Source organism: Coregonus lavaretus, assembly GCF_964263955.1.
Source record: "Coregonus lavaretus genome assembly, chromosome: 14".
Taxonomy (NCBI): Eukaryota; Metazoa; Chordata; class Actinopteri; order Salmoniformes; family Salmonidae; genus Coregonus; species Coregonus lavaretus.
In genome coordinates, this window is record NC_140001.1 from 46,633,734 (window position 1) to 46,755,992 (window position 122,259).

At 44.0% G+C, this 122,259-nt stretch overlaps 2 protein-coding genes across 3 annotated transcripts in view; one reads left to right on the top strand and one right to left on the bottom strand.

Moving 5' to 3' along the window:
• Window positions 1–14,915: 14,915 nt before the first annotated feature.
• Window positions 14,916–110,763, bottom strand: adam9a (ADAM metallopeptidase domain 9a). Its single transcript, XM_084176793.1, has 23 exons — window positions 110,353–110,763; window positions 95,323–95,426; window positions 86,473–86,531; window positions 69,549–69,627; window positions 42,448–42,524; window positions 38,192–38,402; window positions 38,030–38,095; window positions 36,797–36,868; window positions 36,139–36,308; window positions 35,623–35,704; window positions 32,090–32,223; window positions 31,654–31,825; window positions 29,919–30,011; window positions 27,671–27,866; window positions 27,361–27,466; window positions 27,049–27,232; window positions 26,671–26,751; window positions 26,458–26,563; window positions 25,825–25,966; window positions 24,663–24,741; window positions 18,900–18,929; window positions 17,520–17,587; window positions 14,916–17,425 (listed from the first exon to the last, which is right to left on the bottom strand). The coding sequence occupies exons 1-23, from the start codon at window positions 110,435–110,437 to the stop codon at window positions 17,365–17,367; spliced, it is 2,457 nt and encodes an 818-aa protein (XP_084032919.1). The 5' UTR covers window positions 110,438–110,763; the 3' UTR covers window positions 14,916–17,364.
• Window positions 110,764–118,046: 7,283 nt separating this feature from the next.
• nudt18 (nudix (nucleoside diphosphate linked moiety X)-type motif 18) overlaps window positions 118,047–122,259 on the top strand; it is a 13,270-nt gene continuing 9,057 nt past the window's right edge. Inside the window, exon 1 of one of the 2 annotated variants that reach the window (XM_084177130.1) lies at window positions 118,047–118,187. The gene's annotated coding sequence lies outside the window, so the exon portion shown is untranslated. The remainder of the gene's footprint in view (window positions 118,188–122,259) is intronic. The other variant, XM_084177131.1, reaches the window with a different exon arrangement.

Consider the following 122,259-nt stretch of genomic DNA (forward strand, 5'->3'; position numbering starts at 1 on the left):
CCTCCTTGTTCGGGCAGGCTTCGGCTTTCGTCGTCTCCGGCTTACTAACCACTGCCACCCCAATCATATGTATCATCATATATCATATATCAAGCAAATGGTGGAACGGGTAAATCAGGATGTGGGTAGGTTCCTGCGATCCTACTGCCAGAACCGGCCGGGGGAGTGGTCGGTGTTCTTGCCATGGGCAGAATGTGCGCAGAACTCTCTCCGCCACTCCTCTACTAACCTAACACCATTCCAATGTGTTTTAGGTTACCAACCGGTTCTGGCACTGTGGCAACAGAGCCAGACCGAGGCTCCTGCGGTGGATGACTGGTTTCGGCGCGCGGAGGAGACGTGGGACGCTGCCCCCGTTCACCTCCAGCGCGCTGTGCATCGTCAGAAGGCCAACGCTGACCGTCACCGCAGTGAGGCCCCGGTCTTCGTACTGGGGGATCAGGTCTGGCTCTCGACCCGGAATCTGCCCCTCCGCCTGCCCTGCCGGAAGCTGAGCCCGCGGTTTGTGGGGCCGTTCAAAGTCCCGAGGAGCATCAACGAGGTCACGTATAGGTTATTACTTCCCCCTGATTACCATATTAACCCATCATTTCATGTCTCTCTCCTCAGGCTGGTGGTGGTTGGTCCGATCCAGGAGTTTGAGGTGCGGGAGGTTCCTCCACCTCCTCTGGACATCAAGGGGTACGGTCCAGAGTAACGGTGCTGGGTCCCGGTGAGGGATATCCTCAATCCCTCACTGTTGCGGGATTTCCACCATCGCCATCCGGCTCGCCCTGCTCCGCGTCCTCCTGGCCGTCCCTGAGGCCGGGGTCGGCGCGCTGCTGGAGCTGCGCATCAAGGGGGGGGGGGGTACTGTCACGACTTCGGCTGCCTCCCCTCCTTGTTCGGGCAGGCTTCGGCATTCGTCGTCACCGGCTTACTAACCACTGCCGTCCCAATCATCATCACATTTGTCTTGTCTTGTCAATCACACACACCTGGTTCTAATCCCCTCATTAGTCTGTGTATAAGAGTTCCCTCTGCCCCCTTGTCCTTGTGGGTGATTGTTAGTTGTGAGAGTAGTATAGCTCGGTGGAGCTACTCGTACATTTTGTTGCCAGGGTAGATTTTCCCCTGTGCCTATGTATTATTGGATTCTACCGTTATAGTGTACCTGCCAGGGATGAGAGTTTCCCCTGCGCCTGTTTCGTTGATCGCTATTTGAGCGCATTTGTGTGTCAACAATGGAATAAACTCTGTATTCGGTGATTACCCTCCTGCGCCTGACTCCTTTCATCACACTCATCACAGTTGATTAATTATTGCTTTCTTCAGTGAAAATACAGAATATGTATAGAAATGGCAAATATACCAAAAGCTAAATCAAGCAGAGATGTATGACTATTTAATCATTACTGAAACATGCAAACTACAAACATTTAACCTGTTAAAGATAATGAATACATGACAACTAGATACAAATATTGTATAAAACATAATTCATACAAAAGTAACGTTTTTAAAAAAAATGTATGGGGTAGATGAGCTTTAATTTAGCAGATAGATTGTAACTTCCATCAATGTAATTGTCTGCATCACTTCCAATCCCCCATATGTTTTTCCCCCGCAAATATACAGTATATATATATATATATATATATATATATATACATACACAGTATATATATATATATATATATATACACACACACACAGGTTCCTTCAGTAGCCTCCAACTGCTCTTAAACACTAGTAAAACTAAATGCATGCTTTTCAATCGAACGCTGCTGGCACCCGCCCACCCGACTAGAATCACCACTCTCGACGGGTCTGACCTAGAGTATGTGGACAACTACAAATACCTAGGTGTCTGGTTAGACTGTAAACTCTCCTTCCAGACTCACATTAAGAATCTCCAATCCAAAGTTAAATCTAGAATCGGCTTCCTATTTCGCAACAAAGCCTCCTTCACTCATGCTGCCAAACATGCCCTCGTAAAACTGACTATCCTACCGATCCTTGACTTCGGCGATGTCATTTACAAAATAGCCTCCAACACTCTACTCAGCAAACTGGATGTAGTCTATCACAGTGCCATCCGTTTTGTCTCCAAAGCCCCATACACTACCCACCACTGTGACCTGTACGCTCTTGTTGGCTGGTCCTCACTACATGTTCGTCGTCAAACCCACTGGCTCCAGGCCATCTATAAATCACTGCTAGGCAAATCCCCGCCTTATCTTAGCTCATTGGTCACCATAGCAGCACCCACCCGTAGTCTGCGCTCCAGCAGGTATATCTCACTGGTCATTCCCAAAGCCAACACCTCCTTTGGCCGCCATTCCTTCCAGTTCTCTGCTGCCAATGACTGGAACGAATTGCAAAAATCTCTGAAGCTGGAGACTCTTATCTCCCTCACTAACTTTAAGCATCAGTTGTCAGAGCACCTTACCGATCACTGCACCTGTACACAGCCCATCTGAAATTAGCCCACCCAACTACCTCATCCCTATATTGTTATTTATTTTGCTCTTTTGCATCCCAGTATCTCTATTTGCACATAATCTCTTGCACATCTAGCATTCCAGTGTTAATACTATTGTAATTATTTTGCACTATAGCCTATTTATTGCCTTACCTCCATAACTTGCTACATTTGCACCACTGTATATATATTTTCTGTTGTATTTTTGACTTTATGTTTTTTTTACCCCATATGTAACTCTGTGTTGTTTTTATCGCACTGCTTTGCTTTATCTTGGCCAGGTCGCAGTTGTAAATGAGAACTTGTTCTCAACTGGCTTACCTTGTTAAATAAAGGTGAAAAAAATAAATAAAATAAACACACACACATACATACAGTGGGGAGAACAAGTATTTGATACACTGCCGATTTTGCAGGTTTTCCTACTTACAAAGCATGTAGAGGTCTGTAATTTTTATTATAGGTACACTTCAACTGTGAGAGACGGAATCTAAAACAAAAATCCAGAAAATCACATTGTATGATTTTTAAGTAATTAATTTGCATTTTATTGCATGACATAAGTATTTGATCACCTACCAACCAGTAAGAATTCCGGCTCTCACAGACCTGTTAGTTTTTCTTTAAGAAGCCCTCCTGTTCTCCACTCATTACCTGTATTAACTGCACCTGTTTGAACTTGTTACCTGTATAAAAGACACCTGTCCACACACTCAATCAAACAGATTCCAACCTCTCCACAATGGCCAAGACCAGAGAGCTGTGTAAGGACATCAGGGATAAAATTGTAGACCTGCACAAGGCTGGGATGGGCTACAGGACAATAGGCAAGCAGCTTGGTGAGAAGGCAACAACTGTTGGCGCAATTATTAGAAAATGGAAGAAGTTCAAGATGACGGTCAATCACCCTCGGTCTGGGGCTCCATGCAAGATCTCACCTCGTGGGGCATCAATGATCATGAGGAAGGTGAGGGATCAGCCCAGAACTACACGGCAGGACCTGGTCAATGACCTGAAGAGAGCTGGGACCACAGTCTCAAAGTAGTAACACACTACGCCGTCATGGATTAAAATCCTGCAGCGCACGCAAGGTCCCCCTGCTCAAGCCAGCGCATGTCCAGGCCCGTCTGAAGTTTGCCAATGACCATCTGGATGATCCAGAGGAGGAATGGGAGAAGGTCATGTGGTCTGATGAGACAAAAATAGAGGTTTTTGGTCTAAACTCCACTCGCCGTGTTTGGAGGAAGAAGAAGGATTAGTACAACACCAAGAACACCATCCCAACCGTGAAGCATGGAGGTGGAAACATCATTCTTTGGGGATGCTTTTCTGCAAAGGGGACAGGACGACTACACCGTATTGAGGGGAGGATGGATGGGGCCATGTATCGCGAGATCTTGGCCAACAACCTCCTTCCCTCAGTAAGATGGGTCGTGGCTGGGTCTTCCAGCATGACAACGACCCGAAACACACAGCCAGGGCAACTAAGGAGTGGCTCCGTAAGAAGCATCTCAAGGTCCTGGAGTGGCCTAGCCAGTCTCCAGAACTGAACCCAATAGAAAATCTTTGGAGGGAGCTGAAAGTCCGTATTGCCCAGTGACAGCCCCGAAACCTGAAGGATCTGGAGAAGGTCTGTATGGAGGAGTGGGCCAAAATCCCTGCTGCAGTGTGTGCAAACCTGGTCAAGACCTACAGGAAACGTATGATCTCTGTAATTGCAAACAAAGGTTTCTGTACCAAATATTAAGTTCTGCTTTTCTGATGTATCAAATACTTATGTCATGCAATAAAATGCTAATTAATTACTTAAAAATCATACAATGTGATTTTCTGGATTTTTGTTTTAGATTCCGTCTCTCACAGTTGAAGTGTACCTATGATAAAAATTACAGACCTCTACATGCTTTGTAAGTAGGAAAAACTGCAAAATCGGCAGTGTATCAAATACTTGTTCTCCCCACTGTACATATACACATATCCTTTAAAAAATATAATTCCCTTTATTACTTTCCAACCCCACCACCCCTTCCCTAATTGGAGTAAACTAGTGAACAACAACACGTAGGCCTCTACTTCCAGCTTATACATACTATATACATTTTATGGACACAGTCAATTTCACTATAATTATATTTCGTTTGTTTTTAATCCTGAACTTCCTCTACCCTCAACCTCTCTGATCATTTTCATGATGTCCATCCGGTAACTGTGCTCTTTCACAAAAGTTCTTAACCCCTATAACCTATATACTTATTATGGACACAGTATGCTTTACATTAGTTATCTTGTTGTTATTAGTTGTTGTTAGTTGTATTAGTCCCATTCTTCAACTAAATTCAACACATCCCATCTATCTCTTAACACCATCCATATTATATTTCTATTTGCCATATATTTTTCAACTGTACTGTGATGTTTCACAAAAGTTCTGAACCCATCTATTCTCATTGTTTCTACAGATTGTAAATTGAAAATAAACAGTTTTGCTAAAAGTATTATGAAATTATTGATTGATTGACTATGACTTTTCAGATCACCCAGTAGTGCTATCTGCAGGGTTAGCTCCAGGTAAATATTGCAATTTCTGAGTCTGGTAACTCTAATGAACTTATCCTCTGCAGCAGAGGTAACTCTGGGTCTTCCTTTCCTGTGGCGGTCCTAATGAGAGCCAGTTTCATTATAGCGCTTGATGGTTTTTGCGACTGCACTTGAAGAAACTTTCGAAGTTCTTGAAATTTTCCGGATTGACTGACCTTCATGTATTAAAGTGAGGACGGACTGTCGTTTCTCTTTGCTTATTCGAGCTGTTCTTGCCATAATATGGACTTGGTCTTTTACCAAATAGGGCTAACTTCTGTATACCAACCCTAACTTGGCACAACACAACTAATTGGCTCAAACGCAACTCTTTCAACACTGTTGGAAAAGCATTCCAGGTGAAGCTGGTTGAGAGAATGCCAAGAGTGTGCAAAGCTGTCATCAAGGCAAAGGGTGGCTATTTGAAGAATCTCAAATATAAAATATATTTTGATTTGTTTAACACTTTGTTGGTTACTACATGATTCCATATGTGTTATTGCATAGTTCTGATGTCTTCACTATTATTCTACAATGTAGAAAATAGTAAAAATAGTAAAAATAAAGATAAACCCTGAATAGGTGTGTCCAAACTTTTGACTGGTACTGTATATTTTTTATAAACATCTATGTTTCAGTGGGCCACGGAAGAGAAAAGGTTGAGAAACCCTGGTCTATGGTCCAGAAGACTACAGATACTGTGTCACAGTTTCGGCCGAGGCTGCTCCTCCTCCTGGTTCGGGCAGGCTTCGGCGGTCGTCGTCCCCGGAGTACTAGCTGCCACCGATCTATGTTTCATGTTCGTTTGGTTTTGTCTTGATGTTGTACACCTGTGTCTTGTTAGTCCTCGTTAGTGTCCTATTTAGTTCTCGTTGTGTGTATTTGTCTTTGTGTGTGATTGCTCTTCTGTTTCGTGTTGGAGCTACGTACTTCCCTCCAGTGTTTTGGAGAGGTTTTTCGCACATGTTAGTGTGCCGTTTGTTTGACGCCTGTGTGCGCCGTTATTTCGCCTTCGGGCTTATTGTGCTTATTTTCTACGTGAATATTGCACTAAAGTCTTTTGGACTGAGCTTCTGTGTCCTGCGCTTGAGTCATGCACCACACCCACCTTCAGCACCCCTTGACAGAATCACACACCAAAATGGAATCAGCAGGATCTGCAGTTACGCCTGAGTCGCTCGAGGAGCATGTTCGCGGCCAAGATGACCAGATACGACAACTGGGGACCGCTCTACAGGACGTCATCAACACCCTGCACCGATGGGAGGCCAGCGGGGTACCCACACCTCCACCTACCCTGCCAACCCCATCGGCCGGTCCACCAGTCCCAGGTCCGGAACCCAGGGGGATTCGGCTCTCGCTCCCGAGGGCGTATGACGGAACAGCTGCCGGGTGTCAGGGGTTCCTCCTGCAGGTGGAGCTCTACCTGGCCACTGTACACCCGGTGCCCTCGGGACACGAGAGCGTTTCCGCCCTCATCTCCTGTCTCACGGGCAAGGCGTTGGAGTGGGCTAACGCCGAGTGGAGGAAGATGGACGCCAACACCATCTCCTACGCTGAGGGCAAAGCGGCGGGGGAGCGTCTAGTCCACCTGAGACAGGGGAGGAGGAGCGCACAGGCGTTTGCTCTAGAGTTCCGGACTCTAGCGGCGGACGCAGGGTGGAATGAACGGGCCCTCATCGACCATTTTCGATGTAGCCTACGGGAGGACATTCAACGTGAGTTGGCCTGCAAGGATACCCATCTCACCTTCGACCAGTTGGTCGATATGTCCATCTGTCTGGACACCCTGCTGGCCACCCGTGGACGTCCCGAGGGGGGTCCGTCCATTCCGCCCTCCGGCACCTCCGAGCCGAGCCCTATGGAGCTCGGGGGTGCCGGCGCTAGAGAAAGGAGGAGGAGGAGCCCGAGGGGGCCTGTCTCCTGCACCAAGTGCGGTCGTGGAGGGCACACTGCGGCCAGGAGCTGGGGAGGGTTCTCCGGGGGAGAAGACAACAGGCCACGCACTGGGGGGGCCTCCCAGGTGAGTAGACGTCCCACTTACCCAGAGCTCTCTGTTGCGCACTTTTGTATACCTGTGTGTTTTCCACAGGTTGCACCTCATTCCCAGCATAAGGCGCTAGTAGATTCAGGCGCAGCTGGGAATTTTGTTGATCGGAAGTTTTGGTTAGATTTAGGGATCCCTCTCCTACCTGTTGACAAACCTTTTCCCATTCATGCCTTAGATAGCCGCCCGTTGGGGTCGGGGTTGATTAGGGAGATCACAGCACCACTTAGGATGTGTGCGCAGGGGGGTCATGAAGAGACTATACAGCTGTATCTGATCGACTCTCCTGCGTACCCAGTGGTGCTGGGAATTCCCTGGTTAAGCACCCATAACCCTGCCATTTCGTGGCAACAGAGGGCTCTCGATGGGTGGTCTGCTCAGTGCGAGGGGCGATGTCTGGGTGTTTCCGTGGGGGCGACTTCGGTGGAAAGTCCAAACCAAGTGCCCGCACTGCACATTCCGCCTGAATATGGGGATTTAGCTCTCGTGTTTAGTAAAACTAGGGCGACGCAGTTGCCTCCTCATAGACAGGGGGATTGTGCGATTGATCTCCAGGCAGGAGCAGCGCTCCCACGGAGCCACGTGTATCCTTTGTCTCAAGAGGAGAGAAAAGCTATGGAGACTTACATAGCCGAATCTTTGAGACAGGGATACATTCGGCCCTCCACTTCTCCCGCCTCCTCGAGTTTCTTTTTTGTGAAGAAGAAAGATGGAGGGTTGCGCCCGTGCATTGATTACCGTGGTCTCAATCAGATTACTGTGAAATACAGTTATCCACTCCCTCTGATTGCGACCATGACAGAGTCATTGCATGGAGCGCGGTTTTTCACAAAATTGGATCTCAGGAGCGCGTATAACTTGGTGCGCATTAGGGAGGGCGACGAATGGAAGACAGCGTTTAGTACCACGTCAGGTCATTTCGAATATCTCGTCATGCCATATGGGTTGATGAATGCTCCATCAGTCTTCCAATCCTTTGTAGATGACATTTTCCGGGATATGCAGGGACAAGGGGTGGTCGTGTACATTGATGACATTCTGGTGTACTCGTCTACCCGAGCCGAGCATATAACCGTGGTGCGTCGTGTATTGAGGAGGCTGTTGGAGCACGACCTATATGTCAAGGCACAGAAATGTCTGTTTTTCCAGGAGTCGGTCTCCTTTTTGGGTTATCAGTTGTCCGCGTCAGGGGTGAGAATGGAGGTGGATCGTGTATCCGCTGTGCGTAATTGGCAAACTCCAACCACTGTAAAAGAGGTGCAGCAGTTCTTGGGCTTTGCGAATTACTACCGGAGGTTTATCCGGGGTTTTGGACAGGTGGCAGCTCCCATCACGTCCCTTCTGAAAGGGGGTCCGGTGCGCCTGCAGTGGTCAGCTGATGCGGACAGGGCCTTTAGGAGACTGAAGGACCTGTTTACGTCGGCTCCGGTGCTGGCGCATCCGGATCCCGCATTACCCTTTCAGGTTGAGGTAGACACGTCTGAGGCTGGTATAGGGGCCGTTCTCTCTCAACGGTCCGGCACGCCACCTAAACTCCGCCCCTGTGCCTTTTACTCAAAAAAGCTCAGCCCGGCGGAGCGTAACTATGACGTTGGGGACAGGGAGCTGTTAGCTGTAGTTCAAGCCCTTAAGGTGTGGAGGCATTGGCTTGAGGGGGCTTAACACCCTTTCCTCATTTTGACTGACCATCGGAACCTGGAGTACATCCGGGCAGCGAGGAGACTGAACCCTCGCCAGGCTCGATGGAGTGTGTTTCTCACCAGGTTCGTATTTAAAATCACGTACATCCCTGGGTCCCAGAATGGTAAGGCAGATGCGCTGTCCCGGCGGTATGACACGGAGGAGAGGTCCGTTGAGCCTAGTCCCATACTACCGGAGTCTTGCCTTGTGGCACCGGTAGTGTGGGAGGTCGATGCCGAAATCGAGCGAGCGTTGCGTACCGACCCCAGCCCTCCACAGTGTCCTGAGGGTCGGAAGTACGTTCCGCTCGAGATTCGGGATCGACATATTTACTGGGCTCACACGTCACCCTCCTCTGGACATCCGGGTATTGGCCGGACAGTGCATTGCCTTAGCACTAAATACTGGTGGCCCACTTTGGCTAGGGATGTGAGGGTTTATGTCTCCTCCTGCTCGGTGTGCGCCCAGTGTAAGGCGCCCCGACATCTGCCCAGGGGTAAGTTACAACCCCTGCCCGTTCCACAACGACCAGGACCTCTCGGTGGATTTTGTGACAGACCTTCCTCTCTCTCAGGGGAATACCACCATCCTGGTCGTTGTGGACCGGTTCTCTAAGGCCTGTCGTCTTCTCCCTATGTCGGGTCTTCCTACTGCCCTACAGACCGCTGAGGCCCTATTTACCCACGTCTTCCGGCATTACGGGGTACCCGAGGATATAGTGTCTGATCGAGGCCCCCAGTTTACTTCCCGTGTTTGGAGAGCGTTCATGGAGCGTTTGGGGGTCTCGGTTAGCCTTACCTCAGGGTACCACCCGGAGAGTAACGGGCAGGTAGAACGTGTCAACCAGGATGTGGGTAGGTTTCTGAGGTCGTATTGCCAGGGCCGGCCGGAGGAGTGGGCACGGTACATTCCCTGGGCCGAGATGGCCCAGAACTCTCTCCGCCACTCCTCCACCAACCTAACCCCCTTCCAATGTGTGTTAGGTTACCAGCCGGTTCTGGCACCTTGGCAGCAGAGCCAGATCGAGGCCCCTGCGGTGGATGATTGGATGAGGCGCTCGGAAGAGACGTGGAACGCTGCCCACGTCCACCTGCAGCGGGCCGTCCTTCGTCACAAGGCGAGCGCCGATCTCCACCGCAGTGAGGGGCCGGTGTACGCACCCGGAGATCGAGTCTGGCTCTCTACCAGAAACCTACCCCTCCGCCTGCCCTGCCGGAAGCTGGGTCGGCGGTTTGTGGGGCCCTTTAAAGTCCTGAGAAGATTGAACGAGGTGTGTTATAGGTTACATCTACCTGTTGAGTATAAGAATATTAACCCCTCGTTCCATGTGTCTCTTCTCAGGCCGGTGGTAGCTGGTCCACTCCAGGACAATGAGATAGGGGAGACTCCTCCGCCCCCACTGGACATCGAGGGGGCTCCGGCGTACACCGTTCGGTCCATCTTGGACTCAAGACGCCGGATGGGGGGTCTCCAGTATCTCGTGGAGTGGGAGGGGTACGGCCCGGAGGAGCGGTGTTGGGTGCCGCGGAGGGACATCCTAGACCCATCTCTCCTGTCGGAGTTCCACCGGGACCATCCCGCGCGCCCTGCTCCGCGTCCTCCTGGTCGTCCCCGAGGCCGGGGTCGGCGGGCCGCGCGTCAAGGGGGGGGTACTGTCACGGTTTCGGCCGAGGCTGCTCCTCCTCCTGGTTCGGGCAGGCTTCGGCGGTCGTCGTCCCCGGAGTACTAGCTGCCACCGATCTATGTTTCATGTTCGTTTGGTTTTGTCTTGATGTTGTACACCTGTGTCTTGTTAGTGTCCTATTTAGTTCTCGTTGTGTGTGTTTGTCTTTGTGTGTGATTGCTCTTCTGTTTCGTGTTGGAGCTACGTACTTCCCTCCAGTGTTTTGGAGAGGTTTTTCGCACATGTTAGTGCGCCGTTTGTTTGACGCCTGTGTGCGCCGTTATTTAGCCTTCGGGCTTATTGTGCTTATTTTCTACGTGAATATTGCACTAAAGTCTTTTGGACTGAGCTTCTGCGTCCTGCGCTTGATTCATGCACCACACCCACCTTCAGCACCCCTTGACATACTGTGGAACTACTTTGTGAAAAGCAATGAGAGTGTGATATTCATATGAGAAAACTATAATTGCACACAGCTATATTACAGTGCCTTCAGAAAGTATTCACCCCCCTTGACTTTTTCCATATTTTGTTGTGTTACAGCCTAAATTTAAAAAAGATTAAATTGAGATTTTTTGTCACCGGCCTACACACAATACCTCATAATGTCAAAGTGGAATTACACTGTATGTTGAAATGTCTTGATTCAATAAGTTTTCAACCCCTTTTATGGCAAGCCTAAATAAGTTGAGGAGTAAGTCACATAATAAGTTGCATGGACTCACTCTGTGTGCAATAATAGTGTTTAACATGATTTTTAAATGACAACCTCATCTCTGTACCCCACACATACAGATAATTGTACCTCAGTCGAGCGGTGAATTTCAAACACAGATTCAACCACAAAGACCAGGGAGGTTTTCCAATGCCTCGCAAAGAAGGGTACCTATTGGTAGATGGGTAAAAAAAAAGATGACATTTAATATCCCTTTGAGCATAGTGAAGTTATTAATTACACTTTGGATGGCGTATCAATCAAGTCTCCCGAGTGGCCCAGTGGTCCAAGGCACTGCATTGCAGTGCTAGCTGTGCCACTAGATCCTGGTTCGAATACAGGCTCTGCTGTAGCCGGCCGCAACCGGGAGGGGCGGCGCAATGGGGCGGCGCACAATTGGCCCAGCGTCGTCCAGGGTAGGGGAGGGAATGGCCGGCAGGGAGGTAGCTCAGTTGGTAGAGCATGGCATTTGCAACGCCAGGGTTGTGGGTTCGGTTCCCATGGGGTATGAAAATAAAGAAGAATAATGTATGCACTAACTGTAAGTCGCTCTGGATAAGAGCGTCTGCTAAATGACGTAAAATGTAAAAAATGTAAAATACACCCAGTTACTACAAATATAGAGGTGTCCATTTACTAACTCTGTTGCCGGAGAGGAAGGAAACCGCTCAGGGATTTCACCATGAGGCCAATGGTGACTTTAAAACAGAGTTTAATGGCTGTAATAGGAGAAAACTGAGGATGGATCAACAACATTGTAGTTACTCCACAATACTCACCTATTTGACAGAGTGAAAAGAAGGAAACCTGTACAGAATATGAATATGCATTTTCTTTGCAACAAGGCACTAAAGTAATATTTTGTGATGTTTGGGGCAAATCCAATCCAAAACATTACTGAGTACCACTCTCTATATTTTCAATGTTAGGGGTATGGGTATGCTTGTAATCGCTAAGGACCTGGGAGTTCTTCAGGATAAAAAATTAACGGAATGGAACTAAACACAGGCAAAATCCTAGAGGAAAACCTGGTTGAGTTCGCTTTCAGCAGGACAATAACCTAAAACACAAGGCCAAATCTACACTGGAGTTGCTTACCAAGAAGACGGTGAATGTTCCAGAGTGGCCGAGTTACAGTTTTGACTTTAATCTACTTGAATATCTATGGCAAGACCTGAAAATGGTTGTCTAGCAATGATCAACAACAAATTTGACAGAGCTTGAAGAATTTTGAAAATAAGAAATGGGTAAATGTTGCACAATCCAGGTGTGGAAAGCTCTTAGAGACATACTCAGAAAGGCAGCTGTAATCGTTGCCAAAGGTGCTTCTACAAAGTATTGACTCAGGGGTGTGAATACTTACACTACATTACCAAAAGTATGTGGACATCTCATTCCACAATCATGGGCATTAATATGGAGTTGGTCTCCCCTTTGCTGCTATAACAGCCTCCACTCTTCTGGGAATGCTTGCCACTAGATGTTGGAACATTGCTGAGGGGACTTGCTTCCATTCAGCCACAAGAGCATTAGTGAGGTCGGGCACTGACGTTGGGCGATTAGGTCTGGCTCGCAGTCGGCGTTCCAATTAATCTCAAAGGTGTTTGATGGGGTTGAGGTCAGGGCGCTGTGCAGGCCAGTCAAGTTCTTCCACACCGTTCTCGACAAACCATTTCTGTATGGACTTCGCATTGTGCACAGGGGCATTGTCATGCTGAAACAGGAAAGGCCCTTCCCCAAACTGTTGCCACAAAGTTGGAAGCACAGAATCATCTAATATGCCATTGTATGCTGAGGCGTTAAGATTTCTCTTCACTGGAACTAAGAGGCCTAGCCCGAACCATGAAAAACCGTCCCAGACCATAATTTCTCCTCCACCAAACTTTACAAGTTGGCACTATGCATTAGGGCAGGTAGCATTCTCCTGGCATTCGCCAAACCCAGATTAGTTCATCGGACTATCAGATGGTGAAGCGCGATTCATCACTCCAGAGAACGCGTTTCCACTGGCGGCAAGCTTTACACCACACCAGCTGACGCTTGGCATTGCACATGGTGATCTTTGGCTTGTGTGCGGCTGCTCGGCCATGGAAACCCATTTCATGAAGCTCCCGACGAACAGTTATTGTGCTGACGTTGCTTCCAGAGGCATTTTGCAACTCGGTAGCGAGTGTTGCAACTGAGGACAGGCGATTTTTACGCGCTACGTGCTTCAGCACTCGGCGGTCCTGTTCAGTGAGCTTGTGTGGCCTACCACTTTGCTGCTGAGCCGTTGTTGCTCCTAGACATTTCCACTTCACAATTACAGAACTTACATTTGACCGGGGCAGCTCTAGCAGGGCAGAAATGTGACATACTGACTTGTTGGAAAGGTGGCATCCTATGACGGTGCCACGTTGAAAGTCACTGAGCTCTTCAGTAAGGCCATTCAACTGACAATGTTTGTCTATGGTGATTGCATGGCTGTGTGCTCGATTTTATACACCTGTCAGCAACGGGTGTGTCTGAAATAGCTGAATCCACATACTTTTGTATATACAGTGCATTCACTTTTTCCACATTTTGTTAAGTTACAGCCTTATTCTAAAATTAATTAAATTGTTTTTTTCCCCTCATCAATCTACACACAATACCCCATAATGACAAAGCAAAACCAGGTTTTTAGACATTTTTGCAAATGTATGTAAAAAAAAAAAAAAAAAACACCACATTTACATAAGTATTCAGACCCTTTATTCAGTACTTTATTGAACACTTTTGGCAGCGATTATAGCCTGGAGACGTATTGTCCTTCTGGAAGGTTCTCCCATCTCCACAGAGGAACTCTGGAGCTCCCTGACCAAGGCCCTTCTCCCTCGATTGCTCAGTTTGGCCGGGCGGCCAGCTCTAGGAATAGTCTTGGTGGTTCCACATTTCTTCCATTTAAGAATGATGGAGGCCACTGTGTTCTTGGGGACCTACAGTGCTGCAGAAAGGTTTTGGTATTCTTCCCCAGATCTGTGCCTCAGCACAATCATGTCTCGGACTCTACAGACAATTCCTTCGACCTCATGGCTTGGTTTTGCTCTGACATGCACTGTCAACTGTGGGACCTTATATAGACAGGTGTGTGCAATTCCAAATCATGTCCAATCAATTGAATTTACCACAGATGGACTCTAATGAAGTTGTAGAAACATCAAGGATGATCAATGGAAACAGGATGTACCGGAGCTCAATTTCGAGTCTCATAGCAAAGGGTCTGAATGCTTACGTAAATCTTTATTTTTTAATATTTTTTTTATATCAAAAACCTGTTTTCGCTTTGTCATTATTAGGTATTGTGTGTAGATTGACGAGGAATTTTTTTAGAATAAGGCTGTAAAGTAACAAAATGAGAAAAAAGTGAAGGGTTCTGAATACTTTCTGAATGTAAATGAGATATTTCAGTATTTAATTTTCAATACATTTAAAAAGCTAAAAATAAAAACATTTTCACTTAGTTATTATGGGGTATTGTGTAGATGGGTGAGAAAAACATTTAATCAATTCTGAACTCAGGCTGTAACAACAGAATATGGAATATGTCAAGGGGCATGAATACTTTCTTAAGGCACAGTATATGGGAAAATCTTGTTTGATGAGAATGTAGCAGCCTGGATAGGCCTAGTCAACTAAAATAAGTAAGCAAAAACGTACAATATGCATTATCATGGAATAACCGCACACATTCTGCGGTGTGAGAAGGCACAAGGGCGAAGTCAGGACAAGACCTTCTCAGTCATTAATATCGTAGACATGCTTTTAGTACAAAGTTTTAAAAATATATATTATAATGTTATACATTTAAATGATGGCTGCATTTATGTGAGTATGTGGATTTTTATTTCATATGCATTACAAAAATCATCACCACCAATTAGTCCAATCAAGGCAGCCATGACTTTCTTTGAATCATAGTGTCAGACATTTTCACTATTGCCAGCTATCACAACATCAATCATATACAGAGAACCTGGAAGATGTAGGAAATGCATTTCAATCAGGCCAATCAAATCAATTAATTATTTTCACATTATGCAAACATAAAATGTGAAATGTCAACCACATACGTACATGATCCTCAAACAAACATCTGTTAAAAGTCTACTTCAGCATGTAGCCTACTACAGTATGACATTTGTTCTTGAAGAAGTCAGTCTTTATGGTGGCAAAGGAAGTTGGTTGTTGTACGCACCATCAGAGGTGGGAGGATTGCCATATTGCTATAGGATGCCCCAGTAATGTTTATGTAGGCAGTGTCTTTCAAATGTCTGAGACTGGATGCTTCTAAATTCCAATCATTGGAAATTCATCATGTCCGAATATGCAGTAAACACATTTCAGAATGTTCACCAGTTTTCAATGCTTATGCCATTGACCTCAATATAGTTTCTCAAAATGCAAACATGGCATGATCACATGAAATTTTACATAGCCCTTAATGATAAATATATTTACTTATTTTGTGTAATATCTTTTCAAACAAATCAGGGATACAACAAAACCACAGTCAAATAAAATGGATACACATTAAAGCGGCAATCAGCAGTTGAAACAATAACAAAGCGATCAATAAGTATATATAATTAATTCATAAATCCAAAAATGTATGTAGCTACTGCAGATTGCCCCTTTAAGTATCTCTATCATGAAAAGCAGACATTAAATACATAGTTGAACTGACTGTACGTCTTTGCAACTACCCACTGGGTAGGCCAAATTTAAAGACCTTTATTAATTATTTAATTTATTAAAAGGCCAGGTCTAAGGGAATTCCATAGCGACAGCTTGCGAGATAAGTCATGCTCCAATGACGGTACCTGCTAGCAGTTTGTGTCCTGCTTCTGAAACGGCATCCGTAATCCGTAGACGGTTCTGATTGATAGGTCGCTGTTTGCGTCGCAGAAAAGTGAACAATAAACTATTAAATCCAGTTTTTAGATGCTACCCCACACCTCCTCAAATCAAAACCAATTATGGATTTCATATTGTGTTCTCACTTTGCGTGAACACGTCTGTGTTTCACAACTTTTTGTCTAGCTAAATCAGCCACGCAATATAGGCACAATGCTGCCCCAGACAGGAAGTAGAGGACATGTGTGCGGGCAAAGCGAGAACAAAAACATTGGCGTCCATATTAGATTTTAATTTGGGGAGGAGGGTTAGCATCTAAACATGTGATTTGATAGTTTCGCAAAGGAATGCCCGTAGACCCGGTTTATTAATAAATGAAATTGTTAATAAAGGTGTCTAAATTTGTGCAACCCACTGGGTAATGGCTAAATTGGCAAATATAATTATCCTATAAAATGTATTGAATAGAAGAAATGTAACAAAGGGACAGGCTATGAATATCTGTATTGGGTCACCAAATGCTAAAACCATTTATTGGTCAAAAGGTCCAGGTATAGTCTAGCTCATCCAATATGTTGAGGATATTGTCTTAATTTCCAAAAGGTGAAAAATAAAGATAGAAATCCAGCATGTTTTTGAAGCTACATTAACGGCAACATAAGAGTAAGGTTGTAAGAGCAACATTATTGTACTGTATTGCACACACTTATAAGACAACTAATTCAAACCGGTTTTAATACTGCAATACTTTAAATATATGCGGGTTATCAAGTGATGAAAGGCTGCATATTATCATTAACCAAGTGAATATAAAAAAAAAGTGAATGTTGAACTCATGTGGCCTGAATCTGATAAAAGCATCTGAGGAGTCAAAACAGTCTTCAGGGAATAAAGTACACAAATCGTCATCATACAGTAGAACCAAAGGGAGGGTAAACTGCAGGCAGTATGATCCAAAGCAGGTACATTTCTGCACTCAGTCAAGCCGGCGGATGGATTACATTCCCACCGGCACCATCAGGTTTGTCTAAAATGTTAATTAAAATGTTTTACCTAACCAACACAAACTCCCCACTATGATCATCAAGGGCTTGTGTGTCATCACCTTTACATTCCTATGACAGTTGCTCAAGGAGAAGTGAAGTGTATGGAATTGGTAGCAGTGGTCCTACGTAGCCCAACATCATCTCTGCTTCTTGTAACAACAACAACAACAAAAAAAGACACCTTGAAGTGGTCAGAAACTGGTCCAGTTCGTTTTACAACTCTGTATTGCAGGTGTGCCTCTTACGTCAAGTGACTGCATTGCATGTGTGGATTTTGGCTGACCGCGTTTCCATGGGCTAGACCGGGGGTGGGGGCGCAGGTCTTTGAGGCACAAGTTGTGTTGCAGCAGGTGTTGGTCTAAGAGAAGAAAGAACGGTCAATTGAGGGCTGACGCTTACATCATATAAAAAGGTAGGCCTAATGAGTAGTAAGTAGCAAGTACAATCTTTACCTTGAATAGGGAGGAGGAGGTCTGACAGCATAAGATGGCACTGAGACGGTCCTACTCGTCTGCACAACCTGCAATGAACATAACTGTCACTCTCTGTGGAAGGTAACACCAAAAAAACTTCAGCATAACAATTGTGAGCCTATGTATGGGGTGCAGGTAATGGCAGCTGTGACTGGGTGTGGGTAGGGATAGGAATCATAACTGAGGAAAGGTTGTGATGTAGGGATGAATACATGAGTAAACATACTAAATAGTAGGATCTCCCAATTAAGGTTCAATAAATACAACATTCCCTTAAAACTCCTACTTTTGGTCTATTTCTAGTTTCCTAACATATTTGACTCGTATATGAACAAAAAACTCCATTCCATCGTGATGAACAGAATGTCTGCAATTGAAGTGAATAAATGCCTATATCCTTCCACATGAATGACCCTGCTTTGAATTTGCCCTGAAAATGTGCTGCCATTTTCTTCCCCAGAGTGAAGAGGTGGCAGAGATGTAAAAATCGTGCAACAGAAAATCGATAAACACAAAGTAACTTGCTGTGATCTTCCCACCAGACCTGGGTCAAATATAAAGGTCAAATACTTCCAAATGAGGTGCGCTTGGTTTCGCTTTGACTTCACACTTTTGGGACTATTCCATTGGTATAATTGTACCAGGCAAACTCAATCAAGTTCAGCTCAAGTAATTGAAAGTATGTTTTATATATTTTTAAGGATTTTGTGTATTTTATTGTACAGAGGAGAGAGAGTGGGAAAGATAGATGTAGTGTGTGTGTCACAAAGGCATTGGGCAAGATTCTAACCCATGCAGACACCTGCAAGCGTGTTGGCAGCAGCGGCACTAACTGCTAGATCACCCCAGACACGATACCTGAAAGTATTTTACATTTGTATGTGACCCAGGTCTGGTTACAACATTGATTAGTATGGGAGTAAATGAGTAAGGATAGGACAGAATAGGATAGCAATGCTCCCTACAGCAGAACAGCGCCAATTCAAAACTCCTCAGCTGAAAAGGCTGTGCTGAGCCACGTTGCATTACTGACTGACGTGTCTTTGCTCAAGGCTAGTTGCGTTTCTGACACTCCAGTGGGCTGAGAGAGAATCCTCCATTTGAGTTGGGTACAGTAGTGAGCCTTGTTACATCCCTTGCCAAAACATTTAGCATGTATAGTTACATAAGCACATTCCTCATTTTATACTTTTCTATAGAAGAAAAGCCCAGAATAATACAGAAAGCCCAGAATATTCGAGTGTTATTCAAATATTTGTGTTGTGTCTTATTCAGCAGAGCCCCAAAGATTGGTAGGAAAGAAGAATGCAAGGGAATATAGCAGCAATGCCCTCTTAAGAGCAAATGTGAGTAATTTACCTCCTCTGGTGGTAATAACTGAGCCTGGTGCTTTACATGGGGAAAGAAGAAGGAGCCTCATTATTGCCAAACAAAGCATCCATCAATACAGGTCTGTGTCCCAAATGGCACCCCATTTAGTGCATACAATTTGACCAGGGCCCATAGGACTCTGGTCAAAAGTAGTGCACTACGGAATAGGAATTATGGTGCTATTCGGGACGCAGATTAGGTCTATGACTTTCATGACAGTGAATATCACCAAGACCTGGTCACACACTCACGTGGCTAAAAACACAAATAGTAGTTACAGTGCCTTGCAAAAGCATTCATCCCCCTTGGCATTTTTCCTATTTTGTTGCATTACAACCTGTAATTTAACTGGATTTCTATTTTTATTTCATGTAATGGACATACACAAAATAGTCCAAATTGGTGAAGTGAAATGAAAAAAATATTTTTTTTTCCAAACAATTCTAAAAAATAAATAGCGGAACCGTGGTGCGTGCATATGTTTTCACCCCCTTTGCTATGAAGCCCCTAAATAAGATCCGGTGCAACCAATTACCTTCAGAAGTCACATAATTAGTTAAATAAAGTCACCCTGTGTGCAATCTAAGTGTCCCATGATCTGTCACATGATCTCAGTATATATACACCTGTTCTGAAAATCCCCAGAGTCTGCAACACCACTAAGCAAGGGGCACCACCAAGCAAGCGGCACCATGAAGACCAAGGAGTTCTCCAAACAGGTCAGGGACAAAGTTGTGGAGAAGTACAGATCAGGGTTGGGTTATAAAAAAATATCAGAAACTTTGAACATCCCATGGAGCACCATTAAATCCATTATAAAAAAATGGAAAGAATATGGCACCACAACAAACCTGCCAAGAGAGGGCCGCCCACCAAAACTCACGGACCAGGCAAGGAGGGCATTAATCAGAGAGGCAACAAAGAGACCAAAGATAGCCCTGAAGGAGCTGCAAAGCACCACAGCAGAGATTGGAGTATCTGTCCATAGGACCACTTTAAGCCGTACACTCCACAGAGCTGGGCTTTACGGAAGACTGGCCAGAAAAAAGCCATGTGCTTAAAGAAAAAAATAAGCAAACACGTTTGGTGTTCAACAAAAGCCATGTGGACACTCCCCAAAATATGGAAGAAGGTACTCTGGTCAGATGAGACTAAAATTGAGCTTTTTGGCCATCAAGGAAAACGCTATGTCTGGGGCAAACCCAACACCTCTCATCACCCCGAGAACACCATCGGCAGGGACTGGGAAACTGCTCAGAATTGAAGGAATGATGGGTGGCGCTAAATACAGGGAGATTCTTGAGGGAAACCTGTTTCAGTCTTCCAGAGATTTGAGACTGGGACGGAGGTTCACCTTCCAGGAGGACAATGACCCTAAGCATACTGCTAAAGCAACACTCGAGTGGTTTAAGGGGAAACATTTAAATGTCTTGGAATGGCCTAGTCAAAGCCCTCAATCCAATTGAGAATCTGTGGTATGACTTAAAGATTGCTGTACACCAGCGGAACCCATCCAACTTGAAGGAGCTGGAGCAGTTTTGCCTTGAAGAATGGGAAAAATCCCAGTGGCTAGATGTGCCAAGCTTATAGAGGCATACCCCAAGAGACTTGCAGCTGTAATTGCTGCAAAAGGTGGCTCTACAAAGTATTGACTTTGGGGGGGGGGGGGGGGGGGGTGAATAGTTATGCACGCTCAAGTTCTCTTTTTTTGTCTTATTTCTTGTTTGTTTCACAATAAAAAATATTTGGCATCTTCAAAGTGTTGTGTAAGTGCATGTTGTGTAAGTCAAATGAAACAAAACCCCAAAAATCTATTTTAATTCCAGGTTGTAAGGCAACAAAATAGGAGAAATGCCAAGGGGGGGTGAACACTTTCGCAAGTAAACATGCCTCAACTTAACATACTGTAGCTACAATGGACAATAAAATACAAATTAATTACTTAAAAATCATACAATGTGATTTTCTGGATTTTTGTTTTAGATTCCGTCTCTCACAGTTGAAGTGTACCTATGATAAACAATTACAGACCTCTACATGCTTTGTAAGTAGGAAAACCTGCAAAATCGACAGTATATCAAATACTTGTTCTCCCCACTGTAACTGAAAGTGAGAGGTTGTAATCTGAATAAAGGGAATACTATAGTTATCACATTTCACATTGGATTTATTAACTACAAAACGGTAAGATGTGTTCTTATTTAAATTCTGGTGCCGCTCTGCACACACAAGCTTGTTAGCTAGCTAGCTTGTTAGCTAGCTCTGGTCTAGCGTTTGAAAACTCTAATAATAATAATAATATGCCATTTAGCAGACGCTTTTATCCAAAGCGACTTACAGTCATGCGTGCATACATTTTTTTGTGTATGGGTGGTCCCGGGGTTCGAACCCACTACCTTGGCGTGACAAGCGCCGTGCTCTACCAGCTGAGCTACAGAGGACCACATAACATGTGTTATGTAATCAAATCAAATGTTATATGTCACACGCGCCGAATACAACAGGTGTAGACCTTACAGTGAAATGCTTACTTACAAGCCCTTAACCAACAATGTAGAGGTTTATTTTAAGTAAGAAAATGAGTCGAGGTAATTTAGGTAATATGTACATGTAGGTAGGGGTAAAGGGACTATGCATAGATAATAGATTAGCCATTTGATTAACTGTTTAGCAGTCGTATGGCCTTTTGGACCTAGACTTGGCGCTCCGGTACTGCTTGCCGTGCGGTAGCAGAGAGAACAGTCTATGACTTGGGTGGCTGGAGTCTTTGACAACTTTTAGGGCCTTCCTCTGACCGCCTGGTATAGAGGTCCTGGATGGCAGGAAGCTTGGCCCCAGTGATGTACTGGGCCGTACGCACTACCTTCTGTAGTGCCTTGTGGTCGGATGCCGAGCAGTTTCCATACCAAGCAGTGATGCAACCATTGAGGATGCTCTCGATGGTGCAGCTTTAGAACTTTTTGAGGATCTGAGGACTCATGACAAATCTTTTCAGTCTCCTGAGGGGGAATAGGCGTTGTTGTGCCCGCTTCACGGCTGTCTTGGTGTGTTTGGACCATGATAGTTTGTTAGTGATGTGGACACCAAGGAACTTGAAGCTCTTGACCCACTCCACTACAGCCCCGTCGATGTGAATGGGGGCGTGCTCGGCCCTCCTTTTCCTGTAGTCCACGATCAGCTTCTTTGTCTTTCTCGCGTTGAGGGAGAGGTTGTTGTCCTGGCACCACACTACCAGGTCTCTTACCACCTCCCTATTGGCTGTCTCATCGTTGTCGGTGATCAGGCCTACCACTGTTGTGTCTTTGGCAAACTTCATGATGGTGTTGGAGTCGTGCGTGGCCACGCAGTCGTGGGTGAACAGGGAGTACAGGAGGGGACTACGCATGCACCCGAGGGGCCTCGTGTTGAGGATCAGCGTGACAGATGTGTTGTTGCCTACCATTACCACCTGGGGGTGGCCTGTCAGGAAGTCCAGGATACAGTTGCAGAGGGAGGTGTTTAGTCCCAGGGTCCTTAGCTTAGTGATGAGCTTTGAGGGCACTATGGTGTTTAACGCTGAGCTGTAGTCAACGAACAGCATTCTTACGTAGGTGTTCCTTTTGCTCAGGTAAGAAAGGGCAGTGTGGCGTGCAATAGAGATTGCGTCATCTGTGCATCTGTTGGGGCGGTATGCGAATTGTAGTGGGTCTAGGGTTTCTGGGATGATGGTGTTGATGTGAGCCATGACCAGCCTTTCAAAGCAATGTTGACCTGTTTAAAGGTCTTACTTACATCGGCTACGGAGAGCATGATCCGGAACAGCTGGTGCTCTCATGCTTGGTTCAGTGTTGCTTGCCTCGAAGCGAGCATAGAAAGCATTTAGCTCATCTGGTAGGCTCGCGTCACTGGGCAGCTCGCGGCTGGGTTTCCCTTTATAATCCGTAATAGTTTGCAAGCCCTGCCACATCCAACGAGCATCAGAGCCGGTATAGTAGGATTCAATCTTTGCCCTGTATTGACGCTTTGCCTGTTTGATGGTTCGTCGGGGGGCATAGTGGGATTTCTTATAAGCGTCCGGATTAGTGTCCCGCTCCTTGAAAGCTGCAGCTCTAGCCTTTAGCTCAGTGCGGATGTTGCCTGTAATCCATGGCTTCTGGTTGGGATATGTATGGTCACGACGTCGTCAATGCACTTACTGATGAAGCCGGTGACTTATGTGGTATACTCCTCAATGCCTCCCAATGAATCCCGGAACATATTCCAGTCTATGCTAGCAAAACAGTCCTGTAGTTTAGCATCTGCGTCATCTGACCACTTCCGTATTGAGCGAGTCACTGGTACTTCCTGCTTGAGGTTTTGCTTGTAAGCAGGAATCAGAAGGATATAATTATGATAAGATTTGCCAAATGGAGGGTGAGGGAGAGCTTTGTATGCGTCTCTGTGTGAGTTTTTTCTCCTTTGGTTGCACATGTGATATGCTGCTAGAAATTAGGTAAATGCTGCTTCTGGGTGAGCATTCTCGTTTGCTTATGGCATACAGCTTGTTGAGTATGGTCTTAGTGCCTGCATCGGTTTGTGGTGGTAAATAGACAGCTACGAAAAATATAGATGAAAACTATCTTAGTATATAGTGTGGTCTACAGCTTATCATGAGACTTCCTTAATATTAGAGATCATGCACCAGCTGTTATTGACAAATAGACACAGCCACCCCTCTTCTTACCGGAGGTTGCTCTTCTGTCTTGCCGACGCACCGAATACCCAGCCAACTGTTTAATATCCATGTCCTCGTTTAGCCAACGACTCGGTGAAACATAAGATATTACAATTTTTAATGTCCCGTTGGTAGGATAGTCTCGAACGGAGCTCATCCAGTTTACTCTCCAGTGATTGCACGTTCACCAGTAGGACAGATGGTAAAGGCGGATTATCCACTCGCCAACGAATTCTCACCAAGCACCCAGATCTGCAGCCCGTGTATCGGCGTCTCCTCTTCATGCGAATGACGGGGATTTGGGCCTGGTCCGGAAGGAGCCGTAAATCTTTCACCTCCGATTCATTAATGGAACTGAGAGTCATGATCAAGGGCTAGCTCTAGTCCAATGTTAGTTAAGCCAACTCTCTGAAGTTCAAAGACATTCAAAGTTCCTTCATAGAAGCCACTCCCTCCGTAGGTATAATTCTGTGGGTCTAATTCAGACAATGAATGTCATAACAACAAGATGCCCAGCGCTTCATGCCCAGCGCTCTCCTCACCAGCAACATTTCAGTCGCACTCTATGCTACACTTGTCTGTCCAATGCATGTCCATAGCTTGCCCGCTCCATACCAAGCTGCTCTATCCATTGGTGAAGTAATTTAATGTCGAGCTAAATGAAAAAGAATGTTGATTTCAGAGGTTTAAAAAGAAACAGAAAGGAACTATATAAACTGTTACTTTTCTGGGGTTTAAAACGTTACAAAACTTTATTTTGCTGTTCAGAACAGTGGAACAAAAAAGAATGGTTCTGTTCAGAACAAAATTATTGGAAAATTATTTTGGTTCCAACCTCTGCTTTTCAGACAACCTGGGGCACAGCTCGTTTCATGTTTCTCAGTCAAAGACAGACAGGTGATGAGATACAGGGAGAGAATCTACTAGCCTCAAGTCTGTCATTTATGGGTTAGAGAATTATTGTCATCTTTAAAAGCACTAAAATTGAAAGTTTCAAAGAAGGAACATGCATGCCACCATGGAACTTTCATGGGGAAAGTATGGTGACTGAGACTCACTCCGTCTTTGACAATGGTGTTGGGGTTGACTCTCGGAGGAGGGCCTCGGCTAGTGTTGGCCTGAGGTCTGCTGTCAGCCCTGTGCACAAGAGGTAAAAAACAAACAAGCATTTCCTATTATGTAGTTTTGTGTTCATTTCAGATAGAAATGCAAGTTATAGATCTGTCGTTGTCAGTAGCTAGGTTTCCATCCAATTGGCAACAGATTTCCATGTGAATATTCTAGAATCCGCATAAAGAAAACATGTGCATTTTCCCACCAGTGGTATGTTTCCACCAAATAGACTTGTTGCGGATAAAAATCAGTGCGTGATGACGTAGTTCACACAAAATGTATTTTTCGCTTAAAATCTAAAGTTCAATGTGTTTCCATCGCATTTTCAACTCTACCGATAGTTTTGTTACAAAAACTGTTGCGTTAAATAGCAAATGTGCCTACTCTGGTCTTGGCACCTGCGCTCTAATCAACAGCTCGCAGATACAGTACGGGTAAGCTAGTCTACATGATGAGATTATTATGGATAAGAGCAAGAATATTTTTATTTGTCAAACGGCAGTCAAGCATCGATCATCATGTCACCAGTATAAGACCATCGATATTTTTTGTAAAGCGGCATTAAACTCATCACCGTGCCACCATGTCGAAGGAACAAATCATCTGTCGGCATTTATAAAATTATACCGAAACTTCCTGTTTCCATCACAGCTGTCATAATTATTTTCTTTAACGATATGACATTACTCGCATAGAAATTGTGGATGGAAACGTGGATAGTGACATCAAGTCTGACAAGCGGTAGATCTGTTCTATGTGTAATATTTGTATGCTTCCTCTCCATAAGTTTCGTTTTTGTTTCTTTGTACATCAGCTTCAAACCTGCTGAAAACATATTTTTTGTTATTGAACAGATATTTCACAGTGGTTTAGATTGTACAATGATTCTCTACACTTGCTTGTTGTGTCACATAAGCTGGAATCAGGCAGAACCTTCAGAATTTTAGAAACCAGTAATCGGCTGAGCTAAATTCTACATATTGTGTCTTTAAAGTAAGTCAAGGGCAATCATGAAACAAATATGGTCTATATGGCAAAGGAATTTGGTGTATAGAATAGAATAACATTTGGGACGCAGACTAAGAGAAGTTGATAAAGTGGACTCACTCGTAGCCCTGGGATCTTTTCCTCCTGCAGAAGCGCCTCTGCAGCTCATTCCTCCTGAAGAAGACGAAGAGGCCCAGCGCCATCAGAGGCAGTACCAGAAAGAAGAAGACCAGCAGCCCATCCCTGGTGGAGGTGTCCTTGTCTGTAGGGGGTAGGAACCAACAGTCAGGGGTAGGAACCAACAGTCAGGGGTAGGGACCAACAGTCAGGGGTAGGGACCAACAGTCAGGGGGAGGGACCAACAGTCAGGGGGTGGGACCAACAGTCAGGGGATGGGACCAACAGTCAGGGGATGGGACCAACAGTCCCACTCAACCTGTCTAACACTGTACTTTAATGTATCCTGGGAAATAACACAGACAGACTGACACGAGGTGTTGCATCTCAACTGCCTTCAAGTAGCTTCTTATTGTCCCCTTAGAAAAAATATATAAAATCTATTTTTATTCTGGACAGGTAAGATTAAATTATTAAATTACTAGGCCATATTGCTTTCACCCATTCGGTATCCAAAACACACAGATGTATTCAGATCATAGCAGGTAGTTTAGGAGAAGAATATTATTTTTTAGACTATGATTCAGATGCGCCCATGGAGTCTGCTCTGAGAGGGCGTTTGTGCTGGTCACTCACCGTTCCACGTAGGGCCGCTGTCCATGCTGCCTCCGTAACCTTTGGCTTCGCAGTTGGGCGGCGCCCAGCCGTTCTCACAGTGGCAGTTCCTGTTGCTGTTACACACCTAAAAGCGGAAAAGGTGACAGAGGCAAGCGCATTAGACAAAGCCCAGACAAACACCAGTAGGACACTGCCCCGGAGACGATTATTTAGAAGTAGTGAATGACCTACACCGTGACCGTGGCATTTCTTCTGGATGTCACAGTCGTAGTTGAGCACGTCGGCGCTCCGACAGTCGTAATTCAAACAGACCTGTGGAGCGAGAAAGTGAGAAGACGCACAGCGAAACGCTGCTACGAGAATGGAGAACAGTGTACCGAATTCTGTACGCAGACGCGAATAACTGCATCTGGACTTTGCTACTACTGTACCGCCTGGAAATGGTCTCTAACAAAGAGGACAGACTACAGAATTTAATGGAATTTATTTGGGTAAACAAATTATACAGTAAGACGTACAATGGATCCCTAGAGGATAGCTCCTAAAACCAACCCTTGTTGCCAAAGTGGTCCTTGGGGTCCTGCAACCGGTTCGACTGGCTCCTCTTACCTTGTTCTCCCCACACTTGGTCCCCTCGTTCACCATGCCAGGGTCTGGGACGTCCGACCCCAGCAGGAAGTCCACGCCCCAGCACTTGGTTCCTGCGATGGGCGTCTGGATGATGGAGGGCTCGATGCCAAAGACGGTGACCGACTGGACATTCTCACACTGCAGCTTCCCACACATGGCATTCCTATACAGAGTGACAGACGGGTGCACACACGTACACATTTTCCTCATGCCGTCAACATACACTGTTGACAACTGTATTTGCTGTTGATTATACATAGATAAGAATGCAAGTCACGGAATTTGTCTGACCTGCTCTCACACTTCTTATAGCCAGGGGATTGGTAGCCGCAGTTTCCAAACCGATCCCCCTTAGAGTTGACATCTTTGAAACACACCTCTGGGGCAGCCTTTGCCTCTGTACAACAAGTGGGAAATTGATGAATTTACAGTACAGTGTCCACTGGTTTATTTGATATTGTAAATATTGTACTACCAGGAGAGAGTAGGAACTGCAGGGAGAACAATTGTACCACCAGAGGGCACTCATGAGCAATTGTTCTGGACTTTGTGATTTAGAAGGCAGCAGAATTCCTCTTATGCAGAGCAAAGGGGAACTCACTTGGGCCAAAGATGGCCTGGCATTGTCCATTGTAGTGCTGGCACTTCCCATTGTAGCAGTAGGCTTTATCCACTTTGCAGGGGTGGCCGTTCTGCTTGAAGACATCGCTTGGGCACAGTGCAGATGAGCCGTTGCAGTACTCCGAGAGGTCGCACTCATCATTGCTACCTCTACACACTGAGCCCCCTGGCAAATACTGAGAGAGAGAAGACATCACATGAACTGTGTGAATATCAGACCTGGGTTCAAACTGTTCAAAATAACTTCAATACTTTAGCTGGGCTTGACTGAGCGTGCCTGGCTCAATGGAAAAATTTGAATAGTTGCAAAACTGCAAACCCTGTCTACAGTGCCTTCAGAAATTATTCACACCTCTTGATTTTGTGTCACTGATCTACACATAATACCCCACAATGGCAAAGTGGAATTATGTTTTTAGAAATATTAACAAATTAATAAAAAATTAAGAAATGAAATGTCTAGAGTCAATAAGTATTCAACCCCTTTGTTATGGCAAGCCTAAATAAGTTCAGGAGTAAAAATGTTGCATGGACTCACTCTGTGTGCAATAATAGTGTTTAACATTATTTTTAAATGACTACCCCATCACACACGGTCCCTCAGTCAAGCAGTGAATTTCAAGCACAGATTCAACCACAAAGACCAGGGAGGTTTTCCAATGGTTCGCAAAGAAGGGCACCTATTGGTAGATTGCTTTTTTTAACCTGACATTGAATATCCCTTTGCGCATGGTGAAGTTATTAATTACACTTTGTATGGTGTATCAATACACCCAGTCACTCCAAGCCCTTCCTAACTCAGTTGCCGGAGAGGAAGGAAATGGCTCAGGGATTTCACCATGAGGCCAATGGTGATTTTAAAACAGTTAGAAATTATTGGCTGTGATAGGAGATAAGTGAGGATTGATCAACAACATTGTAGGTACTCCACAATACTAACATAAATTACAGAGTGAAAAGAAGGAAGCATGTACAGAATACAAATATTCCAAAACATGGTGCTGTTTGCAATAAGGCACTAAAGTAATACTGCAAAGAATTTAGCAAAGAAATAAACTTTTTGTCCTGAATACAAAGCGTTAGGTTTGGGGAAAATCCAACATCACTGAGTACCACTCTTCATATTTTCACGCATTGTGGTGGCTGCATCATGTTATGGGTATGTTTGTCAAGGACTAAGGAGGTTTTTTTCTATAAAAATAAACAGAATAGAGCTAAGCACAGGCAAAATCCTAGAGGAAAACCTGGTTCAGTCTGCTTTCCAACAGACACTGGGAGACATTCACCTTTCAGCTTGACAATGAACTAAAACACAAGGTCAAATATACACTAGAGTTGCTTACCAAGACAACACTGCATGTTCCTGAGTGGCCTAGTTAGTTTTTACTTAAATCGGCTTGAAAGTAAATGGCAAGACATGAAAATGGCTGTCTAGCAATGATCAACACCAACTTGAAAGAGCTTGAATAATTTTTTTAAGAACAATGGGCAACTATTATACAATCCAGGTGTGCAAAGCTCTTAGAGACTTACCCAGAAAGACTCTCAGCTGTAATTGCCAAAAGGGATTCTAACATGTATAGACTCAGGGGGTTGAATACTTACCTAATAAATATACAGGTGCATTCGGAAAGTATTCAGATCCCTTCCCCTTTTCCACATTTTGTTACATTATAGCCTTATTCTAAAATTGATATTTTTTTTGTGTGCAAATGTATTACAAATAAAAAACAGAAATACCTTATTTACATAAGTATTCAGACCCTTTGCTATGAGATTCGAAATTACAGTAAGGCTTTAACGTAACAAAATGTGGAAAAAGTCAAGGGGTCTGAATATTTTCAGAAAGCACTATATTTTTTTATATTTTCCATAATAAAAAAAAAAAAGTTAAACATTTTCTTCCACTTTGACAGAGTATTTTGTGTAGATCGTTGACAAAAAAATGATAATTACATCAATTTTAATCCCACTGTAACACAACAAAATGTGGAAAAAGTCAAAGAGGCATGAATACGTTTCGAAGGCACTATCTAGCAAACTAGGTAGGCTAAAGCAAACGCTAAAAGTATTTGAAAAAAGCTTAATAGTATTTAAGTATCTGGTGAATGTTGCTGCTGTTCAAATTCCTTTCTTTCTAGTCTGTAGTTCATGTAAAAAATATATAATGGTTGAATTGGTTTTTAATATCAATAACAGACAGCAGTGCTACACTAAATGGAAGTTACCTGACAATTTTTACAGCACACTCCATAGGCACACTGTGCTCCACCCATGAGCTTGCAGGTCTTGGCTTCACAGCACGGGTCCTTCTCACATTCCTATAGGGGGAGAAACAAACATCATGAACAAATCAGGGTGGAGGAGGCCACCATCAGACTAAAAAAAATACAAAAATACTATTGTAGTCTGAAACGGCACCCTATTCCCTATATTAAGCTTAGAACTTAGCTAGCTAGCTTATCTAGGCTACTCCAGTCAATACAGGCACTGTTATATGGGATGATAAATAAGATTGTGGCTGCTACAAGTTAGCTAGTCTTGGCTGTAGCAGAGTAGCGTCTCACTCTCTGCCTCCGTCTGCTCGCTCCCATCTCACCAGGCACCTTTGCAGCAATAGTGCACCAGGCTCTTCCTCACGCAGCAATGCTCAGGTTAAAAACGTACATTTACAAAAACATGTATTTTGAAGATCCGGATATCTGACAAAAATTCACAATACTACTCGAATAGTGAAATTATTTCAAATCCCCATCCCTACTCAGTTCTCGTGAAGTCCCAGGAAAAGCTATAGGCTACAAAAGCTATAGGACATGTATTTATATAGTTTTTTTACTAGGCCTAATAGCCTTTACATGGAGAGGAGCAGGCTTGCTCTTGTTAATTGCTGAATGAAGGCCTAGGCCAAATGAACTGTCGGGGATCACTTTGGCCAGGGATAACATTGTTGCACTGATGCATTGCAAATGGTTGCACAGGACAGACAGAGAGATGAGCACAGCGAAAAAGATCCAAACGAATTGACAACCAGTAGAAAAATTGAAATCACTTGCAAACAACTTGAGGAACGAGGAAAGCAATGACATAAAAAAGGTGCAGGCTAAACAGCATTTGTTGTTGAATTGCTACATTTAAATATGTTTCTATATTATGTTTCATTACATGTACACATTGAAGTATTATTTGCAGTTGTCACTATGACACTGAACACACCCTGAAGCTCTGAATGGTCTGTGTTCCCACCTTATTAATAGAACTACAGCGTGCAGTAATTTTTATTTGAGGGTATTTTCATATATATCTGTTTCACCGTTTAGAAATGAAAGCACTTTATGTATCTAGTCCCCCCCATTTGAAGGTGTCATAAGTATTTAGACAAATTCACTTATGTGTATTAAAGTAGTCAAAAGATTTGTATTTGGTCCCATATTCCTAGCACGCCTTTTGGTTGTGTTTTGGTTGTGTTTTCGATTATGTCGTGACCTATAGAAATGAATGGTAAATCATGTATTGTGTCATTTTGGAGTAACTTTTATTGTACATGAATAAAATATGTTTCTGAACACTTCTACATTCAAGTGGATGCTACCATGATTATGGATAATCATGAATGAATCTTGAATGAGAAAGTTAGAGATCATACCCCCAAGACATGCTAACCTCTAACCATTACCAATAACAGGGGAGGTTAGGATTTTTGGAGGGTATGATATTTATGCCTCTGTAACATTCTCACTCATCATTATTCACAATTCATTCATGATTATCCGTAATCATGGTAGCACTTTAGAGCCCTGCCTATGGGCCTATCACCACCATATCAGGGTTGGAGTATATTCCATTTCAATTCAGTCAATTCAGGAAGTAAATAGAAATTACAATTTTTTCAGTTTACTTCCTGAATTGATTTAATTGAAAGGGAAATGATACCAACCCTGCACCATATCACTTTTTGACGGTCACCTTGTCTGAGCCACAGTCACACTCCTCTCCCACGTCCACCAGTTTGTTGCCACAGTAGGGGGCACTGTAGGCCTCTTCCGGATGCGGAATGTTAAGCAGGCAGCTGCCCCCCGTGTTCAGGATCATCTTCTCAAAGTCGTCGGCGCTGCAGCTGCTGAAGTTCCGCGAGCCACTGAGAGGGGGTAAGAGACAGAAGAGGTGGGGTTAGTACCAGGATATGTGACGGTGTAGAGTGCAGTTGACCCTAGACACTGATCCTAGGTCAGTTTTGCATTTTCCCCACTAATGGTTAAAGTTAGGATTGGGGTAAGGGAAGCTGATCCCAGATCTGTACCTAGGGGAAACTTCACCCAGAGCAATATGTGACCCTCCTTATGTAAGGACAGGTCACCGTGGAAAAGCGGCAAAATTAGTCTGAGGGTCGAGGAAAACTCACGTGGCGGTGGAGTTCATAATACAACTGGTGACCCCACAATGGCAGTTACGCCCGTCGTCGTGGTTCATGCCCAGGTTGTGGCCCAGCTCGTGGGCCACGATAGACGCAAAAGACGGGATGTTGTTGTTGGTGAACTGAAGGCAGAGAAGGACATAGAACGTTCATTAGAAATCAAATGAGGGCTATAGGCTAAACAGCGTGGACACACAATTGATACGTCCCAAATGGCACCCTATCCCCCTATATAGTGGGCTCTGGTCAAAAGTAGTGCACTACATAGGGAAAAGGGTGCTATTTGCGACACACACCATTACCATCTTTACTCTACTGGCATGTAAGAACAGTTCAACTTGACTTGGGTGTTAAGCGCATTTTACAACTAAGTCTATGGTCTCATGAGTCTTCTCAAATACCCCCTGTGGATAGGCAAAGTACCCCCTAGGTCCTGGTACCCCTGGTTGGGAACCACTGGGCTAGATTATTATTCTTTTGGAATGAAACATGCATTCAAAACACATGGCTTTCTAGCGGTTATTGAAATGACATTCACTGCAGTTTACAGCCTAGACTAGAATTCTTTACTCACACATTTTTTTATAACAACTGCATTATTGGGGCCTCCCGAGTGGCGCAGCGGTCTAAGGCACTGCATCGCAGTGCTAGAGGCGTTACTACAGACCTGGGTTCATTCCCGGGCTGAGCCACAAGGGGAGGGTTTGGCCGGGTGGGCTTTAATTAGTTCATCGCGCTCTAGCGACTCCTTGTGGCGGGCCGGGTGCCTGCAGGCTGACCCCGGTCACCAGTTGAATGGTATTTCCTCCGACACATTGGTGCGGCTGGCTTCCGGGTTAAGCTGGCAGGTGTTAAGGACGCATGAGTCCACCTTCGCCTCTCCCGAGCCTGTTGGGGAGTTGCAGTGATGAGACAAGATCGAAATAAGGGAGAAAAATGGGGGTAAAATACCCACAAACATAAAATAAAAAATGGCATTATTGCATTGTATTGTTATAGCCTAGTCATGATCATTTTCTTGTCCCTAAAAAGCTTAATCAATTGGAGAGGTTTTCGAGCTGGATGCCCACAGGGACTGGTAGCGCAGCCTGGGAAGTGCACAATGTACCCTATCCTAGGCTATCTGTCAAACAAATATTTCCCTTTGTAAATTCATTGGGTATAGGCTATTCACTGCAGTATTAGGCCTAATATTTAGCTAACGAATGATGGGTTGCATACGCTTCTAACTAAGGCTACACATCTCTAGTCTGTCTTCAAGGTTGTCTTTGCGCCATTACGCACCTGGCCTCTCCGCTGTCTCTCAGCTACAGCTATTGTTCTTTAGTCTTGGAGTCCCAGGAAAAGCTAGACTACAATAGCTTGTTGTACACGGATTTCAAACATTTTATGTACTACTACTAGCCTATTGAGGAGAGATTCCAGCTTGCTCTTGCTTGCTGAATGTAAAATACAGGAGCCAAAAGAACTGGCGGGGAGTTTGAAAGGAGAGCGAGCGCGATGGTGTGATCGAAATACACCATATGTAGCCTGCTAATGTACTGTACCTTTTTGGACCTTGTAAACAGTTGAGCATAGACCCATAACCAATCCAAATGGTTGCATAATCAGGCCTAGGCTGTATGCAGTTATTTCAGCATGAAGCATTAAAAACAGGGTGTTTGCGCGGTTACTCAAATGTTCCTACATCACTGCAGTTTACAGCCCTAGACAATAATTGTGTACTCACTTGATAACAATAATACATTATTCACTGCACTGTGTTGTTGTAGCCTAGGTAGAATAATGATACTGTCTAAAAACGTAGGCCTAATCAATAGTGGAGTGGCGCTTTGCAAGCCTAGGGACTGCAGAGCGCAGCCTGGAGGAACACACAGATCTGCCATTTCCTAATCTGTAAAAAAAAAAATGTATTGCACTTTAACAGGTTCATATTTATAGCCCTAATATTTAGCTTCTTAATTTGGCTAACACAACTATAGCCTCTCTCTTCCAGCTGTTCCGGTACACAATAGGTTATAATAGGTTTGAATATTCGAAAAGACGTTAGAATTTGTATTAATTTTTGTGGCCAAAAAATGTATAGGCCTATTTTATCAATGAAAAGGCTTTTCTTGATAAAATTTAAATATCCATATGACGTTGTTTCTTACAAGGATATACCATGACATTTGTAATGATTAATTTAATAAAACTAACTTTCAATGTAGTTTTTAAGACAGGCGCCCCATAACTAAGCCTGGTAGCCGTCCGGTAGCCTTCAAGTGTGTAGCTTGTTGTTCAATGTGTAGCAAGTGTAGTGAGAGTTCACAAATGCAATGCAAGACAGAATACAATTACGGAATTAAAAGTTAGCGAAATGAGAAAGAGTAGACTACAACAAGCAACCAACAGGTAGGCTGTTGTTTTTTATCTGAATGGGGTTAAGGAGAAAAAGCGCAAAATGTGGCCTCAATTCCCTAGGCTACTGTTCTATGGGATGATAAATAACATTGTGGCTGCTAAAAGTTAGCTAGTCTTGGCTGTAGCAGAGTAGCGTCTCACTCTCTGCCTCCGTCTGCTCGCTCCCATCTCACCAGGCACCTTTGCAGTCATAGTGCACCAGGCTCTTCCTCACGCAGCAATGCTCAGGTTAAAAACGTACATTTACAAAAACATGTATTATGAAGATCCGGATATCTGACAAAATTCACGATACTACTCGAATAGTGAAATTATTTCAAATCCCCATCCCTACTCATTTCTCGTGAAATTCCAGGAAAAGCTATACGCTACAAAAGCTATAGGACATGTATTTATATAGTTTTTTTACTAGGCCTAATAGCCTTTACATGGAGAGGAGCAGGCTTGCTCTTGTTAATTGCTGAATGAAGGCCTAGGCCAAATGAACCGTCGGGGATCACTCGCAAACCACTTGAGCAACGAGGAAAGCAATGACGTAAAAAAGGTGCAGGCTAAACAGCATTTGTTGTTGAATTGCTACATTGAAATATGTTTCTATATTATGTTTCATTACATGTACACATTGAAGTATTATTTGCAGTTGTCACTATGACACTGAACACACCCTGAAGCTCTGAATGGTCTGTGTTCCCACCTTATTAATAGAACTACAGTGTGCAGTAGGATTCGTTGATCAGTTGATTGACAGGTGTAAGCTACTGTAGAACCTTTTATAGTTAGGTATAATGTATCATTATAGTTACCGTCCTTGGTGTATAAAGGCGCCAGTTTCTATATAATAAAAGGATTTTTCGTATATTTCGAACAAGGAGCGACTACGCAGAGACATGCACGGAGTATGAGGCGAGGATATTAAAGGAATATTACACTCCAAAACGATCTGTAAGTATTTTCTTCATTAGTCCACTGTTAATATAATCCCCAAAAATGTTGCATGTCAGCAGTCAAGTTTTCAAGATAGAGCACTTTCAGTGCAGAGCAATAACTGGTATGATGTGTTTTGCGCGATATGATGCATTTTGGAGAGTAATCAGCAGAGTCCCAAGGGAGGAACTTACTGCGTTGATCCCACCCCCGTGACTCCGCGAGCAGACCATGCTGACAAAGGCCATCCCAGCAGTGCCCCCAAAGTTCTTCTTCCTGGAGAGACAAAAAATACAGAGAGAGACTATGAAGAGAGAGAGACATAATAAACCCAGTGCTACGTTACTATTTTGCCTCTCCTGGGCCCATGTTCATCAAGTGTCTCAGAGTAGGATTGCTGACCTGGGATCAATTCACCCCTGCCCATGTAATCTTACTCATTATGATCGTAAAGGCAAGACAGGTCCTAGATCAGCACTCTGACTCAGAGAAGCTGAATATGAACCCTGTATTCTATGGGGTTAAAGGATAACTTCACTCAAAAATGACGTTTTAGTATTTTGTTCATAAGTCCACTGTTAATACAATCCATTTATTTTTTGTTGTTGACGTCAGTAGTTACGTTTTCAAGTTAAAGCACTTTCAGAAGAGAGCAAAAACTACGATGATGTATAATGCCTCATATGATGCAAAACTGTACAGGGACTCACAGGATGAGCTGGGCGCTGTCGTGGCGTCGCCGCGGCACCAGCTCCTTCTCCCTCCACTGGACAAAGCGGCTGAGCACCTCCCCGGCGCTGCCCTCGATGCTGATGGGGTTCCCGTTGGCCCAGATGTCCAGGCCCACCAACACCACACGGATGTTCAGCTCCACATACATCTGGATGTTACAGAGAAATGGGAAGAAGGTCACAAATTGAGACAGATCCATAGACACATCTAGGGCGTCATTTCCGTGCAAAAAATACCGTGAACCTTTATCTGGCAGTGTGATCTAATTTTTTTACTTTTCTTCAACAATATGCATTAAAAAGAGGCAATTTTTAACTATCCTAGCATTTATTAAACTTACTAGAGTCTTAAAAAATAAAAGTCGCCTCTTTATAATGTACATTGGTAAAGAAACGTTTCAATCACGCTGCCAGATTATAAAATGAGGTTTATGGTAAGTTTTGCACAATTTCTATGCAATACAAAAATGTTGCCCCTAAACTCTAAACACAATCTATGAAGAAATCATTGGTTTATATACTTGGAATTGGCTTGTTTGGTATTGCAAGCGTTGACTGCAACTCATGCCATACTGAGTCTGAGGGTATTTGACCCTGATTGAGCACTTGTAGTATGCATACTTTTTTGTATACTTACACTGTCAATGTAGTTAGCTAGATGAATCATCTCTTCTCGCACTGCAGTCTCATTCCTGTGCATGTAGGTGAACTGTAGAGGGAAAGGACAGAGGTGGGCGTTGGCTAGGGTTTCCTGAGGACCTCGTTCCAAAAGTTTAAAACGGACTGGGACAAAAAAATATTTAGCCCAATGGAGATTTCAACTAGCCTGGGCATCATGTTTGTGCCATCATGCCACTCCTTGTCATATCTTTGGCATGTGGCAAGGAGTGGAATGATAGCAAAAATAGGTCTGGTACCCAGGCTAGATTTCACACAGGCCATCAAGAAATCACAAGATCATGGTTTTTTTCTGGATCAAAAAAGGGACTAGGTGATGGGCGTTGTAATGGGTGCGGTCGGCCAGTCGCTGCAATTGAATTCGGTCCGGGCCCTTGGCAAGAAAAGTTGAGGCCTACACCTTGGCGGTGTTGAGAAATGCTCGCATTTTTAAGCCAATTTACTGACATTTCACAAATTTCTCCATGGGGCTGAGAGAAAATGTTGCAGTTTTAAAAGCTAATTGCCTGCAATTCTACATATTGTGCCTTGGAGCCGAGAGAAAGATTTTCGTATTTTGCCATGGCTAATGCGGTGTTCTTACGCGCAAACATTTTCAATTCTCCCTGTCTCGTTTTTATTTTGGTGATAGTTCTCAAATATTTGAAAATATATATATAGGTACATTTATTTTCTACATAATTTGTCCGATTTTAGTCGTTTACACTGAAAGCGTTTTTCCATAAAAATAATAATAAAAAAAAGTAAAAAATAAATAAAAAAGTACACTGTATTAACGAAGACGGCCCGAAAAAACAAGTATGTGTAGCTGCAGCCCAATATGGCGACCGGAGTATGGGCGAGTGGGAGTATGGAAAGCGAATCAGCTAATTGGACAGATTTGTTGTCACTCAAGACCGTTTTGCGTGGTAAGAAACGGAAGAAAAAAAACTCTGCACAGTCAAAACCGCTTTCGACACAACCACTCCTTTCCACACGCCCACTCACCCATACTCCTGTCACCATATTTAGCTGCAGCTACCCCCTTCTCCGATAAACACAAGAGGCTCATCCAAAGTATTTTCTATGCAGAAAAATCCCTGAGATATGTGCTTCATCTCTTCGCCAAAATGTACTGTTGAGGGGAAGAGATTTTAAATGATGTATAAAACACAGTCGCTGCACTAGGTTTGTCCGTCGGAAATTCACTCACCCTCTCATTATCCACCACCAGGAGCAGCTCTACATAGTGTGGCTGGTGCAGCACTGCCCGCTTTCTCTGAAGGGGGGAGAAAGCACATACAGTACCATAAGCAGATAAATCAGCACGAAGACACAGGCACACGTAGCACGCACACACCCTGTGGTAACTCACCCTGAGGTGGTGGCTGACGGGCTGTTTGTGTGTGTCAGAGTGATGCTCTGAGTGGTCCTGTTCAGATGGGGCTTGTTGTTCCGTGTGGGGCGTGCCACACACCAGCGGCTCCGACACCACGTCCTCCAGCCGGTACACTAGGTGCTGGAAGTCCGAGGAAGACACCAGCGGCTCAATCCCATAGCTGGAGTTGTCCATGTGGAGCACCCCTCTGGAGGTTCAAACACAAAAAGCTGATCACACCAGTGTCATAAGAGGTCAATATTATTCATTATAAACTGGGTGGGTCGAGCCCTGAATGCTGATTGGCTGAAAGACGTGGTATATCAGAACGTATACCATGGGCATGACAAAACCTTTATTTTTACTCTTCTAATTACGTTGGTAACCAGATTATAATAGCAATAAGGCACCTCGGGGTTTTGTGGTATATGGCCAATATACCACAGCTAAGGACTGTTTCCAGGCACTCCGCGTTGCATCCTGCATAAGTACAGCCCTTAGCCGTGGTATATTGTCCATTTACCACACACCCTCGGGCCTTATTGCTTAATTCCACCATGGCATTGTTGAATATTCGTTTCTGATTGGCTTGAATGGCATTCTAGAGCGTCCATTATTTCCCTATAATGCTTGGTATATCAGCATGGTAGAATTCAATGGCTATAGTTAATTTAAGCAATAAGGGCCGAGGTGGTGTGGTATATGGCCAATATACCACAGCTAAGGGCTGTTCTTAGGCACAATGCAAAGTCAGACTCTTCCCACACACCAACACATTTTTCTCAGCTTCAAAGTAATGATGGACTGTCGTTTCTCATTGCTTATTTGAGCTGTTCTTGCCATTATATGGACTTGGTTTTTACCAAATAGGGCTATCTTCTGTATACCACCCCCACCTTGTCACAACACAACTGATTGGCGCAAACACACTAAGGAAAGAAAGTCCACAAATTAACTTTTAACAAGGCACAGCTGTTAATTGAAATGCATTCCAGGTGACTACCTCATGAAGCTGGTTGAGAGAATGCCAAGAGTGTGCAAAGCTGTCAACAAGGCAAATGGTGGCTACTTAGAAGAATCAATGGAAACAGGATGCACCTGAGCTCAAATTCAAGTCTCATAGCAAAGGGTCTGAATACTTAAGTAAATAAGGTATTTATGTTTTCGTTTTTTTATAATTCTGAAAATTCTAACAACTTATTTTCGCTTTGTCATAATGGGTTATTGTGTGTAGATTGAGTAAAATGTTTTATTTACAAATTCCACATTTTGTTACATTACAGCCTTATTCTAAAATAGATTAAATAAAACATTTTACTCCTCAATCTACACACAATACCCCATAATGACAAAGTGAAAACAGGTTTTTAGAAAGTTGTTTTTGCACCTTTATTAAAAATAAAAAACGTAAATACCTTATTTACATAAGTATTCAGACCCTTTGCTATGAGACTTGAAATTGAGCTCAGGTGCATCCTGTTTCCATTGATCATCCTTGAGATGATTTTACAACTTGATTGGAGTCCACCTGTGGTAAATTAAATTGATTGGACATGATTTGGAAAGGTACACGCCTGTCTACATAAGGTCCCTCAATTGACAGTGCATGTCAGAACAAAAACCAAGTCATGAGGTCGAAGGAATTGTCCGTAGAGCTCCGAGACAAGATTGTGTTGAGGCACAGATCTGGGGAAGGGTACCAAAACATGTCTTGTTTGGAACCACCAAACCACTTCCTAGAGCTGGCCACCCGGCCAAACTGAGAAATCAGGGGAGAAAGGCCTTGGTGAAGAAGGTGACCAAGAACCCATGGTCACTGACAGAGCTCCAGAGTTCCTCTGTGGAGATGGGAGAACCTTCCAGAAGGACAACCATCTCTGCAGTACTCCACCAATCAGGCCTTTATTGTAGAGTGGCCAGATGGAAGCCACTCCTCAGTAAAAGGCACATGACAGCCCACTTGGAGTTTGCCAAAAGGCACCTAAAAACTCTCAGACCATGAGAAACAAGATTCTCTGGTCTGATGAAACCAAGATTTAACTATTTGGTCTAAATGCCAAACGTCACATCTGGAGGAAACCTGTTACCATCCTACAGTGAAGAATGGTGGTGGCAGTATCATGCTGTGGGGATGTTTTTCAGCAGCAGGGACTGGGAGACCATTCAGGGTTGAGGCAAAGATGAACGGCGTAAAGTACAGTGAGATCCTTGATGAAAACCTGCTCCAGAGCATTCAGGACCTCAGACTGGGGCGAAGGTTCACCTTCCAACAGGACAACGACCCTAAGCACACAGCCAAGACAACGCAGGAGTGGCTTCGGGACAAATCTCTGAATGTCCTTGAGTGGCCCAGCCAGAGCCCGGACTTGAACCCGATCGAACATCTCTGGAGAGACCTAAAAAAAACAGTGCAGTGACACTCCCCATCCAACTTGACAGAGCTTGAGAGGATCTGCAGAGAAGAATGGGAGAAACTCCCCAAATACAGGTGTGCCAAGCTTGTAGCGTCATACCCAAGAAGACTCGATGCTGTAATCGCTGCCAAAGGTGCTTCAACAAAGTACTGAGTAAAGGGTCTGAATACTTATGTAAATGTGATATTTCAGTTAATTTGTAATACATTTGCAAAACATTATAAAAACCTGTTTTTGCTTCATCATTATGGGGTTTGAACCCCGCTCTCCGGTGGGGAGGCATATTTGAGAGCACCTGGTGTTGCGACTAAACCACAGGCTTTGAACACCCTCCTGGTAATCTTGACAGCTTAAATCCCCCCCAACCTCTCAAGTCCAGAGTGTTGTCACTTTTTATAACAAAACCCTTACAATAAAAAAATTATCTTGCAAATTTGCTGCAAACTACACTGCAACAATTTCAGCTCATATTAGGAAATCAGTCAATTGAAATAAATTCATTAGGCCCTAATCTATAGATTTCACATGACCGGTTAATACCGATTATGCATCTGTTGGTCACAGATACCTTAAAAAAAAGGTAAGGGCGTGGATCAGAAAACCAGTCAGTATCTGGTGTGACCACCATTTGCCTCATGCAGTGCGACATCTCCTTCGCATATAGTTGATCAGGCTGTTCATTATGGCCTGTGGAATGTTGTCCCACTCCTCTTCAATGGCTGTGCAAAGTTGCTGGATATTGGCGGGAACTGGAACACGCTGTCGTACACGTCGATCCAGAGCATTCCAAACATGCTCAATGGGTGACATGTCTGGTGAGTATGCAGGACATGGAAGATCTGGGACATTTTCAGCTTCCAGGAATTGTGTACAGATTCTTGTGACATGGGGCCGTGCATTATCATGCTGAAACATGAGGTGACAGCGGCGGATGAATGGCACGACAATGAGCCTCAGGATCTCGTCACGGTATCTCTGTGCATTAAAATTGCCATCGATAAAATGCAATTGTGTTGGTTATCCGTAGCTTATGCCTGCCCTATACCATAACCCCACCGCCACCGTGGGGCACTCTGTTCACAACATTGACATTAGCAAACCGCTCGCCCACATGACGCCAGACAAGCTGTCTGCCATCTGACCTGTACAGTTGAAATCCCGATTCTTCCGTGAAGAGCACACTTTATGCAGGTTGAACATGGTGAGATTGTAGACTCCTAAATTGATAGTGCAGTTTGTTTAGGCGATTTTACCGCTAACTACCTACTTTATATGTTTATATTGTCTTTGGTATTATTGTGTGTAGCTACGCTTGCTAGCTAGCTACCTATACCTAGCTAGCTAACTAGCCAGCCAGCCAGCCCATAGAGAGAGCATTGCATTGCAGATTTTGTAGTCGACTTGAGCTGCATCAGATTTCCACAATAATTTTCCATGTTGCTACCAACCTTATTATAACGCCAAAATGAAACATTTGTTCCCAAGAAACATTGTTCTCACAGTGTTATTTAACACTTTAAATTAAAGGAATTAGTGGTTTTGGGTGGATATTTCCTTTCAAGTTATGTGATGGTTTATGTAGATAGGACATTTCAATATTGTTAATAACAAACAAAAAACCTGATCTAATTGGCATTTTCATAATGAGTTTGAAGCAAATTTGCAGCAAACAGAATGTTCGGCACAAGTTTCCCAGAATTGTTTGCCAAAAGTTCGCCACAAATTTGCCGCAACAGTTCGCCACAAAACAAATTTGCATGTAAAAATATGAGCTTGCCCCAAATTTACAGCAAATTGGCCAAAGATTTGCCAGAAGCCTGTTTTTTCGGTAAGGGTTACCTTAGCCCAGAGCAGATACTCATGGCCACAGACGATTCCTCCACATCCTCCACATAGCCCCGGTAGTGACAGTGATCCTGCGGAAGGAATAAAAGAGAATGGCGACTCAGTAACGTCTTAAAGAGTCAAACAATCACATGTATCAAGACAGGATATGGGGGTGATGCTAGAAGACAAGGATGACACCCGGGACCCTACATAAGGCCATATCAACCTGGCAAGGCCATTTTCAGTGTTACATTTGACTCAAATTGCGTTGCAAGTCAAATCATCGTGTTAGCCACAGTCACTGTAAGAGCCTAATCGCTTGTGACAAAATGTGAAATCTTCGGGTGAGTTGATGAATCATGATTTGGTGCAGTGCAAGGCAAACGCGTCACTCAATGTTGACGATTCAAGATGGGGCTTGAAGTGGAGGTAGAGATTTGGTCCTGGGTTCATGTCGAGCTTGGCAAATAAATGATTAGGCCTATTTCTAACCCATGTAGAGCAATGTCCTATTAAAGTTACAAATTATTTTAAATGTGAAATGGTTTCACGTGAACTGCCAGTGTTGTAGGGGTTAATTGAGGTCCTATTTAAATAACACGTTTGGAGTTTGTCTGTAATCTCCCCCTGGCTATCTACAGGGAAATGCTGTGTCCTATCCCTTTAAGCATTCTTGGCAGCGCCCAGCTCGCTAACAATAGCATGAGCTAATTGTCTTAGCCTTGATGCCTAACATGTAGATAATAAGAACTATGGGAGCTCACTGAAACGGAGTAAAGTAACAGAGGTTCAGAGAGTTTCCTCTCAGAGTATCAACAGATTATAAGGTAATCGGATGGTATGGTAAATCCATCTAGAATCAGGTCCATCCCCTGTCCATATAATCTTATTCATTATGATCTTAAAAGGCAAAACGGATCCTAGATCCTACTGAGAAACTTTAAGAATATACACTACATGACCAAAAGCATGAAGACACCTGCTCGTCGAACATCTCATTCCAAAATCATGTTGGTCCCCCCTTTACTGCTATAACAGCCTCCACACTTCTGGGAAGGCTTTCCAATAGATGTTGGAACATTGCTGCGGGAACTTGCCTCCATTCAGCCACAAGAGCATTAGTGAGGTCAGGCACTGATGTTGGGCGATTAGGCCTGGCTCGCAGTCGTCATTCCAATTCATCCCAAAGGTGTTCGATGGGGTTGAGCTCAGGGCTCTGTGCAAGCCAGTCAAGTTCTTCCACACCGATCTCGACAAACCATTTCTGTATGGACCTCGCTTTGTGCACGGAGGCATTGTCATGCTTAAACCGGAATGGGCCTGTTGCCACAAACTGTTGCCATAAAGTTGGAAGCACAGAATCGTCTAGAATGTCATTGTATGCTGTAGCGTTATGATTTCCCTTCACTGGAACTAAGGGGCCTTGCCTGAACCATGAAAAACAGCCCCAGACCATTATTCCTCCTCCACCAAACTTTACAGTTGGCACTACGCATTCGGGCAGGTAGCATTCGCCTGGCATCCGCCAAGCCCAGATTTGTCCATCAGACTGCCAGATGGTGAAGCGTAATTCATCACTCCAGAGAACGTGTTTCCATTGCTCCAGAGTCCAATGGCGGCGAGCTTTACACCAATCCAGCCGACGCTTGGCTGCTCGGCTATGGAAACCCATTTCACGAAGCTCCCAACGAACAGTTATTGTGTGGTCGTTGCTTCCAGAGGCAGTTTGGAACTCGGTAGTAAGTGTTGCAACAGAGGACAGACGATTTTTACACGCTATGCGCTTCAGCACTCTGAAAACATTCTGTGAGCTTGTGTGACCTACCACTTTGCGGCTGAGCCGTTGTTGCTCCTTGACGTTTCCACTTCACAATAACAGCACTTACAGTTGACCGGGGCAGCTCTAGCAGGGCAGAAATTTGACTAACTGACTTGTTGGAAAGGTGGCATCCTATGACAATGCCATGTTGAAAGTCACTGAGCTCTTCAGTAAGGCCAATCTACTGCCATCTATGGAGATTGCATGGCTGTGTGCTCGATTTTATACACCTGTCAGCAACGGGTGTGGCTGAAATAGCCAAATCCACTAATTTGAAGGGGTGTCCACATACTTTCGTATATATAGTGTAGGCCCTGGTCACTAAGTAAACAACACCAACTGCTCGATGACTAACTGAACCAGCCTATAAATATCGTAATCTGAAGCACTGATTAGAGCCGACTGACCGGCTGAAATCCTCCTTACACTGCCTGCCAATCTTGAGAGGGCAGACCTGACCTGACCAGAGAGAGGGGGCAAGAAGGGCTGAACCCTTATCCAGCTGCTTTAAAGGGCCATTACAAAAGCGGACTGTGCAGGTCAGGGGCAACGCTACCGCCTTAAAGGGATAGTTAGGCGATTTTATATATTCACATTTTTATTTCCCATTGAGGTTAAGGGACCTCTTTTACAAGGGAGACCTGAAAGATATGTTAGTTATTTCATATCTATCTAATTATGTAAAATCACTAGGACTATCCCTTTAAATGAGCCAAACCCAGGAAGCATGACTGGGGCCCCATCATGGTTCACTCTCAACCAGGTCACAGTGACAGCTGACATATGTAATGCCTAATCCTACTTGAGCATCGCTTTCAATGTAAACATACACACACCCCAAAGCCCAATTGGGCACCGCGGAGACCTGGGGCTTTGGAAAAGAGCGATTAAAGATGGAATATTCTGTAGGGAGAAACAGCGCCACTGTCCGCACCACAGCCCATGTTATTGTTGACGATGCAGAGGTGGCAAGCGCTGGGGTAGCGTCGCACATCAAGGTAAAATAGATTGCAGTACATATGCAGCTGTTCTATCGCACGTGCAATGATAAGAGGGAATAAAACATGTTCGTTGTTTGCGGTAACTTCTTTGATGCTTTAATAGCGCAAACGGACATGGCAGTTTCACCATTAAGGATTTCAGCTTTAAGACGAATTGTAGAGACAGAGGTAGGGCATGCGGGAGCAGCCATCTCCACTGGAGTTGCATCCCTTAAATCAGTTAATTGAACACAATATTTACTTAATCGTATGAATTAACCTCTCTCTTGTTGTGTCCCAGGCAAGGGTGGGAGATAGAATGACTTGGCTTTATTTTATGCTCCTCTGTTCCCTAGGAGGAGGGGGTTTGAGTGGGTGTGTGTGCCAAGGTTATTAGGTGTGCTTGCTGAAGGCAAAGCATAACTTCAGGTTTCTTACATCCTTCTTATTAGTGTGCTTGCTAAAGGAAAGACACTAGATTTTTTTACCTACTCACATTATTAGGTATGCTTGCTGAAGGCAAAGCACAACTTTACATTTCTTACGTAGTCAAATCAAAAAATATATAATTGTACTTATTCTTTCACTTAACTGCATTCGCTAGCTAAGTGACTGTTGAAAAATACAGCGAAATATAGCTAGCTCTCTCACTTCTTCATTTTTGAAGAAATTAATTTCTCTCCTCTTTGAGTCAACTACTCACCACATTTTATGCACTGCAGTGCTATCTAGCCATCGCTTATGCTTTCAGTACTAGAGTCATTCTCTAATCCTTTGATTGGGTGGACAACATGTAAGTTCATACTGCAAGAGCTCTGATAGGTTGGAGGACGTCCTCCAACCTAAGTTGTCATCATTACTGTGCAAGTCTATGAAAGGGGGTTAAAACCATGAGCCTCCTAGGTTTTGTATTGAAGTCAATGTACCCAGAGAAGGACGGAAACTAGCTGTCCTCCAGCTACACCATGGTGCTACCCCAGAGAGTGCTGCTGAGGCTACTGCAGACCTTCATTGCAAAACAGTGTGTTTTAATCCATTTTTTGTTGACGTGAATATATTTAGTATAGTTTAATCTAAAAATTATCACTTTCAATGTTTCACTATTTTGATTTTTATGAAATTCACTGAGGATGGTCCTCCCTTTCCTCCTCTGAGGAGCCTCCACTGCTCCAAATTCATATGATCCTATGTATTGTTAGAATTAACTGAATTCCAACTGGTTGGGATGGACATGCGGGACAAATCGAATAAAACCAACTGCAATCCACAGGCAACCAAGGCTGTCCAACATATACTGCTAAATAGTTATTCAAATGGCTACCCGGACTATTTGCATTGAACCCCCTTTTTTACGCTGCTGCTACTCTCTGTTTATTATCTATGCATAGTCACATTACCCCTACCTACATGTACATATTACCTCAACTAACCTGTACCCCGCACATAGACTTGGTACAGATACCCCCTATATATAGCCTGGTTATTGTTATTTTAGTGTTAATTCAAAAATATATTGCAAATATTTTCTTACTTTAAAAAAACCTCTGCATTGTTGGTTAAGGGCTTGTAAGTAAGCATTTCACGGTAAGGTCTACACCTATTTTATTCGGCGCATGTGACAAATACATTTATATTTGATATACTCTACCACCTCATTTATGCCTGGTGAGCTCATAACCCTAAAGCAAAATAGTACACTTTCTATTCAAACAGGCACAAAACATTATCCCGAATCGATTTCGTACTATTATCTTCTCCTCTATTTTCTTTAATTTAAAAAATGGAAATTTGACATGAGCCTATCTGGTGATCATGCTTACTACTACCAGATACATTTCTGAATCTCCTAAAAAGAGCCACAAGATGGCACTTTAAGGTTTCCTTAAAACAACATTGGAAAAGTTGTTTTCAGACCAGATAGCGACTACTCTCTCCAAAGTCAAGACAGAACTAAATCTATTGATAAGACAGAGAGCAGAATTAGACTCAACCATTACTTCCATGGTTATTGACCCTGTCATCTACTGGCTAACAAGCTTCACAGATATTGCAACTATTCTTAAATGAGGTGAATTACTATCAGAACCCAAATTAATCAACCAAAGATCCTCCCGTTTCTATAAAGAATTGTACACCTCTGATTGTAACACACCAAACCAGATTGAGTCCTTTTTTAAATATATAAGAACTCCACTCTCAACTGAGGAAGCCAGCTTGCTGGGAGCCCAAAATTATCTCCATGGACTCAAAAGGGCATTGGATAACATGAACAAAAACAACCTGGTCTATTTAACATTTTGGAACCAATTAGGTCCACTGTTACATGAAATGATGAACACAGCCATTCACATAGGTTCATTTGTAAGGGATGTAAACATAGCACTAATTTCACTTTAATAAAAAAAAAGCTAAGGATGCCACCCATTGCTCTCACTATCACCCCAATCTTTGAAAAACACAAATTTTAAACTATTTTCTAAAATTATTTTGTCTCGTGTCAAAACCTACTTACCCAAATTGGTACATCTGGACCAAAGCGGGTTTGTTAAAAAACGATTATTCTCAGATAACCTCCATCGTCTATTACATATCTTTCATGCTTCATCAGAAACCAAAACTCCTTGGTCAGTTCTCGGTCAACGCAGAAAAAGCTTTTGATAGACTAGAATGGTCATATCTTTGGTCGGTTTTGGAACATATGGGACTTGGCTCTAACTTCATTCATACGATTAAAATACTACAGTGCCTTCAGAAAGTATTCACACCCCTTGACCTTTTCCACATTTTGTTGTGTTACAGCCTCAATTTAAAATGGGTTAAATTCAGATTTGGTCACTGGCCTACACACAATACCCACAATTAAAAGTGGAATTACAGTATACCAATCCCTCAGCCACAGCAATAACAGGCTATACCTGCTCTGTTCCGTTCTGAATAACTAAAACTAGCAGGCAAGGTGACCCCGTCGCAACTCTATTTTTTATTGTCTATGGAGTCCCTGGCCTAGGCAATTTGACAATCGAAAGAAAGTACACCAATATCTCGCAATTCTACGGATCACGTCATCTCATTATACGACAACGACATCTTACTTTATCTAAACAATATATCTCAAACCTCCCAAACGCTTTGAAGATCAGACAAATAGAGCTCCATCTCAAGTTATAAAATCAATCTAACCAAATCTGTATTTAATTTTGAGTTTGCATCCCAATATTACACTTTATATTCAGTACCAGTCAAAAGTTTGGACACACCTACTCATTGAAGGGCTTTTCTTATTTTTACTATTTTCTACATTGTAGAATAATAGTGAAGATATCAAAACTATGAAATAACACATGGAATCAAGTAGTAACCGAAAAAGTGTTAAACAAATCTAAACATATTTTACATTTTAGATTCTTCAAAGTAGCCACCCTTTGCCTTGATGACAGCTTTGCACACTCTTGGCCTCTCAACCAGCTTCGTGAGGAATGCTTTTCCAACAGTCTTGAAGGAGTTCCCACATATGCTGATCATTTGTTGGCTGCCTTTCCTTCACTCTGCGGTCCAACTCATCCCAAACCATCTCAATTGGGTTGAGGTCGGGTGATTGTGGAGGCCAGGTCATCTGATGCAGCACTCCATCACTCTCCTTCTTGGTCAAATAGCCCTTACACAGCCTGGAGGTGTGTTTTGGGTCATTTTTCTGTTGAGAAACAAATGATAGTCCCGCTAAGCGCAAACCAGACAGGTTGGCGTATCGCTGCAGATTGCTGTGGTAGCCATTCTGGTTAAGTGTGCCTTGAATTCTAAATAAATCAGTGTCACCAGCAAAGCACCCCCACACCATCACACCTCCTCCTCCATGCTTCACGGTGGGAACCACACATGCGGAGATCATCCGTTCACCTACTCTGCATCTCACAAAGACACGGCGGTCAAATTTGGACTCATCAGACCAAAGGACATATTTCCACCGGTCTAATGTACATTGCTGATGTTTCTTGGCCCAAGCAAGTCTCTTCTTCTTATTGGTGTCCTTTAGTAGTGGTTTCTTCACAGCAATTCGACCATGAAGGACTGATTCACGCAGTCTCCTCTTAACACTTGATGTTGAGATGTGTTTGTTACTTGAACTCTGTGGTGCAATCTGAGGTGCAGTTAATTTGCCGATTTCTGAGGCTGGTAACGCTAATGAACTTATCCTCTGCAGCAGAGGTAACTTTGGTGCTTCCTTTCCTGTGGCGGTCCTCATGACAGCCAGTTTCATCATAGCGCTTGATGGTTTTTGCGACTGCACTTGAAGAAACTTTCAAAGTTCTTGAAATTTTCCAGATTGACTGACCGTCATGTCTTAATAGTGATGATGGACTGTCATTTCTTATTTGCTTATTTGAGCTGTTCTTGCCATAATATGGACTTGGTCTTTTACCAAATAGGGCTATCTTCTGTATACCACCTCTACCTTGTCACAACACAACTGATTGGCTCAAATGCATTAAGAAGGAAAGATATTTCACAAATTAACTTTTAACAATGCACACCTGTTAATTGAAATGCATTCCAGGTGACTACCTCATGAAGTTGGTTGAGAGAATGCCAAGCGTGTGCAAAGCTGTCATCAAGGCAAAGGGTGTGCCCAGACGGAAAGCCACTACTCAGTAAAAAAAGGCACATGACAGCCCACTTGGAGTTTGCCAAAAGGACTCTCAGACCATGAGAGACAAGATTCTCTGGTCTGATGAAAACAAGATTGATCTCTTTGGCCTGAATGCCAAGCGTCACATCTGGAGGAAACCTGGCACCATCCCTACAGTGAAGCATGGTGGTGGCAGCATCATGCTGTGGGGATATTTTTCAGCGGCAGCGACTGGGAGACTAGTCAGGATTGAGGGAAAGATGAACGGAGCAAAGTACAGAGAGATCCTTGATGAAAACCTGCTCCAGAGTGCTCAGGACCTCAGACTGGGGCGAAGGTTCACCTTCCAAAAAGACAACGACCCTAAGCACACTGAATGTCCTTGAGTGGCCCAGCCAGAGCCCGGACTTGAACCCAATCGAACATCTCTGGAGAGACCTAAAAATAGCTGTGCAGTGACGCTCCCCATCCAACCTGACAGAGCTTGAGAGGATCTGCAGAGAAGAATGGGAGAAACTCCCCAAATACAGGTGTGCCAAGCTTGTAGTGCCATTCCCAAGAAGACTTGAGGCTGTAATCGCTGTCAAAGGTGATTCAACAAAGTACTGAGTAAAGGGTCTGAATACTTATGTAAATGTGATATTTCCTTTTTTTATTTTGATAAATGTGCATAAATTTTTTCATACAGGAAAAGAAAAACTCTAGAGCTCTGTCAGAGTGACCATCGGGTTCTTGGTCACCTCCCTGACCAAGGCCCTTCTCCCCCGATTGCTCAGTTTGGCCTGGCAGCCAGCTCTAGGAAGAGTCTTGGTGGTTCCAAACTTCTTCCATTTAAGAATGACGGAGGCCACTATGTTCTTGGGAATCTCAATGTTGCAGAAATGTTTGTTTTTGTACCCTTCCCCAGATATGTGCCGACACAATCCTGTCTCGGAGCTCTACGGACAATTCCTTCAACCTCATGACTTGGTTTTTGCTCTGACGTGCACTGTCAACTGTGTGCCTTTCCAAATCATGCCCAATCAATTGAATTTAACACAGGTAGACTCCAATAAAGTTGTAGAAACATCTCAAGGATGATCAATGGAAACAGGATGCACCTTTCTCTAACACTGTATCATTAACACTCTGGGCAGAGTTGGCAGACATGGCACACTGACAGTATCCAACACAAACATCTATTTCTTGATCATGATCAACCTTGTACTACTATTTCTCCCCCGATCCAGTGACGAGAAAATACCCCCTTAAAATTCATGACCCTAGTTTGCCAACATCTTAATCAGACTACTTTTTGTGGCACAAAAATAAGTCTCAGAGCAGGGAAGACATTGCTAATTTCTTATGTGCATAGTACTGGAATATTTGAGTTATATCAAGGGAAGGCATCCAAGTTAATAACGCATCACAGGAAAATCCCTCTTCTCCAGACTAACTCCATTGACCTCTACCCAGTAATACCAAAACAAAAAGTCCTCTAGCATGGCCGTGGAAAATGTATTGTATAATAAAAAAGAGTATATTACATTACATTACCATCCTACCCTACCAAACAAAAAGAGCAGTAACTGCATCTTTGGTCAAAAATGAGTTGACATATTTAATACATTAAATACATGCTTAATCATGTGGACAAATATTCTGCCTCCATTGTGTTGTGTTATGGAAAAAATGGGGGGGGGTCATGTTTGCGGTAACTGCAAAAAGTTAGTGAAACCAAGGAAAAAGGCAGTACTCACGTCAGTTACTGCCTTTGTACCTTGGTTTCACTGAGCTTTGGGCTGCAGTGTCTACGGTTTACCTTGGTATTATTTATTGTTCTTCGCTGATACAAGTATCAAACTATATGACACTGACAGCCACATAAATAAATATGTGGGCCATTGGCCCTGCCCTGTGTCTGTGAGGAGGTTCTCCAGGTGTTGATATTAGGCAAAATAGCCTTCTACCACACTCTACAATAGACGGAAGATATAGCCTAGAAGGATACAAATTTCACTTCCTAACATTTCCACGAGTCTGCACAATTAGGTTAATCGCTCATCCTCCGATGCCCTTACGGCTCAGGAGTCATCTCCACCATAATTTGGTTGCTTTTGAAATGGAGGCAATGGCGATCATAGAGCCATCAAACTGAACAGTCCAACACAGGCTTGATGTAGAATTGAATGAGATTGACAAATCAAAAAGTTCTAGGCTATTTCTTCTTGCCTCCTGCTGTGAACAAAGGAACATGTGTGACTCCTGATTGCCAGATACAGTAACATTTGACTGATTTGAATCAAAACATTGAAGTCTGTTTCCTGTTACTCAGCATTCGTCATTAGACAGCGATGTCACAACATGCCATTATGACCATGATCCTTTAAATCCAGATCCACAGATCCCCCTTTCTGATAGGCTCCCGAGGGATCTTAAATCAGACAACCAGACAGCACAGCCTTCTACAGTCCCACCCTCTAGGGGTCAAACAAATGCCAAAGAGTCTACAAACATCCTGCCTCCATCTCTGTAGTGGCTTGTGATATACTGTTAACAAGGCAAGATTACTATCTCTGTGACCTTCTCAATGTAAAACAAACGCAGAAGATGGACGTCTTCACACACCACCCATATTTCATCTGTCTAGCCAAAAAGGAGAGAAAGGGGCTGGTCTAGATCTATTCTATGTCCATCTCCAATAAAACATATAAAAAAGTTTTTAAAAATAAAAATAAAATAATTGAAAGGCATTTCTGACTGTACAGTAGGTCTGTCTGTAAGCCAGACGGTTGACTCATCTTCCCAGAACTGCTGCTCTTAGTCATGATTTATGTGAGCTAAGTTTGGGCTCGCCGTGAATGTGCAGAGGGGGAAACCAGTGCTTAAAGTAAGAACTCGCTCGAACGCTTTCTTCTGCAAAACGCAACATTTCCGAAAAACATAGCTGATACCAGTACTAAAATGTCAGCGTCATACAGGAAGTGAAACAGAGCGGATGATTGGACGTCAGCAGTTAATAGGGGGGAGGATAATGATAAAATAAATACAAATACTGAGCTACTGTATATTGTATGCAAAAAATTGTTTGAAAATTATTTTTCTTTATACTAATACAATTGCTCATGAAAACAGAGCTCTTTGGCCACACATACCAGTGGTGGGTTTTGGGATGAAAAAAAGACAAATATGCAGAAAAGAACCCCAGACCTACTATAAAATATGGTGGTGGATCTTTGATGTTATGGGGCTATTTTGCTTCCACTGGTCCTGGGGCCTTTGTTAAGGTCAACAACGGCCTCATGAACTTTATCCAGAATCAAGACATTTCAGCCAAAAACCTGGTTGCCTCTGCCAGGAGGCTGAAACTTGGCCGCAAGTGGATCTTCCAGCAAGACAATAACCCCAAGCACACATCAAAATCCACAAAGAAATGGTTAATTGACCGTAAAATCAACATTTTGCAATGGCCATCTCCGTCTCCGAACCCCATTGAAAACCTGTGGTTGGAATTGAAGAGGGCAGTCCATAAGCGCAGACGAAGGATATCAAGGATCTGGTAAGATTCTGTTTGGAGAAATTGTCTAAAATCTCTCCCAATGTGTTCTCCAATCTCATAAAACATTATAGAAAAAGGCTCAAGGTATTCAAGGTGAGGTATTCAGAATCTATTCAAAACAGATGTCTTAGAATAAGAACATAATTTGACAAATTTTTGGAGCATACAATATAGCTCAGTATTTATATTATTTATTTGAGTATTTTTTGCTCATCTTTATCAAGTGTGCCAATAATTTTGGACCTGACTGACTGTGCATACACATATTGAGTGTACAAAACATTAGGAACACTTGCTCTTTCCATGACAGACTCACCAGGTGAAAGCTATGATCCCTTATTGGTGTCACTTGTTAAATCCACTTCAAATCAGTGTAGGTGAAGTGGAGGAGACCGGTGAAATAATTATTTTTAATCCTTGAGACAATTGAGGCATGGATTGTGTGCCATGTAAACCCATTTGAAACCCAAGATTTCCCTTCACTGGAACTAAGGGGACTAGCTCGAACCATGAAAAACAGCCCCAGACCATTATTCCTCCTCCACCAAACTTTTCAGTTGGCACTATGAATTGGGGCAGGTAGTGTTCTCCTGGCATCCGCCAAACCCTGATTCGGACCAAACCCTGATTCGGACTGCCAGAAGGTGAAGCGTGATTCATCCCTCCAGAGAACGCCTTTCCACTGCTCCAGAGTCCAATGGCGGCAAGCTTTACACCACTCCAGCCGACGCTTGGCATTGCGCATGGTGATCTTAGGCTTGTGTGCCGCTGCTCGGCCACGGAAATCCATTTCATGAAGCTCCCAACGAACAGTTCTTGTGCTGACGTTACTTCCAGAGGCAGTTTGGAACTCAGTAGTGAGTGTTGCAACCGAGAACAGACGATTTTTATGCACTAAGTGGTTCAGCGGTCCCGTTCTGTGAGCTTCTGTGGCCTACCACTTTGCGGCTGAGCCGTTGATGCTCCTAGACGTTTCCACTTCACAATAAAAGCACTTACAGTTGACCGGGGCATGAAATTTGACGAACTGACTTGTTGGAAAGGTGGCATCCTATGATTCAATGTTGTGTTCGAGACCACCTAAAGCGAGACTGATTAAAGACCAAGACCGGAGCAAATCGAGTCCAAGTCAAGACCGGAGGGGGGAGCGAGAGAGTCAAGATCGAGACCGGGAGGGGGACAAGGGGTCCGAGACAGAGTCAAGACCAGAAAAATGCGAGTCCAATTCAAGACGGGGCGGCAGGTAGCTTAATGGTTAAGAGCGTTGTGCCAGTAACCGAAAGGTCGCTGGTTCTAATCCCCGAGTCGACTAGGTGAAAAATCTGTCGATGTGCCCTTGAGCAAGGCACTTAACCCTAATTGCTCATGTAAGTCGTTCTGGATAAGAGCGTCTGCTAAATGACTAAAATGTAAAGACCATGATTGTAATTTTGTCAAATCAACACCATAATAAGAGCTCAAAATGTCCAGTATTTGTGTTCATATTTCAGAACATATGGATTCTTTAGATATTCAGAACAGTGAAAAAATGCATGCCGAGGGAAAATAGAGCCACTAACCCAAACCCAATGGGGGACGATGGGCCTTCTACGCCTTCAAAGAAGAAAATAATGATTATAATAATCTAATAATGATAATTACATTATTCTTTTCAATGATGTTTTTATGATGATTTAATCTCTTCAGTTTTTTTTGGAAAGGAAAGGGTTAACACTAAAAAAAATGTAAGATCCAATCAGGATTTTTTATTGCTGGTCTCTGGGGAGATAAATCTAGCTAGCCAAGTCAGCCATTGGCAAGGCCATCAGAAGCTACATAAAGGCATTGGCCATTCAACTGTATTAGGGCAACATTTTGGAGTGACAGTGGAATCAACCAATCACATTTTGACTTAATGAGTGGGACCGTTTTTACAAAAACGTATGGAAACTTCTTCCTTCTTGAAGGCCAACAGGTCACTGCGCAATAGTGAGCAGTAGTTTTCCCATGGTCTTGCTCCTCTAGAGCAGTGATGTTTTGGGGCTGTCGCTGGGCAACACAGACTTTCAACTCCCTCCAAAGATGTTCTATGGGGTTGAGATCTGGAGACTGGCTAGGCCACTCCAGGACCTTGAAATGCTTCTTACGAAGCCACTCCTTCGTTGCCCGGGCGGTGTGTTTGGGATCATTGTCATGCTGAAAGACCCAGCCACGTTTCATCTTCAATGCCCTTGCTGATGGAAGGAGGTTTTCACTCAAAATCTCACGATACATGGCCCCATTCATTCTTTCCTCTGACCATATGACATTCTCCCAATCCTCTTCTGGATCATCCAAATGCACTCTAGCAAACTTCAGACGGGCCTGGACATGTACTGGCTTAAGCAGGGGGACACGTCTGGCACTGCAGGATTTGAGTCCCTGGCGGCGTAGTGTGTTACTGATGGTAGGCTTTGTTACTTTGGTCCCAGCTCTCTGCAGGTCATTCACTAGGTCCCCCCGTGTGGTTCTGGGATTTTTGCTCACTGTTCTTGCGTGGAGCCCCAGATCGAGGGAGATTATCAGTGGTCTTGTATGTCTTCTATTTCCTAATAATTGCTCCCACAGTTGATTTCTTCAAACCAAGCTGCTTACCTATTGCAGATTCAGTCTTCCCAGCCTGGTGCAGGCCTACAATTTTGTTTCTGGTGTCCTTTGACAGCTCTTTGGTCTTGGCCATAGTGGAGTTTGGAGTGTGAATGTGAGGTTGTGGACAGGTGTCTTTTATACTGATAATAAGTTCAAACAGGTGCCATTAATACAGGTAACGAGTGGAGGACAGAGGAGCCTCTTAAAGAAGAAGTTACAGGTCTGTGAGAGCCAGAAATCTTGCTTGTTTGTAGGTGACCAAATACATATTTTCCACCATAATTTGCAAATAAATTCATTAAAAATCCTACAATGTTATTTTCTGAAGAAAAAAAATCTAAATTTGTCTGTCATAGTTGACGTGTACCTATGATGAAAATTACAGGCCTCTCTCATCTTTTTAAGTGGGAGAACTTGCACAATTGGTGGCTGACTAAATACTTTTTTTCCCCACTGTAGGGCCACTCCTCTCTAAGGTGCAGGGTAGAGTACCTGCTGATAGCCGGCTACTAGCTAGTACCATACACAAATTGTATTCCACATTCCTAATGCAAGGAGACATGAGGGTTTGCCTAGATTTCACATCAATATGTAAACTTCCGACTTCAACTGTAGCTGTGCAGCTACCATCCAACCTGACAGAGGTTGAGAGGATCTGCAGAAAAGAATGGGAGAAACTCCCCAAATACAGGTCTGCCAAGCTTGTAGTGCCATTCCCAAGAAGACTTGAGGCTGTAATCGCTGCCAAAGGTGATTCAACAAAGTACTGAGTAAAGGGTCTGAATACTTATGTAAATGTGATATTTCCGTTTTTAATTTTGATAAATGTGCATACATTTCAAACAAATTGTTTTTGCTTTGTCATTATGTGTAGATTGATGAGGAAAAGAAAAACTCTAGAGCTCTGTCAGAGTGACCATCGGGTTCTTGGTCACCTCCCTGACCAAGGCCCTTCTCCCCCGATTGCTCAGTTTGGCCTGGCAGCCAGCTCTAGGAAGAGTCTTGGTGGTTCCAAACTTCTTCCATTTAAGAATGACGGAGGCCACTATGTTCTTGGGAATCTCAATGTTGCAGAAATGTTTGTTTTTGTACCCTTCCCCAGATGGGCGGCAGGTAGCTTAGTGGGTAAGAGCGTTGTGCCAGTAACCGAAAGGTCGCTGGTTCTAATCCCAGAGCCGACTAGGTGAAAAATCTGTCGATGTGCCCTTGAGCAAGGCACTTAACCCTAATTGCTCCTGTAAGTCGCTCTGGATAAGAGCGTCTGCTAAATGACTAAAAAAAAAAAAAAAAAAAATATGTGCCGACACAATCCTGTCTCGGAGCTCTACGGACAATTCCTTCAACCTCATGACTTGGTTTTTGCTCTGACGTGCACTGTCAACTGTGTGCCTTTCCAAATCATGCCCAATCAATTGAATTTAACACAGGTAGACTCCAATAAAGTTGTAGAAACATCTCAAGGATGATCAATGGAAACAGGATGCACCTTTCTCTAACACTGTATCATTAACACTCTGGGCAGAGTTGGCAGACATGGCACACTGACAGTATCCAACACAAACATCTATTTCTTGATCATGATCAACCTTGTACTACTATTTCTCCCCCGATCCAGTGACGAGAAAATACCCCCTTAAAATTCATGACACTAGTTTGCCAACATCTTAATCGAAATCAGACTACTTTTTGTGGCACAAAAATAAGTCTCAGAGCAGGGAAGACATTGCTAATTTCTTATGTGCATAGTACTGGAATATTTGAGTTATATCAAGGGAAGGCATCCAAGTTAATAACGCATCACAGGAAAATCCCTCTTCTCCAGACTAACTCCATTGACCTCTACCCAGTAATACCAAAACAAAAAGTCCTCTAGCATGGCCGTGGAAAATGTATTGTATAATAAAAAAAGAGTATATTACATTACATTACCATCCTACCCTACCAAACAAAAAGAGCAGTAACTGCACCTTTGGTCAAAAATGAGTTGACATATTTAATACATTAAATACATGCTTAATCATGTGGACAAATATCCTGCCTCCATTGTGTTGTGTTATGGAAAAAATGGGGCGGGTCATGTTTGCAGTAACTGCAAAAAGTTAGTGAAACCAAGGAAAAAGGCAGTACTCACGTCAGTTACTGCCTTTGTACCTTGGTTTCACTGAGCTTTGGGCTGCAGTGTCTACCGTTTACCTTGATATTATTTATTGTTCTTCGCTGATACAAGTATCAAACTATATGACACTGACAGTCACATAAATAAAAATGTGGGCCATTGGCCCTGCCCTGTGTCTGTGAGGAGGTTCTCCAGGTGTTGATATTAGGCAAAATAGCCTTCTACCACACTCTACAATAGACGGAAGATATAGCCTAGAAGGATAAAAATGTCACTTCCTAACATTTCCACGAGTCTGCACAATTAGGTTAATCGCTCATCCTCCGATGCCCTTACGGCTCAGGAGTCATCTCCACCATAATTTGGTTGCTTTTGAAATGGAGGCAATGGCGATCATAGAGCCATCAAACTGACCAGTCCAACACAGGCTTGATGTAGAATTGAATGAGATTGACAAATCAAAAAGTTCTAGGCTATTTCTTCTTGCCTCCTGCTGTGAACAAAGGAACATGTGTGACTCCTGATTGCCAGATACAGTAACATTTGACTGATTTGAATCAAAACGTTGAAGTGTGTTTCCTGTTACTCAGCATTCGTCATTAGACAGCTGTCACGGTTTCGGCCGAGGCAGCTCCTCCTCCTTGTTCGGGCAGGTTTCGCCGTTCGTCGTCTCCGGAGTACTAGCTGCCACCGCTCCATGTTTCCTGTTTGACTAGTTTTGTCTGTTAGTCACACCTGTCTTGTGTTTTGTCTAATTAGGCACCCTATTTAGTTTCCCTGTTTTGTGTGTTGTGTTGTGTGTAATTGTTTCGTGTTGGTGTCGTTTTCGTACCGTTGGTTGGTACGCCACCTCTGTATTTTGCTTACTTCTCGGTTGAGGAGTTTTTGCGCGCCTGTTTATGCGCGCTTATGTTTTACGCCTGTGTGCATTGTGCCTCCGGCTATTTTGGATTATTTGACTCGCTTTCCCAGTAAAGTATTTTTGGACTCTCTTTCTGCTTCTGCACTTGATTCCACACCACACCAATTCTACACGGCCCTGACAGAATTACACACCTCTTCGATGGAATCAGCAGGAGCACAAGTCGACAGCGTGGAGGGACGTCTCCAGGGACAGGAACATCGCATTAATCGGATCGGGCACGCGTTGGAGGGCGTCATGGACACTCTTCGGCGCTGGGAGATCAGCTGTGTTCCCACAGCCCCACCGATCGCTCCATCACCACCAGAGAACCTGCCTACTCATCCACCGGAACCCAGTGGGATTCGGCTCTCGCTCCCGAGGGCGTACGACGGCTCCGCTGCCGGGTGTCAGGGCTTCCTTCTGCAAGTGGAGCTCTACCTAGCCACTATACACCCGGCGCCCTCGGGATACGAGAGCGTTTCCGCCCTCATCTCCTGTCTCACCGGCAAGGCGTTGGAGTGGGCCAACGCCGAATGGAGGGGAATAGACTCCGCCACCGTCACCTACGCGGAGTTCTTCCGTGCGGTCTTTGACCATCCACCAGAGGGAAGAGCGGCGGGGGAACGTCTATTCCACCTCCGACAGGGGATGAGGAGCGCTCAAGAATTCGCACTGGAGTTCCGGACTCTAGCGGCTGACGCGGGGTGGAATGAGAGGGCCCTCATAGACCATTTTAGGTGTAGCCTTAGGGAGGACGTCCGCAGGGAGTTAGCGTGTAGGGACGCTACGTTAACTTTTGACCAGCTTGTGGACATGGCTATTCGTCTGGACAACCTACTCACGACCCGCGGACGTCCCAGATGGGGGCCTCCCATTCCACCCTCCAGCACCTCCGAGCCTAGTCCGATGGAGCTGGGAGGGGCTGGCGCTAGAACTAAAAGAGGAAGGAACCCGAGGGGAGCAGTCTCCTGCACCAAGTGTGGCCGCGGAGGGCACACCGCGGCTAGGTACTGGGGAGGGTTCCCTGAGGAGGGAGATGGCAGGCCATACAGTGGGGAGTCCACCCAGGTGAGTAGGCGCCCTACTTACCCAGAGCTTTCTGTCGTCCACTTTACATTGCCTGTTTGTTTTCCACAGGTTGCACCTCGTTCCCAGCATAAGGCGCTAGTCGATTCAGGCGCAGCTGGGAATTTTATAGATCGCAAATTTTGTGTTAAGTTAGGGATTCCCCTCCTTCCAGTTGATAAACCTTTCCCCGTACATGCTTTAGATAGTCGTCTGTTAGGATCTGGGTGGATTGGGGAGCTCACAGCGCCACTTAGGATGATGACGCAGGGGGGTCATGAGGAGACGATTCAACTCTATCTGATTGACTCTCCTGCGTATCCGGTGGTACTGGGGCTTCCCTGGTTAACCACCCATGATCCTACTATTTCGTGGCGAGAGAAGGCTCTTCAAGGGTGGTCTGCTCAGTGTGAGGGGTTTTGTCTGGGTGTTTCCGTAGGGGCGACCTCGGTGGAGAGTCCGAACCAGATGTCAGCACTGCACATTCCTCCTGAGTATGAGGATTTGGCACTTGTGTTTAGTAAGACCCGAGCGGCAAGGTTTCCACCTCATAGACAGGGGGATTGTGCGATAGACCTCCAGATAGGAGCAGCGCTCCCGCGGAGCCATGTGTATCCTTTGTCACAGGAGGAGAAAAAAGCAATGGAGACGTACATTGCCGAGTCTCTGAGACAGGGATACATACGGACCTCTACTTCTCCCGCGTCCTCGAGCTTCTTTTTTGTGAAGAAAAAGGATGGAGGTCTGCGTCCGTGTATTGATTACCGGGGTCTCAATCAGGTGACTGTGAAATACAGTTATCCACTCCCGCTGATTGGGACTATGACGGAGTCTCTACACGGGGCACGGTTCTTCACAAAATTGGACCTCAGGAGCGCATATAATTTGGTGCGCATTAGGGAGGGCGATGAGTGGAAGACAGCATTTAGTACTACATCCGGCCATTACGAGTATCTGGTCATGCCATATGGGTTAATGAATGCTCCATCAGTCTTCCAATCATTTGTAGATGAAATTTTCCGGGACATGCAGGCGCAGGGGGTGGTGGTGTACATTGATGATATTCTGGTGTACAGCCCTACCCGGGCCGAGCATGTAGCCCTGGTGCGCAGAGTATTGAGGAGACTGTTGGAGCATGACCTGTATGTCAAGGCTGAGAAATGTCTGTTCTTCCAGGAGTCAGTTTCCTTTTTGGGTTACCAGTTGTCTGCGTCAGGGGTGAGAATAGAGGTGGACCGAGTGTCCGCCGTGCGTAATTGGCCAACCCCAACGACTGTTAAGGAGGTGCAGCGGTTTTTGGGATTTGCAAATTACTACCGGAGGTTTATCCGGGGTTTTGGTCAGGTGGCAGCTCCCATCACGTCTCTTCTGAAGGGGGGTCCGGTGCGCTTGCAGTGGTCGGCTGAGGCGGACAGGGCTTTTGGTAAGCTGAAGGACCTGTTTACCTCGGCTCCGGTGTTGGCGCACCCGGATCCCACTTTACCGTTTCAAATTGAGGTAGACGCGTCCGAGGCTGGTATTGGGGCCGTTCTATCTCAACGCTCGGGTACACCACCTAAGCTCCGCCCCTGTGCTTTTTATTCTAAAAAGCTCAGTCCGGCGGAGCGGAATTATGACGTAGGGGACAGGGAGCTGTTAGCCGTAGTCCAGGCCCTAAAGGTGTGGAGGCATTGGCTTGAGGGGGCTCAGCACCCTTTCCTTATTCTGACCGATCACCGTAACCTGGAATATATTCGGGCAGCTAGGAGACTAAATCCTCGCCAGGCTCGATGGACTATGTTTCTCGCCCGGTTTGTGTTTAAGATCACTTACATCCCTGGGTCCCAGAACGGGAAGGCAGATGCTCTGTCCCGCCGGTATGACGCGGAGGAGAGGTGCGTGGAGCCCATTCCCATACTACCGGAGTCGTGTCTGGTGGCACCGGTGGTGTGGGAGGTCGATGCGGAGATCGAGCGGGCGTTACGTACTGACCCTAGACCTCCACAGTGTCCGGTGGGTCGGACGTACGTCCCGCTCGAGGTCCGGGATCGGTTGATTTATTGGGCTCACACGTCTCCCTCCTCTGGACATCCGGGTATTGGCCGGACGGTGCACTGCCTTAGCATGAAGTACTGGTGGCCAACATTAGCCAGGGATGTGAGGGTTTATGTCTCCTCCTGCTCAATATGTGCCCAGTGTAAGGCACCCAGACATTTGCCCAGGGGTAAATTACAGCCCCTGCCCGTTCCACAGCGACCCTGGTCTCATCTATCGGTGGATTTTGTTACCGATCTTCCCTCCTCCCAGGGGAATACCACCATCCTGGTCGTTGTGGATCGGTTCTCTAAGGCCTGTCGTCTCCTTCCTATGCCGGGTCTTCCTACTGCCCTACAGACCGCTGAGGCTCTATTTACTCACGTCTTCCGGCATTACGGGGTACCCGAGGATATAGTGTCTGATCGAGGCCCCCAGTTTACCTCCAGAGTCTGGAGAGCATTTATGGAACGTTTGGGGGTCTCGGTGAGCCTTACCTCGGGTTACCACCCGGAGAGCAATGGGCAGGTCGAAAGAGTCAACCAGGATGTGGGTAGGTTTCTGAGGTCATACTGTCAGGGCCGGCCGGAGGAGTGGGCGAGATATGTGCCCTGGGCCGAGATGGCACAGAACTCTCTCCGCCACTCCTCCACTAGACTAACCCCTTTTCAGTGTGTCTTAGGGTATCAGCCGGTTCTGGCACCGTGGCATGAGAGCCAGATCGAGGCCCCCGCTGTGGATGAGTGGGTAAGGCGCTCGGAGGAGACGTGGAACGCTGCTCATGTCCATCTGCAGCGTGCCATATGTCGACAAAAGACGAGCGCCGACCTACGCCGCAGTGAGGGGCCAGTGTACGCACCTGGAGATCGAGTCTGGCTCTCAACCAGGAACCTACCCCTCCGCCTGCCCTGCCGGAAGCTGGGTCGGCGGTTTGTGGGGCCTTTTAAAGTCCTGAGGAGATTGAATGAGGTGTGTTACAGGTTAGAACTACCTATTGATTACAAGAATATTAACCCCTCATTCCATGTGTCTCTCCTCAGGCCGGTGGTAGCTGGTCCACTCCAGGACTTCGAGATTGAGGAGACTCCTCCGCCCCCGTTGGAGATCGAGGGGGCTCCGGCGTACACTGTTCGGACCATCCTGGATTCCAGACGCCGGATGGGGGGTCTACAATATCTCGTGGAGTGGGAGGGGTACGGTCCGGAGGAACGGTGCTGGGTGCCGAGGAGGGATATTCTGGATCCGTCCCTGATGACCGAATTCCATCGTGGTCATCCTACGCGCCCGGCGCCGCGCCCTCCTGGGCGTCCCCGAGGCCGGAGTCGGCGCACGGCTGGAGCCGCGCGTCAAGGGGGGGGTACTGTCACGGTTTCGGCCGAGGCAGCTCCTCCTCCTTGTTCGGGCAGGTTTCGCCGTTCGTCGTCTCCGGAGTACTAGCTGCCACCGCTCCATGTTTCCTGTTTGACTAGTTTTGTCTGTTAGTCACACCTGTCTTGTGTTTTGTCTAATTAGGCACCCTATTTAGTTTCCCTGTTTTGTGTGTTGTGTTGTGTGTAATTGTTTCGTGTTGGTGTCGTTTTCGTACCGTTGGTTGGTACGCCACCTCTGTATTTTGCTTACTTCTCGGTTGAGGAGTTTTTGCGCGCCTGTTTATGCGCGCTTATGTTTTACGCCTGTGTGCATTGTGCCTCCGGCTATTTTGGATTATTTGACTCGCTTTCCCAGTAAAGTATTTTTGGACTCTTTCTGCTTCTGCACTTGATTCCACACCACACCAATTCTACACGGCCCTGACAACAGCGATGTCACAACATGCCATTATGACCATGATCCTTTAATCCAGATCCACAGATCCCCCTTTCTGATTGGCTCCCGAGGGATCTTAAATCAGACAACCAGACAGCACAGCCTTCTACAGTCCCACCCTCTAGGGGTCAAACAAATGCCAAAGAGTCTACAAACATCCTGCCCCATCTCTGTAGTGGCTTGTGATATACTGTTAACAAGGCAAGATTACTATCTCTGTGACCTTCTCAATGTAAAACAAACGCAGAAGATGGACGTCTTCACACACCACCCATATTTCATCTGTCTAGCCAAAAAGGAGAGAAAGTGCCAGGGGCTGGTCTAGATCTATTCTATGTCCATCTCCAATAAAAAATATAAAAAAGTTTTTTAAAAGAAAAATAAAATAATTGAAAGGCATTTCTGACTGTACAGTAGGTCTGTCTGTAAGCCAGACGGTTGACTCATCTTCCCAGAACTGCTGCTCTTAGTCATGATTTATGTGAGCTAAGTTCGGGCTCGTCGTGAATATGCAGAGGGGGAAACCAGTGCTTAAAGTAAGAACTCGCTCGAACGCTTTCTTCTGCAAAACGCAACATTTCCGAAAAACATAGCTGATACCAGTACTAAAATGTCAGCGTCATACAGGAAGTGAAACAGAGCGGATGATTGGACGTCAGCAGTTAATAGGGGGGAGGATAACTGAATGATGACGGCCATTTCCATAGCACATGTTTCTATACAAGGCAGTTGCAAGGCAGTCAATAAAAAGCTATGAGAAAGAAGTGCATTTGAGAGATGCTAAACGGATTATACATTGTCAGTGCCCAGTAGGGTTAGGTGATTTGAGGACACGGGTATTAACATATCTCCATGATATATCACAATAAATGATAGTCAGGTCCAAAATTACTGCCACCCGTTATAAAGATTAGCAAAAAAGACTATAAAATAAATACAAATACTGAGCTACTGTATATTGTATGCAAAAAATTGTTTGAAAATTATTTTTCTTTATACTAATACAATTGCTCATGAAAACAGAGCTCTTTGGCCACACATACCAGTGGTGGGTTTTGAGACTAAAAAAAAAGACAAATATGCAGAAAAGAACCCCATACCTACTATAAAATATGGTGGTGGATCTTTGATGTTATGGGGCTATTTTGCTTCCACTGGTCCTGGGGCCCTTGTTAAGGTCAACAACGGCCTCATGAACTTTATCCAGAATCAAGACATTTCAGCCAAAAACCTGGTTGCCTCTGCCAGGAGGCTGAAACTTGGCCGCAAGTGGATCTTCCAGCAAGACAATAACCCCAAGCACACATCAAAATCCACAAAGAAATGGTTAATTGACCGTAAAATCAACATTTTGCAATGGCCATCTCCATCTCCGAACCCCATTGAAAACCTGTGGTTGGAATTGAAGAGGGCAGTCCATAAGCGCAGACGAAGGATATCAAGGATCTGGTAAGATTCTGTTTGGAGAAATTGTCTAAAATCCCTCCCAATGTGTTCTCCAATCTCATAAAACATTATAGAAAAAGGCTCAAGGTATTCAAGGTGAGGTATTCAGAATATATTCAAAACAGATGTCTTAGAATAAGAACATAATTTTACCAATTTTTGGAGCATACAATATAGCTCAGTATTTATATTATTTATTTGAGTATTTTTTGCTCATCTTTATCAAGTGTGCCAATAATTGTGGACCTGACTGACTGTGCATACACATATTGAGTGTACAAAACATTAGGAACACCTGCTCTTTCCATGACAGACTCACCAGGTGAAAGCTATGATCCCTTATTGGTGTCACTTGTTAAATCCACTTCAAATCAGTGTAGGTGAAGTGGAGGAGACCGGTGAAATAATTATTTTTAATCCTTGAGACAATTGAGGCATGGATTGTGTGCCATGTAAACCCATTTGAAACCCAAGATTTCCCTTCACTGGAACTAAGGGGACTAGCTCGAACCATGAAAAACAGCCCCAGACCATTATTCCTCCTCCAAACTTTTCAGTTGGCACTATGAATTGGGGCAGGTAGTGTTCTCCTGGCATCCGCCAAACCCTGATTCGGACCAAACCCTGATTCGGACTGCCAGAAGGTGAAGCGTGATTCATCCCTCCAGAGAACGCCTTTCCACTGCTCCAGAGTCCAATGGCGGCAAGCTTTACACCACTCCAGCCGACGCTTGGCATTGCGCATGGTGATCTTAGGCTTGTGTGCGGCTGCTCGGCTGCGGAAATCCATTTCATGAAGCTCCCAACGAACAGTTCATGTGCTGACGTTACTTCCAGAGGCAGTTTGGAACTCAGTAGTGAGTGTTGCAACCGAGGACATGACAATTTTTATGCACTAAGTGGTTCAGCGGTCCCGTTCTGTGAGCTTCTGTGGCCTACCACTTTGCGGCTGAGCCGTTGATGCTCCTAGACGTTTCCACTTCACAATAAAAGCACTTACAGTTGACCGGGGCATGAAATTTGACGAACTGACTTGTTGGAAAGGTGGCATCCTATGATTCAATGTTGTGTTCGAGACCACCTAAAGCGAGACTGATTAAAGACCAAGACCGGAGCAAATCGAGTCAAGACCGGAGGGGGGAGCGAGAGAGTCAAGATCGAGACCGGGAGGGGGACAAGGGGTCCGAGACAGAGTCAAGACCAGAAAAATGCGAGTCCAATTCAAGACGGGGCGGCAGGTAGCTTAATGGTTAAGAGCGTTGTGCCAGTAACCGAAAGGTCGCTGGTTCTAATCCCTGAGTCGACTAGGTGAAAAATCTGTCGATGTGCCCTTGAGCAAGGCACTTAACCCTAATTGCTCATGTAAGTCGTTCTGGATAAGAGCGTCTGCTAAATGACTAAAATGTAAAGACCATGATTGTAATTTTGTCAAATCAACACCATAATAAGAGCTCAAAATGTCCAGTATTTGTGTTCATATTTCAGAACATATGGATTCTTTAGACATTCAGAACAGTGAAAAAATTAATGTTGAGGGAAAATAGAGCCACTAACCCAAACCCAATGGGGGACGATGGGCCTTCTACGCCTTCAAAGAAGAAAATAATGATTATAATAATCTAAATGATAATTACATTATTCTTTTCAATGATGTTTTTATGATGATTTAATCTCTTCAGTTTTTGTTGGAAAGGAAAGGGTTAACACTAAAAAAATGTAAGATCCAATCAGGATTTTTTATTGCTGGTCTCTGGGGAGATAAATCTAGCTAGCCAAGTCAGCCATTGGCAAGGCCATCAGAAGCTACATAAAGGCATTGGCCATTCAACTGTATTAGGGCAACATTTTGGAGTGACAGTGGAATCAACCAATTACATTTTGACTTAATGAGTGGGACCGTTTTTACAAAAACGTATGGAAACTTCTTCCTTCTTGAAGGCCAACAGGTCACTGCGCAATAGTGAGCAGTAGTTTTCCCATGGTCTTGCTCCTCTAGCGCAGTGATGTTTTGGGGCTGTCGCTGGGCAACACAGACTTTCAACTCCCTCCAAAGATTTTCTATGGGGTTGAGATATAGAGACTGGCTAGGCCACTCCAGGATCTTGAAATGCTTCTTACGAAGCCACTCCTTCGTTGCCCGGGCGGTGTGTTTGGGATCATTGTCATGCTGAAAGACCCAGCCACGCTTCATCTTCAATGCCCTTGCTGATGGAAGGAGGTTTTCACTCAAAATCTCACGATACATGGCCCCATTCATTCTTTCCTTTACACGGATCAGTCATCCTGGTTCCTTTGCAGAAAAACAGCCCCAAAGCATGATGTTTCCACCCCCATGCTTCACAGTAGGTATGGTGTTCTTTGGATGCAACTTAGCATTCTTTGTCCTCCAAACACGACGAGTTGAGTTTTTACCAAAAAGTTCTATTTTGGTTTCATCTGACCATATGACATTCTCCCAATCCTCTTCTGGATCATCCAAATGCACTCTAGCAAACTTCAGACGGGCCTGGACATGTACTGGCTTAAGCAGGGGGACACGTCTGGCACTGCAGGATTTGAGTCCCTGGCGGCGTAGTGTGTTACTGATGGTAGGCTTTGTTACTTTGGTCCCAGCTCTCTGCAGGTCATTCACTAGGTCCCCCCGTGTGGTTCTGGGATTTTTGCTCACTGTTCTTGCGTGGAGCCCCAGATCGAGGGAGATTATCAGTGGTCTTGTATGTCTTCCATTTCCTAATAATTGCTCCCACAGTTGATTTCTTCAAACCAAGCTGCTTACCTATTGCAGATTCAGTCTTCCCAGCCTGGTGCAGGCCTACAATTTTGTTTCTGGTGTCCTTTGACAGCTCTTTGGTATTGGCCATAGTGGAGTTTGGAGTGTGACTGTTTGAGGTTGTGGACAGGTGTCTTTTATACTGATAACAAGTTCAAACAGGTGCCATTAATACAGGTAACGAGTGGAGGACAGAGGAGCCTCTTAAAGAAGAAGTTACAGGTCTGTGAGAGCCAGAAATCTTGGTTGTTTGTAGGTGACCAAATACTTATTTTCCACCATAATTTGCAAATAAATTCATTAAAAATCCTACAATGTTATTTTCTGGAGAAAAACAATCTACATTTGTCTGTCATAGTTGACGTGTACCTATGATGAAAATTACAGGCCTCTCATCTTTTTAAGTGGGAGAACTTGCACAATTGGTGGCTGACTAAATACTTTTTTTCCCCCACTGTAGGGCAGCAGTCTCTAAGGTGCAGGGTAGAGTACCTGGTGATAGCCGGCTACTAGCTAGTACCATACACAAATTGTATTCCACATTCCTAATGCAAGGAGACATGAGGGTTTGCCTAGATTTCACATCAATATGTAAACTTCTGACTTCAACTGTAGCTGTGCAGCTACCATCCAACCTGACAGAGGTTGAGAGGATCTGCAGAGAAGAATGGGAGAAACTCCCCAAATATAGGTCTGCCAAGCTTGTAGCGTCATACCCAAGAAGACTCAATGCTGTAATCGCTGCTAAAGGTGCCTCAACAAAGTACTGAGTAAATGTGATAGTTCTGTTTTTCTATTATTTATAAATTTGCACACACAAAAAAGTAATGTTTTTGCTTTGTCATTATACACACACACACACACACACACACACACACACACACACACACACACACACACACACACACACACACACACAGAGATTGTGACTCCAATGCTTCCCACAGTTGTGTCAAGTTAGCTGGATGTCCTTTAGGTGGGTGGTGGACCATTCTTGATACACATGAGAAACTGTTGTATGAAAAACCCAGCATCGTTGCAGTTCTTGACACTCAAACCGGTGCACCTGGCACCTACTTCCAAACCCTGTTCAAAGGCAGTTCAATCTTTTGTCTTGCCCATTCACCCTCTGAATGGCACACATCACAATCCATGTCTCAATTGTCTCAAGGCTTAAAAATCATTCTTTAACCTGTCTCCTCCCCTTCATCTACACTAATTGAAGTGGATTTAACAAGTGACATCAATAAGGGATCATAGCTTTCACCTAGATTCACCTGGTCAGTCTATGTCATGGAAAGAGCAGGTGTTCCTAATGTTTTGTACACTCACTATATCACAATATTTAACAAGGCCATATAACTGATATGAAAACATGGATATCGCCTAACCCTAGTGCCCTTAGGTTGTCTTAAACAGTCTTACCTGCATTGGAGGTCTGTTGGTTATTAGAGATCCATCCTTGGCATATGTGTACACAGTGAAGTCCACAGGGAGCAATAGCCTGCAAAAACACACGCTGAGGTTACACCCTCCGTCAGGAATTACACATCAGTACATAAGAATCAGACCTGGGCAAATAACCAACGTCATAAAGTCTGAATAAAAACTAATGGTAATGGTACAATTGTGGGACTTGGTTTACCTGTAAAAATATATATATTGTGGTAGTTAAACAAAGCAGTTAATATTTACTTAAAGCAGTTAAATACAGTGCATTCGGAAAGTATTCAGACCCCTTGACTTTTTCCAAAATTGATTAAAATTGTTTTTTTTCCCAGAGATGTTTGATTGGGTTCAAGTCTGGGCTCTGGCTGGGCCACTCAATGACATTCAAAGACTTGTCCCGAAGCCACCCCTGCGTTGTCTTTAGGGCTGTCCCCTACTAAAAACAAAAGATTGGTCGACCAAAAGTCCTCTGTTCTTTCAACAAATCGATTGGTCGAAATTGACACATCCTACGTGTTTTAATCAAATCAACTATATTCACTGAGCTTGTCTGATTCTTTATGCACATGGGCCGGGCTCAGCCTTGCTGCTCTGTGTAAAAAAAAAAGAAGAAGAAAAAGACAGCGAGTGACTGACTAGCACCCGTTGTCTCCCTCTCTCCTCCATGCTGCAGCGACCACCACAGAACATTAAAGTGTTTATCGCGCTGTCCATGTTGCTGAAGTTGTAACATAATTACAGCTATTTCTGACTGAGAAGTTCTGTTACCGAAATCCCTCATTTGTTTAGGAAAAACATTCCCTATTCCCTCAACCCTTGCGCTGTTTACGTGACACATGTATGCGTCGCATGCACGTGACCAAAGACCTATTCGCACGGGACTAGTATTACAGAGAACGTTGGTTATGTAATTATTACTCCAGAATGTCTGTTATTCTAGAGGACGATTCGGACGGGATTAGTTTCTCCCAAACTGCCCCCTGGAAATCTTTTTTTATTGACAGTTATGAAGGAAGCCTGGAGGTTTTTATTCTAGGCGTGACGATACAGTATTTTAACATGTCCAGGTGATAGGGCCACACTGATAACTCGAGCTTGGTTCCCAAGTTTCTAAACCATACCAAACCATATTTCCTATAGTGTCGTCATAATATTTGAATTGAGGAAGTGTGATCGTAATCATTAGGATCCGCAGTAGACGTCCTAAATGCTTCAGATGTGAGCTAAACGGTGCAATTGCACTTGCAATGCATTTTAAGGCTATGGATGCGTAAGTGAACTTATAATTTCTAAAAGTTTAGGTCAGCTGTATGCTGCTTTGCGATCTATTAACAGCAAAGGTTGCATTAAATAGGCTCAATATTTTTTACTGATGCATTTGGCAATTTTCATTTCATACGCACAAAACATATAAACAAAAGCATTCACTGTGAAAGTTGATAGGCTACACGTAGGCCATTCATATATAGCTTATGCACAGCACTTAGTTCAATTTATCGAATCATTGAAAAAAAAATACTGTTTTCTTGCACAAACCGCAAGCAACACCTGTCAAACTCAGACAATTCTCTCAAAACACAGGGATGTCGGTTTGTACCCTGACTAGTATTATCAGAGGACATTGGAGTTCCCCCCAAAACAGTAAGTTATTCTGTCTGGAATTGTTACTCTCCTGCCATGTAAAAATTACTGACATGGCAGATTCGGACAGGACTAAAATTGCAGATGTGGGTGGGGTGTTGTGCTCGTGCACATAATTACATTACCCGACCTCCCCCAGTAAAACTAATCCCGTCCTGATAAGGCACAATAGGGCTTGACCTATAGCCAGGGCCGGTCTTTGCCATTCTGCTGCCATAGGCAAGACCAAAAAATGCCGCCCCCAGAAAACTAGAGAATAGTCCCAGTAACCAGAATTATGTTGAAAAGATGTCTAAAAGACGTTGAAGTTCAGTTCATTTAGGTTCTGAATTAAAGGTGAAAGTAAGTAATTTATAGATGTCTATGTTTGGACCAAATCAAGGCTGTTCCAGACTTTGATTGGTTCAGATTTGGTCCGGACCAAAAACCAATGTACGTGGATGTGGAAATCAAGGCCGGTCCGGAACAAGAAATAAAAATAAACAAATGCTACTACTGCTACTACTTGGTCTACCAACAGCCTATCGACCAAACAATCTAACAGTCTAATAAATGGGGTCAGCCCTAGTTGTCTTGGCTGTGTGCTTAGGGTTGGAAGGTGAACCTGCTCAGGTGGCTGTGCGGCTATCTCTAGGAAGAGTCTTGGCGGTTCCAAACTTCTTCCATTTACGAATGATGGAGGCCACTGTGTTCTTGGGGACCTTCAATGTGGCAGACATTTTTTGGTACCTTTCCCCAGATCTGTGCCTCGACACAACCGTCTCGGAGCTCTATGGTCAATTTCTTCAACCTAATGTTGATTAAACAGCATGATCATTACACAGGTGCACCTTGTGCTAGGGACAATAAAAGGCCACTAAAATGCGCAGTTGTCACACAACACAATGCCACAGATGTCTCAAGTTTTGAGGGAGCGTGCAATTGGCATGCGTGCAATTGACTGCAGGAATGTCCACCAGAGCTGTTGCCAGATAATCTAATATCAATTCATCTACCATAAGCTGCCTGGTGTTGTGTGGGCGAGCAGTTTGTTGACATCAATGTTGTGAACAGAGTGCCGCATGGTGGCAGTGGGGTATGGGCAGGCATAAACGAACACGAACACAATTACATTCTTTCGATAGGCAATTTGAATGCACAGAGATACCGTGACGAGATCCTGAGGTCCATTGTCATGCCAGCACGATAATAACCATCACCTCATGTTTCAGCATGATAATGCACGGCCCAATGTCGCAAGGATCTGTAAACAATTCCCAGCTGTAAATGTCCCAGTTATTCCATGGCCTGCATACTCACCAGACATGTCACCCATTGATCATGTTTGGGTTACTCTGGCTCAACGTGTGCAACAGGGTGTTCCAGTTCCCACCAACTTCGCACAGCCATTGAAGAGGAGTGGGAAAACATTCCACAATCAACAGCCTGATCAACTCTATGCAACGGAGATGTGTTTCGCTGCATGAGGCAAATGGTGGTCATACCAGATACTGCCTGGTTTTCTGATCCACTATTCAACTTATTTTTTTTTATTTTTAAGGTGTCTGTGACCAATAGATGCATATCTGTATTCCCAGTTATGTGAAATCCATAGATTAGGGCCTAATGAATTCATTTCAATTGACGGATTTCCTTATATGAACTGTAACTCAGTAAAATCTTTGAAATTGTTGCGTTTATATTTTAGTTCAGTGTACTTTGGATTGTGGGGCAGATTATCAGAAATGACTACACTGACTACTACAGTTTTATACACTGAAAAATATAAGAAATTACATTTTTGGATGTAGTTACCCTTCAATGCAAGTGCGCACCAGCAAGAGAACGTTGTTTGGTTAGCGATGTTTCTGTAGCGTTTATGTGATTGCAGCATTTTCTAAACAAATGGCCTCTGGCTTGATGCAAATATTCAATATATAATTCTGCCAGGTAGGCATAAGATACTTCGTAGTTAACATTTAATTGAGAAGGTTTTTTGGGAAAGCCTTTCCATCACTACCAGAAGGTTATCATTAGCATCTTCGCTAATGGCTACATAAAGTGTAGACATGTGCACACAGTCATTCCTGTGCCGTTTCAGAAATGTGCAGGAAAATACGAATCACTAATGCATTTTGTTCATGTCTTATGATTAACTTGGGCAAATTAATTAATTTTCTAATAAGTTCAATACATTTAGTTGACTTCTTGACAAGTTAAATTCATTTTTGAATATTGTTGAATTCCGTTTAATGTCTGGATTCCGTCTGCACCAATTTTATAGAGCACTATATACATTGGAGATTCATTATCTGAAATGCAATTGTTGTTTTGCTTTGAGCATGTAGACCGTAAACAATTTATTCTGCTTTCACAACGTATTTTTACTTTATTGCACTAACATGAAGACATTACTAATGCAAGCAATGAAATGTTAAATGTTTGTAAAATGCAGTACACTGGGTTGTGAACGCTGTAGTACTTCTGCAGCACACCTGAATGGAGGCAACTTTGTGGTCGAGAAATGAACACTGGAGGGTATTATTTTATGTGGTAGCAGCTTGTATCAACTGCGCGTACCCTCTCGTGAAACAACGTCAAGATTGGTTCTCTCGACCTGGACAGCAGATCCTTGTTGAAGTCGCCACAGACGATGATCGGTTCAGGCCTTTCAACTACATCAATGGAAGGAGTGTGTGCGCGCGCACTGGCAGGGCTATTAACGCACAATGAGACCAAATGTTGCTATGGTAACCAGGAAAGTGTCACCCAACAAAGTTACATGACAGTGGGTAGCTAGCTTAAAGCTTGAGTAAGTATTTCTTATTGTATGTAAATTGTTTACGATTAGTGAATGCTATAATGTAGTTTGTTAAACACTTAGTGATGTGGCGTATTTGTGTGGTGAACCTGTAAAGAGAGATAGTTTGTCCAAATGTATATTTTTTGCTGTTTGGGGGTTTTAACAAAACAAAGTCTTTGCTTTCATAATCTCTATGTATTATTGCCAAATTCAGAGTATAAATATAGTTTTTCTTCTCCTAAACGTATGATGAAACATACAACGGAGCACTTTCACATCGGTTCGGTGGATGCTAGCTTGTAACACATCACGTCAGGCTTTCACGGCACTATCTTACAGTATCTGCACTATTAAACCCTCCCCTACTCCGAAATCATGAATGAATTACAAACTAGCTAGCTAGCTATATATTTTGAATCAAGCTACAATAGGCAATTCAAAATCGAATGATTTTCCTGTTTGCCCAATCAAAGTTACTGTAGTGTATCATCCGCGAAAAAATTATAATGATGTTGTGCTGGGAGCTGATTCAGATGATCAGTGGCATCAACTTATTGGCGACTACTTTTTGACCTGAGCAGGAGAGAGTCGCCATCAGCGACTCCACAAACGGCATAGACACAGACGAGCTCAGAGGCCGAAGCCCCTTGAGGAGGCAACTGAGAAAGACCACCCGTTAATGGTGGATCCGTCAATTACGGTGCTTCAATCGGTCGAGGGGAAATATGTCAGTGATGCTGGGCAAGAAATTGAAAAGGCTTGCGTGTTCAGGTGCACTTGCAAGTCCAATGAAGGGAAGCCCTGCTATTTGCTTTTTACTTCTGAGGAGATAAGAAACGTGACCAGATGAATTAACTCACCAATGGTAAGTGCTTCCCATTCAACTATTAGTCAAGTTTAGTTTAATGCGAGTGTGTAATATGTGCGTGTTTCTGTGTCTGTCTGTCAGTGTCTATGTTTGTGTGTGTGTGATGAGGCACAAGTAGACTGACTAGCTAGCAAGCGTATTGAGACATGGATTGTGTTTGTGTGCCATTCAGAGGGTGTGTGGCTCACTTGGTAGAGCATGGCACTTTCAACGCCAGGGTTGTGGGTTCGATTCCCACGTGCGACCAGTATGAAAATGTATGCACTCACTACTGTAAGTCGCTCTGAATAAGAGCGTCCGCTAAATGAAAAAAGAAAAAATACAAATGGGCAGGACAAAATGTAAGTGCCTTTGAACAGGGTCTGGTAGTAGGCGCAACTGCTTGTGTCAAGAACTTCAATGCTGCTGTGTTTTTCAAGCTCAACATTTTCCTGTGTGTATCTAAAATAGTGGGAAGCATTGAAGTCAACATGGGCCAGCATCTCTGTGAAGCACTTTGACACCTTGCCCCGAATTGAGGCTGTTCTGAGGGTGCAAAAAAAAAGTTTATAAAAAGTATGAAATAATTCGAAGTTAGGATAGCCTGCTTCAAGAGTTAGTTGTCAAATTATTTTTATGCCGATTATACATTTGTACATAGTTGATAAAGATTTTAAAGAATGTCGTTATGATAGCCTGAATGTTTTAAAGTTGGTCTTGTAGCTTAATTGGCCAAGGATCAGTACCATTTTGAATAACTACCTCTGTATTCTCATTCAAACTCATTTTAAAATGGTAAATAGTTCAATAAGTATATATAGTATTAACAATCTTTTGACAAGCAATCTAAATAGGGCCAGTCCGAACATCTCAACCGAGCTTCGTCGGGAGAGGTTGTGTTTTCTCTAGCAGGAGGTAAGCTTGGCTTCTCATATGGTGTTGAGTAAAGCTTAAACCATGTATTTAGATCGAAGGTAGGTAGTTGTAGTTAGGTAGTTAGGTAGTTTATTTAGGTAGTTATTGTAGGTTTCCGTAGGTAATTATTGTAGGTAAGTATTGTCTACGGCGGAGCCCGGCGAAGCACGAGGCTAGCTAGCTAGCGGGTAGCTACTGGTAATGTTTATTGGTAATTATCTGTTTAGTGCAACGGTGGAGAGTTGTTTCCAATGTTAATGTGCTAGCTAGCCAACGTTTAATTTTTGCCGCGTTATGAAAGGAACTAGACACGGATATGAATTATCTGTTTAGTGTGTTAACACACTCTTGGTAGTTTGTTGTAACCAATTATTGGTGCTAAACTGTGTGTTATTGGATGCTAGCATGCTAGTTAGCTATGGCGTCATAGCTAGGCATCGTGGGCTGTTGTGGGTAGTTACTGTAGGTTGGCATTGTTTTTCGGCGGTGCCGGGGGTAGCACGAAGCTAGCCGTTCTTCAAACAAGGTCAACACAGTGGCCATTGCTAGCTAGCCAACACGACCAGCTAACTGTACTGTAGTAGCTAAATACAATATATTTGTGCTACATAGCCAACGTTTAAAAATTGCTGCGTTATGAAAGGAACTAGACACGGACACGAATTATCTGCTTAGTGTGTTAACTCACTATTGGTGGTTTGTTGTGACCAAGTGTTGGTGCTAAACTGTGTGTTATTGGATGCTAGCATGCTAGTTAGCTATGGTGTCATAGTTAGCTAGCTGAATAAAGTGGGTTGAGTCTATTCCTTTAAACATTGAACCGCTGTGGTTCACAACAATTCTGATTTCTAAAGGTGGAAGTTGGTAGAGTTTTTGTTCGGGTGGTTCAGTGAAACAATTATAGTTTCTGAGGTAGAAGTTTTTGGTGAGGAAGGCCCTGCTCTCTACTCTCCCAGATGTTTAGTTCATTTCATTCCGATCTCCTCTGCATTATTGTAGCCATTTGCTACAGCCTGTCAACTATGCCTCTGCCTATCCCTGTTCTCTCCTCTCTGCACAGGCTACACAAACGCCCCACACCGCGTGGCTGCTGCCTCTCTAACCTGGTGGTCCCTGCACGCACCCCACACCTGGAGTTCCAGGTCTCAGGCAGCCTCTGGAACTGCCGTTCTGCTGCCAACAAAGCTGACTTCATCCCAGCCTATGCTAACCTCCAGTCCCTCGACTTCCTGGCGCTGACGGAAACATGGATTACCACTGAAAACACTGCTACTCCTACTGCTCTCTCCTCGTCTGACCATGTGTTCTCGCATACCCCGAGAGCATCTGGTCAGAGGGGTGGTGGCACAGGAATCCTCATCTCTCCCAAGTGGACATTCTCAATTTTTCCCCTAACACATCTGTCTATCTCAAAATTTGAATTCCATACTGTCACAGTCACTAGCCCATTTAAGCTTAATATCCTTGTCATCTATCGCCCTCCAGGTTCCCATGGAGAGTTCATCAATGAGCTTGACGCCTTGATAAGTTCCTTTCCTGAGGATGGCTCACCCCTCACAGTTTTGGGGGATTTCAACCTCCCTATGTCCACATTTGACTCATTTCTCTCTGCCTCCTTCTTTCCACTCCTCTCCTCTTTTGACCTCACCCTCTCACCGTCCCCCCCTACTCACAAGGCAGGCAATACGCTTGACCTCATCTTTACTAGATGCTGCTCTTCTACTAATCTCACTGCAACTCCCCTCCATGTCTCCGACCACTACTTTGTTTCCTTTTCTCTCTCGCTCTCCTCCCACACTACTCACTCTGCCCCTACACAGATGGTAATGCGCCGCCGCAACCTTCGCTCTCTCTCTCCCACTACTCTCTCCTATTCCATCCTATCATCTCTTCCCTCTGCTCAATCCTTCTCCCTCCAATCTCCTGATTCTGCCTCCTCAACCCTCCTCTCCTCCCTTTCTGCATCCTTTGACTCTCTGTGTCCCCTATCCTCCCGGCCGGCTCGGTCCTCTCCTCCAGCTCCGTGGCTTGATGACTCATTGCGAGCTCACAGAACAGAGCTCCGGGCAGCGGAGCGGAAATGGAAGAAAACTAAACTCCCCGCCGACCTGGCATCTTTTCACTCCCTCCTCTCTATATTTTCTTCATCTGTTTCTGCTGCTAAGGCCACTTTCTACCACTCTAAATTCCAAGCATCTGCCTGTAACCCTAGGAAGCTCTTTGCCACTTTTTCCTCCCTGCTGAATCATCCCCCCCCTCCTCTCTCTCTGTGGATGACTTCGTCAACCACTTTGAAAAGAAGGTTGACGACATCCGATCCTCGTTTGTTAAGTCTAATGACACTGCTGGTCCTACTCACACTGCCCTACCCTATGCTTTGACTTCTTTCTCCCCTCTCTCTCCAGATAAAATCCTGCGACTTGTGACTGCAGGCCGCCCAACAACCTGCCCGCTTGACCCCATCCCCTCCTCTCTTCTCCAGACCATCTCCGGTGACCTTCTCCCCTACCTCACCTCGCTGATCAACTCATCCTTGACCGCTGGCCATGTCCCTTCCGTCTTCAAGAGAGCGAGAGTTGCTTCCCTTCTCAAAAAACCAACACTCGATCCCACTGATGTCAACAACTACAGACCAGTATCCCTTCTTTATTTTCTTTCCAAAACTATTGAGCGTGCCGTCTTTAGCCAACTCTCTTGCTATCTCTCTCAGAATGACCTTCTTGATCCAAACCAGTCAGGTTTCAGGACTGGTCATTCAACTGAGACTGCTCTTCTCTGTGTCACGGAGGCTCTCCGCACTGCTAAAGCTAACTCTCTCTCCTCTGCTCTTGTCCTTCTAGACCTGTCTGCTGCCTTTGATACTGTGAACCATCAGATCCTCCTCTCCACCCTCTCCGAGCTGGGCATCTCCGGCGCGGCTCACTCCTGGATTGCGTCCTACCTGACCGGTTGCTCCTACCAAGTGGCGTGGCGAGAAGCTGTCTCCGCACCACGTGCTCTCACCACTGGTGTCCCCCAGGGCTCAGTTCTAGGCCCTCTCCTTTTCTCCCTATACACCAAGTCACTTGGCTCTGTCATTTCCTCACATGGCCTCTCCTATCATTGCTACGCTGACGATACACAACTAATCTTCTCCTTTCCCCCTTCTGATAACCAGGTGGCGAATCGCATCTCTGCATGTCTGGCAGACATATCAGTATGGATGACGGATCACCACCTCAAGCTGAACCCTGGCAAGACGGAGCTGCTCTTCCTCCCGGGGAAGGACTGCCCGTTCCATGATCTCGCCATCACGGTTGACAACTCCGTTGTGTCCTCCTCCCAGAGTGCGAAGAGCCTTGGCGTGACCCTGGACAACACCCTGTCGTTCTCCGCTAACATCAAGGCGGTGACCCACTCCTGCAGGTTCATGCTCTACAACATTCGGAGAGTACGACCCTGCCTTACACAGGAAGCGGCACAGGTCCTAATCCAGGCACTTGTCATCTCCCGTCTGGACTACTGCAACTCGCTGTTGGCTGGCCTCCCTGCCTGTGCCATTAAACCCCTACAACTCATCCAGAATGCCGCAGCCCGTCTGGTGTTCAACCTTCCCAAGTTCTCTCACGTCACCCCCCTCCTCCGCACACTCCACTGGCTTCCAGTTGAAGCTCGCATCCGTTACAAGACCATGGTGCTTGCCTATGGAGCAGTGAGGGGAACGGCACCTCCGTCCCTTCAGGCTCTGATCAGTCCCTACACCCAAACGAGGGCATTGCGTTCATCCACCTCTGGCCTGCTGGCCCCCCTACCTCTGCGGAAGCACAGTTCCTGCTCAGCCCAGTCAAAACTGTTCGCTGCTCTGGCACCCCAATGGTGGAACAAGCTCCCTCACGACGCCAGGACAGCGGAGTCACTCACCACCTTCCGGAGACATTTGAAACCCCACCTCTTTAAGGAATACCTGGGATAGGATAAAGTCATCCTTCTACCCCCCCCCCCCCCAAAAAAAAATTGGTGGTAATAAAGTGGTTATCCCACTGGCTATAGGGTGAATGCACCAATTTGTGAGTCGCTCTGGATAAGAGCGTCTGCTAAATGACGTAAATGTGCCCTTGAGCAAGGCACTTAACCCTAATTGCTCCTGTAAGTCGCTCTGGATAAGAGCGTCTGCTAAATGACTAAAATGTAAATGTAAAATGTTGGTTTGGAGTTGATAGCTTAAACATTGCCATTTTTTGCCATTGAAATGCATTGGTATCCATAGCAACGGCACCTTTCGGGCTGCTCAATGATGAGACATGAGAGCTGTTAGCCGATGTTCGCTAGATATTTGTCGTCACTCTAAACTCCAACAAACGGCTGTAACATATGATTGGTAGTAAATAATTATGTTCGGATTCCAGATTTCAATAGCAGAGAAGTAGACCAAGATGCCATAACCTCAAATGCTGGAACTGTTAACACGGTTACTAAAAACAGTTGATTGGTAGAATATCTGTTTTTTTCCCATTTCAGATTTGAATAGCAGAGAAGTAGAGGAAGAATTCACCCACTAACCTTTTGTCTAATGGTGTGTTCGTAAATTCACTCTGGCCATCTACTCCGATTTCAGAGCACTCTCATCTGACTGTGCCAGAGCGCAGAATAAATGATACATTTACGAACGCTCAACACCCGTTGAATATTGCCGGTGTCAGTAAACGTCGGCAAAAAAGTGTCATTAACTTGTTGCCAGCAGCACAGTTACAGTCACCAACGCTCTGGATAACAAGCTCAGCTAGGGCGAGTAAAATGGTCAGACTGAGGTGAGGTGTTCTGGAAGTAGCTAGCAAGCTAGCCAATGTTAGCCAGTTAGCTTGGGTGCGCGACTGCCGTTGTGAGGTAAGAACGCTCAGATTAACACTACTCCTCGGCGAGAGCGTCCAGTGTGCACTCTGAAAGCTCAGAGAGCGCACTCTGGCACTCCAGATTGAATTAAGTTAAGTAAAGTAGCTGTTCTGTGTCAAAAGTTGCATTGTTGCATTTACAGTGAATGGAATGTGGCAAGTCATTATGTCACAATGGGCCCTTTAGAATGTTGAGGAAATCCCATGAAAGTGGATGCCAAAAAGGACAAAAAGTTAAATAGTTTAAAAAGTATGAATGGTATCAAAAAAAAGTTGTGTAAAGTACTTAAGTAAAAATACTTTGAAGTACTACTTACAGTGCATTCGGAAAGAATTCATTTTTCAACATTTTGTTACGTTAAAGCCCTATTCTAAAATGGATTAAATAAAAACAAATCCTCAATCTACACACAATACCCCATAATGACAAAGCGAAGAGAGGTTTTTAGAAATGTTTGCAAATGTATTAAAAATTAAAAACAAATACCTTATTTACATTAGTATTCAGACCTTTTGCTATGAGACTCGAAATTGAGCTCAGGTGCATCCTGTTTCCATTGATCATCCTTGAGATGTTTCTACAACTTGATTGGAGTCCACCTGTGGTAAATTAAATTGATTGGACATGATTTGGAAAGGCACACACCTGTCTATATAGGGTCCCACAGTTGACAGTGCATGTCAGAGCAAAAACCAAGCCATGAGGTCGAAGGAATTGTCCGTAGAGCTCTGAGACAGGATTGTGTCGAGGCACAGATCTGGGGAAGGGTACCAAAACATTTTTGCAGCATTGAAGGTCCCCAAGAACACAGTGGCCTCCATCATTCTTAAATGTAAGAACTTTGGAACCACCAATACTCTTCCTAGAGCTGGCTGCCCGGCCAAACTGAGCAATCGGGGGAGAAGGGTTCTTGGTCAGGGAGGTGACCAAGAACCCGATGGTCACTCTGACAGAGCTCTAGAGTTCCTCTGTGGAGATGGGAGAACCGTCCAGAAGGACATCCATCTCTGCAGCACCCCACCAATCAGGCCTTCTCAGTAAAATGCACATGACAGCCCGCTTGGAGTTTGCCAAAAGGCACCTAAAGGACTCTCAGACCATGAGAAACAAGATTCTCTGGTCTGATGAAACCAAGATTGAACTCTTTGGCCTAAATGCCAAGCGTCACGTCTGGAAGAAACCTGGCACCATCCCTACGGTGAAGCATGGTGGTGTGGGGATGTTTTTCAGCGGCAGGGACTGGGAGACTAGTCAGGATTGAGGGAAAGATGAACAGAGCAAAGTACAGATGAAAACCTGCTCCAGAGCGGGGCGAAGGTTCAACTTCCAACTGGACAACGACCCTAAGCACACAGCCAAGACAATGCAGGAGTAGCTTCGGGACATGTCTTTGAATGTCCTTGTGTGGCCCAGCCAGAGCCCAGACTTGAACCTGATCGAACTTCTCTGGATAGACCTGAAAATAGCTGTGCAGCGACGATCCCCATCCAACCTGACAAAGACTAAGACAATCTGCATAGAATGGAAGAAACTTCCCAAATACAGGTGTGCCAAGCTTGTAGCGTCATACCCATGAAGATTCGAGGCTGTAATCACTGCCAAAAGGTGCTTCAACAGAGTACTGAGTAAATGGTCTGAATACTTATGTAAATGTGATATTTCATTGTTTCATTTTTTATAAATGTGCAAACATTTCTAAAAACCTGTTTTTGCTTTGTCATTATGGGGTATTGTGTGTTGATTGAAGGATTTATTTTTTATTTAATACTTTTTAGAATAAGGCTGTAACGTAACAAAATGTGGAAAAAGTCAAGTGGTCTGAATATTTTCTGAATGCACCAAGTCGTTTTTTGGGGTATCTGTACTTGACTATTTATATTTTTGGCTACTTTTACTTCACTACATTCCGAAAGAAAATAATGCACTCTTAACACCATACATGTTCCCCCTGACACCCAAAAGTACTCGTCACATTTTGAATGCTTAGCAGGACTGGAAAATTGTCCAATTCACACATATCCCTGGTCATCTCTACTGCCTCTGATCTGGTAGACTCACTAAACACAAATGCTTTGTTTGTAAATTATGTCAGTGTTGGAGTGTGCCCCTGGCTATCCATAAAATGTAAAAAATAAAAAATTTGAAATGATTTTTACTTTTGATACTTAAGTAGATTTGAGCAATTACATTTACTTTTGATACTTAATTATATTTAAAACCAAATACTTTTAGACTTACTCAAGTAGTATTTTACTGGGTGACTCACTTTTACTTGAGTCATTTTCTATTAAAAAGGTATCTTAACTTTTACTCAAGTATGACAATTGGGGATCCATCTGCACGTTTTATAGTTTGAACAGCATTTCTAGCTTAAATGGTTTAAGAGGAGTAGTGTTGTAAAGAATAAGTATAATAATACAAAGTTTGAAATAATTGACAATATTTCAAGTGTGGCTGTCAGAAGTATGACAAAGATTTAAACTGGGAAGTTTGCTGTTGCAAATCCCATTAATTAAAAAGGTTAAGGAGTATCACACAGTGATATGATAACTATTGCTTCAAGTGCTCACGCTGCTATGTCAATCAGTGAAGTATTATTGTTTCGGCTATCCTGTTGAGTTAGGGGCATAGAAGGTGTCATAAAATACATTTAGTTACAACCAAGGCTCCACTGCTTACTCAGCTCAGGAGGACACTGAGGACAGGCAGGCGAAAGGTCGATTTCTCCCGACTCATCCCGACTGTCACTTGGCTCAGCGCAGTGTTATTTTGGCTCATTCTGGGCTGATAATGATTAATTCACAGCAGGGCCCTCTCTCTTTCTCTCTCTCAGAGTCTGAGGCAGTTAGGCTGTGCTGCAGAGGATAAGTTAGGCAGTGAGTGACTCACAAGCCCTATACAGCAAGTATAGTCCGAACACTAGGCTATTGATGAAAAAAACAACGATTTAATCCATTTTAGAATAAGGCTGTAACGTAACAAAATGTGGAAAAAGTTAAGGGGTCTGAACACTTTCCGAATGCACTGTAATACAGACAAGGCAACTTAAACTATGGAGGGTTTTACGATCCAATATAAAGAGAAAGATGGAATGTCCACTCAACGTTATACAGCTAGGAAATGTAATGTTTCATAAACGTCATGGAACCATCTTAGAGATCATATCTGCACTTCTCCAGAAATAGCATTGCATTTGAGCCATGTACATTCTCACCATAAACCCATGGGCGGTGAATCTTTCTAATAAGTTTGGTTTTTAATCAAATTAAAACGAAAAACAAAATCACAGTTTTTTTAAACAAACAACATTTCTAAATAGGATCGGGTCAGAAGCATGATATCCTAAACCGCTTCTCTCGTTCCATGGCAGTGTGTGCACATGTAGGCAGGCCTAAATGTCTTTACGCATAACATTCACACGTCTATACAAATAGTTTGGAGGAACCGCGTCTTTGGTAATCGGACGAGTGGCACTCATTGAAAATGGGGATGGATAGCCTACTTGAACAAGCAAAATGCAGGTACAGTACTGTATGTGAATAATGAAAAAGCATGAGGGCAAAAACCTCCAAAATATTTCAAAACCCCTTTATTCATAGGCTACTTTTGGCTAATGACCAGGATAAAAAGATGCACCTATGTGATGCTGCTAAACCAGCCTTGGTTAAAGGGAGGGTAGGCTATGCTTGGTTTTTAATCAATTTAAATGAAAATGGGTGGAAAGCTATCGTTTTTAAATACGAGATTCAACGGCACAAAAGGCACATCTCTCCTTCCATGGGCACTGTGCGTTATGGCTGGATAGGCTGCGCTTCTGCACTCAAAATCCATGTCATTATCAACTCTGTTACCGTTAAGACCGGATTTTTGTGGGTCTTAAAACTTTCCCATTAGCGCAGCATGAAATTGTCACTTTTGCACTTGTTTTTAAGGACACACTTCAAATATTGTCACCCCTCCCACCATAAATGTGTGAGAACTCTGTTCTCATTTAACGCCATCTGTAACGTCTGGCCATGTCCTTGGCTGACAACATCTGAGCTGACTAACTCAGTCCCTTAAGGGAGTAGTGTTAACAACTGGAAAACATCAACTCTGCATTTCTCTGTCGAAGCACACAATTTCGGGAAAACCTCAAGTTTGCCGTGGGACCAGCTCTTCAAAAGACAAACTACAAGTGTACCTTTGGATTCCGATATCACTATGAGGAAAGCATCACTGTATCTTCAACAGACCAGTAGTAGAGCACTGTGCGTCTTAGCTACGCAGTGTGCAGTATGACATGGCATAATGGACCTAGCCACAGCCCAGCCTAACGCTGCTTCATTTGGGGGCAGCTCTGCAACTTTTATAAATGAAACAGAAATGCTGCGGTGTGTATTTAATTGCTACATAAACCATTCCCTTTGAAAGGTCTACTGGGCTGCAGGCCGAGTTGCCCACGCGTAGGGCCTTGCAATCTGCCTCATCCCTGGCCAGGAACAACCTGTCACGATCACGTCACTGATGGGTATGGTCATTACTTCACCTTGCCTTCTAGATAAGCTAGGTCGAGTTTGACATATTGCTTATACTAACTAACTAAGAGAGAAACACAACAGAACAGTGGCAGAGAGCCTCTGACCAGAATATTGGCCGCCAAATTCTGTTCATTTTCCGACAAATCCTACATGCGGGGGATTGGGGGCTAGAGGTAGATTGGAATTCAGTGTGTGATACTGCTATACTAAAGCCCTGCCAATAATCATCAGCATGCCCGTTGTTAAAGATATGTAAGGGACACCATGACATTTAATCACATTAGATCAGATACACAAGATCTACAAGTAGGCTTGGGCTGTATACCGGGGTAATTGGAAATAGCCACAGGAAGGTTTTTCAATACATTCAAAACTATTTATTTGAAGTTTTTTTTAAATAAATTGTAATATTTGTAGCTACTTTTTAAGTAAATACCTGCAGTCAACTTGTGCAATATGTTAGGAGATAAAGAAGATTGCGTTCTTCATTTCACCTGTCACATTATTTGTTATTATGAAGCTTATTGGTAGTACCCAGTCACGTGGTGTTTGTTTACAAGCACACAACGACAAGACCGGAGCCACTCACTGTTGTGCAGCATTCACTAGCTGTTCGAGTTAGAGTATGGAATTCCCAACTAAATGTTTGCCAGTTATATATCTTATACCTAATAAGTTAACTGTCTAAAATATGCTAAATGCTCTGAAGTTGTGCATTTGGTTTGCTAATTTAGTAGCTAGTTAGCGATCTAGCTAAGTGGTTAGCTTCTTCCAAACTTATTTTGGTAGCAACAGAGAATCCCCTCCTGGATCAAGAGCCTTGCTGTCTAATATTTGTTTTGTGCGTGCTGCAAACTGTGTAGCACTTTTTAGTTACTTGTATCACTTAATGAGCTGGGATGTCTGTCCTGCAAATACTTGGGTCAAAAGCTATATAAAATGTACGCAAAGCGCTCCGTAGTATTTAGTTAGCATTCTCTATTGGATTTGTACTTGTTAGCATTGCTAACCTTTGGATTACAGAGGATCATAGTTTTGATGTTTTCACTACTCGAAACGTTGACCATGACTCAAGGGGTAGATAGGGGACTGTTGACTACTCACCAAAATGTCCTCCGGAGTCCCTACAGTGTATGTTAATGTTAATACTGTTCTATGTCCCATGTAGCTCAGTTGGTAGAGCACGGCGCTTGCAACGCCAGGGTTGTGGATTCGATTCCCACGGGGGACCAGTATGAAAATGTATGCACGCACTAACTGTACGTCGCTCTGGATAAGAGCGTCTGCTAAATGACTAAAATGTAAACATGGGAGGGCAATACTTACTCATTCTTCTCCAGGACAACGACGTGCTCCTTTCCCATGGCACTGATGATATAGGACACCTGTAAAAGCAAAGAGAACTGGGGTCATTTCATTGCTGGGTTTAGAGGGACAAACATAGCGGAGTGGCAGGGTAACTCAGTAATTGGGTGTATTCATTAGTGCACACCGTAGTAAAACATTTTGCAATGAGAAATGCGCTGCAACGAAAACTCGCATTTCTTATCGGAAACGTTCAGGCTAGTACCTCCCTGTTTCAGGCCGTTTGCTTTCGTTTGGTTTCCTAGTGAATACACACAGTACTTAGGTGTGTAACCAACAGACCCCAGAGGAATGAAAGCAAGCAAGTAGTACTGGGATGCCTGTCGATGTAGAAACATGGGCCAAATGACTCACCAATCAATGCAAACCAAATAAAAGCAAGGCCAAAGCTATTTGTAGATGTCTTCAAGATGCTGTCATTGAAGCAGAGAAAATAGAAGGCTGGCCGGCCAGTCAGTGTCCTCGGTCTGGAGTCTGAATCTCTTACTAGCTTAAATGGTGTTTAGCCTAAAGGACATTGGCGACTGTGTGTTGTGAAACCCTGTGAAGTGACAAACTTGACCCAGTTATTCCAGTGAATCAGAATCACTCACTTTCATTGATGCGCAAACCCTCGAGTTGCATTTGAAGGCTGAAAAAAAGTCAACACTGGTCATCTTGAATGCTCCAACAATTTAATTGATATTTTAGAATAAACAGCGTTTTGGTCAATAGACCTTCATCAGGGTTTACAGAGACTGTGTACCAAATGGCACCCCATCCCCATTTCCTACATAGTGCACTACTTTTGACCAGGGCCCATAGGGCTCCACCCAAACGTAGTGTACTATACAGTGGGGAAAAAAAGTATTTAGTCAGCCACCAATTGTGCAAGTTCTCCCAATTAAAAAGATGAGAGAGGCCTGTAATTTTCATCATAGGTACACGTTAACTATGACAGACAAAATGAGGAAAAAATATCCAGAAAATCACATTGTAGGATTTCTAATGAATTTATTTGCAAATTATGGTGGAAAATAAGTATTTGGTCAATAACAAAAAGTTTCTCAATACTTTGTTATATACCCTTTGTTGGCAATGACACAGGTCAAATGTTTTCTGTAAGTCTTCACAAGGTTTTCACACACTGTTGCTGGTATTTTGGCCCATTCCTCCATGCAGATCTCCTCTAGAGCAGTGATGTTTTGGGGCTGTCGCTGGGCAACACGGACTTTCAACTCCCTCCAAAGATTTTCTATGGGGTTGAGATCTGGAGACTGGCTAGGCCACTCCAGGACCTTGAAATGCTTCTTACGAAGCCACTCCTTCGTTGGCTGGGCGGTGTGTTTGGGATCATTGTCATGCTGAAAGACCCAGCCACGTTTAATCTTCAATGCCCTTGCTGGTGGAAGGAGGTTTTCACTCAAAATCTCACGATACATGGCCCCATTCATTCTTTCCTTTACACGGATCAGTCGTCCTAGTCCCTTTGCAGAAAAACAGCCCCAAAGCATGATGTTTCCACCCCCAAGCTTCACAGTAGGTATGGTGTTCTTTGGATGCAACTCAGCATTCTTTGTCCTCCAAACACGACGAGTTGAGTTTTTACCAAAAAGTTCTATTTTGGTTTCATCTGACCATATGACATTCTCCCAATCCTCTTCTGAATCATCCAAATGCACTCTAGCAAACATCAGACGGGCCTGGACATGTACTGGCTTAAGCAGGGGGACACGTCTTGCACTGCAGGATTTGAGTCCCTGGCGGCGTAGTGTGTTACTGATGGTAGGCTTTGTTACTTTGGTCCCAGCTCTCTGCAGGTCATTCACTAGGTCCCCCCGTGTGGTTCTGGGATTTTTGCTCACCGTTCTTGTGATCATTTTGACCCCACGGGGTGAGATCTTGCGTGGAGCCCCAGATCGAGGGAGATTATCAATGGTCTTGTATGTCTTCTATTTCCTAATAATTGCTCCCACAGTTGATTTCTTCAAACCAAGCTGCTTCCCTATTGCAGATTCAGTCTTCCCAGCCTGGTGCAGGTCTACAATTTTGTTTCTGGTGTCCTTTGACAGCTCTTTGGTCTTGGCCATAGTGGAGTTTGGAGTGTGACTGTTTGAGGTTGTGGACAGGTGTCTTTTATACTGATAACAAGTTCAAACAGGTGCCATTAATACAGGTAACGAGTGGAGGACAGAGGAGCCTCTTAACGAAGAAGTTACAGGTCTGTGAGAGCCAGAAATCTAGCTTGTTTGTAGGTGACCAAATACTTATTTTCCACCATAATTTGCAAATAAATTCATTAAAAATCCTACAATGTGATTTTCTGGATTTTTTTATCCTCAATTTGTCTGTCATAGTTGACGTGTACCTATGATGAAAATTACAGGCCTCTCTCATCTTTTTAAATGGGAGAACTTGCACAATTGGTGGCTGACTAAATACTTTTTTCCCCCACTGTATAGGGAATAGGGTGTCATTTGGGAAGCAGACTCAGAGGTGTGACACATGGATGAACTGTGTAATTGTGCCACTAGTCTCTGACCTTAATCATAACATTAGGAGGTTGCAGAGAGGAGAGATCAGTTGTGACTGGAGGTAATACAGCAGATTAGTTAGTTTAGTTCCGCTGAAGCCAGTCAGTGCAAGCGTGTGGGTGTGCGGGCGTGCAAGTGTGTGCTTGTCTGAGTGAGTGAGAGAATTAGTGACAAAAACAGATCTTTCCTTGTTGACAGAGGAGGTAGATGATGAGGTTGGGGGTAGGGGACAGATAAAGACTAGGGCCAGGTCTGCAGCTGTCCACTCTGATTCACTGGGCTGGCATTTACTCCAGAAAACGCCATCTATCCCAATGACAGGGGAAAAGCCCTCGTTTGTTTGTGCCATATAGCAGGTATGACACGGGGTGGAGGCTAACCACAGGAGTTGGCGCTTTTTCACAGACTCCTCCTACCCCCCCTAGTGTGCGGGCATCTGTTTCTCACAGATGGTTCCTGTGGCATATCCGCAGCACCGCTGGAGGGAGAAGTTTTGGGATAGGCTAGAGGTGCTCTGGACTGGAGTTCTAGATGCTGTCATTTCCCTTCAGCCATTTTGAGGCTGACTGACATTCCCCTAGCACAAATTTGATTGGTTACATACAAGTGTTTAGCAGATGTTATTGCGGGTGTAGCGAAATGCTTGTGTTTCTAGCACCGACAGTGCAGTAATAGCTAACAATTTGACAACATATATCCAATACACACAAATCTAAGCAAAGCAATTAAAAATATATAAATAAATATATGGAGGAGCAATGTTAGAGCGGCATAGACTAAGATACAGTAGTGGTCCTCTGTAGCTCAATTGGTAGAGCATGGCGCTTGTAACGCCAGGGTAGTGGGTTCGATCCCCGGGACCACCCATACGTAAAAATGTATGCACACATGCCTGTAGTCGCTTTGGATAAAAGCATCTGCTAAATGGCATATTATTATTATAGAATAGTATAGAATACAGTATATACAGTTGAAGTAGGAAGTTTACATACACCTTAGCCAAATACATTTAAACTCAGGTTTTTCACAATTCCCGACATTTAATCCTAGTAAACATTCCTTGTTTTAGGTCAGTTAGGTTCACCACTTTATTTTAAGAATGTGAAATGTCAGAATAATAGTGGAGAGAATGATTTATTTCAGCTTTTATTTATTTCATCACATTCACAGTGGGTCATAGGTTTACATACACTCAATTAGTATTTGGTAGCATTGCCTTTAAATTGTTTATCTTGGGTCAAACATTTCGGGTAGCCACAATAAGTTGGGTGAATTTTGGCCCATTCCTCCTGACAGCGCTGGTGTAACTGAGTCAGGTTTGAAGGCCTCCTTGCTCGTACATGCTTTTTCAGTTCTGCCCACACAATTTCTATAGGATTGAAGTCAGGGCTTTGTGATGGCCACTCCAATACCTTGACTGTTAAGCCATTTTGCCACAACTTTGGAAGTATGCTTGGGGTCATTGTCCATTTGGAAGACCCATTTGCGACCAAGCTTTAACTTCCTGACTGATGTCTTGAGATGTTGCTTCAATATATTCACATAATTTTCCTTCCTCATGATGCCTCATGATGTGGTCCTCTGTAGCTCAGCTGGTAGAGCACAGCGCTTGTAACGTTAAGGTAGTGGGTTCGATCCCTGGGATCACCCATACACAAAAAATAAAAAATGTATACACGTAAGTCGCTTTGGATAAAAGCGTCTGCTAAATGGCATATTATTATTATGCCATCTATTTTGTGAAGTGCACCAGTCCCTCCTGCAGTAAAACACCCCCACAACATGATGCTGCCACCCCTGTGCTTCACGGTTGGGATGGTGTTCTTTTGCTTGCAAGCCACACCCTTTTTCCTCCAAACATAACATTGGTCATTATGGCCAAACAGTTTTATTTTTGTTTAATCAGACCAGAAGATATTTCTCCAAAAAGTACGATCTTTGTCTCCATGTGCAGTTGCAAACCGTAGTCTGGCTTTTTGATGGCGGTTTTGGAACAGTGACTTCTTCCTTGCTGAGCGGCCTTTCAGGTTATGTCGATATAGGACTTGTTTTACTGTGGATATGAATACTTTTGTACCTGTACAAAAGTCTTCACAAGGTCCTTTGCTGTTGTTCTGGGATTGATTTGCACTTTTCGCACCAAAGTGCGTTCATCTCTAGGAGACAGAACGTGTCTCCTTCCTGAGCGGTATGACGGCTGTGTGGTCCCATGGTGTTTATACTTGCGTACTATTGTTTGAACAGATGAACGTGGTACCTTCAGGCGTTTGGAAATTGCTCCCAAGGATGAACCAGACTTGTGGAGCTCTACAATTTTTTTTCTGAGGTCTTGGCTGATTCCTTTTGATTTTCCCAGGATGTCAAGCAAAGAGGCACTGAGTTTGAAGGTAGGCCTTGAAAAACATCCACAGGTACACCTCCAATTGACTCAAATGATATCAATTAGCCTATCAGAAGCTTCTAAAGCCATGACATAATTTTCTGGAATTTTCCAAGCTGTTTAAAGGCACAGTCAACTTAGTGCATGTAAACTTCTGACCCACTGGAATTGTGATACAGTGAATTATATAAGTGAAATAATCTGTCTGTCTGTAAACAATAGTTGGAAAAATTACTTGTGTCATGCACAAAGTAGATGTCCTAACCGACATGCCAAAACTATAGTTTGTTAAAAAAGAAATTGTGGAGTGGTTGAAAAACAAGTTTTAATGACTCCAACCTAAGTGTAATGTAAATTTCAGACTTCAACTGTACATATGGAGATGAGTAATGCAAGATATGTAAACATTATTAAAGTGACTAGTGTTCCATTTATTAAAGTGGCCAGTGATTTCGATTCTGTGTATATAGGCAGCAGACTCTAATGTGCTAGTGAAGGCTATTTAACAGTCTGATGGCCTTGAGATAGAAGCTGATGCACCTGTACTGACCTCGCATCCGGATGATAGCGGGGTGAACAGGCAGTGGCTCGGGTGGTTGTTGTCGATGATCTTTTTGGCCTTCCTGTGATATCGGGTGCTGTCGGTGTCCTGGAGGGCAGACCGCACCACCCTCTGGAGAGCCCTGTGGTTGCGGGCGGTGCACTTGCCGTACCAGGCGGTGATACAGTCCGACAGGATGCTCTCAATTGTGCATCTGTAAAAGTTTGTGAGGGTTTTAGGTGCCAAGCCAAATTCCTTCAGCGTCCTGCTGTTTCCAGTCCACGATCATCTCCTTTGTTTTGTTGACGTTGAGTGAGCGTTTATTTTCCTGGCACCACACTCCCAGAGCCCTCACCTCCTCTCTGTAGGCTGTCTCGTCATTGTTGGTAATCAAGCCTACTACAGTTGTGTCATCTGCAAACTAGATGATTGAGTTGGAGGCATTCTTGGCCACGCAGTCATGGGTGAACAGGGAGTACAGGAGGGGGCTGAGCATGCACCCTTGTGAGGCCTCAGTGTTGAGGATCAGCGAAGTGGAGATGTTGTTTCCTACCTTCACCACCTGGGGGTTGGCCCGTCAGGAAGTCCAGGACCAAGTTGCACAGGGTGGGGATCAGAGCCAGGGCATCGAGCTTAATGATGAGCTTGGAGGGTACTATGGTGTTGAATGCTGAGCTATAGTCAATGAACAGCATTCTTACATAGGTATTCCTCTTGTCCAGATGGGATAGGGCAGTGTGCAGTGTGATGGCGATTGCATCGTCTGTGGATCTATTGGGGCAGTAAGCAAATTGAAGTGGGTCTAGGGTGTCAGGTAAGGTAGAGGTGATATGATCCTTGACTAGTCTCTCAAAGCACTTCATGATGACAGAAGTGAGTGCTACAGGACGATAGTCATTTAGTTCAGTTACCTTTGCTTTCTTGGGTACAGGGACAATGGTGGCCATCTTGAAGCATGTGGGGACAGCAGACTGGGATAGGGAGAGGTTGAATATGTCCGTAAACACACCAGCCAGTTGGTCTGTGTATGCTCTGAGGACGCGGCTAGGGTTGCCATCTGGCCCGGCAGCGTTGCGAGGGTTAACACGCTTAAAATGTCTTACTCACGTTGGCCACGGAGAAGGAGAGCCCACAGTCCTTGGTAACGAGCCGCATCGGTGGCACTGTATTATACTCAAAGCGGACGAAGGTGTTTAGCTTGTCCGGATGCAAGATGTCGGTGTCCGCTACGTGGCTGGTTTTCCTTTTGTCTGTAGACCCAGCCACATACGTCTTGTGTCTGAGCCGTTGAATTGCGACTCCACTTTGTCCTTATTCTGAAGTTTTGCCTGTTTGATTGCCTTACGGAGGGAATAACTACACTGTTTGTATTCTGCCACATTCCCAGTTACTTTGCCATAGTTAAATGTGGTGGTTCGCGCTTTCAGTTTTGCGCGAATGCTGCCATCTATCCATGGTTTCTGGTTAGGGTAGGTTTTAATAGTCACAGTGGGTACAACATCTCCTATACACTTCCTGATAAACTCAGTCACCGTATCAGTATATACGTTGATATTATTCTCTGAAGCTACCCGGAACATATCCCAGTCCACGTGATCAAAACAATCTTGAAGCGTGGATTCCGATTGGTCAGACCAGCATTGAATAGTCCTTAGCATGGGTACTTCCTGTTTGAGTTTCTGCCTATAGGAAGGGAGGAGCAAAATGGAGTCGTGGTCAGATTTGCCGAAAGGAGGGTGGGGGAGGGCCTTGTATGAATCCCGGAAGTTGGAGTAGCAGTAGTCAAGTGTTTTAGCAGTGCAAGTACTACAGTCGATGTGTTGATAGAACTTCGGCAGCCTTTTCCTCAAATTTGCTTTGTTAAAATCCCCAGCTACAATAAATGCAGCCTCAGGATGTGGTTTCCAGTTTGCATAAAGCCCAGTGAAGTTCTTTGAGGGCCATCGTGGCTTGAGGGGGGATATACACGGCCGTGACTATAACCTAAGAAAATTATCTTGGGAAATAATACGGTCGGCATTTGATTGTGAGGTATTCTAGGTTGTGTGAACAAAAGGACTTGAATTCCTGTATGTTATCACAATTACACCAGGAGTCGTTAATCATAAAAAAACATACACCTCCGCCCTTCTGCTTCCCGGAGAGATATTTATTCCTGTCTGCGCGATGAACTGAGAACCCAACTGGCTGGACCGACTCGGACAGTATATCCCGAGAGAGCCATGTTTCCATGAAACAGAGTATGTTACAATCCCTGATGTCTCTCTGGAAAGAAACCCTTGCCATGAGCTCGTCAACTTTATTGTCCAGAGACTAAACATTAGCAAGTAATATACTCTGAAGCGGTGGGTGGTGTGCACGCCTCCTAAGTCAGACTCGAAGACCGCTCCGAGTACCTCTCCTCCGGCGTTGTTTTGGGTCGGCCTCTGGAATCAGTTCAATTGCCCTGGGGGGTGCGAACAAAGGATCAGCTTCGGGAAGGTCGTATTCCTGGTCGTAATGCTGGTAGTTCTGGTGAGTTACCGCCTCTCTGACATCCAATAGTTCTTCCCGGCTGTATGTAATAATAAACAATTTTCTGGGCTAATAACGTAAGAAATAATACATAAAAAAACAAAATACTGCTAAGTTTCCTAAGAGCTAGAAGAACCAGAGCGACTTACAGGAGGAACTAGGGTTGAGGAACTAGGGTTAAGTGCCTTGCTCAAGGGCACAGACAGATTTTTCACCTAGTCGGCTTGGGGATTCAAAGTCCCCATCGCAGCACAAAGAAATGGCAGAGCTCTTTTGTCTGAACACACCCTCAACTTTCATACTCCTTCATACGGAATTCTCACATTTCACCCATTCCTCCAAGTCCCTCCGGAAGGGGGGCTGTCTGTTTGGAAAGCAGCATGCTGCAACACACTATCCAGTAAGGAAGAACAGCAAAGATTACACAACCATAGTAAAAATACTGGCTCATCCACTGTCTTGAGAGTCTAGAACATAAAACCAGCGACTCCCTGAATCCTCAAAGATGTGACATCATCACAGACAAACTGCAAACAAATGTGGAGGAGGGCTGTTCAGAGTACAAATACCGTCGAGTTCTTTCTTTTTCAGAGTTTTCAGAGGTCAGAGTGAATAGGAAGTGCCAGTGGGCTACCGAGAAATATTACCTCACTGACATTTCCTGTCAGAGTTGTTAGAGAGCGAGAGCCAAAGAGAGTGGAGAGAGAGCCCAGCACAGGAAGGAAGCCAGGAGGAAACTCACTCACTATCAGCACCACACACACTGATAGACACTGCTGACACTGAACTAGGACAGCAAGAAGGGCTTTAGATGTGAACAACAGCAACAATGCTTTCTGCCTGTATGTACTGCCATGGTTTACCTGGTTAGAATCGGAGCTATCCAGGTCTCTCCTCTGCTTCCCAATGCGCTTGGGTATGGTGACTTCATACGAGGAGAACTGCGAGGTCTGATGCGATGCTGACCCTAAAAGAGGAATAACACCATTATGATTGTTATATTGTGCATAGTTATTGCAATAGATCATCAACAGACAGTTACATTAGTCATTTCAGAGGACCATAACAGCGGTCAAGGAGTAGTGTGGTATCAAAGCAGCCATACCTTAGAAATCCCACTACTTTGCCAATGCAAGAAATATTTTTCAGTCCACGCTACGCTTGTTTATAGCAAATCATTTATTTTCATTCAACTGCTACGTGACCTGCTGTCACTGAGGCTCAGAGAGAGACCAATGTTTCCCTGGAGGCTTGAGGTCAGGGCAAAGAGCAGTTAACACAATGCAGGCATCCTCCATCCTCCTCACACAGTCAGGAACCCTGCTCTCCGAAGCCAGCATCATCAGCACTTCTATCTGCTAACTCCACACAGTCTCTCCGGCTGCCCGAACCGGGCCGATGCCAAGCGTACGTCTGGGCCTGGTTGCCAACACTGCGCTGGCTCACAGCTGACAGCCAGGCCCCTCCTGTGTGAGTGAGTGTCCTTCCCAAACACAAAGGACACAACTGACACTTCTCACCTGAGCTGCCTTGTGGGGTGGCCTACAGAGAACGAGTGGTAGAACTAATAGTACTGTAAATATTTGCTCAAACTTGACATTTGCCAATTAGTTAATTATTCTTTGAGGGGAAAAACTAAAATAGTAGGCACATGTTTAATGTCTGGTTTTGGGGAAAAATTGGTAGACCGTCATATCTTAGTTCAGGATGAGAGTAATCCTACACAGAGATACACTTTTTTTTTTTTTTTTTTTTTTTTTTTTTTTTTTGGGGGAGATGGATCAGCTTAAATATTGCAGATAGATTGTATCTTCTATCAATGTAATTGTCTGCATCACTTCCAATCCCCCATGTTTTTTATATATATACACTCCCCTTTATTACTTTTCAACCCCGCCATCCTTTCCCTACTTGGAGTTAATTAGTGAACAACAATGCCCAGGCCTCTACTTACGGTCTATACTTACTATCTACACCTTATGGACACAGTTAATTTTACAATAATTATATTTTATATATATATATATATATATATACACACACACACACACACACACACACACACACACACACACACACAGTGGGGAGAATAAGTATTTGATACACTGCCGATTTTGCAGGCTTTCCTACTTACAAAGCATGTAGAGGTCTGTAATTTTTATCCTAGGTACACTTCAACTGTGAGAGACGGAATCTAAAACAAAAATCCAGAAAATCTCATTGTATGACTTTTAAGTAATTAATTTGCATTTTATTGCATGACATAAGTATTTGATCACCTACCAACCAGTAAGAATTCCGGCTCTCACAGACCTGTTAGTTTTTCTTTAAGAAGTCCTCCTGTTCTCCACTCATTACCTGTATTAACTGCACCTGTTTGAACTCGTTACCTGTATAAAAGACACCTGTCCACACACTCAATCAAACAGACTCCAACTCCTCTCCACAATGGCCAAGACCAGAGAGCTGTGTAAGGACATCAGGGATAAAATTGTAGACCTGCACAAGGCTGGGATGGGCTACAGGATAATAGGCAAGCAGCTTGGTGAGAAGGCAATAACTGTTGGCGCAATTATTAGAAAATGGAAGAAGTTCAAGATGATGGTCAATCACCCTCGGTCTGGGGCTCCATGCAAGATCTCACCTCGTGGGGCATCAATGATCATGAGGAAGGTGAAGGATCAGCCCAGAACTACACAGCAGGACCTGGTCAATGACCTGAAGAGAGCTGGGACCACAGTCTCAAAGAAAACCATTAGTAACACACTACGCCGTCATGGATTAAAATCCTGCAGCGCACGCAAGGTCCCCCTGCTCAAGCCAGCGCATGTCCAGGCCCGTCTGAAGTTTGCCAATGACCATCTGGATGATCCAGAGGAGGAATGGGAGAAGGTCATGTGGTCTGATGAGACAAAAATATAGCTTTTTGGTCTAAACTCCACTCGCCGTGTTTGGAGGAAGAAGAAGGATGAGTACAACCCCAAGAACACCATCCCAACCGTGAAGCATGGAGGTGGAAACATCATTCTTTTCTGCAAAGGGGACAGGACGACTGCACCATATTGAGGGGAGGATGGATGGGGCCATGTATCGCGAGATCTTGGCCAACAACCTCCTTCCCTCAGTAAGAGCATTGAAGATGGGTTGTGGCTGGGTCTTCCAGCATGACAACGACCCGAAACACACAGCCAGGGCAACTAAGGAGTGGCTCTGTAAGAGGCATCTCAAGGTCCTGGAGTGGCCTAGCCAGTTTCCAGAACTGAACCCAATAGAAAATCTTTGGAGGGAGCTGAAAGTCCGTATTGCCCAGCAACAGCCCCGAAAACTGAAGGATCTGGAGAAGGTCTGTATGGAGGAGTGGGCCAAAATCCCTGCTGCAGTGTGTGCAAACCTGGTCAAGACCTACAGGAAATGTATGATCTCTGTAATTGCAAACAAAGGTTTCTGTACCAAATATTAAGTTCTGCTTTTCTGATGTATCAAATACTTATGTCATGCAATAAAATGCAAATTAATTACTTAAAAATCATACAATGTGATTTTCTGGATTTTACAGACCTCTTACATGCTTTGTAAGTAGGAAAACCTGCAAAATCGGCAGTGTATCAAATACTTGTTCTCCCCACTGTATATCTATAAAACTATTTTAAAAAAAATATGCATATCCTATTTTCCATCATTATCAATTAATATGCGTAATAATGTCGGCAGTTCACACGTAGGATTCTAACATATAACCCGGATTGCCATTGTATTACATTTAATTAATTGACAAGCAATTATTATCCTAGCAAATAATTCCTGTGGTCCATCCCAACCCCCCCCCCCCCCCAACCCCCCCCCCCAACATCCCCACCCCCCCACAACAGATGCCAGACAAGCACACACGCACACTCACGCTAGATAAAAGGTCATCAAGGTTCTCATTAGCAGCTTTGAGAATTTCCTTGTATATCATGCTCTCCCATCAGGGAGCTCTGGCTTTGTAGGACCAACCCTGCCAGGCAGGGTCAGAATCTTGAGGGGGCGGTGCTGCTCAAGTAGGTCTCTGACCGCATTTATCTCTGTTTAGGCTGCATACTCACAGCAAGTCCATAAAAGAGATGGGAACTTCTCTTTGGTGTATGGGTCGCTCAGGTGGGTGTCCAGGTTATAGGGTTAGGGATCTTTCCATCATGATAGGACAATGAAAAATTTGATTAGATTTAAACATGTATATCCCTCATCTACACAAAATTGAAAGCTCTCTCTCACTACCCCTGCTCATAGACCCCCGGTCGGCTCTGGGATATGCAACCATTTCCCCTCTCACTCACTTAACGCTGCACCTTTTCAAACACAAAAATGCACCCCACATGGTTGACTGCGGAAGAAATGGACCGAGCGTGCAAACGCACCCGCATCCACATCTGCCGCAAGGGGGAAAGGACGCCAGAGAGAACACAGGACCAACCACAACAACCATCCGCCAAAACAACAACCTCCCGCCAAAAAAGCCATTTTCTAATTATTTGTATTTAAAGATGTATTATTCTGCTTGTTATGTCGTTTTATCCTTTTATAAAATACTAAATTTACTATAAATGTTATTTAATATTACAATCCCTATCATTGCTAGTATCGGTTGCTCCAATATTCGACTCCTCTATTACAACTTTTAGAATAGCCATGGAGTAGTCTTTGTGTCTCTGAACATTTGGTTGTCAATATATAGTTTATCCACCACGAGTGCAACACGTTTCCCTTTTAATCTGTTTTCTTTGAAGATTGGATACAGAACTTTGCGCCTTTCTACAATCTCCCTCGGGAACTGATCATTCATGCCTATTTTCGTGCCAGCAAGTCTTTTTCCTAGGCTTTTCACCATAGCTTTATCTTTAAAAAAAAGCAAATTTGGCAACGATTGGGCGCTCATATTTCTGTCCTCTTTTTCCGAAACGGTGTACACGTTCGAGTTGGATTTTATCGACAGCCTCGAGTGGGATTTGTAGCGCTGTATGCAGGAAGTCCTTCATAATATTCTCTGTTATTTCTCCCTCCTTTTCCTGAATACCCGTAAGTACTAGATTTTTTCTCATCGATCTAGTTTGGATGTCTAGTAAGGCTTCTCTCAGAAGGTTGTTCTCCTTTTTAAGTTCCCTAACGTCCGTTTCCATCTTAGACTGTCACTTTTAATTTTTTGGTTTCTTTCTCCATTACCAAAGCTTTTTCGTCACTCATTTGAAAACTCGCTTTCAACTCTTTTACGTCTTTACTGACCAATTCTAGTATGCCCAATTTGTCATTTATCGACTTCAACAGGTCGCTTTCCACACTTACCATACCCAGTAGTGAAAAGCATATATCATCTGTATCAGTCGATGAGTCGCGTTTCCTTTTGGGGATCGGCTCTCCACGCTTATCTTCAGTCATGTTTGGATGTTGCGTGTTGTTGTAATATTTGTTGATATATTTCTCTAGCCTTATGATCTGTTTTGTGTTATTATCCAGATTGTATTATATTAACTACGAATATATGAAATGCTAATATTTAGTCTAACTTACCGATTTTGAATATTATGTTTTTATCTTGAGGTGTTTTGTACCGCTTTCTATTCAATACGCCATCTTGTCTACGCGTGCCCCGCCCCACAGAGATACACTTTGTAAGAGATGGACAACCAACAGTTAGAATCTCTTCAAACAGTGCTCAAATAATTTCTGTTGTAGAGATTAGCAAGTAAATAGGCATATTCTTTTGTTTATTCTGTCACCTGGCTTGTGGGTGTCCTTGCTGTGTCCTGATAGGCTAAATGGAAGGAAAAAGCCACACAATCCTATTGGGCTACATTATGTACAGTAGAGTCCCAACACTCCGTTCAAGGACAGGCTAAACTCTCTGACAGGGAAAGACATTTGTAATTAAACAGTGATGCATATAAGCAGCCGAGCCCCTAGGACATTTAGCTCACTTTACAAAAACAGTGGTGCATACAAACATGTGCAAACAGATATTTTGGGGAAATCTTCATGAAATAGGGCTTACTATCTGGCATATCCTATTAGTTTATGTTCGATGCTGTTTTCCAAACTCTCCAGGTTGTATGACAACATAATAGACAGGGGGTTTTGTGTGAACAGCAGACAGGAATATGATGAGCCTGGTCAACAATAACCTCACTGTCTCTTTGGCTCTTTTGTCTAGTAAGGCCAAATAAATGGGTGTGTGGAGGCGCAACTGTGTGTCACACTTTCCATGGAGTGTCAGCTCGTTGCTTTGTGTGGGTTGGAGCAAGGGGCCAAGGTTCCGCTTAGAAAATTCCTAATAAGACACTTTAGTCATCACCTTTGTGCACAAAATACCCATAGATCTTTTTCCATCACTCATAATAACATTTTATATTCAGCCCACGTCTGACATGTTCTTGGACGACGTGATGTTGTCACTGCTTGCGCTGCTCCTTGTGCGCACTGAGTGCTACCGCAGGTGAAGTTGTTTATATTCAACCCGGATATAGACGGTCCATGAATCGGCATATGCGATCGTGAGCAGACTGCGCTGAAAACAACGGTCGGACATCTTGGACGCAGTCTCCAGTTCTTTATACCTCAGTGGGTTGGAGGGGACGGTGAGGTCTGTGTTGACGAGTAACCATGGTAACCTCATCACAAATTACATCCTGTAGGCGTGTACATCTGTGCAGGATTTTGGAACAATCTACATCTCAACCATTCAACATCCTTACAGGTTTTGAAACAATCAAGTTGCCCAGACTGGTCTACTATGGTTGCATCTTGGACACACACAAAAAACAACCAAGGTCGCTGTAACATACAGTCCCTGCTCAACAATACACACTTACATAACCACAAAAAGCCGCTAGGCTTGGTTTATTTGTCACAGAAAGGGGACCTTCACCATTAAATGAATTTGCCTGGCTACGGCCAAGCGCTATGCCACACCCATGAACGTTAGTTTTTTCTCCACAATGAGTCTGGATCTCAGTACCTCCCTGACCCTTCACCGAATGCGAACATCATTGGCTTTGATACTCTGATCGGTTAGAGACGATCCAATCGCTGATAACTTTTTTTTATACAACTCCCCTCGTCACCACATACAACTTCAATGATGGCAGTCTCAGACTAAAGTATGTAGCAAACAACAGAGCAGCGGAAGAATAAAATGCGAGTCGTCAGGCTATAAATGAATGCCCTGCATCTAGGAAATGAACAACTGTATGGTAGGCCGATTAGCTCTCCATATCATCACAAACACTGTCCCTACACATCTCCAGTCCCTGCTCATGCCGGTTCCCATGCTATCTGTCCATCCAATAATAGAATCTGATTTGATACTTCACAGGAAAAACTGGAACTAATAGCTGAAAACTCCCATGACCCACCACCACTTCCTGTTGAGGCTGCGTCCCAAATGGCACCCAATTTTTACATTTTACATTTTAGTCATTTAGCAGACGCTCTTATCCAAAGCGACTTACAGTTAGTGCATACATTTTTATTTTTTATACTGGAATCGAACCCACAACCCTGGCGTTGCAAACACCATGCTCTACCAACTGAGCTACATCCCTGCCGGCCATTCCCTCCCCTACCCTGGACGACGCTGGGCCAATTGTGCGCCGCCCCATGGGTCTCCCAGTCGCGGCCGGCTACGACAGAGCCTGGATTCGAACCAGGATCTCTAGTGGCACAGCTAGCACTGCGATGCAGTGCCTTAGACCACTGCGCCACTCGGGAGGACAATTCCCTTTATAGTACAATACTTTTGACCAGAGCCCTCTGGACCCTGGTCAAAAGTAGTGCACTACATAGGGCCATTTGGGACACATCCTAAGAAAGGGTCATAGTCGTGTCTGGCAGTGAAGCAAAAGAGGCATTAAGACAGCAACAAGTTAAATGGAATTGGCACATTTAGGCTACATAATATTGAGACTGATATAGGCTAGCCAGCAGATCCAATCCGCTTGCTTACAGCTGCACTAGGTTCAGACAAGCCTTCTGTTTAGATTAAGACACTGCAGAGCCGGCACTAAATATGGCTCAGAAAACGTACCTTAATCTAGGGATGAGAAATGGCATTGTACTCAGAATTGTCCCATTATCACACGAGAAGATTGAACGACTGCTAGTTTCTCCGGAAAACTGCCCTTTTCGTCATCATGCAAGTAGCAGAAACCACAGTAGCCATTTTGGAATGGCACTAGAACGTCACGTTGAACAACAAAAGGATAGTCAGCCAATCAAGGGACTTTTATTTTCACATTTCCACAGCACTATGACGTAGTCCGCATGGAGCCTGATTGGCTGACTATACTTTGTTGTTCAACACAACGTTCTAGTGCAGGGGTCTTCAGCATTTTCTTGCCCAGGGACCCCCTCTCCCAGGAAAACCGGCAACCCCGATCATACGTTAGCAAAAAATAAATGTTTTCCACGTCTTGTCTTATCATCAGGTTAATGATAATAGCAAGGAGAAGTAATCAACATATTGAAATGAATAGATATGGTAGACAGTGTTCGGGAAGCTACTCTAAAAATATAGTTTACCAAGATACCAATTACTTCACACTGGAAGAAGTTAAGCTACACTAAAGCTACCCTTAATAGTTTACTTAACTAAAGTTTTTTTGAAAAAGTAGTTCACTACATCCAAACTACTTTCTGATAAATTATCAGATCTAAATCTGAAATATCAGACTACAATAACAGATCACTCTGGAGTCAGGTGTTAACAGAATGTGTAATTAAGCCTATTAAAACACAAAAACGGTTTCAAGTAACAATTAGGCAGGTCTGAAGCAGTTTAAACAAAGGTTAGCCATGTGTTTGCAAAGATTAATGTCCAAGTCAAGAAAGCTTACCAGCAGCACTTGCCACACTGGTAGCCTATTAGTGGGTGCGTTTTCAAAGCCTATGTCAGATGCTCCAGTGAGTAATTGGCTCCAATTAGTGTAATTTGCTCAATATTAGGAGTTGAGAAATAAAGTTGACATTATTACAGAGAAGATATTATCCCCTTTTCTACTGTAGTTATGTAATTCAAAATGTGTTTATTCAGTTGTTGCTAGCAATATTCATAAAAAATTATCTACATATACATACATACACATTTTCTCGTGGACCCCTAGCCCCCAGTTAAATACCCCTGTTCTAGTGCCATTACAAAATGGCTGCTGTGTCTTCTGCTACCTAGCATGAGGACGAAATGTAGGGTTGGGCAATATGGCCTAAAAATAATCTAAACTTCACGATATATGTATATATCAATTTAAAAAAATGTTTTCTCTAAATAAGCTTTGTTGTACAATTCAAGGTCAAATACACTGCATTTCAAACAGTCAGAAATAATCTAATGCATTCAGGGCTTGTGAAGTTATACCTAGGATAAATATAAGCCTTCCACAACCATAAGACCTACTAATAATTTAATTACTTTATCCAAATAGTTTAACCTGCTTTTTTTGCAATAATTAATGATCTGGCTTTCAAGTCGGTCTATGAAAATGTCCTTTTTTTAAACAAATTTAACCAGAACCATGCACATTCACTAATAATGACTAACTTCTTGTAGCAGGCATTAGGCTATAGAAAATGAACACAGATCTCATAAACAATCTCTCAAGCACAAAGCCCACGTGCTAGTGAGTAGCCAGCTAATCTTTATATTTCAACTTGGATCTCTTTTCTAGCTATAAAGGCAGAACAGTTGAATTGATAAATACACCCTTCTGTCCTTTTCCAAATGTTTGAACAGCATGTTAGCCTGTCCACTTTGTTCAGATGTTGAAATCAAGTGGCCTACCTTAATTCTCAGAATGAGAACGAGTTGCAAATTCCTTATATAAATTGTGTTTTATGCTTATTGGACATTTATAAAAACATGAGAACATGAGGACAAACGAAAAAAAGAAAACAAATCTATAAAAACCTTGATTCTTGCAATACAGGCATTTGGAATATTGCGCAAAAACAAATTCTAATTATTCCAAGTAATTCAATATATCGCCCAGCCCTAACGAAAAGGGCAGTTTTTCAGAAACACTAGCAGTCGTTCAATCTTCTCGTTGTAACAGTTGGGTTAAATGGGACATTTCGGAGTACAACGCCATTTCTCATCACTGGATTGAGGTACGTTTTCCCACCCATATCTTGCTTCGTCTCCACGGTATGCTAATCTAAACAGGAGGCCTGTCCAACCCTAGTGCAGCTGTAAGCAAGTGGGTTGGATCTGCTGACTAGATGTAAGTCCTTATAGAAGGTGAAAAGCTGGTTAAGTGTGTACACAACCACGTCCAGTCCAACATAGCAAGCTTGGTAATCTAGGCCTGAGTGCTGACAGAAGCCTACAGAAACGATTGAAAGTGGACTAACATCACACCTGACCAAGATACCTGTTGAAATGTTCACTTGAGGGAGTTTGTTAGCTATATCATGGGACTTCAACCTTTTCTTGCCCAGGGACCCAGGGAAATATTTTATTTCAGAAAAAAAAAAAAAAGTGTAGTTACAGTAGTTAGCTACACCACTACATCGTAAAATGTATTAACTATTGAAAACAATAGCAAGCACATCCGCCAGTGACAGGAGCCTACCAGACAAGCTAAATTACTTATTTGCTCGCTTCGAGGCAAGTAACACTGAAACATGCATGAGAGCATCAGCTGTTCCGGACGACTGTGTGATCACGCTCTCCGTAGCCGATGTGAGTAAGACTTTTAAACAGGTCAACATTCACAGACGGATTACCAGGACGTGTACTCCGAGCATGCGCTGACCAACTGGCAAGTGTCTTCACTGACATTTTCAACCTCTCTCTGTCTGAGTCTGTAATACCAACATGTTTCAAGCAGACCACCATAGCCCCTGTGCCCAAGAACACTAAGGTAACCTGCCTAAATGACTACCGACCCGTAGCGCTCACGTCTGTAGCCATGAAGTGCTTTGAAAGACTGGTCATGGCTCACAGAAACCCTAGACCAACTCCAATTTGCATACCGCCCCAACAGATCCACAGATGATGCAATTTATATTGCGCTCCACACTGCCCTTTCCCACTTGGACAAAAGGAACACCTATGTGAGAATGCTATTCATTGACTACAACAGTGTTCAACACAATAGTGCCCTCAAAGCTGATCACTAAACTGACCCTGGGACTAAACACCTCCCTCTGCAACTGGATCCTGGACTTCCTGACGGGCCACGCCCAGGTGGTAAGGGTAGGTACCAACACATCCTCCACGCTGATCCTCAACACGGGGGCACCTCAGGGGTGCGTGCTCAGTCCCCTCCTGTACTCCCTGTTCACTCATGACTGCATGGCCAGGCACAACTCCAACACCATCTGTTACGGATACAGGTATCCTGTGTGTGTTTTTGTGTTTTTCCTCTCCTTCTGCCCTAATCACAGGTGTCCTTTGTGTTCCTGATTGGTGGTCGTTGGGGTGTTCCACCTGTCCGACATCCGTTTGTCTGCTGATTGGTCCACCTCAGTAATCAGTGGACATTCCTCTGCATTGCACCACCTGTTTCTGTTTTTTCAATCACACATCTCCTATGGTTTTAAAAGCCAGTCAGTTGTGTTTGTTGACAGAGACTATTTTCGTATGTGAGTATGGATACTGTGGTGTCCTGTTTTTTGTGTACTCACTCATTTGCTGGTTACTCTGTTTGGTAACTATGTTGTGTGTTTCTGGAAAAAGGGGGATTTAAGCAAGTTGCCCTTGGGCATACATTACCCGTAACATTTACATTTACATTTTAGTCATTTAGCAGACGCTCTTAACCAGAGCGACTTACAGGAGCAATTAGGGTTAAGTGCCTTGCTCAAGGGCACATTAACGTCATTTAGCAGACGCTCTTAGCCAGAGCGACTCACAAATTGGTGCGTTCACCCTATAGCCAGTGGGATAACCACTTTACAATTTGGGGGGGGGGGGGGGGGGTTAGAAGGAATACTTTAGCCTATCCCAGGTATTCCTTAAAGAGGTGGGGTTTCAAATGTCTCCGGAAGGTGGTGAGTGACTCCGCTGTCCTGGCGTCGTGAGGGAGCTTGTTCCACCATTGGGGTGCCAGAGCAGCGAACAGTTTTGACTGGGCTGAGGGGGAGCTGTGCTTCCGCAGAGGAAGGGGAGCCAGCAGGCCAGAGGTGGATGAACGCAATGTCCTCGTTTGGGTGTAGGGACTGATCAGAGCCTGAAGGTACAGGGGTGCCGTTCCCCTCACTGCTCCAAAGGCAAGCACCATGGTCTTGTCTAAAAACACTAGTTAGACCTGAGCGGACCACCCACTGTAATTTTTGTATGGTTAGCAGTAGCTTAGCGGTTCTTGAGGCAGGCAAGATCAGTTTAGTTTTTTTTTTTTTACATTATTGTTTCATTCCTTGGGTCCTGCTCAGCCCTTTTTCCCAAACCTTTACCGTGTGTTCAAAATAAAAAAAATGTATGTTTGACGGTAGCTTATGGTTGTCGGTGTATTTTTTGTTCTCACTGTTTTCCATGTCACGACTCTAATTTGCATGAATTATGTTTCGGGTCTCTTTTACATCCCCCCCTAGACTTTTAAAGCCACGGGGTTCGTAACACCATCATTAAGTTTGACGTTGACACAACAGTTGTAGGCCTGATCACCGACAACGACGAGACAGCCTATAGGGAGGACATCAGAGACCTGGCCGTGTGGTGCCAGGACAACAACCTCTCCCTCAATGTGATCAAGACAAAGGAGATGATTGTGGACTACAGGAAAATTAAGAGGACCGAGCACGCCCCCATTCTCATCGACGGGCTGTAGTGGAGTAGGTTGAGAGCTTCAAGTTCCTTGGTGTCCACATCACCAACAAACTAACATGGTCCAAACACACCAAGACAGTTGTGAAGAGGGCACAACAACGCCTATTCCCCCTCAGGAGACTGAAAAGATTTGGCATGGGTCCTCAGATCCTCAAAAGGTTCTACAGCTGCACCATCGAGAGCATCCTGACTAGTTGCATCACTGCCTGGTATGGCAACTACTTGGTCTCCGACAGCAAGGCACTCCAGAGGGTAGTGCGTACGGCCCAGTACATCACTGGGGCCAAGCTACCTGCCATCCAGGACCTCTATACCAGGCGGTGTCAGAGGAAGGCCCTACAAATTGTCAGACTCCAGCCACCCTAGTCATAGACTGTTTTCTCTGCTACCGCACGGCAAGCGGTACCGTAGTGCCAAGTCTAGGTCCAAGAGGCTTCTAAACAGCTTCTACCCCCAAGACATAAAAATCCTGAACATCTAATCAAATGGCTACCCAGACTATTTGCATTGCCTCCCCTCTTTTACGCTGCTGCTACTCTCTGTTTATTATCTATGCATAGTCACTTTAATAACTCTACCTACATGCACATATTACCTCAATTACCTCGACTAACCGGTGCCCCCGCACATTGACTCGGTACCGGTAACCCCTGTGTATATAGCCTCGCTATTATGATTTTACTGCTTCTCTTTAATTATGTTACTTTTATTTCATTATTTTATATTGTATTTTTTGTGCGATTTCTTTTGTATTCTTTCTTAAAACTGCATTGTTGGTTAAGGGCTTCTAAGTAAGCATTTCACTGTAAGGTCTACTACACCTGTTGTATTCGGCGCATGTGACAAAATGTGATTATTTTAATCTAGTTCAACTACCACCAAGATACTGCAAAGTGTTGTTAAAATACTAGCTGAACTACATGTAGTTCACTACTACAACACGGGTAGATAGTTACATTATTTTGACCTCCCCACATTATAATTGGAACAGGAAGTGTAAACTAACAGTTTATTAGCTAGAAAGGTAACTCGAAACACATTTTCACTGGGAGCAGCAGTTTAGCTGGTTAAACAAAGGTTACCCATGTGTTGCCAAAAATGTATGTCCAAGTCAAGAAAGCTTACCAGCAGCCAACGGCATTTGCCACACTTGTCGCCTATTTGCGGGTGCTTTTTCAAAGCCTATGTCAGATAATCCAGTGAGTAATTTGCTCAATATTAGGAGTTGAGAAATAAAGTTGACATTATTAGAAATAAGATGTATCCTCTTTTCTACTGTAGATATGCAATTCAAAATGTGTTTATTCTGTTATTGCTAGCGATATTCATAAAAGCATTGAAAAAAAAAATTAAACAGCCTTGGGCTACTATATTTGTACCAATGACAACATTCAAAAGGTCTTGGGTGGTTAATAAAGGTGTTACTAATATAAAAAACAGTGGTATAGTTTCAAATAACATGATTCCACTATTTGTATCTGTTTGCATCAGTTTCAGTGGGGGACTATTATTTTGAAGGTGAACCACCGATTCCACCATTGTTGCTAATGTTATACACAACACACTGGTCAAATAATGACGTCTAGGAAGTGGAAACATCTTGGTACCGTAGTTAGCACTTCCATTACTAGACTGGGCCGTGTATCTGTCTGGATTGAGAAAACATTCAGTGCAAGGATGTAGGTCAATAGTGTGCAACTGCAGCCCGCAATTCGGGGTGTTCCTACATGTGGGCATTCACGTCCCCCTCGATCCTCCCATTGGTTCCTTCATGAACACCCCCCTCGAGCACGACATCTTCATGCTTGTGTGACACTTTTGAATGTAGGTCAAGAGGGAAATAAAAGTATTATCTGAGTTTTTTTTTTTTCACCACCTGTTGTGTAACGGAGTCCTCTTTGCTAGCTAGCGGGAGCGATACCGGTAGACAGTGTCCTTCGCTCCCGCCTGCCCTCACCATCAATAACAGGACTACGGGAAAACAGTGCATGACAGGCGGGGGCGAAGGAGACTGTCTACCGGTCGTCCCACTACCTCCCGCTAGTACAGCAGGCAGGGGGCTGGAGCGACACAGTGTGCTAGCTTGATAGTTAACTAGCATACAGTGTTGCCCCCCGCCTGCTGTGTACCTGAGAAAACCGTTGCCGACAGGCAGGGGACAAGGACACGTCTGTCGCCCCCACTTACCGCTAGCTACTCCAGTACTCCAGTACACAGGGGCAACACCATGTACTTGCAACACCGTGTGCTAGCTAGCTTGCTAGTTAGCAGTACTAGCACACAGTGTCGCCCTCGCCTCCACCTCTGGTGTACTGGAGTCCTCCTTAGGAGTAGCTGGCTAAACTAGCACACACTGTCCTTCGCTCCCGTCTGCCGAACACCTGCCCTCGCCATCTTTAACAGAACTGTGGGAAAACAGTGCCCGACAGGCGGGGGTGAAGGACACTAGGTGAGCCGACTAGGTGAAACATCTGTCGATGTGCCCTTGAGCAAGGCACTTAACCCTAATTGCTCCTGTAAGTCGCTCTGGATAAGAACGTCTGCTTAATTACTAAAATATAATGTAAAATGTAGCTACCGTTGTCGCCCCACCTGTTCTTCTGTGAGGTTTATCAGCGGTTAGCATCCAATGTTATGGTGCATTAGCGCCATCTATTGTAGTGGAGCGCCCCTGTACTGGAGTCATAGCTGAAAAATTGACCAATAGAAGTATAAAGAGGGGTTCCTGCAGATGCAGGAATGCCCACATGAAGGAACGCCACGAATTGCGGGCTGCAGTTGCACCCTTCTCATGTAGTCAGACAAATTCTAGAATCCCTCTTGCGACATAGTAGCGGTCGTTCCCACAGCCACAAAGTAATAAACCACGACCATTTCTCCTCTTAAAATTGGATTTTAAACCTAACCCTCACAGTTAACCTTATACCTAACCTTAAATTAAGACCCAAAAGCAACATTTTATTTTATACATGAATTTTTACGATATTGACCATTTGGACTTTGTGGCTGTGTTATCGACTGGAAACCTAGAATAGCCGAGAAGGAAAGCCGCTCGAGCTATGTTGTAGCCGTAGTTCGCTATAATGTAATGTTTACTCACCCTCGCTGCAGTCGCCAAGCCCATTGAGTAAAGCGATGACACAAATTGCTTTAAAGCACGGATGGGACAATAATGGCATACCCATGTTTATCAAATTGTCAACAAAAGATCATATAGGGACAAGTCTCTTCTTCTTATCCATGCGTTGCCTTCCAAGCAATTACGAAGTGCCGTCTCCACATTCTGTAAAAAGCCTTATGACAATTACCTTGCCATATTGTAACAACTATTGCTAGCTCACCAACAAGCAACTGCTTTACCGCTCCTGGCTTAGGCTCTTTTCAGACGGTCGATCTACCCGGTTCGCATGATCAGTGACTATAATGGTGATTCACTAATCTTTTTTAATCGAGTTTCGTTTTAGATCAAACGAGTCCTTATGGCATATCCAGTGAACCCGACGAGAATGGATAAAACAGCGCATGCGTGTTGAGGCATCAGACTGTAGCGCGGTCGTCAGTAGTTGCCAGAAAGTCATATACCCCTCCCATTTGTTCAATTTCTCTTCTTAAAATGTGATTTTAAACCTAACCACACTGCTAAACGGATGCCTAAACCTAACCTCAAATGAAGACCAAAAAGCAAATTAGTTTTTTCATGATTTTTTACGAGATCCAATTTTGACTTTGTGGCTGTGCTATCTAGTGAAAACCCTGTAGCACGTACGGACGTAACCCTTTGCTGCGTCTGTTCTGTTACACATACCAAAAATAAAATAGGTAGTCTGTCAGTTGCATGCACTAAATTATGCAGTCCTACATGCATATATAGTGCATAATATAACGTTACGAAGAGCACACATTTAGAGAACCATGTGTTATTACAGGGCTAGGTAACCGTGGTCCTGGAGTTCCGCTGGCACTTCATGTTTTTGATGTAACCAACCTGAAAGACCAGGTGTGCTGAATTTAGCCAATTACAGAACAGCTCAATTAGCTCAGTTTGTCTGGTGTGTTGCTTAGTTGGAAGAAAACTCTGCTATACCTGCGGCACTCCAGGAACAGGGTTGCCTACCCCAGCAATATCTCCGTTTTTAGTAGGACCAGTTCTTTCTTACTTGTCCCTTGAGCTCAGCCAATGGCTGAGCAGAGCAGATGTCCGAGACATTTTGTGATTCTCCTGCCGGTTTCCACTAAATAACACAGCCACAAAGTCAGATTCTACAAATCAAAATTGTCTTCATAAATTTGCTTTTTGGTAAGGTTTAAAATCAGATTTTAAGAAGATCCCCTTGGAAGCACATACACATTTCTGCTTTGGTGTCATTTTGATGTCCTTTACAACTTTAGCTGCGCAGTGGTCTAAGGCAATGCATCTCAGTGCTTCAGGCGTCACTACAGACCCCCTGGTTCGATTCAAGGCTGTATCACAACAGGTCGTGATTGGGAGTCCCATAGGGCGGTGCACAATTGGCCCAGCGTCGTCCGGGTTTGGCCGTCATTGTAAATAAGAATTTGTTCTTAACTGACTTGCCTAGTTAAATAAAGGTAAAATAAAAAAAATTATGAGACATAAACCAACCTAGATAACCCTTCAGCTTTGGACAATAAAACACGACCATATAACCATCTCAGTAACCAGAGGTTAAATTTCTGTCTTTTCTCAATTGAGTAACACAGTATGAGTTATAATACCCATAAAAACTATCGGTAAAACCTGGAAATGGTTCCAATCGTTTTTTCACAACACATTTTTCCGTCTGGGATTTTAGAACTACTTCATAGGCACTGGTAGCCTATTCGTGGGTTCTTTTTCAAAGCCTATGTCAGATGCTCCAGTGGGTAATTGGCTCCAATGAGTCTAATTTGCTCAATATTAAGAGTTGAGAAAAAAAAGCACACATTATTACAGATAATATATCATCCCCTTTTCTACCGTAGGTATGTAATTCAAAATTTGCTTATTCTGTTGTTGCTAGAAATATTAATAAATAACTAAATTATCCACATATATACAGTACATTCGGAAAGTATACAGAACCATTGACTTCAAATAAATATGTATGTTTTCTCAACAATCTACACACAATACCCAACAATGAAAAAATTAAAACAGGTTTTTTTATTTGTTTGCAAATTTATTAAAAATAAAAACAGAAATTCCTTATTTCCATAAGTATTCAGAACCTTTGCTATGAGACTCTAAATTGAGCTCCGGTGCATCCTGTTTCCATTGATCATCCTTGAGATGTTTCTACAACTTGATTGGAGTCCACCTGTGGTAAATTAAATTGATTGGACATGATTTCTATATAAGGTCCCACAGTTGACAGTGCATGTCAGAGCAAAAACCAAGCCATGAGGTCGAAGGAATTGTCCATAGAGCCCTGAGACAGGATTGTGTCGAGGCACATTTCTGGGGAAGGGTACCAAAACATTTCAGCAGCATTGAAGGTCCCCAAGAACACAGTGGCCTCCATCATTCTTGAATGTAAGAACTTTGGAACCACCAATACTCTTCCTAGAGCTGGCCGCCTGGCCACACTGAGCAATCAGGGGAGAAGGGCCTTGGTCAGGGAGGTGACCAAGAACCCGATGGTCACTCTGACAGAGCTCCAGAGTTCCTCTGTGGAGATGGGAGAACCTTCCAGAAGGACAACCATCTCTGCAGCACTCCACCAATCAGGCCTCTATGGTAGAGTGGCCAGACAGAAGCCACTCCTCAGTAAAAGGCACATGACAGCCCACTTGGAGTTTACCAAAAGGTACCTAACTCGGAGACCATGAGAAACAAGATTCTCTGGTTTGCTGAAACCAAGAATGTACTTTTTGGCCTGAACGCCAAGCGTCACGTCTAGAGGAAACCTGGCACCATTCCTACAGTGAAGCATGGTGGTGGCAGCATCATGCTGTGGGGATGTTTTTCAGCGGCAGGGACTGGGAGACTAGCACACAGCAAAGACCATGCAGGAGTGGCTTCGGGACAAGTCTCTGAATGTCCTTGAGTGGCCCAGCCAGAACCCGGACTTGAACCCAATCTAACATCTCTGGAGAGACCTGAAAATAGCTGTGCAGCGACACTCCCCCACCAACCTGACAGAGCTTGAGAGGATCTGCAGAGAAGAATGGGAGAAACTCCCCAAATACAGGTGTGCCAAGCTTGTGGCGTCATACCCAAGAAGACTCAAGGCTGTAATCGCTGCCAAAGCTGCTTCAACAAAGTACTGAGTAAAGGGTCTGAATACTTATGTAAATGTGATATTTCTGTTTTTGAAGAAAAGGCAAAATGTCTAAACCTGTTTTTGCTTTGTCATTACGTGGTATTGTGTGTAGATTGAGGATTTTTTCCCTTCCATTTTAGAATAAGAATGTAAAGTAACAATGTGGAAAAAGTAAAAGGATCTGAATACTTTCTGAATGCACTGCATACACACATATGTATATATATATATATATACATACAGTACTGGTCAAAAGTTTGGACACACCTACTCATTCCAGGGTTTTTCTTTATTTTTACAATTTTCTACATTGTAGAATAATAGTGAAGACATCTATGAAATCACACATATGGAATCATGTTGTAACCAAAAAAGTGTTAAACAAATCAAAATATATTTGAGATTCTTCAAAGTAGCCACCCTTCGCCTTGATGACAGCTTTGCACACTCTTGGCATTCTCTCAACCAGCTTCACCTGGAATGCTTTTCCAACAGTGTTGGAGTTCCCACATATGCTGAGCACTTGTTGGCTGCTTTACCTTCACTCTGCGGTCCGACTCATCCCAAACCATCTCAATTTGGTTGAGGTCGGGGGGTTGTGGAGGCCAGGTCATCCGATGCAGCACTTATCACTCTCGTTCTTGGTAAAATAGCCCTTACACAGCCTGTAGGTGTGTAAGGGCCCTTACACACCCTCTCCACTGAATAGCAGGCTAGTGATGGCTTTGCAACGCAGTTAGCCACTGATTCCTTCCAAACCACTAATTGTTGTAATTGCCATTTCCAACTTGTTGTGTAATGTTTATGTCCAATGGCCAATGAGCATCGATACGTTTTTATCTATAATTGATCTTCATATGACAAGGATTGAAAAGGATTTGCCAGTAGATTGTCGAATTGATTCATGATGACGACTTGTCTAGCTTGCTAGCTAAGATTTTAAAAGTATGATGTTCACATGATCAGTCAAATCAAAGCTACGGTATATACAATGAGGTTTGACGTCATTCTATCTGTGGCCAATGACCTTGAGCCTTCTTGGATGGGCACTTCTAATGTAACTCTATGGCAGCACCCAATAGGCTTGAATTGTGGTGACGTAGTGCCCCTATGAGTGACAGAACACTGAGCCAATCACGGCGCAACTAGAGAACATTACCAACCCCTACCCTCTGTATTTTCCGCCGGCTGCCCCACCACCACAGAAAGCACTGAGCTAGGCTGAAACACCTGCATTTTGGAACTGCCTTATTTAAGATGGCTAAAAAGAGACCGACTTTTTATGCGGCTCTGCCCCACCTGCCCTGAATGACGGGTCGCCACTGATGGTATGTACTTCGAAGGTATAGAATGGCACTGCAATGCATACATTTAATGTCGGAATGGAAATTATAGTAATGACACACCAGTGAATGAGTGATGTAAAGTTTTGTATTTGTACAAACGTAATGAGTAAGAAGTGTTTGTTAGCATGAAATGTTTGCATGATAGGCCTATAAGACATTGAGTAGCCTAACTAAAGTCATAGAACTGCATCATAAATGACTGGGTGACAGGCAGCATAAGGGCTGAAAGAGGCAGTACAGAAAGTACTTTTACTGGATTAAACTATGGGAAACCCACACAGTTTTCTTATGCAAGAACTACTAGCATAGTAATCAAACGTGCTTCAATATCTTTATATTGTTACCAATTTCACATTTATTCTGAATGATGATGGGAATTAAGAATATATAGCTTACTTTTTACCAAAGCCAGCACTCTAACATCTTTCTGTAGGGGTCAGGGCTCAAAATGAAAACCTGCCTTTCAGGAGAATTCTTTGGTGAAAGAAGATGATCAATATATATTAGATGTTAAAAAGTGGTATCAGGCAACATTATTTGAGTGACAGAGAGAGTTAAACACGAGGAGCCATGTTGAGAAGGCATCCCTTACTATAGATAATAGCCCATGTCCACTGTCTACTTTACTAGGGGCCTTAGTGACTCATAGATAGTGTCTTCAAAGTGAAACACAATGTCAAACAAAAAGCTCTAGGTCATTTAATGAGGTATTAATTTTGTTATTTATCAATGCCAACAAATGATCCTGTTGGTAAACGATGTCTTAGTGCCAGCATGACCTAGTGACATACACTATATATACAAAAGTATGTGGACACCCCTTCAAATTAGTGGATTCGGCTACTTCAGCCATACCCGTTGCTGACAGGTGTATAAAATTGAGCACACAGCCATGCAATCTCCATAGACAAACATTGGCAGTAGAATGGCCTTACTGAAGAGCTCAGTGACTTTCAACGTGGCACCGTCAGTTTGACAAATTTCTGCCCTGCTAGAGCTTCCCCGGTCAACTGTAAGTGCTGTTATTGTGAAGTGGAAATGTCAAGGAGCAATAACGGCTCAGCCGCGAAGTGGTAGGCCACACAAGCTCACAGACCGCCGAGTGCTGTAGCGCGTAAAAATCGTCTGTTTTACATTTTACATTTTTAGTCATTTAGCAGACGCTCCTATCCAGAGCGACTTACAGTTAGCACATACATTATTTTATCGAACCCACAACCCTGGCGTTGCAAATGCCATGCTCTACCAACTGAGCTACATCCCCTGCCGGCCATTCCCTCCCCTACCCTGGACGACGCTGGGCCAATTGTGCGCCGCCCCATGGGTCTCCCGGTCGCGGCCGGCTACGACAGAGCCTGGATTCGAACCAGGATCTCTAGTGGCACAGCTAGCACTGCGATGCAGTGCCTTAGACCACTGCGCCACTCGGGAGACTTTTACAGGTGCATACTAGACGATGCACCCTGCATAAAGCAAGCTCAGCCCTATTTGTTATATTGTCAAATTGCAGTTGTTGTGTCTGTGTAAGGGAACCCCCCTTACACAGACACAACAAGTTGGAAAAACTCATAGCTCACTGAGTGTTTTACAATGTTATGGTTCGAAAACTGTCCAATAGAGATTTAAATGTCCTTTCACTATTTACAGGAGTTCAGCTATCCAGAATCAGAATCATGCTACAATGAGTATATGTCACTGGTCATCCCCAAAGCCAACACCTCCTTTGGCCGCCATTCCTTCCAGTTCTCTGCTGCCAATGACTGGAACGAATTGCAAAAATCACTGAAGCTGGAGACACTTATCTCCCTCACTAACTTTAAGCATCAGTTGTCAGAGCACCTTACCGATCACTGCACCTGTACACAGCCCATCTGAAATTAGCCCACCCAACTACCTCATCCCCATATTGTTATTTATTTTGCTAATTTGCACCCCAGTATCTCTATTTGCACATCATCTCTTGCACATCTATCATTCCAGTGTTAATACTAATTGCAATTATTTTGCACTATAGCCTATTTATTGCCTTACACTCCATAACTTGCTACATTTGCACACACTGTATATATATTTTCTGTTGTATTTTTGACTTTATGTTTTGTTTTACCCCATATGTAACTCTGTGTTGTTGTTTTTAAATCGCACTGCTTTGCTTTATCTTGGCGAGGTCGCAGTTGTAAATGAGAACTTGTTCTCAACTGGCTTACCTGGTTAAATAAAAAAATAAAAAAAATACAATGAGGCTGAACAAGACTTGTTCCACTGCACCAGGGTACAGAGAGGGATGACACATTCACTCGCCATATTCACTGAGTCATTCCATGTTTGCTTCATGCATTATCATCATGTAAAATAAAGTTAATTTTAAACGTGCTCGGTTTTCTTTACCTTTACATTAGTAAATGTTGCATTAAATAGACATTTTTGGTTGACTTGATGAAAGATTATTCTTATCTCTTTTGGTTTTGTTGGTCATACTTGCTGTAGTCCGATCTTTTTGGGCCAGACTATGATCCATTTTTTTATGTTTAGGGTACTTGATGTGCATGCATTGGCAAAATTAGGGTGCAGGGAGGAAACTTGCTAGAAGTGAACATGGTAGGACAGTAGGAGCCAACTAGAATGCATGGATGATTAACATCATTGCCATACTATGTAAACAGGAACTCCAAGAAGGAAAATTGATAACTTCATTGGGGTAAGGAAATGTTCAGCCTATAATTAGCTAACTAGTTAATTTATAACACAAACATACATTTGATTAGCTAGCCGATTTCGAGTTGATAACAAGCAACCTAAAGTTATTAGCTGGCTGGCTTTCTAATGGCCGAACCATGCTAGCTAACGTTAGATGCTACTTGCTAGCCACAAGATTGTAACGTTTCACAGGTTGCAGTTGTCTAATATGTTACTCCTTTTAGTGTAGAAGGGTTGTTATAACGCTTTGAAAACGTGTGTGATGATTTATGCGTCCTATGCATGATGTTAGCGCAAACGATATCCAAACTCCGAAGGTTTGTGATAGCAAGCTACTGTGTGTTTGGTTATCCCGGAAGGGCTTGCTGGGGCGGTCCTTTGTAAAACAATAGATCATGATTCGTTCAATTCGAAACGGGAATATCCAACCAGTGTAGGGTGCCGCCTTGAATTCTGAGGGCACAGACCCAATATTATCGTAGTGTCTAGCAACACATCAAAGCAGCAGCTCCAAGACGCTCAACTAGTCAAGGACGTAAAGAGGCTGGTGTTAGCAAGATTAGCTGAGCTCAACTGACAAGTAAACAAGCCATCCGAATCCGACGGTCAAAATTGATGTCATTTTAGTGAAGGTAATGTCTACGGGTATAAATACGACCAAATGTAATTTATACTTCATTACTTTGCACACCCATTCAACAGCGACAACAAAACAATGCTGAATGGCTGTCCTAGCTACAGTAGCGGGTAGTGCACCTAGAATGTTTTTTATTGTCAAATATACCAGATAGGTGTAGTGAAATGTAGTGTTTTACAGGGGCAGCCATAGTAGTACGGCGCCCCAGGAGCAAATTAGGGTGAAGTACCTTGCTCAAGCCAAGGTCACGTCGACAGTTTTCACCTTGTCACTCGTGTATTCGAACCAGGGAACTTTAATTAGGTCCAATTTGTAAGTCGCTCTGGATAAGAGCGTCTGCTAAATGACGTAAATGTTACTGGGCCACCGCTTTAGCTTTAGGCTGGCTACCTGCCGCCGGAAAAGCGATACTTGCATGCGAAATTTTACCCACTGAATATTAATTAACATGTCATTGGCAATATCTGTGCAAGGAAAGATTGATTAGTTGTCAAAGGGTAAAGTCTACTAAACTTAGTCCACTCTGTTCGTAACCGATTATAGTTTTGGAAACAGAACTGTATTGAGATCAAATGTTTCGTCGATGAGAAAGTTAGCAGAATGTCGACTAAATGACTAAAATGTAAATGTAAAATCCATCTCGCTCCATCTTCTCCCATCCCCAGGGCTTCCTCTTACCACCATATTTGGTTGTGAGTGGAAACGCCAACCGGATGCTTCACATTTATACATCCAGTAAAGTATGTCTCATTATAAACTGGGTGGGTCGAGCCCTGAATGCTGATTGGCCAATATACCACGGCTAAGGGCTGTATCCAGGCACTTAGCCCTTAGCCATGGTATATTGGCCATATACCACACCTCCTCGGGCCTTATTGCTTAATTGTTCCATCTGTGCCTACACTATAGGTAAGGGATAATCAACTCGGGGCTATGTGTTCAATGGAAAATAATGAACTACATGGAAGGTGTGTTCCACAATTGTTTTTATACCATGGCTATAATTTAACACATTTGCCGGTAGAAATGTGTTCAACATCCACTGAAGTAGCTAGCAAGTTTACTAGATAGCTACAGTAGTTGCCATGGTAACCAAACAGACTTGCTAGTTTAGCTAACCAAACCATCAGTCCTAGCTTGCCATTATGACAATCAAATTCAACAATGCCAATGATGTTATAAATTTGACTTTCTTTCAAAAGCAGCTCAAACATGTAATTGTTGAATTAGATTTTCTTAATAGCAAACTAGGACTGATCAAATCAAATCAAATCAAATTTTATTGGTCACATGCGCCGAATACAACAGGTGCAGACATTACAGTGAAATGCTTACTTACAGCCCTTAACCAACAGTGCATTTATTTTAAACAAAAAAGTAAGAATAAAACAACAACAAAAAAGTGTTGAGAAAAAAAGAGCAGAAGTAAAAAATAAAGTGACAGTAGGGAGGCTATATATACAATAGAATAAAGTGACAGTAGGGAGGCTATATATACAGGGGGGTACCGTTGCATAGTCAGTGTGCGGGGGCACCGGCTAGTTGAGGTAGTTGAGGTAATATGTACATGTGGGTAGAGTTAAAGTGACTATGCATAAATACTTAACAGAGTAGCAGCAGCGTAAAAAGGATGGGGTGGGGGGGCAGTGCAAATAGTCCGGGTAGCCATGATTAGCTGTTCAGGAGTCTTATGGCTTGGGGGTAGAAGCTGTTGAGAAGTCTTTTGGACCTAGACTTGGCACTCCGGTACCGCTTGCCGTGCGGTAGCAGAGAGAACAGTCTATGACTAGGGTGACTGGAGTCTTTGACAATTTTGAGGGCCTTCCTCTGACACCGCCTGGTATAGAGGTCCTGGATGGCAGGGAGCTTTGCCCCAGTGATGTACTGGGCCGTACGCACTACCCTCTGTAGTGCCTTGCGGTCAGAGGCCAAGCAGTTGCCATACCAGGCGGTGATGCAACCAGTCAGGATGCTCTCGATGGTGCAGCTGTAGAATTTTTTGAGGATCTGAGGACCCATGCCAAATCTTTTTAGTCTCCTGAGGGGGAATAGGCTTTGTCGTGCCCTCTTCACGACTGTCTTGGTGTGTTTGGACCATGATAGTTCGTTGGTGATGTGGACACCAAGGAACTTGAAGCTCTCAACCTGTTCCACTACAGCCCCGTCGATGAGAATGGGGGCGTGCTCAGTCCTCTTTTTTTTCCTGTAGTCCACAATCATCTCCTTTGTCTTGGTCACGTTGAGGGAGAGGTTGTTGTCCTGGCACCACACGGCCAGATCTCTGACCTCCTCCCTATAGGCTGTCTCATCGTTGTCGGTGATCAGGCCTACCACTGTTGTGTCGTCGGCAAACTTAATGATGGTGTTGGAGTCGTGCCTGGCCATGCAGTCATGGGTGAACAGAGAGTACAGGAGGGGACTGAGCACGCACCCCTGAGGGGCCCCCGTGTTGAGGATCAGTGTGGCAGATGTGTTGTTACCTACCCTTACCACCTGGGGGCGGCCCGTCAGGAAGTCCAGGATCCAGTTGCAGAGGGAGGTGTTTAGTCCCAGGATCCTTAGCTTAGTGATGAGCTTTGAGGGCACTATGGTGTTGAATGCTGAGCTGTAGTCAATGAATAGCATTCTCACGTAGGTGTTCCTCTTGTCCAGGTGGGAAAGGGCAGTGTGGAGTGCGATAGAGATTGCATCATCTGTGGATCTGTTGGGGCGGTATGCAAATTGGAGTGGGTCTAGGGTTTCTGGGATTATGCTGTTGATGTGAGCCATGACCAGTCTTTCAAAGCACTTCATGGCTACAGACGTCAGTGCCACGGGTCGGTAGTCATTTAGGCAGGTTATCTTAGAGTTCTTGGGCACGGGGACTATGGTGGTCTGCTTGAAACATGTTGGTATTACAGACTCAGTCAGGGACATGTTGAAAATGTCAGTGAAGACACTTGCCAGTTGGTCAGCACATGCTCGGAGTACACGTCCTGGTAATCCGTCTGGCCCTGCGGCCTTGTGAATGTTGACCTGCTTAAAAGTCTTACTCACATCGGCTACGGAGAGCGTGATCACATAGTCGTCCGGAACAGCTGGTGCTCTCATGCATGCTTCAGTGTTGCTTGCCTCGAAGCGAGCATAGAAGTGGTTTAGCTCGTCTGGTAGGCTTGTGTCACTGGGCAGCTCGCGGCTGTGCTTCCCTTTGTAGTCTGTAATAGTTTTCAAGCCCTGCCACATCCGACGAGCGTCAGAGCCAGTGTAGTATGATTCAATCTTAGACCTGTATTGACTCTTTGCCTGTTTGATGGTTCGTCGGAGGTCATAGCGGGATTTCTTATAAGCGTCCGGGTTAGAGTCCCGTTCCTTGAAAGCGGCAGCTCTACCCTTTAGCTCAGTGCGGATGTTTCCTGTAATCCATGGCTTCTGGTTGGGGTATGTACGTACGGTCACTGTGGGGACGACATCATCGATGCACTTATTGATGAAGCCAGTGACTGATGTGGTGTACTCCTCAATGCTGTCTGAAGAATCCCGGAACATGTTCCAGTCTGTGCTAGCAAAACAGTCCTGTAGCTTAGCATCTGCGTCATCTGACCACTTTTTTATTAGCCGAATCACTGGTGCTTCCTGCTTCAGTTTTTGCTTATAAGCAGGAATCAGGAGGATAGAGTTATGGTCAGATTTGCCAAATGGAGGGCGAGGGAGAGCTTTGTATGCGTCTCTGTGTGTGGAGTAAAGGTGGTCTAGAGTTTTTTCCCCTCTGGTTGCACATTTAACATGCTGGTAGAAATGAGGTAGAACGGATTTAAGTTTCCCTGCATTAAAGTCCCCTGCTACTAGGAGCGCTGCATCTGGATGAGCGTTTTCCTGTTGATTAATGGCCTTGTACAACTCATTCAGTGCAATCTTAATGCCAGCATTGGTTTGTGGTGGTAAATAGACAGCTATGAAAAATATAGATGAAAACTCTCTTGGTAAATAGTGTGGTCTACAGCTTATCATAAGATACTCTACCTCAGGCGAGCAAAACCTTGAGACTTCCTTAGTATTTGATTTTGTGCACCAGCTGTTGTTTACAAAAA

Excerpts from the sequence above, each read along its gene's own strand:
- adam9a (XM_084176793.1), bottom strand. The coding sequence starts at position 110,437 with ATGGGTATGCCATTATTGTCCCATCCGTGCTTTAAAGCAATTTGTGTC. Across the intron at positions 38,096-38,191 it reads CCGTCAGCCACCACCTCAGG|AGAAAGCGGGCAGTGCTGCA; the intron begins GTGAGTTACCAC and ends TCCCCCCTTCAG. Across the intron at positions 25,967-26,457 it reads CAGCGGCCCTACGTGGAACG|ACAAGGACACCTCCACCAGG; the intron begins GTGAGTGACCAG and ends TACCCCCTACAG.